Source organism: Sphaerodactylus townsendi, linkage group LG14 (assembly GCF_021028975.2).
Source record: "Sphaerodactylus townsendi isolate TG3544 linkage group LG14, MPM_Stown_v2.3, whole genome shotgun sequence".
Taxonomy (NCBI): Eukaryota; Metazoa; Chordata; class Lepidosauria; order Squamata; family Sphaerodactylidae; genus Sphaerodactylus; species Sphaerodactylus townsendi.
The window spans coordinates 14,585,700-14,728,939 of record NC_059438.1 but is presented as its reverse complement, the minus strand read 5'-3'; the positions used below and the strand labels follow the sequence as shown (position 1 = coordinate 14,728,939).

The window sequence follows — 143,240 nt, the reverse complement described above, 5'->3', positions numbered from 1 at the left end:
CGCAGTGGCATAGTGGTTAAGAGCAGGTACATTCTAATCTGGAGGAACCGGGTTTGATTCCCTGCTCTGCCGCTTGAGCTGTGGAGGATTATCTGGGGAATTCAGATTAGCCTGTGCACTCCCACACACACCAGCTGGGTGACCTTAGGCTAGTCACAGCTTCTCGGAGCTCTCTCAGCCCCACCCACCTCACAGGGTGTTTGTTGTGAGGGGGGAAGGGCAAGGAGATTGTAAGCCCCTTTGAGTCTCCTACAGGAGAGAAAGGGGGGATATAAATCCAAACTCCTCCTCCTCCTCCAATCCCCCTTTCCCAGGGCTGGTACATTGCTTCCCCCAATTGCATCATGGAAATTTAAACTTGAACTTCTGGGTGAGAAAATATCAATGGATGTGAAGGGTGAAAGATCTCTTCACCCATTACTTTTCTATCGCAGTGAACCATACTGCAAAAGCTGGCTCTCAAAGGCTTCTGGATGTGGGTGCAAACCCAACTCTTGCACCCTGGTGCACAGTCTTCAGGGGAGCGCAACCCCGTCATCAAATCCTGTGCTCTAGCTAGGATCATGAGCGCTGCCTGCACAGTATCCCCCTCTGGCCAAAATTCTTCTGCCTCGCACGCTTTCGGTTTAATGGAATTGATTATTTTACTTTTAGATCTAGCAGCTGGTTGGTATTTTATTTTGTGAGAGCTTAGGAGATGCTCATTGATTTCCACCAGAGCTGTTTGCTGTTTTCTTCAGTCAATATTGTCACATAATGAAAAACTTGACTTAGCTGGTCAGATTCAGGAATACACTTGATACAGAGCTCTGCCGTCGCTGTGTTTTTAACCAAACGTGCCACTTCCTTGCTGTGTGTGTGTCAAAATTGACCTGCAGGAACCGTTCTTGACTCTGCCAGAGCAGCGTTTCCCAAATGGTGTGTCATGACCCGTTGATGGCAAAATGCTGGGTCACCTAATGTCCGGGGCTGGGGCTGACCACCCCACCCCCGTCCATGCTTGGAGGGCACCACCCACCTGGAACCAGACAAGCCAGGACGATATAGCAGCTTTAGGGCTCCTCATGGACCAGCCGACCACACAGAAAGGCCCCAGGGATGGAGCCTCAGCTTGTGACAGATGCTGGAGCCGTGAGGGGGGGGGCGGAAGCGGGACCCCGGGGAGCCTCCCTGACGATGCAGCATCCTAGAGTGACACTATGTGGAGGCCATATTTTTCTCCCACTCCTCAATTCCTTAGGGGTGGGTAATTTCCTGTCTGGGGCAGGTAAATGAAAGACCTGGGTACTGGGAATCCTTGCAAATACTGGGGTTGCCTATCCCTCCTTCATCTTGGGCAAACTGTAACATGGAGTTAAACTCTATGGCCATTTCCCCACTCACCTTTTGTTGTGCGCTACTAGCTCCAAGTAACGCGGGTTCCAGAGGCACTCCCCACTAGTGGAGCGGCGACAATGCAGCCGCCCCGATTCTGCCACCCTCACGACCTCTCAGCTCGCGTCATTTCTGTTCCTGTTCGGAACGGCGCCTTTTGGGAAACCCCACGCGACTACCTGCAGTGGGGAGTGTGACTGCGCGCTCAAAAACACCTGAAGCTTACAAAACCGTTTTGCCTCTGCTTTTTTTTTTTAAGTGAGGAAATGGCCTATGATAACTCCGCTGGACAGCATTTTGCTGAGGGTCCCCAACACCTGGAATTAGGATAGCTCTGAGTTGGAAATTTCTAGAGAGTTGGGGATGGGGGTTGGAGTGGGTGCGGGTTTGAGGAGGTATCATGCCCTGGACCCCACCCTCCAAAATGGCCATCTTTTCCAAGGGAACTGATCTCTGTCAGCTGAAGATCAGTTGTAATTCCAGGCCACACCTGGAGGTGGCAGCCATACCTGGAATCAGCCAGGTCCCTGTGTCTCACCTGGCAGGTGGAGGTCAGTAAAGGGCCCCTATTTGTTGAGCGGCATTTCTAAATTCCCTTGGGTCAGCTTTCAGGAGGTCTGTCAACACAGGTTGGAAGCAGTTGCTCTGTGCAGTTGATCATACTACTAGCAACCATGCCTGTAGCCGGTTGCAGAGTATGGTTTGGTCATTTACCAGTATTTATAGCCTGAGAGATGTTTCATGGCACTAAAATATCCAGTTCCATTTGGTTTGCACCGGTGAGAATTTTTTAAAACTAATAATTATGTTTCCCTGTGTACCAGTTTGGAATGGCAAGGACTTGGTTTCTCTCTGTCCATCGACGTAAGAGATAAAGGCTTTCCCAAATTAATGCTTATCAAATAATTTCACAGTACATTATCCTCAATGAAACTCAAACGAGTATGCCTCTCTGCAGCCTTCGCAAAGCTGTAAAAATGCATTTCTCCAAATCAAAACTAACTGGTATTATATAATCATAACCTCTTCCTTGAAGATATTGGCTTCTGAAAGGCCGTAAAACATACATAATTATAGGCTGAAGTACACTAAAAATATCTCCCGAACCACACATAACTGTTTGGCTGCATCATAAGCCATGTGTATATTTCCCAGCTCTTGACAACACCAATTTGAGAAGAAGCCAGCGTGAAAAAGAACTGAAGAAAGTAGATCCATGTGATTCCAGACCATTCGAAATTGGGATCTTACCGAATTTTCGAAATTCGGGATCCAAATGAATTTTCAAAGCTTGCTGGTTCGACTCATGAATATAATCATTTCCATTTTGTTTCACCCTCGGGGAGAAAAGAGCCTGCATTTATTTTGGCCTGGGTTTCTGGGTTGCTCGTGCCAAGTTTTCGCCAGAAAAATATACTCATTTCCCCCACCCCCCTCAGTGCTGTTTCTATGCCCATTGCGCAAGAATGGCATGAAACAAAAGAAGAGTTCACCAGCACCAAAATTGTGGTAGACCACAATTGGCAGGGATGCAAAACTGGTCATAGCAGCAAATCCTTTTTGTAAAAGAAACATTAAATGAAAGCTTGCGATAATTTCTTTTCCTTTTCAGTCGCCAGTGTCACACCGTGGCGAAATCACGGAGTCTGGCCCCTCTCTCACTTTGGTCATAAAATCAGTAAGCAACCCTTGGCAAATACATCTTTCACACCATCTTCGAAGTCCACACAGTTCAACACTGGGGCCAGCCAGGGAGTGGGGAGAGGTTTTCTTTTTTTTTTTTCAAAAAAAGGCGGTGGATTAAACAGGCGTGAAAAATGCCACCAAATTTGACTTTCTTTGGGGGATCCCTTTTTCAGCTCCCTTTTATTGCCACTTTTTTTTTTTGCAGGATGGGGGGGGGAGGGGAAAAACCCTCTAAAAATACCAGCAAAGTATTGGGGTTTTTCCCTGTTTGACTTTAGCCGATTGCCCACCCCTATTTCTCAACCCAACAACCCTCATGGGGGTGCTGTGAGGACAACATGATGGAGGGGAGCCCCACTTTTTCCTCCATGGTAGGACAAAATAATGATGTAAAATTTATTGGCATCCATTAAAAGTTCACACACACAAATACCCCATGGAGCCCACTTCACAGGACTGTTGTGAGAATGAAACGCAGGAGGGAAGAACGGCAAAGGCAGAAAAATTGCAAGTTAATATCCACACTTGAGTTTTTATTTGGCTGAGGAGCAAAAGGGGAAGCCAAACCACAATATCACAGCACGGAAAGATCTCCCTAGTGGCAAATATGATCTCTGGAGCTCTTACCCGCAATTCAACTTTCACTGATTCATGACAGGAAGCCTTCTCTCTCTCTCTCTCTCTCTCTCTTTCTCCCATCAGCTGGTTTGAAAACCAGGCCTTATTTATGAAAGCTACTGAAGGTTTGCCTATCAGATAAGAGCATGACTCAGCTGGCAGACTGGGTGCCAGAACACACTTCCACTCATTTTTGCACCCTTGTGCCAATAACTCTCTCACACTTTGCTAAGAAAACATACTTTTAACCATTCCTATCTGTTTGCACTCTCCAGAGAGCTCTCTGGCTTCTGCTTGCTGGCTGCCTGCATGTGGAATGAAGTTCACCCGTACAGCCGGGTTGCCAGTGAGCCCTGGATAAACTGACATCGGTGTGAACGTGTAATTATATCCTCGGCAAAGCGCTTTAAGATGTCCGATGACAAGGAAAAGACAGCAAAAAAGACACGGGAGCAACCTCTGTTTGCAAATGTTTCAAACCTTGCTGCCAAGCCTCTAAACTATGAACTGACAGACGCCTGTCAAAAATATTTTCCAAGCCCTCAAAGAATGATGGTCGTTTGTTGGTTTGGGGCAGTGAAATAGAGAAAATCCCTGCATATCTTGCAGGCATCAAGAGAAAACTCAAGACATCCTTCCGTACCGTTTTGAGCTGCCGTCGGCCCGCTGCATTTTCGTTAAAAGCTTCCCTTCTCCCCTGCTAGGGATTCCCACTTAAGACATGCTATTGATCTTGGGAATGCTATTTCTCCAGCAGTGGAGGCGGCTCAAGAGCCATTGCCCATTTTCATGCCACTGCGGACGCATGACCCAAAACATCCATGCAAACAATACAGATTTGGCAGGGTTCTGAACGATGTTTGACAAGGACTTCTTTTGTAGCCAGCTGTCTGTAGGGTTCTCAAAAACCAGCAGCCTCAGCAAAGAGGATAGAGGCGGTGGGATGTTGTGGTTAAGAGTGGTGGACTCTAATCTGGAGAATTGGGTTTAATTTCCTGCTCCTCCACATGTGTAGAGGACTCTAATCTGGAGAAGCAGGTTCAATTCCCTGCAGCTCCTCATGAAGTCTACTGGGTGACCTTGGGCCAATCATAGTTTTCTCAAAGCTATCTCAGCCCCACCTACTTCATAAAATGCCTCTTGTGGGGAGGGGAAGAGAAGGAGTTGAGACTCCTTAAAGGTAGAGAAAAGCAGGGTATGAAGACCACCTCTTGACATCTTCTACATCTCTTTCTACATGGTCTTTGTAAGTGGAGATGCCGGGGATTGAACCTAGGACATTCAGCTTGCAAAGCAGAGACTTTTCCACTGAGCCACAGCCCAAACACATTGCAGGTACAACATAGGAACCCTGATGAGTAGGAAAGGAGCCATGTGGTGGGGGAGAGATAAGGAACAGCGATTGCCAGGTCTCCCACTATAGCAGAAGACCTGCCGGTAACCCATTTTTGTTGTCCGTGGATGCCTGGAGGAAATCAAGGGTTAATAGTCCCTACTCCTAAACTCTTCTGGGGGCTGCTGGCTGACAACCTTGCTAAAGGTAGACGCATCTGGTTAAGCTGTTTCTCACCTGCCAGTTCTTTGCTGCTGACTGACTCTCCTGATGAGGCTTCCATCAAAAAATCGGCTGATAAGATTAAGTGGTAGCTAAAAACCCAAAGACATGTTGGGCAAGGTGATTTGTGGTGGGTGGGCAGATATGTTGAAGCCAGTGGCTCGCATTCATGCAGGTGTGTTGCAAGATTCAAGCTAATCAAAGCTTTGATTATGTGTCCCTGCATTGCAGGGGGTTGGACTTGATAGCCCTTGCGGTCTCTTCCAACTCTATGATTCTAGGATTCTAAATCCCGCGTCACGAGTGGAGTCTGTGAGACTCCTTTCTAAGAGCCTCGGGCATAGGAGGAGAGAGAATGGAGACCCTGGGTTCTTTCCTGCTGGTCTCGTTTTCTCTGTACCCCATGCATTCTTCACCGTAGACACCAGTGGTTTGGGAAAGAATGGGCGTAGGTGAGTTGTGTCCCAAAGATTTCATTCCAGTAGTGGATAAGCTTCTTCTACCAGAGGGAAGTGTCTCCATTAGGGGAAAGTATCTATTTTGTGGTTAAGAGTGAATACCTACCTGAGTTACTGCACCTGTGGGTCCCAAAAGGTAAAGCAAAGTTAGCAAGGAGGTCCCAGTTCTGTAAACGTGCAAGCCATTTGCTTAGCCCTTCCCTTCTCCTTTTCATCTTCACTTTTCTTGCTCCCCATCGATCACTTTCCTTACCTGGATCCTGGATCTGTCTTTGTAATAGAAATGCAGGTTTCGAGACCCGGGCCCCTTCTGCACATGCAGAATAACACACTTTCAATCCACTTTCAATGCACTTTGCAGCTGGATTTTACTGTGCAGAAGAGCAAAATCCACATTGAAACAATTGAGAAAATGGATTGAAAATGCATTATTCTGCATAAGTGGAAGGGGCAGTGGTGAAGCTGCACCGGGACAGGAGGGCGCCGCACCCCAGGTGCACGCCATTGGTGTCATGTGGGGGCGGAAAATCATCCCCAGATCCCCCTCCCCAGGGGCAGGGGCAAATTGGGGTGGGAGGTGGGCGGGTGGGCAGTTCGTGCCCTGAGTGCAGTTTCCTCTCCCTCTATCCCTGGGAAGGGACCTTGCTAACAAACAGTACCTGAGGTAGGAGACTGCTTGGTTCAGAACCTGCTATCCCCATCTTCCGGGTTCTCCACAGCCTCTAGAGCAATTTATAGATCTCCTCAGCCTAACTGGTTCTTGACTAGCAGACAGTCACCATTTTGAGTTTTCTTTTCAGAGCACCTCAGACATATGAATACCTAAATGGCACCATTCAGGAATCATTTGTGGTCTTCTCAGGACACAGCAAAAAATCACGCAGGGGCATTTTGGGCAACCCTTCTGTCAGGGAACCCATTTTTGCCAGCATAATGCTATTCAGAATTCTTGTTTTGCTTGTTTGACCTCTGTTAAGTTCACGGTTGTTAAAGGCAGTAAAGCAGAGGGAGCAAGATAGAGAGGCCTTATTTCCATTCTAGGTACAAAAGAGCGATTTTGCTTTTAAAATAAATGATGAATGTATATGAATCTATGCTGCCGGTTATAGATCAACAACGTTGCGGATGGTTGTGGAGGAACAAAAGGAGCTTGGTGTGTGTTTCGTTCAATAAAGGCAGCAAATAAGACTGTCATTACTTAATCTTTGTGTGTGTGTGTATGTGTGTGTGTGTGTGTGTGTCTGTATGTGTGTTAGTGAGAAACAATGAGGCTAACCTCTTTGTGTTTTTCAGTGTGACCAAAGTCTCAGAAATTAGTGCATAGTTTCTAAGAGGCAAAGGGGCATCGAGGGAAATCACCTCCTTATTCATAATTGTTTTATGAAGCATGAACTCCAATTTTTAGAGGCGGAGATCTGAGTGAAACCTTTCAGCCCCAAACCTAAATCCCTAAACTGTTTTGCTTTTCCTTGCCCACATATATATAGGATAACATTAGAATTGCTCTCCAATTCATGCAATTACTCCAAAAATAACACCCTTATATAGATGAACCAAAGGGTTGGGAAAATATTATCATAAGGGCGTAATGTCTTCCAGAGGATTTATACAAGTGACAATGGAAGGCATTTAGGGGTTTTTGTAACACTGACATGCCACGATATATGGCTTTGCATTTGATTTTATACTTCCTACCCATTCATGAAGACACAGCTTTATTGCCGTTTTGTCTTGGACAAACTGTACACTCATTCAGAAAGTCAGAAATGGTGATGTTTATTAACATTCCATAGCTTTTTTTTTAAGTTACCAGAATCTAAGGGTATATTTCTGGGGGTTGTGCAGGCTCATAGCTGCTGAGAAGGAGACTAGGAAGGCAAAATTCTGAGAATTTCCCTGTTCCTACAGGATTACGGAGCTTATATGGTTTGTTTTATTTGGATTAGGACTGAGTGGTATGAAGGAGTCCCAGAAGGAATCTTTCTGAGGGCTTTTGGCAGCTCTGTGTAAACTGTAGTATTCTCTCTCCAATAGGAGACTCAAAGGGGCTTACAAACTCCTTACCCTTCCCCCCTCACACCCTGTGAGGTAGGTGGAGCTGAGAGAGCTCAGAATAACTGTGACTAGCCCAAGGTCACCCAGCTGGCGTGTGTGGGAGTGCACAGGCTAATCTGAGTTCCCCAGATAAGCCTCCACAGCTCAGGTGGCAGAGCGGGGAATCAAACCCGGTTCCTCCAGATCAGAGTACACCTGCTCTTAACCACTACACCGACTGCTGCTCTAAGAAGACATATGCATAGCTTTAAAATGTATAATTCATAGCGAATAATTATAGTGTTGCATTTATTGGGTATGTATTGTGATGGAAACTGCCCCAAGCCACAGAGAGGAGGTATAGAAATGTAATTAAATTAAAATAAAATAAATAATGCTTTTTGAGGAAGGGGTCACCAGATGGTACTGAGATCATAGTAGCAGAGGTGTCATATATGCAGTTGAAGAAGAGGAGGAGTTTGGATCTATACCCTGCCTTTCTCTCCTGTAAGAGGGCTCAAGGTGGCTTACAAGCGCCTTTCCCTTCCTCTCCTTTCCCTTCCTCTGCTTTGAGACTCCTTGTGGTTGAAAAAAGTGGAATATAAATCTAAACTCTTCTGTTCTAATCAAAAGAATTAAAAAAGAGGCAAATCTCTCTCCCATATGGCACTCTAGACCCATGGTGGTGAACCTATGGCACTCCAGATGTTCATGGACTACAATTCCCATCAGCCCCTGCCAGCATGGCCAATTGGCCATGCTGGCAGGGGCTGATGGGAATTGTAGTTCATGAACATCTGGAGTGCCATAGGTTCGCCACCACTGCTCTAGACCCTTCATTGTTGTCAGAAATTCTCTAATTCCGTTTCAAGTGTTAAACAAAGAATCTCTCAAAATACTCTGGTAACTCTGCCTGAGAATATTCATTTTAAGGCAAAGGGATAGAAGACATTTTCTTTCTAGGCAATTGGACAGCGGCAGAGTTGTCAACTAATTTTTTTCCCCTTTCAGTGGGTGGTCATAAGGGGGATCGTACAGAAATCAGATAGCATTTTTCAAATACTTCAAAACCTGTTGCAGGAAAAGTGAGAAGCGTTCTTTACCAGTAGCATCAAACTGGTTGATCCAGTTGTATCGAAGCAGACCTTCTCTGGCTCAGTTTTCAAGGCGAGTAGGCACAGAGACACATGCACGCTAAATGTCCGTACCCTCGGCTATTAGACATTATGATGAAATGAAATGTCAATGAAACGTCAATTCTACGGCTACCAATCTTGATCTATGGCTACCAATCTTGATCCTCCTTGATCTGAGATTGCAAATGCGTTAGCAGACCAGGTGCTTGGGAGCAGCAGCAGCAGCAGCAGCAGCAGCAGCAAGCCATTGCTTTCACATCCTGCATGTGAGCTCCCAAAGGCATCTGGTGGGCCACTGCGAGTAGCAGAGTCAGTGCTGGACTAGAAGGACTCTGGTCTAATCCAGCAGGCTCTTTCTTATGTTCTTAAGGCCATTGCTTTCACATCCTGCATGTGAGCTCCCAAAGGCATCTGGTGGGCCACTGTGAGTAGCAGAGTCAGTACTGGACTAGAAGGACGCTGGTCTGATCCAGCAGGCTTTCTTATGTTCAATGTTCAGAGGCAGTGTACTGTTAAATGCCAGTTGCAGGGGAATAACAACAAATAGGATGCTGGACTACATGAACAATTGGTTTAATCCAGCAGAGTTCTTGTGATGTCTTTTTTTGCAGCCCTCCCTGTGAGATAGGCTTTCCAGTAAGCCTTAGGGTTGAGCAAGGAATTGAGCTCAGCTTTCCCCCATGGTTCATGCAGAGATGCAACAGGTAATCTCCTCCACGGATTGATGTATTGTATCAGAGGAACTTCTAATAGTTTTAATTACTACTCTGAGGATGAAATCACATGGCAATTGTAAAGCATGAGATGCCATTGTAAATCAGTCATTCTATAAGATCAATTTACAATCCATATACAACTTGTTCTTCACAGGTGCACACAAACAGCGGAAGCAAAGCTAAAATTCGCTGGAAGTGGCATGTGTGAAACCAGCCTGAGCTTCTTTCAAGCTTGTTTACTGTAGAGTTTATCTGCAGAGAAACAAAAAGGAATCTCGGAGGATGAAGAGCAGCAGTGGCATAGGAGGTTAAGAGCTCGTGTATCTAATCTGAAGGAACCGGGTTTGATTCCCAGCTCTGCTGCCTGAGCTGTGGAGGCTTATCTGGGGAATTCAGATTAGCCTGTACACTCCCACTCACGCCAGCTGGGTGACCTTGGGCTAGTCACAGCTTCTCGGAGCTCTCTCAGCCCCACCTACCTCACAGGGTGTTTGTTGTGAGGGGGGAAGGGCAAGGAGATTGTAAGCCCCTTTGAGTCTCCTGCAGGAGAGAAAGGAGGGATATAAATCCAAACTCTTCTTCTTCTTCTTATAACTGCAGGGAAAAGAAAATAAATCCCCAACCCTAAACCCCATTTGGAGAGATTCACATTTGATTTTTGTGCATCAATAATTCACACTTCACTTCCTGGAGCAAACTAAAATTAAATTAAGTGTCGGCGTGTGAAAAAGTTACTCTTAAATTAACAACTCACACATACTTCAGTTGTGGTTTTCACGTGTGACATTTGCTTAATTTACTTGGAAATATTTTGTTCTGATTCATAGCACAATTTTGTTTGGTACAAAACATATTCATAGCATGCACACCTGAGGAACAGAATAAATCCTTCTGCTCTAATCTTAACTGGCATTCTAAGATCTGGCTGCGTGAGAACGGCATCACCCTAGAAAACTACTCTTGCAGCAATCAAGGTTTTACAATCAATGTCCTTTTGCGACATAAACCTCCCTTGTCAATTAATGAAAGACAAGTTGTATGAAAATATTGGGTTGAATCCAGTGGTGGGATCCAAAAATTTTAGTAACAGGTTCCCATGGTGGTGGGATTCAAACTATGGCGTATGGCTGGGCGGGGGCATGGCCGGGCATTCCGGGTGCAGGGCATTCCTGGGCAGGCCTGTGACAAGGACGCAGCCGCTGCACCGGTCCTTGGGCGGGAAACGAATGCGCAGGCTGCCACGCACTCTGGTGCACCTCCTGATAGACTGCTTCAAGTTCTGCGCACTACTGCTGAGAGGAGGGGCGTAACTAAGGCAAAAATCACGTGGCAAAATCACCAATTAGTAACCCCCTCTCGGCACACACAAATAATTAGGAACCTACTCTCGGGAACCTGTGAGAACCTGCTGGATCCCACCTCTGGTTGAATCCAAACCATGAGAAATATGAGGGGGTTCTTTCACCTGTGGAATGAACCCTGTACCTGGCAAGAGGAGTCTTCCATTCTCCAAAGAACCCTAACTCTATATAGTTTAGATCCAACCTGTTGTAAGTAAATAAATAGGAGCATTATCAAAACCTTTCAACAGGAAGTTAAGATTGATCGTGTTTGCTTCATTGGCCAAGGTTCAAATGGTATCTTCTTGATTTTAAGGGAACTGAATAAGAATTCAGGATATAGGGTTGGGTCCTGTCAATTTTTCCATTGGTGAACAAGGGAGACCTCATGCTAAATTCCAAAGGAACTATGCTGGGGAATATGGAATGCACGAAAGGGCCTGTAATGAGGAGTGGAATTAGCTGAGAAGAAATGAAAAAAACTGGCAGGATCCAACCCATATAACATATTGCCAAATCAAGACAATGTAGAATGAGAGCCAGTGTGGTGTAGTGGTTAAGAGCAGGTGCATTCTAATCTGGAGAACCGGGTTTGATTCCCTGCTCTGCCACTTGAGTTGTGGAGGCTTATCTGGTAAACTAGATTAGCTTGTGCACTGCAACACATGCCAGCTGGGTGACCTTGGACTAGTCACAGTTCTTCAGAGTTCTCTCAGCCTCACCTACCTCACAGGGTGTTTGCTGTGAGGGGGGAAGGGAAAGGTGTTTGTAAGCCCCTTCGAGTCTCCTTACAGGAGAGAAAGGGGGGATATAAATCCAAACTCCTCTCTTCTTCTTCATATGTAAGTTGCAGTTGAAGTTAAATCTACCTATTCAATTGAACAAAGGCATCTGGTAAAGTCCTTCCAGAGAAACATGCCACAAAGCTATTTAGATGTTTAATGAAGGAGTAATTGATTGAATAGCTGGCTGGCAAATGCTTTGAATCTGAGTACTGTAGTAGAAAAGGAATCCCCCCCCCCCCAAAAAAAATGGAATAGGTAAGAGGGGTGTAGGAGAAGAAAGAACTAAAGGGGTGTAAAAAACTCCATGTTACCAAAAGCAGCTAGAGAAAGCTGTTACCGTTACCTACACAATCTCTTCGTGCAGAGATTGTTGCCCAATATAATTTACCAAATTTCAGCTGGAAATGCATTAGTGGAGCAGCTACGGAAGGGGAACAAAAGAGGAAGAAAACAAATAAATTAAGAACCCAGCTTCTGGGCTTCGAATCTAATTAAGCGCCTGCATCCGTCCCGGCAGTTGGCAGTCTATAACCTTTTAAAGTCAAAAGAGCACTTTTTGTGTGTGTGTGTGTGTGTGTGTTTAAAAATCTTACCCCAAATCATAGCCTGCTTTTAATTTTGCTTTAAAAACAAAAGAAAAAAAACAGTCACTTGGTCTCCAATAAATACAGTGGCGGTCAGGGCTTTTCTAAGCTCTGGCTCTTGAATGCCAGTTGTTCAGGTCGTATTGTGTTATGCAAAACCCCATCATTTTTCATTAAGGAAATGTTTCTGGTGCAGGGAAATGGAATTCTGTCAGCGCACTAACATGTAACTGAAAAAATGAATGCTCTAGTGCCGTGGTGGCGAACCTTTGGCACTTCAGATGTTATGGACTACAATTCCCATTAGCCCCTGCCAGCATGGCCAATTGGCAGGGGCTGATGGGAATTGGCAGGGGCTGATGGGAATTGGCAGGGGCTGATGGGAATTGTAGTCCATAACATCTGGAGTGCCAAAGGTCCGCCACCACTGTTCTAGTGGATATGGGTTTGCCAACCTCCATCTTGGACCTGGAGATCTTCCAGAATTAAAACCAGGTTTGATTCCCTGCTGCTGGACATGAAGCCTGCTGGGTGATCTCAGCCCTTTCACAGTTCTCTCAGAACTCTCTCTGCCTCGCCTACCTCACAAGGTGCCTGTTGTGGGGAGAGGAGGGGAAGATGTTTGTAAGCTGCTTACTGGAGAGAAAGATGTGGGATAAATCTTCTTCGTCTCCTTCTTTTAGCCTCACCACAGGTTGCAGATGGCTGCTTCGGTGCTATTTTATTGTAATTTATTTTTTTAAAATACTGCTCGCTCTTGCTAACTACTAGGTCCAGCCAATGAGGGATCATGTAGTTGACACAGAGGCTCCATGCAGGCAATCACATTTGGCTTTCCAAAAACACCACAAAGGTTCAACAGAGCATGAGCATTCGGTCTTTCTGAATGTATAATGTTCTCCGCCTCCTCATTTCACAGGTTCTGAGTAGTAGCCAAAATGCAAAACTCTCCTGCGCTGACTCTGTATAGAAGCAACCTACCCACACAAAACAAGTAGACTGGTTAATGACTTAGCAGAAACTAATAGATCTCTAGGTGTACACAAACACAGACACACACAAATAAAATAGAAAGTGCAATTTCCAGGCAGCCTTCTATGTGGCAATGAAACAGATTCCCTGCTAGTTGCACACTACTCTCGAGTGCTTACTTAAATGTTTTTTTTGGGGGGGGGGGCATTGTTTCAGAACGTTTAATAGCCATATAAAATTATTCAGCCAATTTCCGCCTGACTGCACTTGTATTCTTTACATTTTTAAATAATCGAAAGGATAGAATGCTTTCCCTGCCTCCTAATAAACACAATGCTCTCTCTCTCTCCCCATTCATTGTAAAGGGATCTCATTTCCCCTCCTGCTTTTCTTTCAGTTTTTCCATGTTTGTTGCAAGTTCCTTTCCTGAGACAAAAGAGTCAGACCATGAGAAAAATAGAGGCTACCTCTCAAAAATACCTGCACCAAGTGTGGAAGGAGGAAGAAATTCCTCAGTATGTAAGGGTGGTCTTTTGAGAAATCCCACACTAGGCCCACGGTGGCCAACTTTTTTGAGCCCGCAGGGACCTTTAAAATTCTTACGCAAGATAGTGAATACAACAACAAAATGGCTGGCACAGAAAGTACAGCCAATGCAAAATGACTGCCAAAGGAGGCGGGGCCAATGCAAAATGGTTGTTTCAGGAGGAGGAGCCAATCAAATAGTCTCAAGGAATGAGGTTACGCACAAATCTATACCAAATCTGGAATACTTCAAGCAGAAACTTAACAGGATGCTTTCTAAAATGAACCTATTATTGAAGAGTATTTTCTTGCTTATGGATACTTATCTTCAGTCATGCAGTGAAGAGCTTTGGGCTGTGGTTGAAGCAATTTTCTTTGAACCTGCACAGTTATTTGGATCTCCAGGAAAAAGGTCAGTGTGCCAGAGGACCCATGGTGCTCAGAGGACCCAATTTCAGAACCCTGAGATGGGATTGGTTCGTTGTTGTGGTGCTATCAATCTTATTTGCTGAGGGCCAACATACCTGTGGTTTACAGATCAACTAAACCAAACTATGTTACCCATGTTTCTGGTATACATGCCCTTCTTTTTCCCTATACAGTGAACAGTGAAGTTCATTTGAACATACAAAACGGCATGCTGATTTGAACCTTTCCTCAATTTCTATCCCAGAGATGAGATTCATCAACCAAAGTGTGATCTTCCTCCACTGTTTGTGCTGGGTTGAGGTGAAAATGTGACACACTGCAGGGAGCTACGCCGGAGCCGGTGTGGTGTCGTGGTACCGCGAGAGCCCAGAATTGGAGAGACTTATGGTTGACAAAGTTCAGCTCAGATTTAATTATGGCTATCCATACAAACTCTAAGATACATGGTATTTAATTAGGTTGTTTGGAGTCTCCGTTGTAGGAGAGATGAAGACATTTGGCTTTGAGAAAATGTAATTATTTCATTCTTAGCTGTCATCCACACAGTGGGTAAAAGACATGGGGAAAGGAGGGAGTTTATTATGTTCCAGCCATTATCTGGTTTTTCATTGTATATTAGATGTAATTTTTTTTTGTGGGGGGGGGGGGGGGTGGGGGGGGGGGGGGGTGGGGGGGGGGGGGGGTGGGGGGGGGGGGGGGTGGGGGGGGGGGGGGGTGGGGGGGGGGGGGGGTGGGGGGGGGGGGGGGTGGGGGGGGGGGGGGGTGGGGGGGGGGGGGGGTGGGGGGGGGGGGGGGTGGGGGGGGGGGGGGGTGGGGGGGGGGGGGGGTGGGGGGGGGGGGGGGTGGGGGGGGGGGGGGGTGGGGGGGGGGGGGGGTGGGGGGGGGGGGGGGTGGGGGGGGGGGGGGGTGGGGGGGGGGGGGGGTGGGGGGGGGGGGGGGTGGGGGGGGGGGGGGGTGGGGGGGGGGGGGGGTGGGGGGGGGGGGGGGTGGGGGGGGGGGGGGGTGGGGGGGGGGGGGGGTGGGGGGGGGGGGGGGTGGGGGGGGGGGGGGGTGGGGGGGGGGGGGGGTGGGGGGGGGGGGGGGTGGGGGGGGGGGGGGGTGGGGGGGGGGGGGGGTGGGGGGGGGGGGGGGTGGGGGGGGGGGGGGGTGGGGGGGGGGGGGGGTGGGGGGGGGGGGGGGTGGGGGGGGGGGGGGGTGGGGGGGGGGGGGGGTGGGGGGGGGGGGGGGTGGGGGGGGGGGGGGGTGGGGGGGGGGGGGGGTGGGGGGGGGGGGGGGTGGGGGGGGGGGGGGGTGGGGGGGGGGGGGGGTGGGGGGGGGGGGGGGTGGGGGGGGGGGGGGGTGGGGGGGGGGGGGGGTGGGGGGGGGGGGGGGTGGGGGGGGGGGGGGGTGGGGGGGGGGGGGGGTGGGGGGGGGGGGGGGTGGGGGGGGGGGGGGGTGGGGGGGGGGGGGGGTGGGGGGGGGGGGGGGTGGGGGGGGGGGGGGGTGGGGGGGGGGGGGGGTGGGGGGGGGGGGGGGTGGGGGGGGGGGGGGGTGGGGGGGGGGGGGGGTGGGGGGGGGGGGGGGTGGGGGGGGGGGGGGGTGGGGGGGGGGGGGGGTGGGGGGGGGGGGGGGTGGGGGGGGGGGGGGGTGGGGGGGGGGGGGGGTGGGGGGGGGGGGGGGTGGGGGGGGGGGGGGGTGGGGGGGGGGGGGGGTGGGGGGGGGGGGGGGTGGGGGGGGGGGGGGGTGGGGGGGGGGGGGGGTGGGGGGGGGGGGGGGTGGGGGGGGGGGGGGGTGGGGGGGGGGGGGGGTGGGGGGGGGGGGGGGTGGGGGGGGGGGGGGGTGGGGGGGGGGGGGGGTGGGGGGGGGGGGGGGTGGGGGGGGGGGGGGGTGGGGGGGGGGGGGGGTGGGGGGGGGGGGGGGTGGGGGGGGGGGGGGGTGGGGGGGGGGGGGGGTGGGGGGGGGGGGGGGTGGGGGGGGGGGGGGGTGGGGGGGGGGGGGGGTGGGGGGGGGGGGGGGTGGGGGGGGGGGGGGGTGGGGGGGGGGGGGGGTGGGGGGGGGGGGGGGTGGGGGGGGGGGGGGGTGGGGGGGGGGGGGGGTGGGGGGGGGGGGGGGTGGGGGGGGGGGGGGGTGGGGGGGGGGGGGGGTGGGGGGGGGGGGGGGTGGGGGGGGGGGGGGGTGGGGGGGGGGGGGGGTGGGGGGGGGGGGGGGTGGGGGGGGGGGGGGGTGGGGGGGGGGGGGGGTGGGGGGGGGGGGGGGTGGGGGGGGGGGGGGGTGGGGGGGGGGGGGGGTGGGGGGGGGGGGGGGTGGGGGGGGGGGGGGGTGGGGGGGGGGGGGGGTGGGGGGGGGGGGGGGTGGGGGGGGGGGGGGGTGGGGGGGGGGGGGGGTGGGGGGGGGGGGGGGTGGGGGGGGGGGGGGGTGGGGGGGGGGGGGGGTGGGGGGGGGGGGGGGTGGGGGGGGGGGGGGGTGGGGGGGGGGGGGGGTGGGGGGGGGGGGGGGTGGGGGGGGGGGGGGGTGGGGGGGGGGGGGGGTGGGGGGGGGGGGGGGTGGGGGGGGGGGGGGGTGGGGGGGGGGGGGGGTGGGGGGGGGGGGGGGTGGGGGGGGGGGGGGGTGGGGGGGGGGGGGGGTGGGGGGGGGGGGGGGTGGGGGGGGGGGGGGGTGGGGGGGGGGGGGGGTGGGGGGGGGGGGGGGTGGGGGGGGGGGGGGGTGGGGGGGGGGGGGGGTGGGGGGGGGGGGGGGTGGGGGGGGGGGGGGGTGGGGGGGGGGGGGGGTGGGGGGGGGGGGGGGTGGGGGGGGGGGGGGGTGGGGGGGGGGGGGGGTGGGGGGGGGGGGGGGTGGGGGGGGGGGGGGGTGGGGGGGGGGGGGGGTGGGGGGGGGGGGGGGTGGGGGGGGGGGGGGGTGGGGGGGGGGGGGGGTGGGGGGGGGGGGGGGTGGGGGGGGGGGGGGGTGGGGGGGGGGGGGGGTGGGGGGGGGGGGGGGTGGGGGGGGGGGGGGGTGGGGGGGGGGGGGGGTGGGGGGGGGGGGGGGTGGGGGGGGGGGGGGGTGGGGGGGGGGGGGGGTGGGGGGGGGGGGGGGTGGGGGGGGGGGGGGGTGGGGGGGGGGGGGGGTGGGGGGGGGGGGGGGTGGGGGGGGGGGGGGGTGGGGGGGGGGGGGGGTGGGGGGGGGGGGGGGTGGGGGGGGGGGGGGGTGGGGGGGGGGGGGGGTGGGGGGGGGGGGGGGTGGGGGGGGGGGGGGGTGGGGGGGGGGGGGGGTGGGGGGGGGGGGGGGTGGGGGGGGGGGGGGGTGGGGGGGGGGGGGGGTGGGGGGGGGGGGGGGTGGGGGGGGGGGGGGGTGGGGGGGGGGGGGGGTGGGGGGGGGGGGGGGTGGGGGGGGGGGGGGGTGGGGGGGGGGGGGGGTGGGGGGGGGGGGGGGTGGGGGGGGGGGGGGGTGGGGGGGGGGGGGGGTGGGGGGGGGGGGGGGTGGGGGGGGGGGGGGGTGGGGGGGGGGGGGGGTGGGGGGGGGGGGGGGTGGGGGGGGGGGGGGGTGGGGGGGGGGGGGGGTGGGGGGGGGGGGGGGTGGGGGGGGGGGGGGGTGGGGGGGGGGGGGGGTGGGGGGGGGGGGGGGTGGGGGGGGGGGGGGGTGGGGGGGGGGGGGGGTGGGGGGGGGGGGGGGTGGGGGGGGGGGGGGGTGGGGGGGGGGGGGGGTGGGGGGGGGGGGGGGTGGGGGGGGGGGGGGGTGGGGGGGGGGGGGGGTGGGGGGGGGGGGGGGTGGGGGGGGGGGGGGGTGGGGGGGGGGGGGGGTGGGGGGGGGGGGGGGTGGGGGGGGGGGGGGGTGGGGGGGGGGGGGGGTGGGGGGGGGGGGGGGTGGGGGGGGGGGGGGGTGGGGGGGGGGGGGGGTGGGGGGGGGGGGGGGTGGGGGGGGGGGGGGGTGGGGGGGGGGGGGGGTGGGGGGGGGGGGGGGTGGGGGGGGGGGGGGGTGGGGGGGGGGGGGGGTGGGGGGGGGGGGGGGTGGGGGGGGGGGGGGGTGGGGGGGGGGGGGGGTGGGGGGGGGGGGGGGTGGGGGGGGGGGGGGGTGGGGGGGGGGGGGGGTGGGGGGGGGGGGGGGTGGGGGGGGGGGGGGGTGGGGGGGGGGGGGGGTGGGGGGGGGGGGGGGTGGGGGGGGGGGGGGGTGGGGGGGGGGGGGGGTGGGGGGGGGGGGGGGTGGGGGGGGGGGGGGGTGGGGGGGGGGGGGGGTGGGGGGGGGGGGGGGTGGGGGGGGGGGGGGGTGGGGGGGGGGGGGGGTGGGGGGGGGGGGGGGTGGGGGGGGGGGGGGGTGGGGGGGGGGGGGGGTGGGGGGGGGGGGGGGTGGGGGGGGGGGGGGGTGGGGGGGGGGGGGGGTGGGGGGGGGGGGGGGTGGGGGGGGGGGGGGGTGGGGGGGGGGGGGGGTGGGGGGGGGGGGGGGTGGGGGGGGGGGGGGGTGGGGGGGGGGGGGGGTGGGGGGGGGGGGGGGTGGGGGGGGGGGGGGGTGGGGGGGGGGGGGGGTGGGGGGGGGGGGGGGTGGGGGGGGGGGGGGGTGGGGGGGGGGGGGGGTGGGGGGGGGGGGGGGTGGGGGGGGGGGGGGGTGGGGGGGGGGGGGGGTGGGGGGGGGGGGGGGTGGGGGGGGGGGGGGGTGGGGGGGGGGGGGGGTGGGGGGGGGGGGGGGTGGGGGGGGGGGGGGGTGGGGGGGGGGGGGGGTGGGGGGGGGGGGGGGTGGGGGGGGGGGGGGGTGGGGGGGGGGGGGGGTGGGGGGGGGGGGGGGTGGGGGGGGGGGGGGGTGGGGGGGGGGGGGGGTGGGGGGGGGGGGGGGTGGGGGGGGGGGGGGGTGGGGGGGGGGGGGGGTGGGGGGGGGGGGGGGTGGGGGGGGGGGGGGGTGGGGGGGGGGGGGGGTGGGGGGGGGGGGGGGTGGGGGGGGGGGGGGGTGGGGGGGGGGGGGGGTGGGGGGGGGGGGGGGTGGGGGGGGGGGGGGGTGGGGGGGGGGGGGGGTGGGGGGGGGGGGGGGTGGGGGGGGGGGGGGGTGGGGGGGGGGGGGGGTGGGGGGGGGGGGGGGTGGGGGGGGGGGGGGGTGGGGGGGGGGGGGGGTGGGGGGGGGGGGGGGTGGGGGGGGGGGGGGGTGGGGGGGGGGGGGGGTGGGGGGGGGGGGGGGTGGGGGGGGGGGGGGGTGGGGGGGGGGGGGGGTGGGGGGGGGGGGGGGTGGGGGGGGGGGGGGGTGGGGGGGGGGGGGGGTGGGGGGGGGGGGGGGTGGGGGGGGGGGGGGGTGGGGGGGGGGGGGGGTGGGGGGGGGGGGGGGTGGGGGGGGGGGGGGGTGGGGGGGGGGGGGGGTGGGGGGGGGGGGGGGTGGGGGGGGGGGGGGGTGGGGGGGGGGGGGGGTGGGGGGGGGGGGGGGTGGGGGGGGGGGGGGGTGGGGGGGGGGGGGGGTGGGGGGGGGGGGGGGTGGGGGGGGGGGGGGGTGGGGGGGGGGGGGGGTGGGGGGGGGGGGGGGTGGGGGGGGGGGGGGGTGGGGGGGGGGGGGGGTGGGGGGGGGGGGGGGTGGGGGGGGGGGGGGGTGGGGGGGGGGGGGGGTGGGGGGGGGGGGGGGTGGGGGGGGGGGGGGGTGGGGGGGGGGGGGGGTGGGGGGGGGGGGGGGTGGGGGGGGGGGGGGGTGGGGGGGGGGGGGGGTGGGGGGGGGGGGGGGTGGGGGGGGGGGGGGGTGGGGGGGGGGGGGGGTGGGGGGGGGGGGGGGTGGGGGGGGGGGGGGGTGGGGGGGGGGGGGGGTGGGGGGGGGGGGGGGTGGGGGGGGGGGGGGGTGGGGGGGGGGGGGGGTGGGGGGGGGGGGGGGTGGGGGGGGGGGGGGGTGGGGGGGGGGGGGGGTGGGGGGGGGGGGGGGTGGGGGGGGGGGGGGGTGGGGGGGGGGGGGGGTGGGGGGGGGGGGGGGTGGGGGGGGGGGGGGGTGGGGGGGGGGGGGGGTGGGGGGGGGGGGGGGTGGGGGGGGGGGGGGGTGGGGGGGGGGGGGGGTGGGGGGGGGGGGGGGTGGGGGGGGGGGGGGGTGGGGGGGGGGGGGGGTGGGGGGGGGGGGGGGTGGGGGGGGGGGGGGGTGGGGGGGGGGGGGGGTGGGGGGGGGGGGGGGTGGGGGGGGGGGGGGGTGGGGGGGGGGGGGGGTGGGGGGGGGGGGGGGTGGGGGGGGGGGGGGGTGGGGGGGGGGGGGGGTGGGGGGGGGGGGGGGTGGGGGGGGGGGGGGGTGGGGGGGGGGGGGGGTGGGGGGGGGGGGGGGTGGGGGGGGGGGGGGGTGGGGGGGGGGGGGGGTGGGGGGGGGGGGGGGTGGGGGGGGGGGGGGGTGGGGGGGGGGGGGGGTGGGGGGGGGGGGGGGTGGGGGGGGGGGGGGGTGGGGGGGGGGGGGGGTGGGGGGGGGGGGGGGTGGGGGGGGGGGGGGGTGGGGGGGGGGGGGGGTGGGGGGGGGGGGGGGTGGGGGGGGGGGGGGGTGGGGGGGGGGGGGGGTGGGGGGGGGGGGGGGTGGGGGGGGGGGGGGGTGGGGGGGGGGGGGGGTGGGGGGGGGGGGGGGTGGGGGGGGGGGGGGGTGGGGGGGGGGGGGGGTGGGGGGGGGGGGGGGTGGGGGGGGGGGGGGGTGGGGGGGGGGGGGGGTGGGGGGGGGGGGGGGTGGGGGGGGGGGGGGGTGGGGGGGGGGGGGGGTGGGGGGGGGGGGGGGTGGGGGGGGGGGGGGGTGGGGGGGGGGGGGGGTGGGGGGGGGGGGGGGTGGGGGGGGGGGGGGGTGGGGGGGGGGGGGGGTGGGGGGGGGGGGGGGTGGGGGGGGGGGGGGGTGGGGGGGGGGGGGGGTGGGGGGGGGGGGGGGTGGGGGGGGGGGGGGGTGGGGGGGGGGGGGGGTGGGGGGGGGGGGGGGTGGGGGGGGGGGGGGGTGGGGGGGGGGGGGGGTGGGGGGGGGGGGGGGTGGGGGGGGGGGGGGGTGGGGGGGGGGGGGGGTGGGGGGGGGGGGGGGTGGGGGGGGGGGGGGGTGGGGGGGGGGGGGGGTGGGGGGGGGGGGGGGTGGGGGGGGGGGGGGGTGGGGGGGGGGGGGGGTGGGGGGGGGGGGGGGTGGGGGGGGGGGGGGGTGGGGGGGGGGGGGGGTGGGGGGGGGGGGGGGTGGGGGGGGGGGGGGGTGGGGGGGGGGGGGGGTGGGGGGGGGGGGGGGTGGGGGGGGGGGGGGGTGGGGGGGGGGGGGGGTGGGGGGGGGGGGGGGTGGGGGGGGGGGGGGGTGGGGGGGGGGGGGGGTGGGGGGGGGGGGGGGTGGGGGGGGGGGGGGGTGGGGGGGGGGGGGGGTGGGGGGGGGGGGGGGTGGGGGGGGGGGGGGGTGGGGGGGGGGGGGGGTGGGGGGGGGGGGGGGTGGGGGGGGGGGGGGGTGGGGGGGGGGGGGGGTGGGGGGGGGGGGGGGTGGGGGGGGGGGGGGGTGGGGGGGGGGGGGGGTGGGGGGGGGGGGGGGTGGGGGGGGGGGGGGGTGGGGGGGGGGGGGGGTGGGGGGGGGGGGGGGTGGGGGGGGGGGGGGGTGGGGGGGGGGGGGGGTGGGGGGGGGGGGGGGTGGGGGGGGGGGGGGGTGGGGGGGGGGGGGGGTGGGGGGGGGGGGGGGTGGGGGGGGGGGGGGGTGGGGGGGGGGGGGGGTGGGGGGGGGGGGGGGTGGGGGGGGGGGGGGGTGGGGGGGGGGGGGGGTGGGGGGGGGGGGGGGTGGGGGGGGGGGGGGGTGGGGGGGGGGGGGGGTGGGGGGGGGGGGGGGTGGGGGGGGGGGGGGGTGGGGGGGGGGGGGGGTGGGGGGGGGGGGGGGTGGGGGGGGGGGGGGGTGGGGGGGGGGGGGGGTGGGGGGGGGGGGGGGTGGGGGGGGGGGGGGGTGGGGGGGGGGGGGGGTGGGGGGGGGGGGGGGTGGGGGGGGGGGGGGGTGGGGGGGGGGGGGGGTGGGGGGGGGGGGGGGTGGGGGGGGGGGGGGGTGGGGGGGGGGGGGGGTGGGGGGGGGGGGGGGTGGGGGGGGGGGGGGGTGGGGGGGGGGGGGGGTGGGGGGGGGGGGGGGTGGGGGGGGGGGGGGGTGGGGGGGGGGGGGGGTGGGGGGGGGGGGGGGTGGGGGGGGGGGGGGGTGGGGGGGGGGGGGGGTGGGGGGGGGGGGGGGTGGGGGGGGGGGGGGGTGGGGGGGGGGGGGGGTGGGGGGGGGGGGGGGTGGGGGGGGGGGGGGGTGGGGGGGGGGGGGGGTGGGGGGGGGGGGGGGTGGGGGGGGGGGGGGGTGGGGGGGGGGGGGGGTGGGGGGGGGGGGGGGTGGGGGGGGGGGGGGGTGGGGGGGGGGGGGGGTGGGGGGGGGGGGGGGTGGGGGGGGGGGGGGGTGGGGGGGGGGGGGGGTGGGGGGGGGGGGGGGTGGGGGGGGGGGGGGGTGGGGGGGGGGGGGGGTGGGGGGGGGGGGGGGTGGGGGGGGGGGGGGGTGGGGGGGGGGGGGGGTGGGGGGGGGGGGGGGTGGGGGGGGGGGGGGGTGGGGGGGGGGGGGGGTGGGGGGGGGGGGGGGTGGGGGGGGGGGGGGGTGGGGGGGGGGGGGGGTGGGGGGGGGGGGGGGTGGGGGGGGGGGGGGGTGGGGGGGGGGGGGGGTGGGGGGGGGGGGGGGTGGGGGGGGGGGGGGGTGGGGGGGGGGGGGGGTGGGGGGGGGGGGGGGTGGGGGGGGGGGGGGGTGGGGGGGGGGGGGGGTGGGGGGGGGGGGGGGTGGGGGGGGGGGGGGGTGGGGGGGGGGGGGGGTGGGGGGGGGGGGGGGTGGGGGGGGGGGGGGGTGGGGGGGGGGGGGGGTGGGGGGGGGGGGGGGTGGGGGGGGGGGGGGGTGGGGGGGGGGGGGGGTGGGGGGGGGGGGGGGTGGGGGGGGGGGGGGGTGGGGGGGGGGGGGGGTGGGGGGGGGGGGGGGTGGGGGGGGGGGGGGGTGGGGGGGGGGGGGGGTGGGGGGGGGGGGGGGTGGGGGGGGGGGGGGGTGGGGGGGGGGGGGGGTGGGGGGGGGGGGGGGTGGGGGGGGGGGGGGGTGGGGGGGGGGGGGGGTGGGGGGGGGGGGGGGTGGGGGGGGGGGGGGGTGGGGGGGGGGGGGGGTGGGGGGGGGGGGGGGTGGGGGGGGGGGGGGGTGGGGGGGGGGGGGGGTGGGGGGGGGGGGGGGTGGGGGGGGGGGGGGGTGGGGGGGGGGGGGGGTGGGGGGGGGGGGGGGTGGGGGGGGGGGGGGGTGGGGGGGGGGGGGGGTGGGGGGGGGGGGGGGTGGGGGGGGGGGGGGGTGGGGGGGGGGGGGGGTGGGGGGGGGGGGGGGTGGGGGGGGGGGGGGGTGGGGGGGGGGGGGGGTGGGGGGGGGGGGGGGTGGGGGGGGGGGGGGGTGGGGGGGGGGGGGGGTGGGGGGGGGGGGGGGTGGGGGGGGGGGGGGGTGGGGGGGGGGGGGGGTGGGGGGGGGGGGGGGTGGGGGGGGGGGGGGGTGGGGGGGGGGGGGGGTGGGGGGGGGGGGGGGTGGGGGGGGGGGGGGGTGGGGGGGGGGGGGGGTGGGGGGGGGGGGGGGTGGGGGGGGGGGGGGGTGGGGGGGGGGGGGGGTGGGGGGGGGGGGGGGTGGGGGGGGGGGGGGGTGGGGGGGGGGGGGGGTGGGGGGGGGGGGGGGTGGGGGGGGGGGGGGGTGGGGGGGGGGGGGGGTGGGGGGGGGGGGGGGTGGGGGGGGGGGGGGGTGGGGGGGGGGGGGGGTGGGGGGGGGGGGGGGTGGGGGGGGGGGGGGGTGGGGGGGGGGGGGGGTGGGGGGGGGGGGGGGTGGGGGGGGGGGGGGGTGGGGGGGGGGGGGGGTGGGGGGGGGGGGGGGTGGGGGGGGGGGGGGGTGGGGGGGGGGGGGGGTGGGGGGGGGGGGGGGTGGGGGGGGGGGGGGGTGGGGGGGGGGGGGGGTGGGGGGGGGGGGGGGTGGGGGGGGGGGGGGGTGGGGGGGGGGGGGGGTGGGGGGGGGGGGGGGTGGGGGGGGGGGGGGGTGGGGGGGGGGGGGGGTGGGGGGGGGGGGGGGTGGGGGGGGGGGGGGGTGGGGGGGGGGGGGGGTGGGGGGGGGGGGGGGTGGGGGGGGGGGGGGGTGGGGGGGGGGGGGGGTGGGGGGGGGGGGGGGTGGGGGGGGGGGGGGGTGGGGGGGGGGGGGGGTGGGGGGGGGGGGGGGTGGGGGGGGGGGGGGGTGGGGGGGGGGGGGGGTGGGGGGGGGGGGGGGTGGGGGGGGGGGGGGGTGGGGGGGGGGGGGGGTGGGGGGGGGGGGGGGTGGGGGGGGGGGGGGGTGGGGGGGGGGGGGGGTGGGGGGGGGGGGGGGTGGGGGGGGGGGGGGGTGGGGGGGGGGGGGGGTGGGGGGGGGGGGGGGTGGGGGGGGGGGGGGGTGGGGGGGGGGGGGGGTGGGGGGGGGGGGGGGTGGGGGGGGGGGGGGGTGGGGGGGGGGGGGGGTGGGGGGGGGGGGGGGTGGGGGGGGGGGGGGGTGGGGGGGGGGGGGGGTGGGGGGGGGGGGGGGTGGGGGGGGGGGGGGGTGGGGGGGGGGGGGGGTGGGGGGGGGGGGGGGTGGGGGGGGGGGGGGGTGGGGGGGGGGGGGGGTGGGGGGGGGGGGGGGTGGGGGGGGGGGGGGGTGGGGGGGGGGGGGGGTGGGGGGGGGGGGGGATGGGGGGGGTGGCCGGGGGGGGGGGGCTGCGGGGTGGGGGGTGGGGGGGGGGGGGAATCAGCCCCTGCCAGCATAGCCAATTGGCCATGGTGGCAGGGGCTGATGGGAATTGTAGTCCATAACATCTGGAGTGCCAAAGGTTTGCCACCACGGCTCTAGGACCATGGTTGCGAACCTATGGCACTCCAGATGTTCATGGACTAGAACTAGAACCAGATGTTCATGGACTAGTTCGCCACCACTGCTCTAGGAAGTTCCAAAACATCAAATTTCGGAGGCTTCCAGAGTGCCAGAGTTTCAACTCTAGGTAAAACCCAGAAGCAGAGGTGTATCTAGGGAAAATGTAGCCCAGTGCAAAATCTGAGTTTCCGCCCCACCCACCCCATATGGGCGGCCACCCTCCCCCACCATGACCAAACAACTTCTTTTGCACCAGGTCTTGAAATCAGTGTATGGACCCAAGGGGGGGAGGAGGGGTGTGGGCTATGATTTTCTGCCCCTCGTGACTAAATGGCGGCAGCCCGGGGACATTTTGACCCCTTATGTCCCCCTGGGTGGTACTCCCTTGCCCAGAAGTGATGTCATGACACTGATCCCCATCACTTCCCACTCCCCCGTTGCTCCCTTGAGCAAGCTGTCATGGGTCTTCCTGCCAATGCCTCCTCAGATGAAGAAGAGACAGAGGAAGCTGGCCCTAGCTCAGTGATGGCGAACCTTTTTGAGACTGAGTGCCCAAATTGCAATCCAAAACCCACTTATTTATTGCAAAGTGCCAACACGGCAATTTAACCTGAATACTGAGGTTTTAGTTTAGAAAAAACGGTTAGCTCCGAGGTGTCCGTTACTTGGGAGTAAGCTTGGTGGTAGTCAGTGGCTTTGCTTTGAAGCAACCATGCAACTCTTCCGACGGGTGAATCATGACCCTAGGAGGGTTTACTCAGAAGCAAGCCCCATTGCCAGCAAACAAGCTTACTCCCAGATAAAGAATCGTGCTTTAGTACTTCGCATGAAAATCAGTGGGGTTTAACAGCACTTAACAAGGTTACCTACACTGCTTCCCCAAAACTAGGTCTTAGGTTTAATGCTAATAACCGAGCCCAGCGGCCGAGGCTAGCCTAGATGTGTGTGTGGGGGGTGGGGGGGACTCTGTTTTTGCGTGCCCACCGAGAGGGCTCTGAGTGCCACCTCTGACACCTGTGCCATAGGTTCGCCACCACTGCCCTAGCTCTTGGATCGAGGGTTTTTTTGACCTTTAATACTTATACACAAGCTTCTTTAGATTGTGGTCTCAGTAGAGTCTTTTGGACAAGCAAATTCAGATCCAGGGCAATAGCATAAGAGAGTATCTGCTTCATGATAGGAAAGCTCAGTCCAAGCTATTCCCCCTCCACCGCTTTAGTAAATTTGGCATCTCTCTATATCTCCTGTTGAAGAAAACATCTAGCTGTCATAACGAGAATGCTCTTGAGGACAAGACAGAAATGATACATGGTATGCCGGAGACGCATGAACCATGAAATAATAAATGCTTAAATGGGTTTTTACCTTCTTTGGCTCCCCCATCAACCTTATATTTTAAACAAATGAACGTCTGTTCGAACTAAAAATATGACTTGGTGCTGCCAAAGTAAAGCCAAAGAGTTCCCGAACAAAATTAGCTTAGAAATTGTTAAAAGCTTACTTCCACACTTCAAAAATGCGGCTTACGTTATTTTCAAAGTTTCTGCCCTTTGAAGGACCTCGGTGGTTTCATTTGACGTCGCCAGTCTTTCTTTCTTCAGGCCAAACTTGGGAAATTCAGCTTGGGACATTCGTGGAGACTGGGAAGCTCAGAGATTGAAGAAGGGAGGGATCACAACAGGATGTGATGTCATGGAGTCCATGCCCTGAAGATGCCATTTTCTCCAGGGGAACTAGTGTCTGAAGTCTGAGATCTCTTGTAATTCTTGGAGAACTCCAGGCCCTACCTGGAGGTTGGCAACATAGGTGCAGCTTGGTTGTTCTTTTTTACATGATAACTGTCATTCAAATGAATTCAGTAACATTATTTAATAATTTAGGCTCAGCTGTGATAAAGAAAGATAGGAGGAAAGCTGCATCGTGTGTGCTTAAATAAAAATATAGCCATTTCCCATTATCTAGAGACCCAGAACAAGGGGACAGAAACTATAGTTTAGAAATCTCTAACCTTTTGGAGCTTGTGAGCACATCTGAAATTTTGAAATGACATAGTGGGCACAGCAGCAAAATGGCAGCTACAGGAGGCGGAGCCAACCACAAAACGATTGCCACAGCTTATCTTCCATCACACACAGCGCATTATTGCGCTGTAGCGGTAGCAACATTTTTTTTTAAAATCAGCACAGCCAATCAAACCTCCAGTAGCCAATCATTAGCCTTCCTGGCAAAAAGCTTTCCTTGGACCCACCCACTTTCTAAAAACACTTTGTGGGTGCCAGAAAATGTGTTGACAGGTTATGTGGTACCGATGGGCACCCTGTTGGGGGCCCCTGCTCTATTGTGTATGTAGTTTCAGAAGGTAGTCATGTTGGTCTTCAGTAGAACAACTAGATTATAGTCCAGTAGCCCCTTCGAGAACAAGATTTTGAGGGGGTAGGGTATAAGCTTTCATAGAGCTTTGACCCTTGAAAGTTTATACCCTGAAAATCTTACTGGTCACTAAGATGCTACTGGCCTCAGATCTAGTTGTTCTAGTGCAGTGGTGGCGAACCTATGGCATGAGTGCCAGAGGTGGCACTCAGAGCCCTCTCTGTGGGCACGCGGAAACAGAGTCCCCCTCCCCAACATATTGGCTGGTCTGGGCTGCTGGGCTCGATTATTAGCATTAAACCTAAGACCTAATTTTGGGGAGACACTGTAGGTAACCCTGTTAAGTGATGTTAAACCCCACTGATTTTCATGCAAAGAACTAAAGCATGATTCTTTACCTGGGAGTAAGCTCGGTTGCTGGCAATGGGGCTTGCTTCTGAGTAAACCCTCCTAAGGTTGTGATTCACCCATTGGAAGAGATGCATGGTTGCTTCAAAGCAAAGCCACTGAATACCACCAAGCTTACGCCCAAGTAACGCATGCCTCTGAGCCAACCGTTTTTCCTAAACTAAAACCTCAGTATTCAGGTTAAATTGCCGTGTTGGCACTTTGCGATAAATAAGTGGGTTTTGGGTTGCAGTTTGGGCACTCGGTCTTCAAAAGGTTCGCCATCACTGTTCTAGTGTGCAGGTGTGATACATTTCAAAAAAGGATGCTACACTCCTTAAAGTGCACAACAGAGACAATTTTATATTGGGGCCAATACTCAAAAATAGGGATCGTTCTGCATACGAGTCGGGTGCCCAATTAAATGGGGAAATCTCGTGTTCGTGTGCAAGCGTTGGGCTGTGGGCATGAGGAAAAAAGGGGAAAAAAAGATTTTGAAAAGCTGCTTCAAAAACAATGACGTTACCTAGCCCCTGTGGCAGGGAAGGCCGTTTGAAAGGGTGACAAAAACGAGGGAAGAAAAGAGAGCCTCAGCAAGCTGGGAAATCTATAGGACAGGAATTAAATGCTATAATCAGATTGTTTGTGTAGTCATTTACCATCTCATTTTCCTGCTGCGCCAGCAGTGGGACCGTTCGAGACAGGCCATCTTGGAGAGTAACAAAGGGCGCCAATAACAAACACGGGATTAAAGGAATATTGATAGTCTGTGACAAGCGGCTTCCTGAGAAATGTTGCTCGGTCAAATAGCAGCAATCATTAAATATATGAGGGTCAGTCAATTTAATCTGCTCTTTTTATATGGATTGATTAGTTTAGCACCACAAAAAAAAAAAAACCACACACACACCAGAGCTGGGAGACAATTAATGGTTCATCTCCTGCAGCTTTCCGTGCTAGGAAGTTTTAATTTTTTTTTAATTTTTAAATTCGAAGGCTTTACGTTGGGGGACTTTCTACCTCACGGCTACCAGATTAATTCGTGGGTCCAGAAATCCACCGGCTGGGCAATGTGTGCACAACATCAACATTTGGGGGGCAAATTCAGTGGTAGGATTCAAATAATTTAACAACCGGTTCCGAAAGGACTCAGTGGTGGGATTACAACCAGTTCTCTGAACTAGACAAAAAATTAGCTACCGGTTCTACTGAATAGGTGCGAATGGGCTGAATCCCACCACTGGGCATCTTCTGTGGTTTACAGAGAGAAACAGCCAGGCCTGAACGTCTCACAATTGCTCTGTTTGAACTAGAAATGCATAAAACTCAAGCCCCAGTGTTTCCTCGAAAGTATAAATGGCAGAGGCGCTTAGCGGTGGCAGACATAAGCCTTTTCCACACAAACCTTTTAAAATGTTTTGAGGCAGGACATTTCTTCCATGGAGGTCTGCATGGGTTTTGCCCCAAAACGTTCTATTTCCAGCCTCAAAACGTTTTAAATGAATCCCATTTTAACACGATTCTCCGGCCTGGACATTTCGAAAATGTCTGCAGTTGCTGTGCGATCTACTGTTCCTCACACTTCTCTGCTTCCCTGAACTTTCTCCTTGGTGCCATTTTCTGAGCTCACTCCATTTCCCCTCACCTGTTTATTTGTACCCATTTCTCCATTTGTTCTTTTATTTTGGGGGGACCAATCTTTGAAACACTGAGGACAGGAGGAGTACAGAATGCGGCACGAGGCTGTGAAGCATTGAAACATCGATTCAATGCAGAAGTCAAAAGGGGAGAAAAAGGAAAATCTCATAACAGCGGTCAGGAATCATTTCAAGGGGCTGAATGTGAACAAAAGAGGGGAACTGAAAATGTTTTAGAGGATTTGTGTGGAAAGGGCCAAAGTATCTTTTAGCGATACTGTAGCAAGGGTCTTTCAAGGCAAGCAAGATGCTGAGGCTGTTTTCAATTGGCTTCTTCTGTAAGTCCTCCTTGGTGGTCTTTCTTCCAAGCACCCTGCTTAGCTTCTGAGATCTGATGAGCTCAATCTATGTCACGTTGCCTCCCCTCCTTTTGGGACATTGTACTGTTGCTTTAATTCACGTTGTTACCCACCTTAGGTCCCATTTTGGTGTGGAAGGAAAGCAGGCTGTAAATAAATACGACCAGAAATGAATAACATCAGGTGCAGGCTGAAAGACTGAATCGATGGAGGTAGAAGCTTCCTTCGGCTCGAGGTTAGACTTTTGCAAGCCCTCTACCCCACCATGCAAAAAATGTCTGCAAAATTTGCTTGCTGTCTTTTACAGCATGCCCAAGCGAGGGATCTGAAAGGACTTCCCATTTCCAAGGAAAGAGGAGACCGATTTCTTCACAGCTTCTCTGCTCCTTTTTGGGCGCGTCTTCTCTTGTTCCTGCCTGACGGCTGTTTGACAGATGAGCCGAACCACCAGCAAGTGTCTTAAAAGCTGAACATTTTAAGGAGAACAAATTAGGACCGAACATTTTTGCCATAGTGCCTCTTGATACCAACAGTTAAAAAGAGCTGAGGTGGAGAGGGAGCAGGAGGGGGAAAATAATTTAGACTGAAAGCCTTTAGGGAAACTCACCTCTGAAGGTGACTTTGCAGGGTTCGTCAGCTACATTTATAACGGCACCTGATTCGGGTCTGTTTCAAAGGGCAAAAATGGTTGCCATCCTCCAGATGAGGCCTGGAGAACTCTGGGAATTATGACCGAATCAGTCCCTTGGATGAAATGACTTCTGTGGAGGTGGATTCTAAGGTATTATATCCTGGAAGTCCCACCACCCTTATACTCTGTTCCACATAAAGATGATATATAGATTGTATATTCCTCCCCACAAAACAAAGCACGCAGGACATTCTTAGTTGTAGAATGTGCCTGGGTCCTAGCGCCTACCTAGCCCTGCTCCTCCGCCCCAATCTATTTGAAAGTAAAAAATACATTATGGCATAAATGCTCTTGTATCGAACTACCATCTCTAGACATAATGGACTAAGCCGAGCTGAGTGGCAACGACGCAGTCCCAGCCAATCACAATGCAGAGAAGGCCCCCTCCTCCTCCCGACACCGCTGCCAGGAGCTGGAAGAATCGCTGTGGCAGCCAGCGCCCCCAAACCCCAGCTGGGAGATCTCCACCCCCACATTGGCAACCCTTATTTATTTGTTTGTTTTTTGCATTACTACCCCACCAATCTCCCAAGGAACCCCAGGTGGCTCACATATAGAAACATAATAAAAACGCAATGGTATAACAACAATACAAAAGTATAAACATTTTGATGTGCCCAGCAGAAACATGTCTGAGCCAGGGTTTTGACTACGGTGTTTTAAAAATCTTTTTAGGCTGGTTTATGTCCGCCTGCTTCTGGTCTGATTTATGGATCCGTTGAGGTGCTCACTGGTTGCTCCGGCTTGTTTTATTTATATATTGAGAATTTATGGTGTTTTTATGATTTTATGGTATTATTTTTCCTTGTAAGCTGCTGCAAGCAGACTTGGGAGAGGCGGCGTTTCTTAAAGAAACAAAGCTGCTTTTAAATCAGTCCTTAGTCTGTGGATTCAGAAACATTCCACTTGAGGAAAGGATTTTGCCTACTGTTTTCCTTAATTGCTTTAATATGAGATGCAAGTGCCACACTATGGAACTCTATTTTTCTGAGATGAAGATTATATCCCCACCCCCCGTTCTCTCCTGTAAGGAGACTCAAAGGGGCTTACAATCTCCTTTCCCTTCCTACCCACAACAAACACCCTGTGAGGTGGGTGGGGCTGAGAGAGCTCTGAAGAACTGTGACTAGCCCAAGGTCACCCAGCTGGCATGTGTGGGAGTGCACAGGCTAATCTGGTTCCCCAGATAAACCTCCACAGCTCAAGTGGCAGAGCAGGGAATCAAACCCGGTTCCTCCAGATTAGAATGCACCTGCTCTTAACCATTACATCATGCTGGCTCCCTTGTTTAGAATGCTCCCATCTTCTGGGGCAGAAGGGACAGTCATATTCAGTTAAGAAAAGTAATCTAGTGCTTAACCTGCCAAGTTTCTGATACTGGATACTGTGTTTCCCCAAAAATAAGACAGTGTCTTATATTAATTTTTGCTCCCAAAGATGCGCTATGTATTATTTTCAGGGGATGTCTTATTTTTCTGTGTTCTGTTCGTCGGGCATGCTTCCAAACAAAAACTTTGCTATGTCTTACTTTCGGGGAATGCCTTATATTTCGCACTTCAGCAAAACCTCTACTATGTCTTATTTTCAGGGGATGTCTTATATTCGGGGAAACAGGGTAATATTATCTTTTCACAGATGCCCCCTTTCCACGTTTTTAACTTTGTGTTCGTTATTGCCCTTTGGTATCGATTTTTATCAACCCTTCTTTTTATCGATATTGCTGATTTCTGCCCCTTCTCCTATTTTAATATCTATGATGCTTTTTGTTGTACTTTAACGATAAAACCAGGCAAATAAAAATAATCAAAACACACTCAGAACTTGTGTTTCTGCTTGATGCCTGAAGGCAGCCCAGGTTTCCATAGGGGAGGGGAAATAAGTTTTTGTAAAAGAGTTGGACCGGGAAGGGTGACATCACACAGGTGTCAGGGCCGGCAGAGCTCCAGACAAAAAACAAAGATAAAGCGTGCCAGCAGAAGGAAATCCAAAGGCGTACACTGTTGGCATGCATCTGTGGTATACCAGCCCCTTTCATTGTTTGCAACAATACACACTTAGTGTAAAGAATTTGCAAGCTGGCTAAGGGACATCTGAAGAGCAACCACCTGTCGCCAGGCACACAGGTGTGCCATTGCCCTAACAGTTGCCCCTATGCAAAAGGCACTTTTGGGAACATTGCAGCCATGGTGCCAGACGCAGCAACCTCTGCCTTGAGTCAGATCTGTGGGAAGTTAGAGCAGTCCTGTTTATGGAACTCTCAACTGTCTGGGAATCTGCCCCGATCAACCCCCCCCCCCCCCAATGATCTACCCTTCCTTTTTTTATGTATCCAAGCAATACCGAGTGATGGAAACAGGAAGCCAGATCTATTAATTTTCACCCAGCGAGCGGCTGTCAACGCAAACCGAGCGTGAATTAATAAGCTGTGATTCTTGTGCCGGCAAGAGCGTTTCCTTGAGATTATCACAGTTAATTATGAAATATTATTCTTTGGAAAATATTTACCCACATTAACAGGGAGCTGATTTTCATAAATTGAAGTATGTGCTGAATGTTCCACAGATTTCTTTTGCATGCTTTCCTCCCATGGTAGTCACTGAAACTTGGGCCCGTCAATATTTCTCCTGTTTCCCCACTTGCCTATGCTGAGGAATTCCAGATTCCACATCAATGAAAAGCCCCCCCCCCCCCCCGGTATTTTTTGAAACCAATAAAATGTATTTATATTATGCCCCCCTGCCCTCAATATGTCATCTGTACTGCTGGTTATAGGAAGCTTACAGCCTCATTACAGGCGCTCCAAGAGACCAAATTAGAAGATCTCCCAGAGTTAGAACTGATCTCCAAACTACAGAGATCAATTCCCCTGGAGCAAATGGCTTCTTTGGAGGGTGGAGTGGGGGAGATAGGGTTGCCAAACTCCAGGTCTCAGCTGAAGATCTCCTGGGTTGCAACTGATCTGCAGGCAATGAAGATCAGTTCTCCAGGAGGAATTAGGGAAGAAGCTTGTAAGCCACTTTTAGACTCCTTACAGCTGAGAAAAGTGTCATCTCAGAAAGTGACCGTTGTGGAGAGAGGAAGGGAAAGCGTTTATAAGCCGCTTTGAGACTCTGTAAAGGTACTAGAGAAAAGCAGAGCGTTAATCCAAACTGGTCTTCTTCGAAGAGTAAATTTTATGGCATTATACCTTGCTGAGATCCCTCCTGAGTCCCCTCCCCAAACTGTACCCCCAAAATCTCCAGGCAGGATTCTCTGCTGACTCCCAGCAGCTGAATGAAGATTAATACTTTTTTAAAAAAAATGGCTACAGAAGAAAAGCTGCATTCAGGCAACCTAAAGTCAATCTGTGCCAGTGAGCAACTGACCAGAAAGAAGGTCCAGGAAAAAAGCAGAATTATTTTGATAGTGGCTCTCCACTCCAGCTCCGCTCCACCCAACCTGTCCAAGTGCAGAGAGATACAATTCTGGCCATACTTTAAATCCACAAAAGCAGTTTCCTTCCCTCAACACCAACTTGCGCAACCCCCCCCCCCCCCCCAAAGTCAGAAAAAGAATATCAAAGAGCACCAAAGCAAGGTGGGAACACGAGAGAGGCCGCAAAGGAAACACAAATACTTAACCTCTCTCTTTTGGCTTCCTGCTAGCTTAGCCTCCAAATCAAAAACAAATCTCCAATGCTGAAAAGCTCTTCCTTAAGCTAATAAAATCTGTCAGCTCCCATAACGGTTGACGTGACGGGCGTCCACAGGTGTACCCTTCTGGTCATCGCAGCTTGGGAAGCCCAGACTTGTAATAAAAAGCCCTCCGCCATTCTGGCCCCTTTCCCCCATCAATTCACATCAAGCATTATTGGACTCATCTGCCACCTCCCCGGCGGTGCGGACTGTGCTTAAAATGCGGAAGCGACAGTGACATTTTTAGTGCTCCGCAGGTGCTGCTGTGTGTGGTCAGGAGGCCACAGAAGCGTGGCCCTCTTTTGTTCTCCCCCCCCAAAAAAACCTTTGATCTGGTTCACACACACAAAAAAAGCCACCTAGCTGGATACCCCATTCCTTTTCCGCGGGTGTAAGATACAAGATAAGATAATAAGAGAAAGATATAAGAGAAAGATATAAGATATAAGAGAAAGATACAGAGAGAGGAACATGAGAGCTGCCAGATATATGCACGCGTGTGCGCAAGGGGCGATCCATAATATTTATTTCAACGACTGCCTCAAATCTCTTTAAACATCATACGAACACGGCTCATTAAACCACAACAGCCCCGAAATTGTGTTATAAAACTGCAAAACAAAAAATCAATACATCTGCTGGGAAGGGCGGTAATGAAATCTATCGGACGGCCAGAAAGTGGTTTCTATGAATCATAATAATATTATGGGTACAAACACATCTCTTTCCAATACTTAAAAGCTAACCAGTTCGAGGCAGGGCTGGGTACTTAAACAGGTGCTAAGAGGGAGGTGAAGGCAAAGATCTTTTTCCTCCTCCAGCCTTTCTTCTGTAAATAACCTCCAGGAGACGGGAGGTTGGGGAGGGAAGGAGGCCCTGTTTAAAGGAGATCAATTCGACACATATTTGCTATCTGCGATTCGGCTTGTATTACTTCAAAGTTTAATCAATACCCCAGTCCATAAGAGGACTGCGCGGCAACATCACAGTGACGGCTCACAGTGGGTTTATTAGTGGGCTAAAAGCATGTAACCAGTTCTATTTTGAAATAAAGATTAATACCAGCCGCTCACGAGTCTTGTCAGGAGTCAGGTGATTTTCCTTTTACCATTGGTATTTTTAAAAATAATCACAGGCCAAACACTCAATTATTTCCTACAGGGTCCGCCGGTCTTGGTCATACTGGAAAACGGACTCCAAAGTGTGTGTGTGTGTGTGTGTGTGTGTATGAGACAAGGTACAATATATATAACTCACCTCAAGTAACTGACAAGTACCTTGATATAGTACAGTGGTGGCGAACTAATTGGCCATGCTGGCAGGGGCTGATGGGAATTGTAGTCCATGACATCTGGAGTGCCAAAGGTTTGCCACCACGGATATAGTACCTTGTCAGTTACTTGAGGTGGGTTATGTATATTGTACCTTGTCAGTTACTTGAGGTAGGGTTATCCTGCCGAATTGACTGTATGAAAAGCTGTCAAATCATGGCTGACTTAATGGTGACCCCCACATGGTTTTCAAGGTGAGAGACTTCAGCGATGGTTTGCCATTGCCTGCCTCAGTGTGGGCTGAGAGAGTTCTGAGAGAACTATGCCTGACCCCAGGTCCCCTAGCAAGCTTCATGCGGAGGAGTGGGGAATCAAACCCCGTTCTCCAGATTAGAGACCACCGTTCTTAGCCACTGCATAATGCTGGCTCTCTTAAATCGACTGAGGGAAAGGCTAGGGTAGCCCAGCCTCCAGTTGATGCCTTAAGATCTCTTGGAAGTTCAATTGATCTGCAGGCAATGGAGATTAGCTCACCTAAATAAAATTACTCCTTTCAAGGGTGGACTTTATGGCATTATACCCTGCTAAAATCCTTCCTTCCCTGCGTTCTGCCCTCAAATCTCCCGGAATTTTCTAACCCAAGCTGGCAACCCTAGAGAAGCCCTCTTAGGCTGTGAGATTTTCATATACGGGTACTCAAAAATTCTCACCCCCCTCCCCTTTTTTGTTTTACACACCTGTGTGAACTTATACAAATTACAGAGGCAATTTTTTTTAGGATGTCGAGTAATTTGGCTCTTTGAATAGGCAACAAACAGGAGCTGGGAGAATGGTCAGAAAAACTGATTCGAATTCCTACTATCATGAAACTTTGGCTCATTCCGCACATGCAGAATAATGCACTTTCAAACTGCTTTCAGTGCTCTTTGAAGCTGTGCGGAATAGCAAAATCCACTTGCAAACAGTTGTGAAAGTGGTTTCAAAATGCATTATTTTGCGTGTGCGGAAGGGGCCTTTGTGACAAGGGGGGATCCATACAAGCAATTCATTTGCACACTCCGACAATAAGGAAGAAAGGCCTAGTTCTCACAAACTGAAGATGCCCCAGAACAGCCAACTTCAGTGTGAAGCCATGAAAAACAGTGGCCTACGCATACTTCAATAAACAACCCAACACACACACAACCAAGAACATCCCTGCAGGAGCTCACATCAAGAGTTTCAAACTTGAAAACTTTTTTTAAAAAAACACACACACAACTGTGTTACCTTTCAGTCTAAATGCTTTTAAAACCTCCACGTAACACAGAGCCCCCTGCCCCCAAAAAACCTTTATGCCTTTATTTCATCCATTTGACAAATGTTGATTGATTTCCCCCTCTGCTTAAATGTCTGTGAAGTCTCCCCTGCCACCGTGTTCGCTTTTTTTTTGTTTTTTTGCTCGGGTTTTTATTGACGAGGCCGCCACGCATATGCACAGCTCCGGGGAGGAGGAAAAAAACTTGGTTAATTACGGCTTTGACAAAGCCAACAGCCGGAGCACGGCCCATTGTTGTGCATAGGTCATCCAGGAATAGAGCTCTTCGGCTCTGTGGGTGAAAGTCTGGCACCGGGCTCTCAAAGGGCAAGGCTGGCTTTTAGAGAAAGAGAGTTTCAGCCTTAAATAAAGATGCTTAAAAAAAAACCTTCCGATGCAGACAAGGCCTTTTCCACACGTGTCACTTGCAGCGTTTCCAGGATGATAACGAAACATTTCCTTCAAGTTCTGCACCCGTTTTCCCCCCCGTTTGGTCCCAGAAACGGTTCCAAGCACTTTTTTCTCCGTCGTGGCTGAAAATACTTTTACCACGTCGTCTTTTTTTCTGAAATGTTTCCAAGCTGGTTTCCCTCACAGTGCAAACAAAATGTTCTTCGTATTGTGGAAATGTTTTCACTGCCAGAATCACTGGAGTGTCGTGGGGTTTCCGGGCTGTATGGCCGTGTTCCAGTAGCATTTTCTCCCGACGTTTTGCCTGCATCTGCGGCTGGCATCTTTAGAGGATCTACTCTGAAGATGCCAGCCACAGATGCAGGTGAAGGGAAGATTTAAGAATATGGAACGTTCTAAAAGAGTTTGTTCATGTGATAGGACTACGGTTGAAACACTTGACCATTCTCTGTTTCTATGCCCTAAATACAATAAGATACGCACGAAATACACCAATTCCATTTTCTTGCACTGTTCTCAGTGGCATGAGTGTTATAAGATACCCAATCTCCTGAACAGCTCTGATGTGCTCTTTTGTGAAACTGTTGCAAATTTTATACTGGAAATTAGTAATTTTAGCAATTTTAACTGTATTTCTTAACCTTGTTTTGTTTTGAAATTTTGTCCTGTTTTATATGCCAATAAAGGCTTGTGTTGTTGTTGTGTGAGGTGAAAATGCAACTGGAACATGGGCATACAGCTCAGAAACCCCACAAACCCCCAATAATCTACCCCTCGGCTGCTGTGGTGATGCTATCGAACCAGGTGTTCGCAGGCCACCCACCCGGGCGACAATTATTTACAAGAACCTAATCGGACCTGCACTGGTACCCATTGATCCATGCCGGTATAAAAAGCACGAGCGGATTCACAACTGAGCCGCACATTATCTCCTGACCCTCCATTTGCTTATTTTTGACTGCCTTCCAGCCTTTGACAGCTTTTCCAACACACAGCACCTGATCTCAGACTTTACAGGTAGCTGCAGGGTCAGTCACAGCTGGTTTCTTCGGTTTGCACTTCAGAGAAGTCTAATGCTGCAAAATAAAAGTTCAAGCAGCATTCTCTTCGTGCATCAGTTGCATGCACACAACCAGATATGGGGTGGTGACGAATTTCGTTACCTGATTGTGGTAACACGTTGTTCCTACATTCTGCCTGTTTCTTTGAGGTGGGGCAGAGGTGGGATCTAGCAGGTTCTCACAGGTTCCCGAGAGTAGGTTACTAATTATTTGTGTGTGCCGAGAGGGGGTTACTAATTGGTGATTTTGCCACGTGATTTTTGCCTTAGTTACACCCCTCCTCTCAGCAGTAGCGCGCAGAACTTGAAGCAGTCTAGCAGGAGGTGCACCGGCATGTGTGGCAGCCTGCGCGTGCGTACATTCATTTCCTGCCCAAGGACCGGCGCAGTGGCTGCATCCTTGCCACAGCCCCGCCCAGGAATGCCCCGCTCCCGGAATGCCCGGCCACGTCCCCGTCGTGCCCCGCCCAGCCCCATTGGCGCTACACCACAGTTTGAATCCCACCATTGCTGTTAGTGGAGTTGCCAGCATTGTCATGCTTGTGTTCCCATTCCTCTGCCTCAAGTCCATGCAGATTAAATATCTGAATCAGTGGCAGGGTTGCCAAATCTGGATTGGGAAATTCATGGAGATTTGGGGAGGGTGAAGACTGAGTAGAGTGGATTTTGGGGAGAAGAGGGACCTCAGAAGAGGAGGAGGTTTGGATTTATATGCCTTTTCTCTACCTTTAAGGAGTCTATTGCTATTTTTTCCCCAGGTTGGACTGTCTGTATTGCTGAAGAGGAGGTGGATTTATACCCCGCTTTCCTCTACAACAAGGAGTTTCAAAGCGGCTTACAAACCCGGTATGGGCGGCCACCCTCCCCAACCACGATCAAACAATGATTTTTTACACCAGCTCACAAAACACCTCCCCCACACAGCAAAACATACATGGCTCTCTCCCTACCAACTCTCTTTCCTAATTTTGCCCTCACACCAACCCTATGAGGTAGGTTGTTAGCCTGAGAAACAGCTCCAAGCCAATACAAGTGGGTATCCCCCCAGCAAAACATTTACCAAACAAACGTCAGCATTATCTCTTACAAAACACCTCCAGTGGAATCCACCCCCAAACAGCATCACTTTCAATGTTTAAACTGGGGACCTCACATTCTCCTTTTCTTTTAAGTCCATGCCTCTGGGGAAATTTGGAGGGTGCCTGCTGTCAGGGGTACAATTGTTAAGCTAGCAGCACCAAACTTTCAGGGTATCTTTAGGAGACTCTCCTGATGATACCACCCAGGATTGGTGAAGTTTCGTTCAGGGGGTCCAAAGTTATGGACCCTCAAAGGTGTAGCCCCATCTCCTATTAGCTCCCATTGGAAACAATGGGGGATTGGGGAACCCTTTTGGGAGTCCATAACTCTGGGACCCCCCTTTTTAACCAAAACCTCACTCTAATCTTGGTGAGAAGTATCGCTGCATCAGTGGGAGGAGGATCTCCCCTGAAAAAAATCCCCTGAAATTTTGAGATGCAAAAGCTGCTAGCCTAAACTTACTGTCAAAAGCCTCCTACACTGGGGCCAAAAGAAACTGAAAAAAAACACACTAAAAAATAAGCAAAATTTCCCAGAGCCTGGGCACCTTTTTCATTACCATTACAAAGGTGTGTTTTAAAAGTTAAGCATATACAGTGGTGGGATCCAAAAACTTTAGTAACAGGTTCCCATGGTGGTGGGATTCAAACTTTGGCGTATTGCCAATGGGGCTGGGCAGGGCACCACGGGGGTGTGGCCGGGCATTCCAGGGGCGGGGCATTCCTGGGCAGGCCTGTGGTAAGGACGCAGCCGCTGCACCGGTCCTTGGGCGGGAAACAAATGCACGCAGGCGCAGGCTGCCACGCACTCCGGTGCACCTCCTGCTAGACTGCTTCAAGTTCTGAACGCTACTGCTGAGAGGAGGGGCGTAACAAGGGCAAAAATCACGTGGCAAAATCACCAATTAGTAACCCCCTCTCGGCACACACAAATAATTAGTAACCTACTCTCGGGAACCTGTGAGAACCTGCTGGATCCCACCTCTGAGCATATACATTTGGAAAGTGATACATTGGATAACTTTCTGTCCACCAGGAGGCTTTTAAAGACGTAGGAGCCACCAGGGGCGGAACGAAGGGAAACTGTGCCCAGGGCACACGTGTGCCCTACACCCCTGCTGCGGCGGAGCCCACCCCTGCCCTGCCCCTGGAACACACCCTACACCCCTGCTGTGGTGGAGCCCACCCCTGCCCTGCCCCTGGAACACCCCCACCATGCCACTGCCACTGCTCCACCCAGGGCATTATCTAGGACACATGCAGCGGGGAGAACACTTTCCCAGTGTTCTTGGATAATCTACACCCACATACCCCTTTACACACACACACAGAGAGAGGGGAGCATTGAATCAGGTCCACTGAGAAGATCAAGGTTTAGGCTCACCAAGGCTTCCACTCACCCTAGCCACCTGGGCAGGGCTTGAAAAAAAATCAGTTCAAAAATGGAGGCAGGGTAAAATCCAGGGATCCTTTCTCCAGCACAGCTACAAAGACCCCTATGCACAATGCGTCCAAAATGCACATTTTTGAGAAAGAGATCTACATGACAGGGCTGGTGAAAGGGTGAGTGGGAACAGATGTGCAGTATTTTAGACCCTTGAAGGATGCTATATAAAATGAGTTATTAACTCTCGCTCAACACAAGTAGTGCCCTGACCTGGATGCCCCAGGCTAGCCCCATGTCATCAGAGCTTGGAAGCTAAGTAGGGTCAGCCCTGGCAAGTATTTGGATGGGAGACCACCAGGCAAGAGCAGGGTCACTATGCAGAAGAAGGCAATAATAAACCATATTTGTTCCTCGAAACCAGTATATTGTGACTTGATAGCATTTTAGAAGAAGAAGAAGAGGAGGAGGAGTTTGGATTTATACCCCACCTTTCTCTCCTGCAAGGAGACTCAAGGTGGCTTACAAGCTCCTTTCCTTTCCTCTCCCCACAACAGACATTTTGTGAGGTAGGTGGGGCTGAGAGAGGTCAGAGAGAACTGTGACTACCCCCAAGGTCACCCAGAAGGAATGCAGAGTGCAGAAACACATCTGGTTCACCAGATAAGCCTCTGCCACTCAGGTGGAGGAGTGGGGAATCAAACCCAGTATCCCGATTAGAATTCACTTGCTCCTAATCACTACACCATGCTGGCTCACATGAGAGCCACCCATCAACAAGATACTGTGGCAAACAAATTGACTCATAGATAGGACTGTCCCCTATTAACAATCCCCCCTGCAACATGTAGTTATAAGATAGTGTCGAGTGGTTCTAGAGAACTTAAATATCACACAAGGCTATAGGGAGATGAGGAACAGTAGGCTGTGCCTGGAGTAGCTCCTGAAAGGTGAAACATGGCAGATATTCAAGTTATTGTAGGTCATGAGAGAGTCTCATGAAACTGCCTTCTACCAAATCAAACAATCAGGACAATAAAAATTGTCCACTTGGACTCTCCCAGAATCTCAAGCAGAGGTCTTTCTCATCACCTAAGACCTGATCTTTAACAGGAGATGTCAGAATTTGATCCTAGTACCTTCTGCATGCCAAAAAGGATGCTCTACCACAGAAGGAGGAGTTGGGATTTATATCCAGCCTTTCTCTCCTTTTCCTTCCTCTCCCCACAACAGACCCTTTGAGATATAGGTGGGACTGAGAGAGTTCTGAAGAACAGGGACTATCTCAAGGTCACTGAGCAGGCATCGTGTGGAGGAGTTGGGAACAAATTCACTTCGCCCTCAACTCATATGGAGGAGTGGAGCATCAAACCCAGTTCACCAGATAAGAGTCCACCGCTCAGGTGGAGGAGAGGGGAATCAAACCCCGTTCTCCAGATAAGAGTCCACCACTCAGGTGGAGGAGAGGGGAATCAAACCCAGTTCACCAGTTAAGAGTCCACCGCTCAGGTGGAGGAGAGGGGAATCAAACCCAGTTCTCCAGATAAGAGTCCACCATTCTTAAACACTACACCACACTGGTTCTCCCAGAGCAGTGGCCCCTCAGGGAATGTTTTCCATCAGCTGATGGGAATCCCTGAATGTTCAAACCTAAAAACTAGAATCCGAGGGTGATTTGATTGGAACTGAAAAGATAGATTCACAGGTATTTCTCGACTCGGACCTGGCAACCCTATATGTCAGCTATGTGGTCACATTGCAGAAAGACACTCCCAGAGCTTCTTTAGAGATAATGACCAGAATCCAAACAGGCTCAGAGAAAATAAGTGGCACGGGGTGTGTTAAAAACACTTGGGCACAAAAATCCTTTGGATCCTGACCTACATTAGCAAGTTAAAGCTAATATGGGAGAGGACCCCCTCGAAAAAAAATCCACTTAGCACCATTTGGGAAAGCAGCCTCTCCCAATCCGTTTTAAGAACATAAGAAGAAGCCAGCTGGATCAGACCAGAGTCCATCTACTCCAGCTCTCTGCTACTCGCAGTGGCCCACCAGGTGCCTTTGGGAGCTCACATGCAGAATGTGAAAGCAATGGCCTTCTGCGGCTGTTGCTCCCAAACACTTGGTCTGCTAAGGCATTTGCAATCTCAAATCAAAGCGGATCAAGATTGGTAGCCATAAATCGACTTCTCCTCCATAAATCTGTCCAAGCCCTTTTTAAAGCTATCCAGGTTAGTGGCCATCACCACCTCCTGTGGCAGCATATTCCAAATACCAATCACACGTTGCGTGAAGAAGTGTTTCCTTTTATTAATCCTAATTCTTCCCCCCCAGCATTTTCAATTAATGCCCCTTGGTTCTAGTATTGTGAGAAAGAGAGAAAAATTTCTCTCTGTCAACATTTTCTACCCCAAGCATAATTTTATAGACTTCAATCATATCCCCCCTCAGCCGTCTCCTCTCCAAACTAAAGAGTCCCAAACGCTAAAGCCTCTCCTCATAGGGAAGGTGCTCCAGTCCCTCAATCATCCTTGTTGCCCTTCTCTGCACTTTTTCTATCTCCTCAATATCCTTTTTGAGACGCGGCGACCAGAACTGGACACAGTACTCCAATTTTAATTTATTAATCAATTTCGCAAAGGGTCGACAGTCCACTCATGGCCAAACGCTTAAAAAAATGGAGCAAGTTTTCAGCCACTGGGTTTACAGCCACATTGCAACTCAGAAAGGCGTATATTCAGGATCAAAATATAATTTTTAAAAAACAAAATCAGCTGGTGGTAATTATGGAATAGAGAAATCAATCCAGGCTCACACAGGAAAAGAAATTCATTTTCGTAACCGTCCCCCTCAACATTTGGTAATTGTTTCCATACCAGAGGCTTTAAAAACTAAACACACACACCGTAGCGCTGAAGACAATCCCCATCGCTCACATCGGTGCCAAGTCCTGATAAAAAGCTGGAGGTTTACCACAACATTTCATCACATCGGTGACAAGTGTTGCGTTGACTTGGCTTGTCCTGATTCCTTTGACAGCCAGCTTTCCAACCAGGAAGCCAAAACCTCTTTAGCACCGTTAACATGAGAAACGAAGAGGAACCTTGTCAAATCCCCATGCCTGACCTGCGTAAATGTGGAACTGCTAACCTTTATCAATGCGTGGATCCTATCTCCTGTGCATTTAAAACAAAAGTACATTCACACGCAGAAAACTATGAGTATTTTGAGTCATATCAATAAGGTAAGTATACAATTTCTCTCTTTATCCAGGATGGAACAATGTATTACAATATACAGCTCATGCAAATACCTCGTTTTGTCTTTCCTCTCTGCAATGAACCGTAATCCCTGCCCCAGAATTATGACCTCTAGATAATAAGGCAATTTGGTCAGCCACCATAAAGGCACACCTAGACTAAGGAAATAAATAAATCATAAAACCTAGACTAAGGAAATAAATGATAACTGTCGCATATCCCATAGCTTGGCAGGAGGAACGACAGCTTAGGGCCGTGGTGGCAAACCTTTGGCACTCCAGATGTTATGGACTACAATTCCCATCAGCCCCTGCCAGCATGGCCAAAGGTTCGCCACCACTGGCTTAGGGGAACAGCACTTGATCTGTGTGCAGAGTATCCTAGCTTCAACCCCAGGCACCTTCAGTAAGAGATTTGCAGTTAACAAATGTTCAGGAAAGATCCTTCCCTGCCTATGAAATTTTGGAGGTTAATACAGTCAATCATTCTAATGATTTTAAAGAATTATATACAAATGACTCCTGAGGCTTATCTGTTGGGCTTATGGATAGATTTCTGCCAAGAAAGCACGAAACTTTGTTTTTCTATATAACAGCAGCTGTATGTGCAGAAATGGAAAACTCCATCTATACCTACAATTGAAGAATGGTTGGTGAAGATATTACAGATGGCAGAGATGGCCAAACTTAAAGAAAATAATTTAGTTAAATTCTACAATTTAGTTAAATTCTACCTACAATTGAAGAATGGTTGGTGAAGATATTACAGATGGCAGAGATGGCCAAACTTAAAGAAAATAATTTAGTTAAATTCTTGGACAATTGGAAACTCTTGATAGATTATTTGGACACAACAGAAAATAATAAGTTGATGATTAGTGGTTTTGAAGGCCAGGAGATTGTTAAGATAAGGTCTAATAGTGCAGAGTGTGATAATTATCAGTAACAGCTTTAAAGATCCTATTTTACTTGTTAAAAGCAAGTGGTAATTTTTTAGTGCTAATAGTGCAGACAAAATTGGGAGTCCTTATGGAAGAGGTACACTTTTTTGTGATTTTACTTTGTCTCTTTTGAGTCATAAAATTGTTTAAGTACTAATGAAACTTATCTCGCCCCACCTACAAAGAAAATAACTTTCTCTGCTTGAGCCATGGGCCCTTCCCTCGGCTCTGCATTCAAAAGGATGCTCCAGCCCTTGAAATGTCCAGTTTAATAAAGCACCATGGTTGATAGGAGAACCTGATAACTCGAACAGGAACTACCATTAAGACAGGAACTACCATTAATAGAGTGGTACATTGACCAAATCATAAATTCAAAATCTGGAAGGTCTACTTTTCATCCCTGGATCTCAAATTTTGCAAGTTTCAGCCTGAAGAACAGTTTTGTGAGGCTGGAACCTTGCACAATGTTTTGGGATAATTTGGTCAGTGCTAATAAAAAGTATTCAATGGATTTTGTTCTTGTTTTGTATGGACCAATATGGTGACTCATAGCATTCTTCTACAATGACCAAATGAGATATCTATCTATCTATCTATCTATCTATCTATCTATCTATCTATCTATCTATCTATCTATCTATCTATCTATCTATCTATCTATCTATCTATCTATCTATCTATCTATCTATCTATCTATCTATCTATCTATCTATCTATCTATCTATCTATCTATCTATCTATCTATCTATCTATCTATCTATCTATCTATCTATCTATCTATCTATATCTATATCAACAAGGTCTTCTGTTGGAATACTCTCAGTGCATATATATATATATTCCTGCAAAGTAAACTTCTTCTACAAGACATTTTTGTCCCAGAGTTTATAATATATTTATATTTGTATATACAAATATATTAATATATTTGTAGAAGAAGTTTATTTTGCAGGAATAGATGATAGTTGTATATGGATCAAATATCAGACTGAGCCTGCAGTCCCCAAGAGACCTTTTTGCTTACTATGCTAACTTTAACTAGCTTGCTGTACAGTTTTGATGAGTTCTGAGATCTCCTACATACATGGCTATGATACGTTCATTTTAGTGGAGAGCACATCTGGATCAGATCTCTCACTGCAACAAATGGGAAAGCCCATTCAGTCAGGTCAATTACACAAGCACTTCTGCTCTTAGGAACCAATTTCTGGATCAACAAGGTCTTCTGTTGGAATACTCTCAGCGCATATCTCAGCATAGTGGAAGCAGGCAGGTAAAGTCAACACAAGAACATACTCTTCAGTACAAATTGTAAAAGAGGGTCATTTTGTACATGCACAACGGACAGTTGGACAATTGCAGCATCAAGTGATAAGAACATAAGAACAAGCCAGCTGGACCAGACCAGAGTCCATCTAGTCCAGCTCTCTGCTACTCGCAGTGGCCCAGCAAGTGCCATTGGGAGATCACCTGCAGGATGTGAAAGCAATGGCCTTCTGCGGCTGTTGCTCCCGAGCACCTGGACTGTTAAGGCATTTGCAATCTCAGATCAAAGAGGATCAAGATTGGTAGCCATAAATCGACTTCTCCTCCATGATAGCTGTTATACGTGAATGGACCATTATGAGACGCGACAAGCCACCTCTTAACAGCGTCAGTGCATACATTTAGTCACTGCTGATCAAGGGTCATATAAAAAAAACAATGAAAACACATGTCTAACTGGCTTACGATCAATGTAAACCAAGCTTCCCTTCAAACATTCAGCTTAAGGAAAGCCCTAAATAAGAACATCACCGCTAGCATTTCTGAGTGAGTGAGTCAAAACCATTTGACCATGAAGTATCAGAGACATGAACCTCAAGGAAAACTAAAGCACAAGTCCTACTAACCGCTTTGAGGCCATTAGATAGTGGTCTCCAAACTGTGCCCCTCCAGATGTTCATGAGCTACGATTCCCACCTGCCTCTGCCAGTATGGCCAATCGGCAGAGCTGATGGGAACTGTACTCCATGAACATCTGGAGGACCATCGTTTGGAGACCTCTGAACTACAACTGAACTTCTTTGCCAAAATCGCCTATGCTACCAATATTGTACGTTGACCAAATTCTAACACTTCTCTGGTTATTTAAAAAAACAGGCCTACAGAATCTACCACCACCTTATGAACACATGAAGCTTCCTTTTACCGAGTCAGATGGTGAGCCAACTAAGGTCAGCCTGGCCTCCTACTGTCCAGTCAGAAAGGCAGCAGCTCTCCGAAATCTCAAGCTGAGCTCTTTCTTAACACCAGCTACCTGGTCTTTTTAACTGGAGATGCCAGGGAACCGGCGACCTTGTACATGCCAGGCAGATGCTCTACTATTGAGCCACATCTCCCTCCCTCAGAAGCTTCAACACAACACAACTAATTTCAACCACTTGAAGGGCAAATGGACAATATTAGCAATTTTAAAAAAGAAATAGCATATAATGAACAGATGTTAGGAGGAGAGAATTGCTTTCAATAGCAGACCAGCAGATCCTGATGAGGAAATGCCTCCTTGCCCCAATTCAGATTGACTAAACATTGCAAGGCAATAGTTGCTGTAAAAAAATATTGGGAGTTTATGCCATCTGTAGAACCCACTACAAATAGCAAGTGCACTTTAAAAGGCTCATAGTATTGTGGTACAATTTACGGAGGAGATCCAGCTCCATTCTGATCCACAGGGGATTTGCAAATAAATTATCTAACACAACTATTATATATAACAGGCAACCTTCCTGCTTACATGAACCACAGCAACTTTGTGAGTTGGCAGTCTAGAAAAAAAAATCTTCTAAAGTTTTTCTGCCTCCCAAGCAATCTTTACCACCATAACCAGAACTGGGCGAGTAACTATTTACAAATGTGTCTCCATGCTTCAAATTAAACAACAAATAGTGGTTTATTAACAGGATTACCAGGGTGGGAAGATTACGATTTTCATGCTCATAGATTCCCTCATCTCTCCTCTCACCTTCTCCCTGATAATTAATACACTTATTGCAAACTATCTTTTGCCATGATATCTGATCCCTGATGGGATGGCGGAAGGGTCTCTTCCTTACAAATCAGAATTCCAAACTGGGGTTTAATCTCGATTTGAAATCCTGATCTGTGGGGGAAGCTGCCAACTAGAGTTTGCAGTGTGGACATGTCAACGAACTATAGCTTCACGAACTCACTTGGCGCAAGGACAGACGGAAATGATGGGAACCCGAGAATCCCCAAGACTTGTCTCTGAAATGACAAATTACAGTTTATTGCCAGGTGCAAACCGTACCTATATGTTCTCTTATAAACTATCCCCGTTTTGTTAACCCAGGCATCAAAAGAGCTCAAGGATGGTCCAGAATGACTCTGCTTAAAACACACACAAATCCAGCTTTATCTGTTGAAAAAAATGTATTTGATTACTCGCGTAAAATTACAGTATCTCTGCTGTTAGTAAGTATTAAATGTTAAAAGAAACTGGACTTATTTTCCTTTCAACTTTCCAAGAAAGTGCATATAACAGTCCAAAGGATTCTTTACCCATACCTAATACAAAATAAACAAACACTATACTTGTTCTCTTGAGCAAGAACTAGGGTTTGAGCTCATGTTGGGGTAGGGGGAACATATGTACATTTCAACAAACTCGGGATATGTACAAGAGCATCTAAATGTGTCCATGGAAGGTTGTTCAAGATGCAATTCATAGCAGCATTGTCAAAGTCCAGCACTTTTCTATAGTGAATATACCTACAAGGCAAAAGGTTTCAACTACCAAAAAAAAAAACAACACTTTCGGATCTCCTCTAATCATCTGCGTGCTTATTTACTGTACAGAAACTTATCAACATCTAAGACAACTCCAGTAAAAAGCACAATACAAAGAACAATTCCCAAAGGGGAAAAAAGGAAAAAAGGAAACCCAGAAAAAAAAGTTAAATCTACAAAAAAATTAAAGCCGCTTTAATTTTAGAATTCAAAAAAAGAAAGAAAGAAAAGAAACAACCGAGCCTGTTTGTGAAGTATGCACACAGTTCGATTTTATAATGGTCCATTTGGAATCCTGTCAATCTGTTGGGAGAATTAAGCACTGCATTTGTTCATAAAAATTTCCATTGGGATCTAAGTATACACATATACAGACTTCCTTGATGGGGTGTGTGTGTGAATGTATCGCAGAGGCATCTTGCCACCCCAGAGTTCTTGTTAAATGGGATATAGAAAATAAGTTAAATGTCAGAATGAGACCACCTAGCCATACAGACTTGTGTTGCCATAAGATATTACAGCAAGTTTACAGGACTCCTAAGTCAATTAGCATTTAGTTCAAAATACAGAAGACCAAAGTTATCGCTTGCAGGTGTTTGCAAAGTAAAAAGGGTTATACCACTAATAAATAAGCTTGTTTTAGAACTCTAGAAGTCAAACAGGTACAAAAGGACGTCCATTTTAACGTGGTTGTTTTGTCGATTTGCTAAAATAAAAAAAGAGGGGGGGGGAAACACAACCTCAGGTTGCAATATCTGCAGGATCGTTCATAACACGTGTCCCTAATTCGTTACAATCTCTTTGCTGTCTTCTACAAAACGTGTGAAACGGAAGTGAGTCCCGTTCTCGCTGCTTGCCATTTTCTCCAGACCAGCTAGAGGTGCGTTAGGTTCAGAATTCTGGAGCTTCTCCAAGCTTCCTGTCAAGCCGCTAATAGGAGAGCTGCTGCCATTTCCCATGCTTCCAGGAATTGGAGGAATGCCACCATTTTGAATAACCGAAATCTCGTTCGTCTTCATTGCCAAACCGTTGGAGAGAGCGACTGCATATTGATTCCAGAAGCTAGAAGGGTCTCCGTTTCCTGACCTGGCGGCCAGATCTTTTTGAAACATGTCTGGAAATTTGACCGGATTGCTTCCGAGAAAAGTCATGGGACCATCCACAGATAGCCGTCTCCCTCGCCTGGCGGGTGTGCTGTTCCACATATGGGTGCCCATGTGAACCTGCAAGAGACACTGGTTAGCAGCAGCAGTGGTTATTTTACGCCGGTCAAGAGAGCAGCAAACAAAAACAGCAGCTCCGTTGGTCAGGTTTTCATTATCTAGAAAATGAATGGCCTACAGTCTCTCTTGCCCGACCCAGTGGCATTTTGGCTCGTCCCTGGGAGGTCTACAAAATGTAAGTCAAGCTAGGTTGAAAATGATATGCTGCTAATCATCATGTGTTTAGACTGGAAGAAGGAACAGCCATCTACTGCTATGTGGCTCTGTTCCACATTATGCTCCATGCCACAAATATGTGGGGTGTGTAAAAGTGCATGTTTCCTTACGCAGGACATACACTGTGTGACTGGGTCTAGGTTGAACCTACTTTACTACATATATGGACACTCTTGATCTACTTAATATACTCCCAGACCCAGTTCCAAATTTTCCTTTGGAGGGGCAGCATGCCACTGGTCCCCCACAACCAAAGTGGGCTGACCCTCTTCTGAAAAGCTGTGCTGTAAAAGGATTAGACTATCCACTTCAATGTGATGAGAATCAATAACCCTATTCAACCATTTCACAGCAATGATCGACTTCTCCAGTCTTCCCAAATGCCCACATTTTCCCCAAATTCTCCAGTCTCTCCAAATGCTCCCCAAGGAGCATTACGGTCTGCAAATAACAACTTACCGGCAATCCCAACCCTGAAAAGTGACCAGAGACAGAGGCTCCTTCCGCACATGCAGAAAAATGTACTTTCAATCCTGTGTGGAATAGCAGCTGTGTGGAATTTGCAGCTGTGTGGAATAGCAAAATCCACTTGCAAACAGTTGTGAAAGTGGATTGAAAGTGCAATATTCTGCATGTGTGGAAGGGGCCGCAGCCTTTTCAGCTGTGATACTGGCCTGGTCTGCAACCCGCGGTTCTTTCAGCCTTATACTGCGGCTCTGCATGGCCTGGAGGTCGGAGGGTAGCATGGGTGTGTCCCTCCAGCCCTCCAGAGCAGCGCTGGAAGGAAAGGTGAGTGGAGGGCCGAACCGGAGGCGGCTCCGTGTGTGAGGGCATCGCTTTTCACGTCCCCTCCACTCACCTCTCCTTCCAGCGCTGCTCTGGAGGGCTGGAGGAACACACCCATGCTGCCCTCCAACCCCTGGAGGTTGGATGGTAGGATGGGTGTGTCCCTCTAAAGCAGCCGCCATCCCCCCTCTGCCATCCCCGCAGCTGCTATCCCCCCTCTGCTCCACAGAGCAGCTGCCTGCTCCATCAGGCAGAGGGGATTTCCCTGCCTGGCGCCACTGCCTCCCGCAGTGCAAGAGGCAGCAACACCGGGCAGGCCGCAGCTGCCATCCCTCCTCTGCCCCACGGAGCAGGCGGCTGCCTGCTCCATCAGGGTTTCCCTGCCTGGTGCCTCCTCCTCCCAGCACTGGAAGAAAAGGTGAGTGGGGCGACCGAACCTCTGGCTCTGTAGATCTTCAGGGCCATGGAAACGGGTCCAAATGGCTCTTTGGGTGGTAAAGGTTGCCGACCCCTGATCTAGCAAGACCAGGACACTGTTGGACTTCCTTCTGTTCCGCAGGGCCTGTAAGATGGAACTGTTCTGCCAGGCCTATAATTGAGGGCAGCCATCTTGGTCGGCCTTCCCCTCCTTCCCTTCCCTGCCCATTTCAATGCTATTGGTTACTATTTAATATGGGTACAGGGGAGATACCATCATTCTAATTGTTCCTCCTTCATGGAATGCTGTTTATTTCAAGGCACCAAGTTTTGTTGTGATATCAATTTTATTGTCATTGACCATGTTGATGTTAGCCACTCTGAGCCCGCTGTAGCAGGGGAGAATGAGTTAGACGTCAAAGAAATAAGTAAATAAATACATTCTGCAATCGCTACTTCTTTTTAACATTTAACTGTTTTTTTAAATATTTAATATTTAACTGTTTACTGTACAATGGCAAAATCGCAGGACCAAAAATGGTATTTCAGAGCTGGTATTGCAGAGGTTGGTTAAGGGAATAAGCACTAACCTAGAAAGGCACTAAGTTCAAGATTCACCTCTGTCCCAAGCTCACTCGGTGGTGATAGGAAAGCAGTGGCATAACTACCACTGGGCAGGGTGGGGACCGGTGCCCTGGGCAGACGCCACTGGGGGTCACGTGGGGCGGAAAATTGCCCCCACACCCCTCCTTCTTCCCCCTCACTCCGCCCTGCCAGGCCCAACAGAGGCTGCTACTGGGCACTCCTGCCATGTCCCGCTGCAGGCTAAGATAAGTGGGGTGCAGGGAGGCATGGGGGCCCATTGGGGGGGGGGAGAGAAAACTCTGAGTCTGCCCCGGGCTGCATTTTCCCTAGGCACGCCCTGTGGGAAAGACCATGCTTTTGCAACTCATTAACTACAGTTTGGGATTGATACTAGCCTACCTTACAGGACAGTTGTAAGGAGCACAATGAGATAGCATTCAATGAACACCAAAACCACAATCTAAGCTGTGTCACTGCTTATTGGAGGGCTTCACTCATGAAAACAGAACTCTTGAAAATAGCAGTTCAGCTTCCATCACATTTGCACACACCCTCAGCCCACAGACCACAGCGCATTAGGAAAGTATCCCACAAAATGGAAGGCCATTTCCTTGCTCAACACACCCCAATAAGAAATGTTAGCTAAATGAGCTATTAAAGCAATGAGCGCCAGCTCAAGAAATCCGCTCACAGCTAGCTTTTCCGCTACAGATGTGAAAAGTCACTAATAGGAGGAGGAGGAGGATCCAGAAGGATCCAGGCATCGACACATCACGACTGCCTTTAAATCTGTGAAGTTTCGTATTCACACAGAAGCCAAAGTGGGAAAACATACTGGCACAAGTGACACCCTTGCTGCATTTCCCCCCCAGAACTAGCTAAATGCGTTGGCATGCACAGGTGAAGGTAAGCAGGTGACAAGCAGCGTAAAGTATCGGAAGCAGACAGCATGTCGAAAATAAAGGGTAACAAGAGACGTTTGGAGAAAGTATATCAGCCAAATGAAGAAATCCATTTCTTCTTGCAGCTAGCTGGCTGAGACAATGGTTGACTCTCCATCGGATGTTGCAACGCAGATGCCAAAACAGATTTTAAAACGTCCCCCGCATATCCTTGTGTGCTGCAGAAAGCAGGGATCCCCCTCAATTGCCCCCACCCCCTCTTCTTCCAAAGAAGAAAGTGGAAAGTTCCCAGAAGAGCAACGCAATCTCGCCTGGGACAGTTGCACGGTGCAATTTACAGCAGGATCACAAACCCGCCTAGGCCCAATAGTTTTGCTTTTGAATTGTCAACAAACACACGCAGAACACGATGCTACTTGACTCGGGGATACTTAGCCATGTGATCGCGCATCAGCAGAGCAAAGACAGTGCCACACTTTAGTGCCGTCTCATGCTACTGCATCAAAAAAATTCCAAAAACATAACCCATTTACAAACACCCAATTGGAAATCTGGGTAAGGAAACCAGCCTTTGGGATATCCAGTGGAATGACATTTCAATCTGGTGGTGTCTCAGAGTGTTCCCAGACTACACGTTGCTGATAGGGGCTACTTTGTTGTCTCCAGAGGAAAATTAGCTCTTGACTCCCCAGATATGGAGGATTCTGAATCTGACTGATGGGCTGGAAGGGTCTGGATTTCAGACCCGCTGATTCTGGGGAAAAAATCCAGAAATCAGCAGTGCAAGCCAGCTGTGGAGCTCTTGGAAACAGTTTTCTCCTTTTGTTTTTATACCCCTTCCTTTGTTTTTCCTCCTTGTTAGGCCCCTTCCGCACATGCAGAATAATGCACATTCAATCCACTTTCACAACTGTTTGCAAGTGGATTTTGCTATTCTGCACATTAAAATCCAGCCTCAAAGTGGATTGAAAGTGCACTATTCTGCGTGTGCGGAAGGGGCCTAATTCCTTCCTTCCTTTTTTCTTTCAAACATTTTTTAATACGAGGAAGCCAGCCTTCTAGCCCTATTCTCTCAACACCCAGCATTCCCTAGTGCAGCAGCAAATTGGGAGGAAGTGTCATAAATGTTGCATATCCGGAAGTGATGTCATGTGTTGCCAGGACACTCTAGCAATTCCCCACAGAGATTCAGGAGATTATGGAAACACTGTGAGGTCACTTCCAGTTACATAACTGGCAATGACATCACAAAGTGACATCATTTAACCTAAGGTGACCAGATGGTCACCTTTGTGAACCGGGATGGTTTCCCGCCCTGTCACAGGGCGGGAAACGGCAAGCCCCAGAAGGCCTTGCACAGTGCGGCAGCCTCCCGCGCGCGCAGCCACAGGAGCGTACTGCCTTCTGGGGTGCTGCCGTTTCCCTGTGACAGGGCAGGAAACAGCATGCCCCGGAAGGCCGTGCTCCTGCAGCCGCACATGGGGGAGGCTGCCGCACTGCCTTGCACCCCAGAAGGCAGTGCGGCAGCCTCCCAAAAATCGGGACAAATTGTTTGAAGGCGGGACTGTCCCGCCAAAAGCGGGACATCTGGTCAGCCTGATTTAACCCCCCTCCCCGGAAAAGCCTCCTGGGCTACCCTAATCCTAGGCCCAATCCACCTTAAAGACAAGAGTGGCCATCCACACTGTGTGCCTTATCTGAGCTGTATGCACAACAATTGGCTATGTAAAGTAGGGGTCTTCTCTGATCCTGTAGCAAATGTCAATGTGGGGTTAGATGTAGCTAGCTTTTCTGCAGGCGAAAAAAAGCTACCAAAAGCATCTAAAATGGAGAGGGGTCGTGGGCTTTGCACTTACAAAACAGATGGAATAGACGCTGTAATAAGAAGGGAAATTAGCTGAGACTGAGCAGAAAAGCTGGCCAAATCCAACCTGGGATGCTAAAAACAACAGGAAAGGCTGCCCAAGTCAATTATTGTTCACTTACTGTGACACAGCATGAAGCACAAACAGAGCATGTGAGCAATGAAAAGAGACCAAAGAAGTACCTTCAGGTTGCCTTTTGTCGTGAAAGCTCTTCCACATATGGTGCAGGCAAAAGGCTTTTCTCCCGTGTGGGTCCTTTCATGAATCTGCAACGCACTGGAGGACGAAAAGGTCTTCCCACACGTGTGGCAATAGTGCTGCTTCGGTGTTCGTCTGGGCAGTGCGGGAAGCAAAACGGGTGATGATGCTGAAGATGGTAAAGGCCCCGGAGCAATGAGGCCAGGTAGGGTCTCTCTACTGTCCTGAGGAGAGCCGTGCCCGAAACCGTTGACCTCCGTCTTGATCAGCGACGCGAGAGCGCTAGTTGGGACCGTCGACGAGTTCTGATTGGGGCCCAGGTTTGCGTTGGGTTCAAAGAGCTGTGATGGTAGGTCTCGCATTTGATGTGTCAACATATGCTGCTTCAAATTACCCTTTGTGGAAAAGCCACGATTGCAGACTGTGCAAATAAACGGTCTCTCTTTGGTATGACTTCTGTAATGAATGTCCAAGGCACTCTGACAAGCAAACGTTTTGCCACAAATGTCGCACGCCGTGTTTCTAAGTTTGCCTCTGTCTCGGAAAGGGAACAGCATAGTCAAGGACTCTTCCTTAATCATCAGCTTCTCTGGGTTGCCCGATGTCAAGTCCAAAGCGCCACCATTTGCAAGGGTCAGGGGCCAACCATTGGCACAATCACTAAATAACGTTCTTGGTGGTTTCTCTTCAACGCTCGGTGACTTGTGGTAATCAGTCGTACTGTTGGATGGAGACAAGGCCTGCATGGAAGAGGTAGACTCTGAGATAGCAGGACTTCCAGCGCTTTGGCTTTCCATATCTCCACCGACTGATGACGAATCATTTGTCATGACGTCCCCTTCCACTGACCCATTCTCCACAGACTTCAAGCTGGCTTGGAGTTGTTCCGCAAGCCCTGCATTGATCATCTTCATCTGGTTTTCTAAAGCAGCAATACTTGACATTTCTGGTGGCAATGGGGAAGAAGATAAGCTATCTTGAGATGCGTCGACCGATTTAGGTGTATCTGGCACGCTACTGTCAGGACAGTCTTCCATGTTCTCGTCGGAGAAGTTGTCCAGGTCGTCAAAGTTCTTCTCATCAAATGACCCCGTGTCTGACTCCATCGACTCGGAGTAGTGCTCCGTCACAGGCGTGTTGGGTATCTGTCCACCCATATGCATTCGGATGTGCTGCTGTAGCACAACAGCGTTGGTAAACTTCTTCTGGCAGATCGGGCAGGAATGTTGCACTCTCAGAGGGGGCATGGCACGGTGGACGCTATAGTGGGTCTTTAAGTTGCCCTTCGTCGTGAAGGCACGGCCACAGATTTTGCACTTGAAGGGCCTTTCGCCCGTATGTGTGCGGTAGTGCATCTTCAAAGCACTCTGGCAACTGAGAATTCTGTGGCAAATGACACACTCGTTTGGATCAGTTGCCTTTTTGTCAATGTTCTCCACCAGTTGTTGCAGCTTGGATGTTTCGGAGGCCGGGACTCCATCCAACAGGCCCCCAAATGGAAACTTGGCCTTAAACTGTTCGGACATGAGAGGCATGAGAGGGTTGGTAAAAGCGACCACGCCGTGGGAACCTGAATCTGTGGGCGGAGAGGTTACAGAATGGTTAAGACTCGTGGCAGTGCTCGATGACTGAGTGTTCTCTTCTGGCTTGCCGTCGGACAACAGCAAAGCACCTACCTCCCCTTCAGCTACATGCCCATTTGAGTTTTTCCCAGCAGGATCACCCGAGCCAGAGTCACTTTTGATGGAACACGGGGGACTGGAAGAAGGATAAGTGATGGGAATGGGCTGAGGTTCCTCTGTTTTGATGAAGGGGGTCAAGCTGGGAATCGTGGGGGGCAGTGGCAAGCCGACGGATGTCGTCAGTGTTGACAAGACTGGCTTGCTGTCCAGCCAGCTAGTTACGGGTTTCTCCGGTGGTATCGACATTCCGTACGGAATTCCCGTACTGGTGGGAATGTTGTCCAGATGCTCGGGCACGGGGTAGGGGTTCATCTGAATGTGCGGGTATTTCTCTTTATGACGCTGAAAATGGACTTTTAAGTTCCCCTTGGTGGAAAACCGGTTTCCACAGATGTTGCATTTGAATGGCCTCTCCCCAGTGTGAGAACGCAAATGGATCTGCAAGGCACTGTCGCTCCCAAACACTTTAGCGCAGAACCTGCATTTATGCTTAAAGAATGCTTCGTCGGAAGGACCTTTCGTTTCAAAGGCGGTGATGTTGGGCGGCTTACTTTTCCTCTGCTGGGCCAGAACAGCCAAGGAGTTCAAGTCCTCTGCGGGCGTCCCGAGATTCGACAAAGGATTGGGGAACACGGAGTTGCTAGGGGTGGGCTGAGGTAGAAGAGGGTTCGAGACAGGGCTTAACAAGCTGCTTATTGCAAAAGCCGGTGAAGATGACACGGGCGCTGGTGGATTGCCGAGCTGAGGGCCGCCAGCATTTGTAGCCACTTTCTCAGAGGACGGTGTCACCATGGCTACTGTTGAGACGGTGATATTTGGAGATGAGCCGCTACTGGATGGAATCATAGCGTTGCCAGGGTTGTTCTGAGGTAGCTGTAGAGGAGGCAGTTGCTTCACGCCGCCGATGCTGGCGGACTGGCTCGCCAAGCTTTGCGCCAATCCGGCCGCCGCAGCCAGCTGCTGGGACAAGTGAGAACTTAATGTGGACAACGGGTGGGCGGACGTCCGTAACGGGCTCGGCGACGGGTTCAACGATGACGGCAGGTCCGTGCTCTGGGAAGCCAGCAGTAATATTTGGTGGCGGATCTGTTCGATCAGTTGCAGTTGGTGGATCTGCTGCTGCTGCAACGCCAGCAGCTGCTCCATGAGGGCCGGGATGGCCAACTTGCTGCTTGAGGCACCGTTGCACCGGGCCTCCTGCGAGAACTGCGCCACCGCCACTTTCGTGCTCTGCAGGTTCTCGATGATGACGTTGCTGTTGATCACTGAGAAGTTGCCTAGTGTCGTCAGGTCCCCCGTTTGAGGTAGAGAGGTTGCTGTAGCTGAGGTACCCATTGTGGAGTCGTTACTGCTCGCAATACTATCGTTGACATTCTGGGAACTACCGCCGGCGCTCTTGTCCACGCAGGATGCTTCGGTGTCCATAGATTCTTCCTGGTCAAGTGTGCTAGGCTCGGAAACGTCTACTTGATCCACGCTCTTAGCTGCGTCATTCCTCGGTTTGTCGGGATTCTCAGAAGGGGGGCAAGGAGGGAAGGCTTCAGGAGGAGGAACGGGGGTTTCATTCACAATTAAAACCAATTGTTTTTTCGTACAGTTCTTCTTATGTTGCAGGAGATCTGATAGTTCAAAAAATTCGGCACAGCATCTGCCACAGACGTGGGCATCCTTCGTTTTGGTGGTTCGTTTTGGTGGAACCTTGTGTGTGTCTCCTAAGACATCAAGGCAAAGAGGGGGAAAAAAAGAAAGATTAAAAACTGAACAGGAATACAGCACCATCTCAGCCCGAAGCAGGATTACTAAGCATCCGTGCTTGGAAACACCCCCTCCCCCCCATCTTCCCAACATGGACACCCACATTAGTTGGTTTTTTATTACCTATTTATAAAATTTATAGCCTGACTTTCTGCCCTCACAAGGACCACTAAGGTAGCCAACCATTTAAACATACGGATACGACCATGTTTTAACACCGTTAAAATCTACCCCCACACACACACCATTTGAACAGATTTAAAACAGAATTAAAATATCTACAACACATAAAAAAAGCAATTACAACATTTGCCAGGAAGGAGGGATCCCTGTGGGAATGACAAACCAAACGAAAAGTCTTCACCTGTTGGCAGAAGGTGACGACAGGAGGCAATAGGGAAAAGTTACAGAACTTTGGTGCTGTGACCAAGAAGGCCCTCTCTCAGGTGACCACCCACCTAAACTCAGAGGGCCGGGTGCCCAAAGCAGTGCCTCCAGAGATGACTGTAATAGTTGGCCAAGTTCATATAGGAGTAGACAGTCCTTCAGGTCTGCTGGTCCCAAATCACATCAGGCTTTGAAGATCAAGACCAGCACCTTGAATTGTACCTGGAAACAAACTGGGAGCCATAGTGGGCCAAGCATGGAAAGATGGCATCTACAACCCACTCCAATCAAATTCCTGGTATTCTATATCAACTAAAGTTTCCAAAAACCTATCAAGGACAAGGTACTCCCAAATTGCTGGTATTGGTTCCAAATATACAAGTCCCTTATTTTTCTAAAGATTTCATGTTTAGATATTTGAAGGGATGTCATGTTGGTGAGGGAGCAAGTTTGTTTTCTGCTGCTCCAGAGACTAGGACCAGGAGTCATGGGTTCAAGGTGAAGGAAAAGAGACTCCACCTAAACATCCGGAAAAACTTCCTGATAGGGTTGTTGGATAGTGAAATGCACTACTTTGGAGTGTGGTGGAGTCTCCTTCTTTGGATGTTTTTAAAGAGAGGCTGGATGGCCATCTGTCAGGAGTGTTTTCATTATGTGTTCCTGCATTGCAGGGGGTTGGACTTGATGGCCCTTGGGGTCTCTTCCAGCTTTATGGTTCTATGAAAGTTAGTGCACGCTTCTTTGGGAGTATACCTTTATACAGTCTTAAAGCCTTTGATTTTCCAGCTCTTTCCCTCAGGATGTCTGTAAATCTAACATATGAATGGGGTAAGTGGGAAAGGGATAGCACTGCAGTCAATTCGTGATTCCATTGTACATGTATGTGCATGAACACTGAATTCTCCACATAGTGTACAACCTTGCTGTTTCCCCTGGAGAAGTTAGCAAGGGTTGCTATGAACCAATCAGCATAACAACATATATTCTAATACAATTTGTCCTTGCTACTACCCTGTTTCCCCGAAAATAAGACATCCCCTGAAAATAAGACGTAGTAGAGGTTTTGCTGAAGTGCTAAATATAAAGCTTCCCCCGAAAGTAAGATGTAGCAAAGTTTTTGTTTGGAAGCATGCCTGTCGAACAGAACACCAGAGCATACAGCTGTGGAGCGGAAAAATAAGACATCCCCTGAAAACAAGACATAGCGCATCTTGGGGAGCAAAAATTAATATAAGACACTGTCTTATTTTCGGGGAAACACAGTAAACCTTTAAGCAGAAAGGGAGAGGAAGGGAAAGGAGCTTGTATGCCACCTTGAGTCTCCTTACAGGAGAGAAAGGTAGGACATAAATCCAAAATCTTCATCTCCAGAAGAACAAAGTGACCTCTTCCCTTTAAACCAGGTCATGACAAGCATGTATGAGTCTACAACAAGTGGACCAGCATCTTCAACAGCACATGTGGACAGAGGGAGTAGGGTTAGGCCAGCCATTCTCAACCAGGGTTCCGTGGTACCCTGGGGTGCCATGAGCATGCCCCAGGGGTACCACAGCAACACTACTGCCCCCCCCCCCATTTTTGTGGTGTCTCCCACTGGTGCCAGCAAGGACATGGAACTGGCCCATGGGGCAGGGCCTGCCACAAGGTCAGCAGTCACCACCACCCCCCAGTGCTACCCTTCACCCTGGGAGGGGAAGGAGGGGTGTGTGGCAAGCAGGGGCAATGGGAGGGGAAGGTGGAGGTTGGCAGCAGGGATACCGTGAGATATGAAGAGTGAGGTCAAGGGTACCCTGACCCCGAAAAGGTTGGGAAACACTGGGTTAGGCAGTGAGTATAGGTATTACATGCACGTATCAGCATCTACATTTCTATCTCTGAAATACTGGTGGGTGGGATCGCCTCCTGCTCCCTGGGTACACCCAACCTGTTAGATTGTAAGCTTGCCTTGACTTCTGCAAGGAAAGTGCCTAATAAATATTTTAAATACATTTTAAAAAAATAAATAGATGAGTTTCCACCAAACAGTTGTGCAGGGCTTTTTTATGGCATAGGATATTTGTAGGTATTTTTCTATATTTTTATCCTGCTCTTCTTCCAAGAGCCCCGTGGTGCAGGGTGGTAAACTAAGGAACTGCAGTCAAAACTCTGCTCACAACCCGAGTTCAATCCCGACAGAAGTCAGTTTTAGATAGCCGGCTCAAGGTTGACTCCAAGGTTGGTAAAATGAGTACCCAGCTGGAGTAGACAGCTGGGGAAGGCACCTTATTAACATAGTCATGATGTGACAATGTTTGATCCAATGTTTGCACATGTTTGCCTTCATCCTGCTTCCAAGATCAAGGAATGTAATTGTACCTCTCTATTCTGCATTGGTTATACCTCATCTGGAATATTGTGTACAGTTCTGGGAACCGCAATTCAAGAAGGATATTGACAAGCTGGAACGGGTCCAGAGGAGGGCAACCAAAATGGTAAATCTGGAATCCATGATCTATGAGGAGAGACTTAGGGAGCTGGGTATGTTTAGTTTAGCGAGGAGAAGGTTAAGAGGTTACATGATAGTCACGTTTAGAGATTTGAAGGGATGTCATGTTGGTGAGGGAGCAAGCTTGTTTTCTGCGGCTCCAGAGACTAGGACCAAGAGTAATGGGTTCAAGGTGAAGGAAAAGATATTCCACCTAAACATCAGAAAAAACTTCCTGATAGTAAGGGCTATTTGATAGTGGAATTCGCTACCTCGGAGTGTGGTGGAGTCTCCTTCTTTGGAGGTTTTTAAGAGAGGCTGGATGGCCATCTGCCAGGAGTGCTTTGATTATGTGTGCCTGCATTGTAGGGGGTTGGACTTGATGGCCTTTGAGGTCTCTTCCAACTCTATGATTCTATGATTCTAAGAGATTCAGGGTAACATATATGGTTTTCTCCTCCTTTGAACACCTAATTGTACATTTTCAAGTCATGTTGACTGCCAGCTCCCACTTTCTTTTCTTCACATTTACTGCTTTTAAAAAAGACCAAAATTGAACCGAGAAACAACTAAGATCAATACAACAACTTCACAAAGGTTGCCCATGACTGATTTTAAAGACTGTTCAAGAAGTTTTTTTATGAATACCCATATCTTAGAAGAGAATTTCCTTCAGATAATCCATCAAAATATCACATAGTATGAACCAAAGACATTGGGGGCATAGTGAAATTCCATAGCAAGATATTGATTTCCAATATTTCATACTTGTTTATTGTCTAGGTGTCCGCCGAGTGGCAAATCAACCATTTGAAGGACTCATTAGACCCTCAAATTTCCCCATCAACCTCGTTCATCTTCAACTGGTTCAAAGGTATCAGTGTCAGTCACCTCGTCACTAAACTAATTTGTAGTCATTCAAGGTCCCAATCAGTTGCTGACAAGAATTATGGGGCGGGGTGGGAGTGAGAGGGGACATTTTAAAAAAAAGAATGGGCCACCCCAGTCACAGGTAGACGGAAACAATCTAACAAGCTCTCAAGCTCTAGCATAAGATCTGTGCTAACTCTGACCCTTCAACTGAGATTGGTTTTCACTCCAAAAGTTCATTCCACTGCAACTCGGGGCTTTGTTGAATACCAACTCAGAAAGAGAGAGAAATCCCTTGTCAAAGAATAATATTCATATTTCCACAATAAAGCATTTGTTGTCTAATCCTTCCCGCAATGCTTAGCTGAAGCCTGTAAGGTTGCTTGAACTCTGCTGTTGCTCAAAAACTGCTAAATCGCTCTCGATGCATTATGAATTTGTGCTGCTGAAAACATCTCATCCAAGACCTGCTGATCCTAAGCACGTTTTTCAACTTCACCCTAACCTTGCTTACTCATAAGCAAGTCCTACTGAATTCCACTTAATGCCCACCAGAGTTCAGATTTGCCCCTATGGTGAGTGGCCTTAAGTCTCATTGATCAGAGAACTAGCTTCCCACTTAGTTCTGTTTAGGATCTGGGTGTTAAGTTCTGTCTCTGTCTCTCTCTTTTAATAATGTCAATTCTACTTCAAGTCTTAGCAGTGTAAATCTGTGGGTAGCTTCCATTATGAACACACAAGATCTCCCAACCCCGTGGAGTCATTGTAAGTTTTACGACCACGGAGATTAGATCAGAGTATGACCTCATATCTATAAAAGCAGCATTTAAAAAAAACTTCTTACATTTCTGGGAAAGATAAAACCCATCAAAAGAAAGGAGAAAAAAGATGAGCCATTAAGAGAGAAACAGAGAGAAATGCTCCTATATAATAAGGAATCAATGTGGGTTGTTAAGGTGGATAACCCTACCCAATCTTCCTTGTCTGAATACATATCAAAACTATTTGCTTTCAACTGTTGTCAATTGTTTAACAGATAGCTCTGGACCTTTCATTGGGGGGAAAGAAAGAAAAACCCTTTCATTTCTTGTTTGTTATCATTGGCTGCTCCCTTTTCTTATCGCCAAGATCCATTTGTAAATTAAATGTTACCAAAAAGGAGAAGAAACCTCCCTTGACTTCAAACTAGCTGATCTTATTCAAAGGAAAGGATGGCTCCCTATCGTTCTCCCAGCGGGACGACACAGAATTCTGTTGTACAAATGGTGTGTGGTCAGCTTGGAAAGCCACGGAAGGGGGGGGGGGAGAAGAAAGAAAGCCCGTTTAATTCAAGGATTACCTCCCTGTCTGTTCCTCTGCAAACTAAAATCAGATAATAGGTAGTTTCCATGACTTCCAGATTAAATTTCTGAAGCGAACATTAAAAAGTTCCTGCGTAACACTGACACAAACACACATGCACAGGAGAAGGATTTTGTGTGGCTTTGACAAATTAAAGCAGAGCCAAGTTTTCCAACCTGGTGGATTTCACTACCATTTCCTTGCCAATAAGTCCTTCTTAGAGTTCTTCTTCCAAATGTACACAGAACAGGGAGATGAGGGTCTATTGCCCAACGGTGCCCAACATATAGCATACATTTAAGAAAGAGAGAAAGAAATATGTCCGTTTTTAAAGTTTTGACCGGAAGAGGAAAATGTTTCAATATCACATGCTGTGTTGTAGAAACAAGATCCCATTTATTTATTTCAAAGTATCACTCAACTTCCCATCAAATCCTAGCAGATAAATCTGCAATTGTTGTACTTTGCCTCATAGATTAAAAGGTAGGGCAAAAATATTAAATACAACCCATTTGCATTATGCCGCTGCAGCTATTTCATTGTTTAACTTAGGAGACAGGGAAAAAATACATATAATATGACAAACATTCCATTTGGACCATTGTTATTTTGACAACCCGTTTCAAAGGACGCATTTATTTTAGATGCTCTTTTTTTAAAAAAAATGCCGGAGAATCCAATTCTCAATATAGCCAAGAGAGGGGGGGGGGAAAAACACGTTATTCCTTTTTTCCCCCTCTTCGCATTTCCATATGTAATGGTTATGTCTCCATCTACTTTTACAGCCAATTATGAAGGAACAAAAGCTATTCTGTTTGCTCACACATTTTCAACAAAATGCATTAAAACTATTATGTCAGCATGTTCTATTAAGCTCTGCATTCAGTCGAAAATACTTTTTTCAACCAGATCACATTTATCAAAACATAAAGCCTACTCTAAAACACCGTTCTGCTGGGTCAGCTGCACTTAGATAAATAATGACAGATTCAAAACTAAATAACTAGCAAAGGAAATCAAGGGGGAAAAAACAACCCCACGGATGAATTGTACACATCACAATGGGTATACTTCAAATATTTAGCACGCCTGGATCCCAAATTAAAACTTGATCTAATTCTCTCTTTCTCCCTCCCCCCCCCCCCCCCCCCAGCCTTACAACAGAACCTCATAATCCTGGGTTTGGAAACGGCCTACCTACAGCTCTTCTATACTGCAAGGTTGGTCGGGAAACACCGCATGCTATGTAATGTCGCAGTAGCCAACATGAAATTTTATATAAATGTATGCACCCAGGTTTCATGAAGGGCCAAAGGAAAAGAACACACAAAGACAAGATATTGTTGCAAGATTTTTTTTTCCAGCAGACACACAAAAATGGGGATTACTTTTCCTGACCAAGTGTGGTACCCTAAAATACAATCTAAAATCTGCTAGAGTTACATATGTCTAAACTCTGATTAGATTGAACTAGAAATATATCCCATTTGCTTTAAGTATTACCTGTTTTCCTTGTTTGGAGAGACCGGGAAGCCAAAACAGACTATTGAGGAATGACTCTAAAATTATGAATACTTTCAAGGTTTTTTTTTATTGGCGGGGAAGGGGGGGAATACAGCAGAAAGATACTACTGTGTAATCCAAAAGAAGACCCTATTAGGTTCCAGTGAGATTCAGTTCAGATGCTGTGTCCTTAACAGTCTTTTAACAAGAGTAATTGGCAATATAATTAACCAAGGCCTTATCTACCACACAGTGGCAAGGTTTCATCCTTCATGCATCTCGCAAGAAAAACGAACACCCTAACCTAAATCCATGTTCAACCTGAACTTTTAAGATTAAAAAGAGTTGTATTTATAATAAAACAATCTAGAAGGGAAGAAGTGGTTGTAAACTCCACCCAAGAAGCTGTGCCAGGCCAACCACGGCCAATCAGCTGACGGTTTCTCAAAATACTAGTCCTTTAATGTCGGTGACTATTCCGATGCTGCGAAGTTATTTTTGCCCACTGTAGTTCTCTTTCCAGACTTAGAATTTTTGATCCAGATGCTCCCGACCCACACAGGGATATTTACGAATCCGCCACAATCTTGCCTGAAGAGGTAACGCTTGCCCTGACGACTCTTGTAAATGAGCCAAGCTTTCTCTCTTAAAACTATTGGATGAATATATTTTGAAATTCATTTCTTGCCAGTCTCACAAGACTTTTGGGGGGTTTTTTTGCTGTTGATACCTTAACAAGGATGGTGTTACAGACGCAAATTTATGGCAAGATACATTTTCTCACAAACACGCAAACCTACACTTTTAGAGTTCCTAACTGCAATTTTAGAATAATCTGCCTCAATTCCAAAGATGCTTCTCTTTCCCACTTGGAAATAACTTTTTTTTGGGGGGGGGGGTGGAATCAAATAAATGCTCCAACCCAGTTTTGTATCATTCTCCAAAGAATTGTTCTGCCAGAGATCCTGTCCATTAACCTATTCTGTTCACAAAATGCAAACAAAGACCTGATGGCAAACAAGGAGCCAAGCTAGCAAACAGTGACTTCCAAACTCTGCTTTTATTTTTTGGCCTCCTCATGAATCAAAAAACGAACACTAGGTGGGGTGCCAGCCATAACCTCTCCGAAAAAATTGAGTGCCGTTTCACTGCTGGAGTGTCAAACCAGAGGACAGAGGCAGGGGGGAGAAAAATCTAAACTTTGGCTACATAAATATTGGCAATGGAACAAGAAACCAAATCCCTGTTGTTTGGAGGGGAGGGCAGGCTCTGTGGCAACGGGCTGTCAGTCACCTCTTTGGGGGTCTGGCATCCAAGGGGTGACAGGGGAATACGGGTTAGCAAAAGAAGCAAATCTGATAAGGGGAAGCTAAAATAAACTACCAGTTTCCTGCTAAGCGACTGGTAAGACTCTATTTGGGGGTCACCGGCATGATACCGAAAAGGCAAATTGGGATCTGAACTCCGTCACCTTTGGCTGGGAGGAGGCAAGCAAAGGTTAAAACATCGGAACACTTCAGCTTTGCAGAACACCAATCAGCCAAAATTGACGGGGTGGTAAGGCCCTCCCCCCAAAAAAGTCCACTTGCGGGAGTTCAACTCCCCCTCCCGCCCTCCCCAAAAAAAGGGAAAGAAAGAGAGGTATTACCATGCACTTTAAAACCCCCCGCAAAGGGCAATTGAACAAGGGCCCTCATTGGAAATTGCTTTAACCACTAGCAATTCTTTGGGGCTTCTTCCCACCTCGTCCCCTCCTGCTTTGTTTCAGCTTCTTGCATTTCTTCCCACCCCCATTCCAGCTGATAGAATTTGCCACAGAGATAAACTGATTTTTTTCCCCACACACAACAGAGTCCACTCTTCTTTAAAGAATCTTATCAGCAAAACAAACCAGGAGGGTAAACAGAAAAATCTGTTCGCATATCTCATTGGAGAGGACTGCACACATTTGAATTGGGGCTGGCCAGAGAATGAAGCTGGCGGAAAGGTACATACTTCAAGAACGTAAACCCGGTTCTGCACATCAAGCACAGAGCTGCAACCTTAAATATGTTTAGGTGTAAGCAGATCCCATTTGTTTCAAAGAGATTTATTTACTTCCAAGTAGAACTGCTTGGGGCTGGGGCATGCATAGAATTCCCCCCCCCCCAACCCACATCACATCAGCATAAAACAAATTAACAGAGAAGGCAAAACATATGTATTTTTTTAAAAAAAGAGAGAAAATACCTACATATTCTTCTTTTGAAGAAAATATTTGATTATGTGCTAAGCTAAAAATGGCCTAGTTAAACAAGCTTGAATCGGAGGTGTTAATTGAAAATGTTATTATGCGGACAATGCATGTCAACAGTCTGGATAATTAACATGGGCAAATATTTCAGAATGAATCGCTATTGAGTTTGATCTTACTTCTACCAAGGATCAATTCTGTGTTCTTAATTCTCTCCGAATTTCTCTTTTGCTAGAACCCCCGCAACTGAACCAAACACCTCCAACTGTAGAAAGGTAGGAAAATTAGGCCGTTTAACCTGACTATGCAGCAAAGGAAGGTCACAATCAACAAAAACTAGAAAATAAAGTTGCAAAAATCAGCGAATCTTAGATGTAAATTACTAATGGCAGCTCTTGTGTCTGCTGTATCTCCCCCGCCCCCCTAGAAATAAGTAACTTGTTGAATAGACTTGGTGACTGAAAGTATCCTGCATTTTCAATCCATCTGAAATTTCCAGTGGCACCATTTTTTTTCCACAAGAAGGATAAACCCAAAGCTTCCTTCAAACATCAAAGGGGACAGGACCCCAAGGACAAAAGCCCCCATCAATCCTGCAAAAAATTATGCTTACAAAAATTCACTGCATGATTTACCCAAGACTAAACTTGCAGATATATCAGGAACCCAAGACTTTCTTTAGAGATCGCATACCCAAGAAGTTCGGCTGAACAGAACTCTAAAAAGATATTGAACAGCAATGCACTAACCAAGAAATCTGATAATTTTAAAATCCCTATGAAATACAGTTTCTTTGGCGGTGATGGTTCTGCCAGGCTAACAAGAAAAGGAAACATCTTGGATCCTGGAGTTTTTAATGGCTCCACATAATCTCAGTTTAATGTTTATTGTATAAACAGTAGTGTTTAGGTACTGTACACAATTTTTTGGGGGTGGGGGCAGATAGATGTAGCCGAAAATGTAGATCAAACAGGTAACTGTCTTCTCGCTGAAAACTTTATAAGAGTTGCTGTGTGCCCATATTATTACGACACACTCGATCCTGTAAACACTATTACAAAATATAGCCCCTGGGCAGTTCTAGTCAAACTTATTGTCCAAGCATGTAAAAGGAGTCATAACAGAAAACCATTACTGGGGAAGAAACAGAAGGGGAAGGAAGAGGAAAAGTTGGGGCATTATGTCGCAGGGTGGCTGACTGCTTTCCCTAGTAGAATGAAACATCCTTCAAACACAGGCACCAACTGGTTGGAATTGTTTTGTTAATCCAGGGAAGCTCTCAGCCAAACTGAAAACTGACTTTGTGACTTTAAGTTCGGCAAATATCTGGTCATTCGAGACAGCAACAGGCGTGAAGATGCTTTGCTGCTGTCCCTGCAGTGGCTGGCTTTGTGAGGAGAGCGAAAACAGGTTCAACATTTAAAATATATGCCTGAGTCTCGTGTGAAGAACCTGAAGGTTTTTGGGCAGTGGGGGAGAGAAATTCCAACTTGAAAATTTAGAGAAAAATCAGGACCTTGAAGACAAAATTACTCAATTCCTCTAACAGAGTAAGGAACAGGGAAGTGCATGGATTTCCTCTTCCATAATTTCTTTTTGAAAACCAGAGATCTCCCAGGGAGAAAGAAAAAGGCAAAACAAAAGAGAAGAGAAACTATTTCAGGCGTCCTACCAAGATTTGGGTACACAACCAGAGGCGGGACAAGATATCCTACATGCATATTATCCCTTTCCTTTTTAGCAGCATTTAAAAAATGGTTAAAACATTTCAGACAACAACCCTAATATTTGTCAAGTTCCCCCTCCCAAAAAAATACAGAAAACAGCAGCTATGCAAATCATTTCCTATCTTTCTTTTTTAAAAGGCTACTTCTGACAAAACCACCCAGAGTTATATTTTTTAAAATCAAGGGAACAGTTTCTTTGGGTGGCTCAATTTGTTCCTAAACTTTTCTAAGGTGCCTCTTGGCCGGGGGTGGGGGGGTGGAAGGGGAGGGAGAGAGAGAGGAAGCAAAGCAAAGCACGGCAGGAGATGTAGAAACTGATGAAAAGCGAAAAAAAAACACCTATGGCGAGGTGGCATGAAAAGGACAGATCAAAGCACAGCCCTGGCTCCCAAATCTGGCTACTCTGATTTGCCTGATGCTTAAAAAGTTTGGGGGCTGCGTGGGGGGGGGGATAATTTCTTGGCTGCCACTTTAATGACTAAACTGGAGGGGGGGTGTAAAACGGGGCTGCGAGAGTGGCAGGGATTCTCGTGGTGACTCACAGCAAAGAGGCTGGGTGGCTGGGCCAAGTGACCCCAAGTGTGTCCCTTTAGGGAACCTTTGCCCGGAGTTTGTGGGGCCTCCCCAGAGGGGGTGGGAAGGGCTACTGAGAGAGACAATTGGGCTCTTTCCCTGCAGGGCCTGTCGGGGCAGATCCTGGCTTCTATGCAGACCCACAACCGGGGAAAGGGAGAAGAGGACCCAGCCAGAACCGACTTGGGAGTTATTTCAGACCCAATTCTCCGCCTGTTGCCACTCGGTACAACTAAGCAGTTCGCACGCCGCGATCCGGACCGTCTCCAAAATCAGCCGGAGCGGACGTTTGTTTTTCTTTCAAAAGCAAAGTTTCTCCCTCCGGGTGACCTCGCCTCGAATCGTACATGATCGCCCACGCAGAGACTCTCTGGCCGGACCATAGAGACCGAAAGCGACCCACAGAAGAGCTGGGGGATAAGCAACTCGGAGATCTGCCTCTTTCCAGAAGGGCAGGCTCCCTGCCGGAGCCGATTTACTCGGGAGGTAAACAAGTTGAAGCCCCCACTGTCCATCTCAACTTTCGATCGCCGGTTCGGTTCCTGGGTCCCCAGGGCCGATTGTGGGGGCCCATCGCCTCGCTCCCTTTTTCTTCTCCTCTGGCCCCCTCGCTCCTCTCCCTACGTCTCTCCCCCAAGGCATAAAGTCTCAACCTTTTGCCCGGGATCCTCGCACTCCCCCAAAACTTCGGCCGCGCCGGGCCCGGCCGGCTGGGCGCCTTTTGCGAAACTGACGCTGGTCCATTTCCTCCGGTGAAACTGACACGAGGCGCCGGCCGCCCGGTTTCCAGCGTCCTTCTTGCCAGTCCGCGGCCCCCCCACCCCCCAGTCATCATTTGTAAAACTTGTCAAACTTCCCCCCCCCCCCCCCCCACCGCAAAAAATCCCCGTCTCCAAATTTTAACCCACTGGGCCTCCGACTTTAACAGGCGCAGGGACCCCTGCCACCCCTCCCGTTATTAAAACTCCCCCCAATAAGGCAGGCCGCCTCCCACCGCCCCCCCCCCCCCGCAAAGCTGGCAATTCCTACGAGAGCCAAAGACCCCGCAGCGCTCGCAGAGCCTCGCTCAGCCGAAGTCGAGGTCTCTCCCGGGCTGGCAGCGGCTGGCAAAGGACCCCAAAAGGGAGGGGGCAAGGCCGCCCGAAGGACCCCCCCCCCCCACGATCGGCAGATGCCCAGCGAAAAAAGGTAGCGCGGAGGGAACCCAACTCACCCATCACGGCAGCCGGGCAGCCCTGCTTGGATTCCCGCCCCCTCTCTTTAAATGGGGGGGGGGGCTCCTTGGCTTAACTCCAACGCAGCTCTTAAGAAAGTCCCCCCCCCCAAGCCGGGCAGTTGGGCTCTTTCCCCCCGGGGGGGGGGGGAAAGCAATAAAAGCCAATCGAGGAGACTCCCGAAGTGACCGGCGCTGCAAGAGGGAGGCCCGGCCCGGCCCCAGCCAGCCGCGACCCGGATCTCCGCCCGGGAGAAGGGAACCCACCGCTGGCGAGGACGTGCGAGCGGCTGGCGCGCGTGTTCCCAGGAGGAGGAAGAGGAGGCGGAGGAGGAGGAGGCGGGAGGGTTAACAGCGAGAGATCCGGTCCCAACTCGCCGGATCGAAAGAGATCCAGCGCCGGGGAGATCCGCGGAGGGGGCGAGGCGGGGACTCGAACCCGCCGCCCCGAAAGTGCAACGGAGCAACTTGGAAAGGAGCGGAAGGAAAAACAACAACAACAAAAAAACCCATCCGGAGTTTTCTTTGCGTCGCCCGGGAGGTAAGTTTGCAACGTTTCGTGTGTGCCCCGTGCAATGGTCTCCTGGCTCGGCTTCGCGCCCCCCCCCCCCCGGCTCCAAAACGTGTCGGAAGTGACCCCCCGTCCCCCAACCGGGCGCCCCCCTCCCTCCGTCCCGCGACCCGGCGCCCCAAACTCACCATTGCGCTGGGCTTTCGAGGCCAGCTCGGGCTCGGATTGGAAGTGCTGCGGCTTCGCCTGCTTCCTTCGCGACATGCTGGCTCCCGCGTCAGCTGGGGCAGAATAAAAAATTGCGAAAAAAAAAGCGGCTCAAAATGACGGCACAGCGAGCCCCGGCTCTCCCCCCCCCCGGCACCCCTCCCGCGCTCTCCCCTCCCTCCCCCCCCAGCTTCCCCTCCTCCGCCCCCTCCGCGCCTGAGCCTCCGCGCACCGCGCATGTGTCTGCCTCTAATTGCGATGATCAATAATGCATTGCGATTAATCATCCGGGAGGGGGGGGGGCCCTCGGAGAGGCGATTGGCAGCCGGCCAGCTCTATGTAAAACAGCTCGCCTTAATCAATTAGCTGCCCATTGGCCGGACGCCCCTGTCTCTCCGGCGACGGCGCCCAATCGGCCGGCCCGCTTTGTGGGAGAAGGGGTGGGAGGTCCGCCCCCCGCCCCGCCTCTCGCGCGCCCCTTTGCCCGGCCGAGCTGTTCGGGGGGGGGGGGCGGGTTTGGCTCTTTTCTTCCTCCTTTTTTTTTCTCACCCTCGTAGCAACCAGCTGGGACTCCGGCACGCCAGGCCCGGGGACTGCAGGAATGCTCCGGAGGAACTTTCCCGGAGTTGCTTTCTGCCCGGGCCTCTGAGCCTTCGCTCCCCCGCCCCCCTCCCCGCCCCGGGGCTCCCCCCCTTTTGCTTTTGGAATTCGGTTTTTTTTTGGGGGGGGGCTGCATTTGTGACTCTGTTTCGAGTTGTTATTTTTTTTGGCGTTTTTGCATTTGTGACTTGGGTTTTTTTTTTGTATTTGAGACTTTCTGTCCTTTTGCCTTTGCGATTCTCTCGTTTTGTATGAGCGATTCTCTGATTTTATATTAGCGATTCTCTGATTTTGTATTAGCGATTCTCTCGGTTTGCGTCTGCGATTCTCTCTTCCTTCCTTCGCGATTCTTTCTGCGTCCGCGATTCTCTCTTCTTTCCCTTCATTTGTTTGTTTCCTTTTCCCTTCACAGCTGCTCCTTCTTTGAAAAAACCCTGGGTTTTGTTTTTGGGAACCGGGCGGGGTGGGGGAGCTCTCTCGCTTCGCCTTACAACTAAAACCTTGTCTGTTTGTTTTACAATGAAGGAAGAGTAAACTGCCAACTTTTTCCTTGCGCTGCAAACTCCCTTCCAGCACCACCGTCCAGCGCACAGAGTAGCGGGTGGGGGATGGGAGGGAGTCCTTAGGTCGAATCTTTCAACGTAAGCCTGTCCCGTAGCCCTTACTCCTGAGTAAATTGGCCGCCAGGTTTTACCGGAATGAGGGGAGGGGGAATTTAGAATATATGCGTGCTAGACATAGAACTCTTATCTACCTAAACAAATGTCACAGTTAATGAAATGCGAGTTGAGGTTTCCCAGAGAGGTTCCTTCGAAGGCTCGGTCTTGCTTTCGACTCCAGAAATTTAGGTTCGCACACAAGAGATGCTGTGAAGGTTCGGCAGTGGTGTAGCAGAAAGCATCTTCGTCCCCCATCATCCCAAATCGGGTTTTTTAAGGGTTTATTTTCCAAGTTCTAATTAAAAAAAAGGATCGGAGAGCTTAATGTCATTTTTTTAAAAACCCAACAAACTCATGCGTCAAGCCACCTTTGGGTGCCTTCCTGCCAGGCGGCAAGGAAGGCTAACTTTCTCGAGGTGCCACCTCTCCAGATCTTCCTGCTTGCGCGATTCCCCTCCCCAACCTTCCGGCCCCTCCCCCTCCCCATCTTCTCCCCTTTCCCCCCATCGATCACCCATCGTCCCGCAGGGTGCTGAAAAGAGGCCCCCGGCCTCACGCGCTCCCCAGACAGCACCCCCGCGAACTTTCTCGCCCCTGGTCGGCCCAGGCAAGGGGCGGGCCGCGGCGGCACCCGGTTGGCCGAGGGCACCGTCAATCGGCGTGCCCGCCAGCGCTCGGAGAAGGTGGGTGGCGGAAACCGGCGAGCGCCTCTCCCGGGACGGATCCAGGGGACCGGCCGGGGGGAGGAGCGACGGGAGGGGGCGGGGTCTGGCCTGGGGAAGGCCCCGCCCCCTCCAGTCCGGAGGGTTGTAGGACTTGGCTTCCCCCCCTTTCGCTCACTTCCCCCCCTTCCCCAACATATTCTTTACTGCCCTCTTCTTAATTTTCTTTCTCTCTTCTTCTTCAACTTTTTTCCTTCTGTCTTTCCCTTTTCTCTGTTTTCAGGATCGAGGTTTCGTTCACCCCCCTCCCCACACACCGCCCCCCCGGGATTATTTTTATGCCCTAAATAAACAAATAAGTGCGTGCGCCTTTGCATTATACAGCGCGCTGGCACCATTTGGGGAGGGGTAGGCGGAGTGGGAGGGAAGAGCCAACGCCCGGGGGAGGGGTGGCCCCCGTTTCCTCCTCCCCTCTCCCAACTTGGCGACAGTCTCGTCTCCCTCCCCCCCCCAAAAAAACCCCCCAGCTGAGATTGACTCCGACGTGTGTTTCAGGGCGAATCCGAAGTCCGTCCGAGACCACAGACGTGCGCGACGCTGCCGTCCGCAAAACCGGTTTCGCCCGAAACCGTTTGGAACGAATTGACTCCGGAGTGAGCGGGTTGGGCGTTCAGGTAAATAGAGGGGGGGTGCGTTGAGGAGGGCAACAAGAGAATCCGCCGAGGCGTTTGAGAGATCCGCTTTGAGGACTTCCCGCTCCGGAGCTATCCGTTCCTAGAAGCTGCGGGCAAGAGGCGCGTCTGGATGGAGCCGGGGATCCGTTCCTGATTGCGGGCAAAAACGGATCCTCTTCCGCAGGGGATCCCACCTTTCTCGGGGGGCGGCCGGCAGCGGAATTCCTAACCTTACGCTTCTGCTTTTGGCCTATGCAAACCATACAGGATCCCAGTGGGCCAGGCGCATCTATCTGTGCGTGCGCGGGCTATTGATCGCCCCCATCGCTGTGGGCCGTGATTTCTCATGACCGAACCTTGATCCCTGGGCGATCCCAGGATTCCACCCAAGCTGGATCCGGCCAGAAACACCCACCCATCCGGCAAGACAGCAGCGACACATTTTGCCAACCCGTTGAAAGCGCGCAAAGTTAACTCTCCAAACTGGCAGCCGGGTTCGGTGTCTTTAGCAGGAGGAAGGAGACACAGCGAGAGAGACCAACAGATCTCGGGCCCTTCCACACGTGCAGAAGAATGCACTTTCAGTCCACTTTCACAATTGTTTGCAAGCGGATTTTGCTATTCCGCACAGTAAAATCCAGCTGCAAAGTGCTTCGGAAAGTGGATAGAAACTTGAAAGTGTATTATTGTGCATAATAATACAGAAGGGGCCTCTCGCTTTCTGCCTCTGTCGCTCTTTTACGCCCAACCGGATTCTCTTTTATTAGTGAATTTAAAAGGATTCGACTCGATTCCGTCCAAGCTGGCCTTCCAGCGGCAAGGAGGCTGGCCTCGGGGCCTGAAAGAGTCCCGGTTCGCCTCTCTGCTTCCTCTCCGGTCCCCCGCCAACACAAGACCCGCACAAACACACGCGCAGACACCCCCTCCTTCTCCTTCCCACCTGGTTTATTTACTCCGGGATTGAAACGGCTCCCCGGTGGTATCAATTGGAAGCCACTCTCGGGGAAGAAGAGAGGGCCGATCAGATAGCGCTCATTTCCATTTCAAATGAGCCGGTTTGAGAGAGAGAGAGAGAGAGAGAGAGAGAGAGAGATTGTGCTACTCAATTGTGAAACCTCCCCGCCGGGCCCGCCTCCCTCCACCTCTCCGGGCCCGTTGCCTTTGATGATGAAGAGCTGACGTGGACCCTGCTTACCAAAGTGGGTGGGAGCCAAACGTGCATCGGGATCCCTCGAGGCTCCCCCCCCCCATACAAACAACCCTGGTCCTGATGGACAATAACACTGTGGGTTACACACACACGCACGCGTGTCCTGCTTCTCGGGGGTCCCCCCTCCCCGCAAGAATCGGTACAGTCAAGGCTTCTGATCAGAAGACGAAGGAAGCCGTCGCGGTTGGGACAAGGTTGAAAAATGAAGCTAATAACCTCGCTTCGGATGTCATTATTTGCGCGCTGAATATTTAAAGACGTCCTTGGGCGGAGACGGAATCGCCCCCCCCCCCCCGCTTTTCCTCGGCCGGGAGCGAGAGAAAGAGAAATGGACCAGCGCTTGTCAATTTCAACCTGCCGAGAAATTGACACGCTCGGCCTTCGCCCGCGAGTCAATCTGACCACCGTGACAAAAATCAAACCCCGGTGGAAGCCAGACGGGCCGCAGCCGGTCTTCTGTCTGCTGCTCACTTTCTCAATTCGGACTCGTCTCGCACCCAATCCTCAGCTCCTTTTCAATCTCCTGTAATCGAGTTACGCGCGGGAAATTAATTCGCATTTACATACTCATTAGAAGGGTCGGCGGGGGAAGCGCTCCGCCACCCTTTGGGGTGGCTGCTAATTGGCTGTCTCTCCTCTTCTTATTCCCCCCTCCTTCCAGGGTTGCCTTTTTTTAAAAAGCCCCTTTCCCGTGTGATTCAAAGTTCGAGATTGCCTTCAAAATCTTTTAGCAATAAGGCCCTGATTTCAAATAAGGGGGGGGGGGAGAGGAGAATTAAAACGTGTAGGTTTGTGTGCTTGGCAACATTGGCAGAAAGTTGAAAATGTGAACAAAAAAGTGAATGAAAGTTGGGGAAAGAAAGAAGGGGAGTTGTGGGAAAGTTAAGCAGATTGGAGTGGGGAGGGGGCGGGATAAAAATGTGATAAAGATAAAAATAAATAAATAAATAAATAAATAAATGTGGAGTAAGTTGAAAAACTTCAGCCGCGTTTCTCAGAAAGCAAGATTGGGCTGACGGGGGTCGGCAGAGTCCCATTGAACGCCGGCCGCTTTACTCCTGGGTAAACACGGCCCGGATGCGGCGACGAAAGTCTTGGGTGGCTTATTTATTGCCTGTTTTCTTACCCCTTTGCTGGGGTCGAGTCAGAGGTCGGGACCGAAGGGCAGCGGGTGCGCTTTAAGGGGCGGGGGGGGGGGCAGGTCGTAGTTTTCGGGGGCGAAAAGTGCGTAGAGACGTTGCTTCCTCGACCCCTTGCGGAAGCGAAGTTGGAAGCGTTTGCAACGCGGGGAAGCCGCGATCTGCCTCCTCCAACTCCACACCCCCAGCCAGAAAGCACGCGCGGCTACAGCCTACTATAGCTCCCCTCTCCCCCCCCCCCCAGCAGATTCCTTCCTCTTCTGAGCAAGGATAATTCTCTCTCTTTTTTCCCCCTCCGAAAGTGTGCGAGGGACGGGGTGGGGGGGGGAAGAGAATTTCCATTCTGGTCTCTCATGCAAATCAGTCCTCGATTGGGAGACAGTCTGCAAGCTCGCAGGAAGCATTGGAAGGAGGGTATAACAGTCTAGATTGGAGAGGGGGGGGGGTTGGGGGTGGGGTGGGGAAGATAAATGGTCGTTCATTTGGCCCACAGAGAGCACGGGAGGCCGTTGCGCCCAGGAGGCTGGCTGTTCAAGTTGGGGATGAGACGTGGCCACTCAAGGGTTAAAAGCCACACGCTGCCAATTGCAGGGAGAAGCCTCTCTGCGCACCCAGAGAATCGCCAATAGACCCCCCGTCCCTCCCCAGGAGAATTGCAAATCTCCTCTTCCACTTGCAGGGGCTCCAAAACCCACCCTGAGACTCCACCGACCCTCTTTCCCCGCCCCACACCGGCTGTCCAAAGTGAAATGAAAAAAAAAGAAAGAAATTAAAACCAAAGTCTTTTTTTAAAAAAAAAACGTTTCCATGAAGCAAAACGGTTTTTTTCCCCCTCCCATCTACAGTCGCCAAAAAAAAGCAGCCAGCCCGAATCCCGTCAAATGATCTCCGGGCCCGCTGAATCCGGAGGAGAATCGAACTTTCCAGGCGCCGATCAAACGCTTTTGCAGCGTGCGGAAAAGGAGGGGGGAAAAAAATGCGCATGCTGGTTAGAAAGTGGCGCGTTGCCGCGTGGGAAACAAATAATGTCAAATAAAAGAGTCGCCTGTCGTGAAATCGACGCTGCGCGTTCATTTGCTCGGCTATATTGCCGAGAGAGGCGAGCTTTTTGCAAACTGCCTCTAAGATACCCTCAAACTTTCCCCATCGCAGTATTCGAGCTTTTGGAACATTTTCAAGTTTCAATAACCGTTATATTAATTTGCTCTTCTCATGTGCTAAACTGTAACTTCTTTTTTTTTAAAAAAACAAAACAACAACCACAACCACAACCTTGGGAATAATTTTTCTATCTCGGATTAATTCGAGATTTCCAGGACAAGTTTTACTATATATATATATTTTTAAACAACATCTCAGCTTCGCTTCTTTCCTAAAATACGGTTTTCCAAACTTCTCAGGCAGACTAGATCAGCAAGGAAAAGGTTCCGTGGGATTCTCTTTCCCTATCAATAACCTGGGATCGAGCGATTCAGTCCCCCCCACCCCCCATCCGCTGAAGGAGGAGGGGGTGAGAAAGGGGAGAGGAAATTGCGCCGCCCGCATCTCTGTTGTCAACCCCCCCACCGCGTTTTTGATTTATTTTCTAATGATCATTCTGCGGAACACGGAGGCTAAAATCGAATGCTTGGCCATTATTACTGACAACTAATAATTGATCACTGTGCTGCCAACTCAGCTATAATTGAATCATAAGCAATGCCAGTTGATAAGGGGGGGGCGCATCTAAGTGATGGGGGGCGGGGAGGAAAAGCTGTCCTCCCCCTCTTCATCCGAGAGGTGAAATTGACCAATGTCATAAGTAGTGAGAAGGGGGAATTATTTCATGCGATCGCCTCTATCCCCTTTTCTGGACGGCTCTCGACCTCAGCCCAATAGCCAGTGGGGAGAATTTATACATATATATAAATACACACACACACACACATATACACACACACATATATACATGCATGCATGCATACATATATTTACACACATGTATACACGCAAAAATATACACATATGCACACACATTATATACACAGGCACATATACAAAGATATATATACACACCCACCCACCCATCCACCCACACAGAGACAGATACATATACGTGTGTGTGTGTGTGTTTATATGGATCAGGAACCCAGAAATCACTTTACCTAGAGTGGACCCAGCGATCCTTTTTTGTTTTTAAAGGAGTGCAAAACTGTCTACACACCTCCAAGGAAATGCTGGCATAAGGGTTACAGTTCTACCGGAGATCTATATCTATAGTTACACACCTTGGCTTGGCCATCCAGGCAGTTTATAGATGATCTTGCTTAGAAACCGATCACGGGCAGATTTACACTCTCCCTCCCCCCTCCCCCTCCCCCTGCAGGGAAAGCAATCGAATCCCACCGGCACAGCCTGATCAATCAGACTCCCTTCCCCCCAGACACAGATCCTTCTTAATGTGCTCGTTTTATGAGAGCTCTGGCATTAAATATGTTTGTTTCAGACGGGACACAAATACGACTGAAGGACCCCCGTCAATTCTGAACAGAGACTGGGCAAACTGGCAGGAGGTTCCCAGGGGAGTTCCCAGGGGAGATATTGCAATCCCAAATCAAATGAGGTTGGAGTATCCTATTGGGGGGCGCTCGGTGAAGTGGGGGGTCACCCAGGAAAGCGAACCAAACTCCCACGGACTGGATTAGGTGAAACCCACCAGAGTGTCCACAGAACAGAGACTCCTTTGAGTGATGATGAACAGAATGGCCCATAGTCAAAGGAAGGGTAGTCACGTGGCCTGTGGACAAGATAGGGAAATTCACTTGTGTGTAAGCCTACAGCCCTGTGCATTTACTTGTGAGCAAGCCTAGGTGTACAGATGAAGCAACATCTGCCAAATTTGCACTGTACATCTCCATCCATTGCTCTCTATGGGATTTAGCCCTGGTGGTCTTTACAGAATTGTGCCCCTTAACTGAAGCTGCAACCTTGGATTAGGAATAACAAACCACTTCACATAGAGTGGATCCAGCAATACTTTTTTTTTTAAAAAAAATCAGTAATTTCAAAACGTTGGTATAAGGGGTCCAGTTCTTCAAGAGATCTACAGTACTATACAAGAGTCAGTATAGTGGCTGGAAAGATTGGCTGGGATCTGCAAGCCCCAAGTTCAACTGCCTTCTGCCATGGAAGCTCTCCAGGTGGCCTTGGGCCAGCCATGTTCTTTCAGCCTAGCCTACCTCGCAGGGTTACAGTGGGGGGGAATTTGCAGGAGAGGAGAGTGCTGAGTCTCAATTGGGGAGAAAGGTGGAGTAGACATGAAGTGAAGTGAATTAAAAAATGAGTAAAATATGAGATCTGACATTTGCTGGCACAAGAATGTTGCAGAAGATTACAGATGCTATGAATGTAAGGAGTGAAATTTGAGTCAAATACAAGCAGGAAAACCCCCCAGCAGTGTATATTTGTAAAGGTGTTGTGGGTTTTCCGGTTTGTATGGCCGTGTTCCAGTAGCATTTTCTCCTGACGTTTCGCCTGCATGTGGGCTGGCATCTTCAGAGGATCTTCACTGGAACGCAGCCATACAACCTGGAAAACCCACAACACCCTAGTGATTCCAGCCATGAAAGCCTTCGACAGTTTGTATCTGTATTTACACATCTGCATTGCAAAGGAGTCTGGTTTAGTTGCTAGAAAGAAGCCTTAAGGCAGGACGGTCACTTTCTTGAAGGTGCCTTTGGCAAGCAAATTCACATACAAACTCAATCCCCTAAAACTTCTTCACATGCCTCAGTGTGTGTGTGTGTGTGTGTGTGTGTGTGTGTGTAATTATTTACTTTGATACTGTGATCAGCTAAGCCCCCCAAACCAGACCACAAACCATTTTAAAGCCCTTTTTTCCATTTGAAAAACAACAAGCTATTTATTTCATAAGAATTTTATCATACTCTTTCTGCAAGCCAACTGGCCTTATGCAGTCCTCCCGTTTGGCCTTCACAACAACCTTGTGAAGTAGGTCAGACCAAGCAAAAGCAACACCCACTCTCCCCCCTGCTAGTGAGCATTACAGCAGCAGGGGAATTTGAACTCAACCGCCTTTCTTCTAGCTAGGTTCTCTAACCCCATAGTCCTTGTGAGCTTCTTGAAGGAATGTGATGGGTCACTGTTGGAAACAAGATACTGGACTTTGGGACAGCGTGATGTAGTGGTTAACAGCTGGTATACTCTAATCTGGAGAACCGGGTTTGATTCCCCACTTTGCCACTTGAGCTGTGGAAGTTTACAGGTGAACTAGATTAGCTTGTGCACTCTCACACATGCCAGCTGGGTGACCTTGGGCTAGTCATAGTTCTTTGGAGCTCTCTCAGCCCCACCCACCTCACAGGGTGTTTGTTGTGAGGGGGGGGGAAAGGAAAGGAGATTGTAAGCCACCTTGAGTCTCCTTACAGGAGAGAAAGGTGGGATATAAATCCAACTCCTCCTCCTCTTCCTCCTCCTCCTCCTCCTCCTCCTCCTCCTTCTCCTCCTCCTCCTCCTCCTCCTCCTTCTCCTCCTCCTCCTCCTTCTTCTCCTTCTCCTCCTCCTTCTTCTCCTCCTCCTCCTTCTCCTCCTCCTCCTCCTCCTTCTCCTCTTTCTCCTCCTTCTCCTCCTCCTCCTTCTCCTCCTCCTTCTTCTTCTCCTCCTTCTCCTCCTTCTTCTCCTCCTCCTCCTCCTCCTCCTCCTCCTCCTCCTCCTCCTTCTTCTCCTTCTCCTCCTCCTCCTCCTCCTCCAGGTCCACTCTGAAGGCATCACTGTGGTACATGCGCTTATTTAAATTTGATCATGAGATTTCCCAGACTGCAGTGCAGAGTGCTCCTCCCAGGTATTCAAACAAAGTTTGCAATAAACACCCCCCCAAACCATTCCATCCCCCACTTCAATTCATTAATTTGGGCAGTGTTATTATTACTTTGAAGTATTGATCCTGGGAAAGTTGTGATTTTTCCCCATAGACAGAACCATCCACTGATTAAGAAGCTTTACCACCCCCCCCCCCGATTGATTGTCATGCTTTCCAGCCAATTGATCAATTCATCCATCTATTAAATCAATCTGAAGGTCCACAAGAGGGTTGAGGGAGGATATTTAACTGAGATGAGTTGTATTGGCATTTGTGGACAGTTTTTTTGGGGGGGAAAGAAGGTATTAAATGCATTGCCCAAACCAAGAGCAGCACTGGAGAACGTGGTCCAGCAGGAGTGCATTTGGTTTGAATGCAGAAAGTCCTTTCAATCTCTAGCAAATCCAATTGAAAGATCTCAGGTAGCTTCAGTTACGAAAGATCTTCTTTTACTGGAGACCGAGTTTGGTGGACTAGACATTTCTGAGGCTCATGGACCATTATTTTGACTCAATATGAGCAGCTTCATATGTTCATTCTTACTGGGTCATTAACACTGAAATCCTGTTTTTTTAAATGGTTATTATCTGTCTTTCAGATATTTCCAAGCTTGCTCAGAATATACAAGATTAAACTTAGTTTTGGTTGATTGTGGTGGGTTTTCTGGGCTGTGTGGCCGTGGTCTGGTGGATTTTGTTCCTAACGTTTTGCCTGCATCTGCATCTATGGCTGGCATCTTCAGAGGTGTATCACAGAGGGAAGTCTGTTATATTTTCTACCAGACCACGGCCACACAGCCTGGAAAACCCACCACAACCAGTTGAATCTAGCCGTGAAAGCCTTCGACAAAACTTAATTTTGTTTCAAAAAACCCATCTATTGCAATATGATGTAAACAATCACCTTTTAATGGTTGATTCAGGAATGAATGAGGTGTACCATTGAAAGAGCACTTTCAATGTTCAGAGCCCTTTGTTGTGTCATTCTCACAACAGCCTTGTAGGGTGGTCCAGTGCAATTATCTCCAACTTGTACATGGAAATGGGGCTGAGGAAAGTCAGACTCAGATCCCCAAGGGAATTTGTGGCAGAGGCAAGGTTTGAAACAGGGGCTCTAACATTTGTGGGCCCAGTAATAGAGTCTGTATTATTTTTATATATTTATTTGCATTTATTCCCCGCCCTTTGTCATGGTCTTGTGGTACGATACACTGTTTTCAGTACGTTCGGAAGTATTTCTCAGCTTTCTCAAAGGACTTTCTAGAGAGGGAATTCAAATCCATTTGCCTTTATTTATTCATTCATTCATGTTTATATAAACGTTTACATGTTCCCTTTCTACTTACATAGAGTCCCCAAGGCAGAAAATGACAGCATTCAAATATTTAAAACATTGCAAGCTTGTAAGCCACCTTGAGTCTTCTTACAGGAGAGAAAGGTGGGACATAAATTTAAACTCTTCTTCTTTAAGATGTTACAACGCTTTTTCTTGTTGCAGTATGTTAACATGGGTATCTGGCCCCTTCCGCACACGCAAAATAATGCGTTTTCAAACCACTTTCACAACTGTTTGCAAGTGGATTTTGCCATTCCGCACAGCTTCAAAGAGCATTGAAAGCAGTTTGAAAGTGCATTATTCTGCATGTGCGGATTGAGCCTCTGTTCTGCAACTGGAATCAAGAGGGACTGGCAGACAGAGTACAGATCTGGAGGCCTCACTTCAAGAAGGAAGTGGACAGAGTGGAGCAGGCGCAGAGGAGAACGACAAGGATGATCGGGGCCTGGAGACCAAGTCCTATGAGAAAAGGCTGAAGGAAAAATTGGAAAAATTCAGTCTAGGGAAGAGGAGCTTAAGGGGGGACACGCTTGCTCTCTAAACATTTAAAAAAGTGTTACTTAGTGGAGGAAAGAGAGCTGTTCCTCTTGGCAGCTGAGGAGAGGACTCACAATAATGGGTTTAAATTATGGGCAGAAAGGTTCTGACTGGATTTTAAGGGAGAAAGAAGAAGAAGAGGAGGAGTTTGGATTTATATCCCCCCTTTCTCTCCTGCAGGAGACTCAAAGGGGCTTACAATCTCCTTGCCCTTCCCCCCTCACAACAAACACCCTGTGAGGTAGGTGGGGCTGAGAATGCTCCGAGAAGCTGTGACTAGCCCAAGGTCACCCAGCTGGTGTGTGTGGGAGTGTACAAGCTAATCTGAATCCCCCAGATAAGCCTCCACAGCTCAGGTGGCAGAGCGGGGAATCAAACCCGGTTCCTCCAGATTAGATACACGAGCTCTTAACCTCTTATGCCACTGCTGCTCCTTTTTTTTTTTTTTTTACAAAAATGTCCTAGGGTGTGTGTTTTAGTCCATTATCAATTACACAATGTTTACATACAAGATGATTCTTAAAAAACTGTTCAAAACAGAACAAAAAAAGTGTGTGAAACAAACACGTGGCAAACACCAAACTTAACCGATTCCCTTTTGTTTGAGACAAAGACTTACAGTAAGGTCCCTTCCGCACATGCAGAATAACGCACTTTCAACCCGCTTTCACAATTGTTTGCAAGTGGATTTTGCTATTCCGCACAGTATAATCCAGCTTCAAAGTGGAGTGAAAGTGCATTATTCTGCATGTGCGGAAGGGGCCCAATAGTGACAGCATAATAGGTTCAGTTTCTTTCTACTTTTAAAATGTTAATTTCCAGTGAGGGTGAATATAAAGCTCTCTGTCAGTCTTGTCTCACGGAAGAGAAAAAAAGCCATCTCTTGATTTAAACCCCCCTCACATTTGCAACTTGTAAAAGGATTCTGACAACCTGACTAATTTCTGTAACACACACACACACACATATGCAGACATATAAGTTGCACTTAACATAGTGTAAATTCACTGTGAATGCCTACACTTTATTTGCATAACTTGAAAGGTGACTGGCGTTTGCAATGTGACACAGTTTTGTGCCGTTCCTGTCAAAACAGGAGCCTCTTTTAACTGTGTCGAATTGCAGGAAGACACAGCGGGTGCGAGATATCCATTGAGCCAAACTTCTGCACTAGTAGAGCCAAGTTAACCGGCTCTACTTAAAAAAAAATAAGCCTGATATTTGGGTGCTGTGTGGTTTCCGGGCTGTATGGCCGTGTTCTAGCAGCATTCTCTCCTGACGTTTCGCCTGCATCTGTGGCTGGCATCTTCAGAGGATCTGATGTTGGGAAAGCAAGTGGAGTAACAATTTCTCCCCGTAGAGATGTTCAATGTATTGTCGAAGGCTTTCACGGCCGGAATCACTTTCACGGCCAGAATCACTTGATATTATTCATTGAGGTTTATTCCCAGGAAAGTGTTTTTAGGATTGCAGCCTTTGGACTATTCTTGTGCTTTTCACTCCCTCGTTGTCAGTAACTGGGTGCAAGTTGAGCAGAGGCGTATCTAGGGTGGCGTAAGCAGGAAACATTGGATACTCACCGTGAAGGGGTCTTCTCCTGGGTGGTTGTAGGCCATCTTGGCCCTCCCTGTTCTCGTTCTTCTCCGGTAATGTGTTTCATACATAAAATTGCAAGGTTAACATTCCAAGCTAGAGTTTCAGAGCCTGTGAGAATTCCTTTGAGCTTTGGTCCCTTCCAGAGTTGTTAGGTTAGGTTTGTTTGTTTTTTTCAGCATGTTATTGTGTGTTTGGTTGTGGTTCCATTGTTCTTGTCTCATTGTGGTGAGTCTGATCCTTGGCTAGTCAGATACTGGGGCAAGACGGCTACGACCCGCCTACAGGAAGTGACCAAAGTATATTTCCTGCCTCCTTGATTGACGGTAGAGAACAACCTTAAAGGGGGCACTGCTCTGTACCCCAAAGCCTCTGGAGATGAGAGACAAGTTCAGGTGGCAGTCTGGGGCCCTTTCCACATGGGCTAATAAACCTGGGATAACACAGGAAAACCCCCATGTTGGGTGGGAACTTCACATGGTTCCTGCCACTGACATGAGTCTAACTGCAGGGCTGGGTTAAACGAGAACAACCGCAGCTGTGAACCGTGTTAAAACATGAGAATCGCACATAACACAATTCTCAAAAAAACCTTTTCTGGCTCCGTGGGGGAAACGGGCCATATCATGGCCCAGGGGGTTGCCTGCACAGCACAGACAAGGAAAAGACAACAACAACAACAAAAAACTGTGCCTCCATGCGAAGGTGCATGCCCCAGCCAATGTGCCGGCTGTCCATGGAGAAAATGCAACTAGAACACGGTCATACAGCCCGGAAACCACACAACACTCCAGTTTCATGTTTGATTCTGTCCTTGTCCACAAGCTGTTGTGTTTAAAGCCACGGCTGGTTTGGATCAATCAACTTCAGTTGTCAACGAAACCAACATTTAGATTTTCAGACTGAAGCATGTCAGTTTTCTTCTTCTTCTTTTTTTTTTGAGAAAAATGTTACCCATTTACCAAGTGGAGATTAAAAGAAAATCTTGACACTTTATTTAAAAAAACAACAACTTTCCTACTTCTGAAGAAAAACGGGGCACTTTTCTTTTAGAACCCTGCCAGACACACCACTTTTCTGAAGAGCTGTCAGATTTAACGGCCCGGAATATTTTTTTACCAGCCAATTGATCGATGAACCAATAAATGGTTAAACATCTAATTCGCTCAAAGTAATCGTCTCTGGGTCTACAAATCTGCTTGTTCCACATATGAATTTTCCCCGTGCTTTCTCTGTCGCTGGCAACATATAAATCATTTTGCATTAACACAATTGTAAATGTTGCCTGAATCATTTGTTAGGGGCTTAGCTTATTTAAACATTTCAAATAATTGCACAATTTGTATCTGGAAAGAATTAGGCTTCTGGAAAGACTTATTAACAGCGCTGGAGGTCTTTTACATACTTTAGGGTCGCCTTTTAATTCTTCCATCTCAGGAGTGGGGGAAGGAACGTCAACATTTTAATAGTAATTCAGCTACTTTTTTTAAAAAAAAATAGCGTGCCATTGACTGAAAGTTTATGACATCTTTCCGAACATTAAAAAAACAAACACGCACATATTTTAAACTTACAAAACCACTGCTTTTAACATTGGTTTTTACAGAGCATAAGCCCACTTCCTGAGCTCCAACTTTTTCTGTGGCGTTGTGACTTTATCCTGTGCCAGTGGCGACTACGCATCAGCACATTTTATAACGTTGTGCCAGGGTGCCACCAGTTAGAATCTGAATGTCTAGCCTTAGCAAGTGGAGAAAATACTCGCTCAGATTTTTTAGGCTGAAGAAGCGATGAGTGGGACCTCACTGTATCTGCTATTTGAAGGTGCAAATGCAGAGAGATCTAGTCCCAGAATTCCTGGCATTACATCCGGTTTGGCCTTGCCCCCAAAGAGAGGGGGGTTTCTTACCCCCCCCTCTCTACTCACAAAGAAAGTGAAGCCACAAATCCTCTCTACTTATAAAACAACCCATGGGAGGTGTAGCTCTCAAGGTGGCCTGCAGATTTCAAGATTTTTCAAAAATGTACACATCAGATTTTCTTGTTGCTTTTTGGAGGCATCTGCTGAGATTGGAGTTTTCTGGGGGATACAGGATTTTAAGCAGTGGTGGGATCCAAAAATTTTAGTAACAGGTTCCCGTGGTGGGATTCAAACAGTGGCGTAGCACCAATGGGGCTGGGCGGGGCACAACAGGGGTGTGGCTGGGCATTCCGGGGGTGGGGCATTCCTGGGCGGGGCTGTGGCAAGGACGCAGCCGCTGTGCCAGTCCTGGGGCAGGAAACGAATGCACGCAGGCACAGGCTGCCACGCACGCCGGTGCACCTCCTGCTAGACTGCTTCAAGTTATGCGCACTGCTGCTGAGAGGAGGGGCGTAACTAAGGCAAAAATCACGTGGCAAAATCACCAATTAGTAACCCCCTCTGGGCACGCACAAATAATTAGTAACCTACTCTCGGGAACCTGTGAGAATCTGCTGGATCCCACCTCTGATTTTAAGCCTGTGCCCCTGGCCCTGTTTCTCCGTAGACATTTGTTTCTGTCATCATTCTTTTACCCTCCAGGGGATATTTTTCTTTGGGGGTGGCAGTGATGTTCAGCAGAAAATGGGGGAGGGGGGACCCTTCCATCACACACTAGCTAACCCATTTAAATTACAACTCCCACAGTTGTATTCTGTCCAAAACAAAAATGTGAAGTTAAAAGGATCTTGGAACTACTGACAATTTTCAGTCCAAACCTCCATCTCAATGAAAGCAAAATTAGATTGCCAGCTAGTTTTGTAGCTCCCTGCAGGAGTGTAACGCCCAGAGGGACATATGGGCTCAAATGTCCCTGGGGCTGCGGCCATTTAGTCACATGGGGGGCACAGAAAATAGACCCCCACGTCCCTCCTCCTTCCCCTTGGGTCCATACACTGACTTCAAGACCTGGTGCCCAAAAAAAAGTTGTTTGGTTGTGGTGGGGGCGGAGCAAAAATTCAGATTTTGCACCAGGCTACATTTTTCCTAGATACGCCTCTGGCTCCGTGTACCCAAAGTCTGCATTGGGGCGGGGGGGGGGGTCCTTCTCTATTTGCCCCTCCCATTCAAGAAAGGCAGAAGGGCCTTTCTCTGCAGCAGGGACACAAGATAAATCAGGCCTTGAGAAACTTTTTGGGTCTGATGAAGATCCTATTGGTTTTCTTGCGGCTGCTCTTAATCCAACTTTTCCCCTTATGGTTGCTACTTTTACATTTCTGCCAATTAGGCTAAGGAGGAAATGTATTTGTGCTAACCAAGAGGGAACGGTAAATTAATAATATATGTTTATCCTTTTATTGGCCCCTGTTAAGATCCCTTTGCTTTTATATTATGGTTTTTCCTTTTCGGCAGAGTGTGGCTGTGAAGGTGTGATTTTGTATTGTGATTTTGAAGTTTTTTTTCCCCCTTGTATTGTTTTGCTTTAATCATGTGTACATGAGTGTCATGCCACCTATGGCTTCCACATAATAAATCTACCGTACTATATTGTAGCAGGAAATCTGCCTGGCTCCATCTAAATTAGCAATCTGCTGTATGTTTTTATTCAGAAGGCTTTTGGATGAGTTTCCAACTAGGAACATGCAGTAAAAACAACCTGATTGCTGCATAGGAGGCCGGCTTCCATAACAGCATTTCTGGTCCTATTCCTGAGGGTTTTGATGCCTTGTTAAAGGTTTTCACATCCGGAATCACTGAAGAAGAAGAAGAAGAAGAAGAAGAAGAAGGAGGAGGAGGAGGAGGAGGAGGAGGAGGAGGAGGAGGAGGAGTTTGGATTTATATCCCCCCCTTTCTCTCCTGTAGGAGACTCAAAGGGGCTTACAATCTCCTTGCCCTTCCCCCTTCACAACAAACACCCTGTGAGGTGGGTGGGGCTGAGAGAGCTCCGAGAAGCTGTGACTAGCCCAAGGTCACCCAGCTGGCGTGTGTGGGAATGTACAGGCTAGTCTGAATTCCCCAGATAAGCCTCCACAGCTCAGGCAGCAGAGCTTGGAATCAAACCCGGTTCCTCCAGATTAGATACACGAGCTCTTAACCTCCTACGCCACTGCTGCTCACTGGGGTGTTGTGAGTTTTCCAGGCTGCATGTCTGTGTTCCAGTAGCATTTTTTCATGACAGTTTGCCTGCACCTGTGGCTGGCATCTTCAGAGGATCCTCAGAAGAAGAGGAGGAGGAGGAGGAGAAGGAGGAGAGGAAGAGGAAGAGGAGGAGTTTGGATTTATATCCCCCTGTCTCTACTGTAAGGAGACTCAAAGGGGCTTACATCTCCTTTTCCTTCCCCCCCCCCCACAAAAAACACCCTGTGAGATGGGTGGAGCTCCGAAGAACTGTGACTAGTCCAAGGTCACCCAGCTGGCATGTGTTGGAGTGCACAACCTAATCTGGTTCACCAGAGGAGCCTCCACAGCTCAAGGGGCAGAGCAGGGAATCAAACCCGGTTCTCCAGATGAGAGTGCACCTGCTCTCAACCACTACACTACGCTGGCTCTACACCTTCCTTTTGGAAGGTGGACTCTGTGGCATTATACCACCTGAAGTTCTTCTCCTCCATAAACCCCGCCCTCTCCCAGCTCCAACCCCAAAATCTCCAGGTGGAGCCGGCATCCCTAGCTGAGCGGAAGTGATTGGCCCAAGGTCTCCCAGTGAGCTTTTATGGTGGAGCTGGGATTCAACCCAGGCCTTTCCTGATCATAGTTAAATGCTAGCCACACTAGGGCTGATTCCGCATGGGCCAAAAACAGCAGTGTGAAAACGGTGTGAAAATGGGGTAAAAGGGTTTAAAACGGTGTAAAAGGGTTTATACTGTTTTCACACCGTTTTCACACCACTGTTTTTGGCCAATGCGGAATCAGCCTAGCTCAATTTCCGCACCAGTTCAACCTCCTCCTGAAATCTGCATTTGCTTTGGTGCTGCATGCCTGAGATGTTCCCGTTGTAAGATTCTGGCTCATTGCCTGGCATGAAGTCCCTTTCCATGGGTTGCTCTTTGCAAACTTCCCAATGCAATCTTCTTCACTGTTGACAGACACTTCTTTTGCGTCTGTCTGTCACTTTGATTTAATATGCATTTTCAAGGAAGAGGACAGGGAGGGATGCTTTAAGGTGGCAATTTAGCAGTAAGACATGCTGTGAATTTCAGATATCAGAAAATATTCAGTTTCTACTCCTGGGATTTAGAAATAAACCAGGAGAGGAAAAGTTGAGTTGTTTTAAAAAAATGATTGATCACTGAAAGTCAGATGTAGGTTTGGAGGGGGGGGGCGTTGGTTGGATGCTGAGCAGGGTTCGGCCCAATGGACACAGATGCTTTTTAATCACAATTTCTCCTACTACCCTCATGAGAGTCAACATTTGTTTCTTGCTCATCTGACTTTTTCCTCTGGGTAAGCAGCCATCGAAGCTGTCTTGGGCAAGTGAGTAGCCAAGTGAGTCACTGGCCTAAATGTGGCCAGGAGAACTCCCAGAATTATAACTGATCTCCAAATGATAGTGATCTATTCTTCTACTGAAAAAGACTGTTTGACTTTGCACTACACCAACGTGGTGTAATGTTTAAGACCAGCGGACTCTAATCTGCAAAACAGGGTTTAATTCTTTACTCTTCCGCATGAGCAGTGGAGCCTAATTTGGTGAACCAGTTTTCCCCACTCCTCCACATGAAGCCTGCTGGGTGACCTTGGGCTAGTCACAGTTTGTTCAGAATTCTCTCAGCTCCACCTGCTTCACAAGGTGTCTGTTGTGGGGAGAGAAAGGGAAGGAGTTTGTAAGCCACTTTAAGTCTCCTTACAGTTGAAAGAAGCAGGGTATAAATCCTCCTCCTCCTCCTCCTCCTCCTCCTCCTCCTTTCCTCCTCTTCCTCCTTCTTCCTCCTCCTCCTCCTCCTTCTTCTTCCTCCTCCTCCTCCTCCTCCTCCTTCATCATGGTCTCCGGGTTGGTTACAATACATTGCTTCTGAAGTATTTCTCAGATTTCTTAAAGGACTTTCTAGAGAGGGAATTCAAATCCATTTGCCTTTGGCAAGCATTTCCCTTCTTCCTCCTCCTCCTCCTCCTCCTCCTCTTCCTCTTCCTCTTCCTCCTCCTCCTCCTCCTCCTCCTCCTCCTCCTCCATCATGGTCTCCGGGTGGGTTACAATACATTGCTTGCAGTACGTTCTGAAGTATTTCTCAGCTTTCTTAAAGGACTTTCTAGAGAGGGAATTCAAATCCATTTGCCTTTGGCAAGCATAGATGTGGGTAAAATGCTAGGAGAAAGAACTATCAGACAGTAATCAAATAGTTCCTTCAGAAACTATCAGACCATGGCCACATAGCCCAGAAAACCCACAATAGTCATACAAAGATGTAACAGTCATCTTCCAAAGATGGCAACTATAGTGGTGGGTGAAACACTAGGAGCAAAAACTACCAGACCATGGCCGCACAGCCTGGAAATCTCAAAACAGTCAGTCAAATCTGGCTGTGAAAGCCTTCAACAGTACATCAAAGTTTGACTCTCCTCAATGTCACTATGATTTTTTTTAGGGGTGGTGGTGGTGTTGAGTTCTAGAAAGTTTGAAAAATGGCAAAACACACCTTGTACAAGGTCTAGTTAACAATTTGATTTTCTTTACCTGGATTTTTTTCCCGATAACCCCGTTCAAAATTGGCCCTGTAAAATTTGGGGGGAATATCTACCACCAGTTTCCTTTGGAAGTTTTGAATTCTCTTGTGGCTTGCGGCTATTAACATAAAACAAGCATGCAATTGCATGCTTAGAATTGCAACTTTTCCTTCCAAAGGCCTGCATTTTCTCACTGTGTCGTTAGTTTTATAAATCGTTGGGGTCCTTATTGCTCAGAGGGTCCCCAAACTTAGGTGCCTAAAACCTCTGCTTTCAGGAATGTCTAAACACTTATTAAACTTCAAAGGTTGCAGAAAGCTCCACTTATTTTGATTTAGGGAAATCATTTAAATTAATAGCTAGCGCTTGCGTCGAAAATATGTAATCTAATACATTTCTTTGTCTCCAGCTCTGAGTCACTTACAAGCTCGTAAACTACTTTGCTAATGTTTCCTCTTCTGGAGAAATGAAATGCAACATATATTTGAAAAGAACTGGGGAAATTAACGGAGAAGACGATATTACTTATGTTTTTCTGCTTATGATCTGGCACCACAGTTATTAGGTATCTATAAATATGGAACTGTCAGATGCCTCTTATTTTCAGATGCTTTTATGATCGCCAGAAGTTTTTTTAACCCAATCAGAAGTTTGTTTCTTTTCCTTCAGGAATATCCACATCCCTTCGGAAACAGACCAGAAGAGACATTTTGATTGACCAAAACTGCAGCGTTCATTCACAAAGTTAACATCGAACTGTGTTAGCGAGCAAATGCTCCACTTCAAAACATGGAAATGGTATTTAATGTGCATGCACTAAGATCAATTATTATTTATTGAGTCCTCCCTTTAAGGAGCTTACAATGATGTGGGGTAGAAGAATCCTGTGGGGTAGAAGAGAAGAGGAAGACTACGGATTTTTCTTTACCTTTAAGTAGTCTCAAAGCAGCTTACAAACTCCTTTTCCTTTCCTCTCCCCACAACAGACACCTTGCGAGGTAGGTGGAGCTGAGAGAGTTCTGAGAGAACTGTGACTAGCCCAAAGCCATCCAGCAGGAATGTAGGAGTGGGGAAACAAATCCAGTTCATCTGATAAGAGCCTGCTGCTCATGTGGAGAGAGAAACCATACCCAGTTCTCCAGGTTAGAGTCCACTGCTCATGTGGAGGACAGGGGAATCAAATCCGGTACTCCAGGTTACAGTCTGATGCTCCTAACCATTACACTACATTGAAGAGAAGAAGAAGAAAAGTTTGGATTTATATCCCCCCTTTCTCTCCTGCAGGAGACTCAAAGGGGCTTACAATCTCCTTGCCCTTCCCCCCTCACAACAAACACCCTGTGAGGTGGGTGGGGCTGAGAGAGCTCAGAAGAGCTGTGACTAGCCCAAGGTCACCCAGCTGGTGTGTGTGGGAGTGTACAGGCTAATCTGAATTCCCCAGATAAGCCTCCACAGCTCAGGCGGCAGAGCGGGGAATCAAACCCGGTTCCTCCAGATTAGATACATGAGCTCTTAACCTCCCATGCCATTGGCTCAACTGGCACTACACATGCTACCCTACTGAAGTCCTCCCCATTGCAAACCGCACGCTTCTAAGGATGCACCCCAAATCTCCAGGAACCTCCTAACCCAGAGTTGGCAAGACTAGCCGAAATATGAACAATAGTGAAATAGCCAGGCACCTCTGGCTCTAGCCTGGGTAGCTAGAGCACTCAAAGCTTCCCAATGAACAAATGAATAAATAGGAAGGAGAGCCAACAGAAAGAACAGGGTTGGGGGGAGAGACTCTCTCCTGGCCTGGTTTATTTGCCACCATCTGATGTAGAAACGGGGAGATGTTTATCAGCCTCCACCAGACAGCGGTGCAGAAGGAAGAGTCTTAATTTCTGTTGGAGCCAGCCTCTTGCCGCTATTGATGGCTTGCGCCAGTGTCCATTCTGAGAAATGGAACGGCTGCAGGCAACTTCACTCAAGACACCCTATTGATCGACTGCTTCCTCGGCCTCCCCCGAGCGAGAGGCAGAAAGCTAAAAAAGAATCAGGGTGAGAAAGAAGGAAAAGGAAAGGATGGGAGAAGCGTCTTGTCACAGGAGACACGCAGCAGACCGAGAGTTGCCATCATTCAAAAGGGGTGTGTTTGCGCATGGAGATTTCTGATATTCAGCACCACAGATAGCTGTAAATCAGGATTATTGTTGTGATCAAGATATATTTCGAGGTGCCGGCAATATTCTTCCTATAAAAGGTGTCTTTTGAATTCCATTCCATTTGCCCTGCAGGAAACTTTTTTTATTTTTATTTTTTCATTTTGATGCTCTTTTTTTATTTTTCATTGACTTCTTGCTCCTTGCCGATCGCTTCCCTGACACAATCAATCCGAGCCGTAATAAGAAAGCATCTCTGTTCATAAATAATACATTTTTGGGGTCACTCTCATTTGCATCCTACAATGAAGATTTAGTAGGCAGAAGAGAAACACACATGCACAGATCCTCCGATACCAGGGGGGGAAAAATCATAGAAATGGAAGGGAAGGAAATAGCGGAATGCTCTTATGAGAATATATAGCGACAATCAATTAATCCGGCTTTGTTCCTTGCAATAGACGGGCATGTTTATGGGACCTACATAACAGTTTACAACCAAAGGGAAGAAACGGGAGAAGACGGCTTCAGCATAAAACACCCATCTTTCAAAATGCAACAAAAAGTTTTCTTCATAAAAGTTTTCTTTTTAGAAAGACAGTATGGAAACAACTGGAAACAGGGAACAAACAAAGCCCTCTTCACAAAGTGAAAGCACGCACAATTTGAATATATCAAAGGTAATCCAATGTAGTGTCTGGGGGCATCATGGTCCGACTGATACCTTTTCTGATGCCCACCCAGTGTTTTTAGAAAGTGGGTGTGGCCAGGTGGGCCTTTTGCCCAGCAGAGGAGGAGGAGAAGAAGGAGAAGAAGAAGGAGAAGAATAATAATTTGGATTTATACCCACCTTTCTATCCTGTAAGGAGACTCAAGGTGGCTTACAAGCTCCTTTCCCTTCCTCTCCCCACAACAGACACCTTGTGAGGTAGATGGGGCTGAGAGAGTTCTGAATGAACTCTGACTAGCCCAGGGGTAGGGAACCTTTAACACTCAAAGAGCCATTTGGACCCATTTTCCACGGGAAAAGAAAACACTTGGAGCCGCAAATTTTTGACATTTAAAATAAAGATAACACCATATATATAGGGGTTTTTTACCTTTTACTCCGCTCATTCTGAGAAGCGCATGGATGCGCCCACCCTGCTGCCTGCAGGGCGGGCAAGGATGAAGCTGGTGGCTCGGCCTCACTGGCCACTGGGAAAGCGCCCGCCCTGCTCCAACGGGGCGGGCGAGAGGGGAAGCCCGCAGTGCGGCCCAGCCAACTGTGGGCAGTTGGTGTGCCCGCCCTGCTGCCTGCAGGGCGGGCAAGGATGGGGCAGGCGGCTCGGCTCGTGGAGCCACAGTGCAAGGGCAGAAGAGCTGCATGCGGCTCTCGAGCCGCAGGTTCCCTACCCCTGGACTAGCCCAAGGTCACTCAGCAGGAATGTAGGAGTGTGGAAACACATCACCAGATAAGCCTCTGCCACTCAGGTGGAGAAGTGTGGAATCAAAACTGGTTCTCCAGATCAGAATCCACCTGCTCTTAACCACTACACCACTCTGGCACTCAATAAGGTTTCTGATTGGCTGGGCATATTTTTTTAAATTTGCCCATTGTGTGCTTGAGGGTCAGTTGCAGCAGCCTTTTTATGGCAAGCTCTGCTTTCTGTGGCTGCCATTTGTGGAGCCATTTTGTGACTCCACCCACCATACTGTGTCAGTCTTCCAAAGGGGCCTATGGGGTGACAAAAGGTGGGGACCCATGGTGTACAGTGTATGACTGATTTTTAAAAATTATACATGCATCGATTAGTTCTACACACTGCATGTGTAACCCCCGTGCTCAGAATGGGTTGACCCAGTAAGGGGTGGAGACTCAAAGCAGCAAGAGGCTGCAGCAGACCTCATGTAGTTGGAGGAGACAAGGCTACCACACTCGGACCTTGGTTTGTATAAGCCCTTAACACCTTGTTAAGGTAACTGTAATATTGTTGGGAACTACTGGGAAGGTAGTTGTTTGTTTTTGCTATGTTGTAAATGTTGGAGTTTATTGTTTCAGGGTTTCTTTTTGTGGTTGTAATGGGTGAGAGTTCTCCTGGAAACCTTCACCATGTTGAATCCTGTTCATCAAGCCCTTGGAGTCTTCAGGAGCCAACCCACTTGCAAGAAGAAATGGACTTGGCATTTCAAGACTGTAAATATGAGGACTTGAAAATGCAACCTGAACAGGACCTTGAAGTGTGATGTTATATGTTAAGAAAGTAAACCATTTTGTTTTTGAAATTTGTTGCTGCAAACTCATTCCAGGTTCTGCCCCACAGAACCCACAGTTAGAGGTTACACATGTACAGTTGAACATATGATACAAATGCCACACGTATCCTAGTCGTGGTCCCTGAATTTAATTGCAAAATGAATGCAAGGTGGCTCTTTCTTACGAGGAGATGTATGCATGTACATGGAGGATGTACATTGGTTCACTGTAATATATGAATAGGATTCTCAGGTATCAGCAGAATTTTATATGGGCTTCATTACTTATTTTCAGCCGCTGCCTTCTTTGTCTATTTACGGTTTCCTTTTGGTCTCAGTTTACTGTTTTAAAAAATATTTTATGTAATTGTTTTTTATATTTGTGCATAAGCTGCTCCAAAGGTCACTCGGTGGGGTTTAAATATTTTAAATACATCTCTTCTTACTAGTATTCAGTGGGGTTTCTTTCCTAAATAACTTTAATGAAACGGCAGTGTCTGTTTGCTTTCCAGTCTTTCTATATTCTAGTGCAACTTTTTTGCCTTTTTGGACTTCACACGCACGTCTGTGTCTAAAAACTGTAGCCTGCTGTTCAGACCAGCCTTAATTCATGAAAATTAGTATCGATTATGCCTGTGCATCAACTGTAAAAATAGTTTGGAAAAGCTCTTAAAGTGGAAACAGATCTGCAGAAGTCTGTCGAGGAAGCATAGCTCGATTTTGTGATGGGGAGCTTAGGCCCCTTCCGCACATGCAGAATAATGCACTTTCAATCCACTTTCAATGCACTTTGCAGCTGGATTTTACTGTGCGGAATAGCAAAACCCACTTGCTAATGATTGTGAAAGTGGATTGGAAGTGCATTATACTGCATGTGCGGAAGGGGCCTTATTAGTGCTTCTTAGGTGAGGCACTAACTAGTATGCAACAAACCCCAGAAATGTATGCCTAAATAGAATGTGAAAATTTGGGGGGTGGGGGCTGTGAAGCCAAGAACTAAGGATTCATTCATGCACAAAACGTTCGTCATTCATTGCCTTTAAGATCGAGAGATGATTTGTAGGCAGGAATGAGCCATTAAAAAAGAAGGAGAAGAAGAAGAAGAAGAAGAAGAGTTGTTTCGATTTATATCCCCCTTTCTCTCCTGTAGGAGACTCAAAGGGGCTTACAATCTCCTTCCCCTTCCCCCCTCACAACAAACACCCTGTGAGGTAGGTGGGGCTGAGAGAGCTCAGAGAAGCTGTGACTAGCCCAAGGTCACCCAACTGGCATTTGTGGGAGTGTACAGGCTAATCTGAATTCCCCAGATAAGCCTCCACAGCTCAGGCAGCAGAGCTGGGAATCAAACCCGGTTCCTCCAGATTAGATACACGAGCTCTTCACCTCCTACGCCACTGCTGCTCCTCAAAGAGTCATCCTCATTTCCAAAGGCAAGTCCAACATAACATTTTGCCCGATGAATCGTATATAAATGCACCACAATATCATCAGTGTTATCTGCCACATGCAAAACCCAGTGTGTGGCTGGGCCACTGAATTACCGCGCATTGAAACATGCATCATTCACATTCTCTACATTAAGCGCAGTGTACGGTGAAACCTGGCCAGTTCATTGAAAGCATCATACTCAAAGGACCCACTGAATTACTAGACCATTTTGAACTCCAAAGAGGCTCCCCTGGAGAGAAGCTGACACCGTGTCTTCAAGTGTCAGACCAAGGCAGAAAGAAACACTCCAGGTGATCGATCATATTCAGAAAAAAAAAATTATACATTCTCAGGTTTGCCAAGAGAGCTTGGGGGAAGAAATGAAATCTGTGTGTCAGGAAGACTGAGAACCCATGGAAAAGTTCTTTAGGATGTGCACTTTAACCACATAAGTGCCCTAGGTTTTAGGGAGGTTTTTCTCCAGTCAGTATGGCGTAATGATTTACATAAATAGAATTGCTGTGAATATTTTTGACTCAAATCCCCAGACAGCCATGAAACTCATGAGGCGACCGCAGTTTATGAACTCTCCGTCTCTCAGCTATGGATGGCAGCCTTGAGGTGTGGACTGGATATTTCTTGGGATTACGTCTTATCTCCAGATGACAAAAATCAGTTCCCCTAGAGAAAATGGCTGCTTTGAAAGGTGGATTTTATGGCATTATACACTTCAAAGTCCATTGAAGTTAAGCCACTCAGAAAAGTGTAAGTCTGCATAGGACTGCACTGTTAGTGGTGTGTGTGTGTGTGTGTGTGTGTTGGGGTGGGGTGGGGCAGGGGCGCCCAGAGCAGATGTCGTCCCCGGGCACCATTCCCATCCCCCACGCCTCTGTCTCCATGCGACAGAGATCAGTTCACCTTGAGAAAATGGCTGCTTTGGAGGGTGGACTCAGAGGTGGGATCCAGCAGGTTCTCACCAGTTCCCGAGAGTGGGTTACTAATTATTTGTGTGTGCCGAGAGGGGGTTACTAATTGGGTCTGCTTTTCCGTTAGAAATTCCACTAGGTCCAAAAATCATAAAGTCCTGTTGTTTCCCATGTGGCTGGCTAGCGAAGGTAGAAAACGGGATAATTCTCCCTGTTGGGCTGTTTTAAAAACATGCTTTAGAAATATGGTAAAGTTCCTTGTTTAAGGAAAGTCTCCTTCTTTTGATTTCTAGAAACAAAATTAAGTATTTGAAAGTATTAAGTATTTGACAGGCAGCCAATTAGAGGAGAAGTAGTTGTTTCTGTTGACAGTAGACGATAGGACTTGCTATAATGAGTTTAAATTATGGACAGAAAGATGCCAGCTGGAAATTAGGAACTTTTTTTTTTACAGTAAAAGTTTTTTTACAGTAACAGAGAAATTATTAATGCCCCGCCCCTGGAATGCCCGGTTACGCCCCCGGCGTGCCCCGCCCAGCCCCATCGGCGCTACGCTACTGTTTGAATCCCACCACCATGGGAACCTGTTACTAAAATGTTTGGATCCCACCACTGGGTGGACTCCATGATATTATACCCCACTGAACTCCCCCTTCTCTCCTCAAACCCCGCCCCCTCAAGCTCCACCTACAAATCTACAAGTATTTCCTAAACTGGACCTGGTGACCCTCGATTTCAGTGCATTGGCTGCAACTTGTGGGGTGGGGAGGTAAAGGAAAGAATGTTTTCCCCCCTGTAGGTCAGTTGACATCCCTTCATGCTACAAACCTTTTGTTTTCCTTCTGTTTTCATTATTCACTTCTCGGAACAGGTTCAGATTTGCATTGACAGTGCGGAAAATAAAATCTCCTTACCCCATTGAGAAGGCCCTTAAAATCCCAGTGAATCCAGAATAATTGCCCACGTTGGCTTTAAGTCAGAATGAAACTCAAGTGCTTGAGCTGAAATCAGGAAACAGAGTAGAACTTTCTTTTAACAGCTTCTTTCATGTAATCAGAAAGATTACAGGGAATTGGAGAAAGAGCTGGAGAAGGAAGGGAAAGAAAGCAGGGCGGAGGGAGTGGGAGAATAGATGGAAGTCCCTCGGGGCGATATGCGATCAGATGCTTAGCTGGTCTTAGGGCAAAAGGTTAAGTGAAAATGTGACGAAGGAGCGATCAGCAAAGCGGTGGTCGGCTCAGCCATAGTTAAATAAAATAAATACACGGAGGGCTGACTGATGCCCGGAGAAGTGCTTGTTTTACAGAATTGGTGTCTTCATCGGGATTCTGGACGTTAGCAAATCTACAAATCTGTTTCCTTCTGCAGAGCTGCCCGAAGAGAAGAAACCCAGCCAAATAGGTAGGGGCCAGGAAGACAAGATGAGAACCGATTAACTTTCCTGGCCATCTTTGCTCTGCGCTGCCCGGGAAAATCAGATATTGAAGAAGATGTCAAAGGAGACTGAGGATGCTGATTCGGTGGGGGTGGGGGGGAATCCAGAGAGTGCTAAGCAAAAAGATAGCACGGCATTTAGGGAGAAGAAGAAGAAGAAGAAGAAGAAGAAGAAGAAGAAGAAGAAGAAGAAGAAGAATTTGGATTTATATCCCCCCTTTCTCTCCTGCAGGAGACTCAAAGGGGCTTACAATCTCCTTGCCCTTCCCCCCTCACAACAAACACCCTGTGAGGTGGGTGGGGCTGAGAGAGCTCAGAAGAGCTGTGACTAGCCCAAGGTCACCCAGCTGGCATGTGTGGGAGTGCACAGGCTAATCTGAATTCCCCAGATAAGCCTCCACAGCTCAGGCGGCAGAGCGGGGAATCAAACCCGGTTCCTCCAGATTGGATACATGAGCTCTTAACCTCCTACGCCACTGGTGCTCCTGGATTTACCTATATAGGACTGGAAGCAGTCCTGGATTTACCTATATAGGCTTGGCAGGGCCTCAAAATCTAGGGAAAGCCAGCCACAGATACAAGAAATGGGGATTGTGAAGTCAATGATTGCGGCTTCTAGGTTTGCAAGTTGGGAAATGCACAAAAGATCTGGGCAAACCCCAGCGGAGAGGCACAAAATGCAACCGAATGTGCACCTTGGCAGCGATGCTTTTCCATCCTAATTCTTTGTGGTACTTGCTCTCATTCCTTCCTAGCTGGAAGCCGTGATTTTCGCTCGCAAGACGCTGGGCTTGTCTTGTCTTCCCCGGCAAGGTGATTTTAGTCCTCGGGTGCCAAGAAGCCTTTCCTACCGATCAAAACACAGCTGCACTGGCTCGCCTGATCGGTTAATGGATGCCAGGGCTCAGGGGTACGCCTGCCTATCCCTGTGAAAATAGATATAATTAGCAGAACAGATATCATACAGCTATGCAAATCCCGGCAGGTAAAAATGACTCACGAGGAGACAAGGTTTTCATTTGCCAAACACCCACTGAAGCATAAGCAAAATAAAATAAAATCCCTGATTTACCATCTGAAATATTTTTTACTGTATTATGCTGAGGATTCTTCTTCATATTTCATAGCTGCAAAAACTGGTGGAAGCTGCCATTAAGTCACAGAAGACTCACAGTGTATGGATTGCAAAGCAAGGGGCAAACAAAGGGTGTTTAGCAAGCATTTACCTCTGCGTAGAGACCCTGGATTTCTTTGGTGGCCTCCCCTCCCCTCTCCTAACAATGGCTGGTGCTGCTCTAATCTGGTGAACTGGGTTTGTTCCCCCAGTCCTCCACACGAAGCCTGCTGGGTGACCTTGGGCTAGTCACAGTTCTCTCAGAACTCTCTAAGCTCCACCTACCTCACAAGGTGTCTGTTGTGAGGAGAGGAAGGGAAGGCATCTCCACTGAATCTTCATAACAACGGTCTGATGACAGTGACGGCGAACCTTTTCGAGACCGAGTGCCCAATTTGCAACCCGAAACCCACTTATTTATCGCAAAGTGCCAACACGGCAATTTAACCCGAATACTGAGGTTTTAGTTTAGAAAAAAACAGTTGGCTCCAAGGCGTGCGTTACTCTGGAGTAAACTTGGTGGTAGTCGGTGGCTTTGCTTTGAAGCAACTGTGCAACTCTTCCAACGGGTGAATCATGACTCAGAAGTAAGCCCCATTGCCAGCAACCAAGCTTACTCTTAGATAAAGGACTGCACTTTAGTTCTTCGCATGAAAATCAGTGGGGTTTAACAGTGCTTAACAGCGCTTAACAGGGTTACCTACACTGCTTCCCCAAAACTAGGGCTCATTCCGCGCATGCAGAATAATGCACTTTCAAACTGCTTTCAGTTCTCTTTGAAGCTGTGCGGAATAGCAAAATCCACTTGCAAACAGTTGCGAAAGTGGTTTGAAAACACATTATTTTGCATGTGCGGAAGGGGCCTTAGTCTTAGGTTTAATGTTGATAATCGAGCCCAGCGGCCCAGGCCAGCCTAGATGGGGGGGGGGGCTCTGTTTGCGCGTGCCCACAGAGAGGGCTCTGAGTGCCACCTCTGGCACCCATGCCATAGGTTCGCCACTACTGTCTTATGAGGTTTTTGACCACTAGACCGCACTCTCCCTCCATGTTACGCTTTCCCAGTCTCCAGGTCCGGTTTTCATGCATTTCTGCACATGCAGTCAGTTTACACAACTAACAGGGACCCCTTCCAATGGAAGAAGTTTCCTTTCTTCGCAAGCACGGCTTCAGAATATCTGACAATTCTTTGACCCTTCTCGTAAAAAAGTCTGAAGTCAAAAACTCTTGGGATAAAAACCCTTTTCATGGTAAACAAATAATGAAATAAAAGTTAGTCGAGAAGTTTGCAGCGCTATTAAAACATTTATCTGTAGCCTGGAGGTACAGTCGATGCTATATCTAAAGTACTGTTTATTACCATCTGTGGGGGGTGGGGGGGAACCCAGCCTGTCCAAAAGTGGGAACAGGAGCTTTTAAAGTCTCTCTGATTTTTCTTTTGAAGGAGAGAGACACCGGACAATTAAAACAAAAAAGTCAATTTCTGGGAAATGTGGAAACTGTTTTGTGACTGCATTGCAGGGGCGGGGGTGGGGGGGGGGAGATAGAAATGCTGAGAAATGAAACATTATTCCGAGTGCGGAGATTCAAAGACTGATGAATGCGGGGAGCTGAGAAGTTTGGGAAATAGAAAAGTAAACTGCCCTTATCTGTGCTTCATTTCTAAATGGAAAGGACTGTTTATTTGTAAAATGTTTACATTGACTTACCATTTTTTTTTAAAAACCCAAATGCACAACCCAAATCCAACGAGGGGGAAATGTGATCACAAACAAGCGTGGCATGTCTGTTTCCCTGGACTGAATTGCTTGATCTGAGACCTTTCACAAACAATAGAAAGGTCAGGGATAAATTTCCCAAATCAAAAGGAGGCCTTTCTTTCGAGAGGCAGTGTTGTGTAGTGGTTATAATATTGCCCTGGAGAGATTGGTGCTCAAATCCCAAGTTAACTATGTGGCTGTATGGATGCTAGCTGTTCCTTATGAGGTGGTTGCAAGGATAAAATGGAAAACTCATAACTGCTCCCCTGAGCTTCTTACAGCACCCATTCAGTTGTGTGGTACTCCAGAGTCCCTGGGTGATAAAGAGGAGGGTGGATGGCCATCTGACAGGAGTGCTTTGGTTGTGTGTTCCTGCATGGCAGGGGGTTGGACTTGATGATCTTTGGGGTCTCTTCCAACTTTATGATTCCATGATTCAAACACACAGAGCAAAGATATGGTAGGTTTCTAGGACTCCTTCTTTCCGAGGAAACTGAGTGTGAAAACTTGACCTTCTGGGATGTCCTACCACAAAGGGAAGTGAGAAACACCAAACCAAACAGTGACCAGAAAACAAAACCAGAAACGGATGCTGACCCTGTGCTTCCTGCCCATGCCCCGCATGGATGTCGAAAAGCCTTTCTTCTGCTTTCAACCCCTTCCAGACACTCCACCCAGACGGCCTGCTGGTTCCAGGAGACCAAAAATAACCTCTACTCATGGCATGGGTGAAAGTCTCTGGAGACAACCAGTATGCCCTTTAGTGTCTCAGACTGGATAAAGATGCCACGTGCTTTGCCAACTTAGGCCTTGCTAATTCATATGAAACAGTTAGGGAAAGAGTTATTGATGAGCAACTGCTGCAGGACAGGTGAGAAGGGAAATACTTCATTCAAAGATTAATCAATCTGTGGAATTCCCTGCCAAGAAATTGGATCACTAGTGTGTTGGTGGAAAGTGCCTTGGGTCTCAATGAGGAAGGTGGGTTTGAATGAAGCAAATGAGTAAATGAATGAATACAGCCCCACCTACCTCACAAGGTGTTTGTGAAGTGCTTTTTTTGCTCATTGGTGAAAACATACAGGACACACGAGACATGCTGTTCGTTTCCTCTGGAAAGACCATTCGCAGAAGGTGTTGTGGCTCAGTGGTAAAGTATCTGCTTGGCATGCAGAAGGTCACAGGTTCAATACCAGCATCTCCAGCGAAAGGTACCAGGAAGTCAAAGATATGAAAGATTCCAACCTGAAACCCTGTGGCTGTCAGTCTGAGTAGACAGCACTGACTTTGATAGGCCAATTGTCTGACTCAGTAGAAGCAGCTTCTTGTGTTCAATAGCTGCTGCAGAGAGCTATTCAAAAAGAAGGAGGGGGAGGAACAGAAGAAGAAGGAGGAGGAGGAGGAGAGCAGCAGCAGCAGCAGTAGTAATAGTAATAGTAATAGTAATAGTAGTAGTAGTAGTAGTAGTAGTAGTAGTAGTAGTAGTAGTAGTAGTTTGGATTTATATCCCATCTTTCTCTCTTGTAAGGAGACTCAAGGTGGCTTACAAACAGTGGTGGGATCCAAAAATTTTAGTAACAGGTTCCCATGGTGGTGGGATTCAAACTGTGGCATAGCGCCAATGTGGCTGGGCGGGGCACGATGGGGATGTGGCCGGGCATTCCGGGGGTGGGGCATTCCTGGGCGGGGCTGTGGCAAGGATGTAGCCGCTGCGCCAGTCCTGGGGCGGGAAATGAATGCACGCAGGCGCAGGCTGCCACGCACGCCGGTGCACCTCCTGCTAGACTGCTTCAAGTTCTGCGCGCTACTGCTGAGAGGAGGGGCGTAACTAAGGCAAAAATCACATGGCAAAATCACCAATTGGTAACCCCCTCTCGACACACACAAATAATTAGTAACCTACTCTCGGGAACCTGTGAGAACCTGCTGGATCCCATCTCTGCTTACAAACTCCTTTCCCTTCCTCTCCCCACAATACACACCTTGTGAGGTAGGTGGGGCTGAGAGAGTTCAGAGAGAACTGTGACTAGCCCAAGGTCACCCAGCAGGAATGTAGGAGTGGGGAATGAACCTGGTTCACCAGATAAACCTCTGCCACTCATGTGGAGGAGTAGGGAATCAAACCCAGTTCTCCAGATTAGAATCCACCTCTACACCACGCTGGCTCTCAAGCCAGGAACATGGTGTGGGAGAAAGGTTGAACACTCCTCTTTCAACTTCATGACCCAGATCTGAATCCAGAAACTTCCCAGGTGCTATTTTAGGAATTAAAACAATACTTTTGATCTATGGAATCCCATTCTGTAACTTGCGCTGCGGTGCTGGACTTAGAAGGGGGATAATCGATTCTGGCAGATTATTCGCTTTCTCAAGAACATTTGCTCTCTTTTTTCCCTCTCTGTCTCAGTAATTTCCATCTGTGGATCTATCTATGAGAGAAAAATTATGGCCATGTATCATACTGTCTAAGACAATGAACGACGCCTCTGTATACATTGCATAAAGCAGGGTTCCGTGATTCATTAAATCTAATTTATTGCATGTGTAATTAGGCACCTTTTAGTTGAACCCAGGTTTCCAGAGATAATACTTGGAACTTATACGTGTGCCTTTCATCTTCAAAGTGCTTTACAAACATTAGCTAATTAACAACATAATAAGACATGAAAGGCCAGAGTACTTATCCGCCAGGCTCTCTAACCTCTGCATAATTCAGATTTTGATGTTTGGGAAATGTAGTAAGAATGTCTTTCCCATTGGAAAACTAAATGCTTGGGTAAGTTCTAATAATTCAAAAGAGGGAACGGAAACACAGTAAAGTCCTCTCTTGCTCTGTCCTGATGGATGTAAAGGTAGGGTTGTTGTTGTTGTTTTCCAGTGCAATCTAGGTAAGTTTGCAGCCCACAATTCAGACTTAGTTGGAGAGATGGTGGACTTGGCTTGGTAAGACTTAAGTGCAGAGGTGGGATCCAGCAGGTTCTCACAGGTTCCCGAGAGTAGGTTACTAATTATTTGTGTGTGCCGAGAGGGGGTTACTAATTGGTGATTTTGCCACGTGATTTTTGCCTTAGTTACGCCCCTCCTCTCAGCAGTAGCACGCAGAACTTGAAGCAGTCTAGCAGGAGGTGCACCGGCGTGCGTGGCAGCCTGCGCCTGCGTGCATTTGTTTCCTGCCCAAGGACCGGTGCAGTGGCTGCGCCCTTGCCACAGCCCCGCCCAGGAATGCCCCGCCCCCGGAATGCCCAGCCACGCCCCGTCTTGCCCTGCCCAGCCCCATTGGCGCTACGCCACAGTTTGAATCCCACTACCATGGGAGCCTGTTACTAAAATTTTTGGATCCCACCACTACTTAAGTGGCTCTCACATTTTGAATGATATGTTTGTGCTGGTAATTGAAACAGATAAGATAACAGCCCCTTTCTAGGCCAAAGGATCATCCAGCCCAGCTTTCAATATTCGCAAGTGACCGGTCTACAGGAAGAAGAAGAAGAAGAAGAAGAAGAAGAAGAAGAAGAAGAAGAAGAAGGAGGAGGAGGAGGAGGAGGAGGAGGAGGAGTTTGGATTTATATCCCCCTTTTCTCTCTTGCAAGGAGACTCAAAGGGGCTTACAATCTCCTTGCCCTTCCCCCCTCATAACAAACACCCTGTGAGGTGGGTGGGGCTGAGAGAGCTCTGAAAAGCTGTGACTAGCCCAAGGTCACCCAGCTGGCGTGTGTGGGAGTGTACAGGCTAATCTGAATTCCCCAGATAAGCCTCCACAGCTCAGGCAGCAGAGCAGGGAATCAAACCCGGTTCCTCCAGATTAGTTACACGAGCTCTTAAACTCCTACGCCACTGCTGCTCCAGAAGAAGAAGAAGAAGAAGAAGAAGAAGAAGAAGAAGAAGAAGAAGAAGAAGAAGAAGAAGAAGAAGAAGAAGAAGAAGAAGAAGTAGTAGTAGTAGTAGTAGTAGTAGTAGTAGTAGTTTGGATTTATATTTCAATTCTGGTTGCTCCCTCTCTGTGTTCATTGATCTTGCATTAACAGTGTCAAATCAGGTACTTATGTCAACCAGTAATTTCTTTCTTTTCCTTTGATGGGAACAACATCCCTGTCTGGAGCAGCTTAGCAAGCAAGACACAGAGACAGGTAGAGTTGCCAACCTCCAGGTGCGGCCTAGAGATCTTCCACATTTACCACTGATCTCCATATCACCAAGATCCATTCCCCTAGAGCAGGGGTCCCCAAACTACGGCCCGGGGGCCAAATGTGGCCCCCTGAAGGCATTTATCCGGCCCGCCAGGCATGGTGGTGATGGCTCCATTCATGTGCAGTGTGGCTCAAGGGAGAGGAGGAACTGGCCCCAATGGCTGTTGATTGCAGTTACATGATGGCACCCCCAAATCTCCATGAATTTTCTGATCCAGAGTTGGAAACTTTACATGTGGCAATGCCTGCTCCGCCCTTCCCTCTCAGCTACTCCATGTGTTGCTCTCAGGCTTTCTGTTCCGCCTCACTCCCATTGGCATCAGCCAGGCTGGCGAACCACTCTCTGGCTGCTAGGGAGGAAAGAACCCAGGAAGATACCTGATCCTGGGTTAGATGGAATGTTTCATTGGGAAAGTTCTGCTTTTTTTTTTTACAGGGGAAGGTATTCCACAGCCTCTCCAACAATATTTGGAGCCCACCCTGTACTTGACATACTTTGGTCACTGTTCTAAAAATAGACCATGACAGAAAGGCTGAAAGGTGAAATCAAACATTTTACAATCATTTGTGCATAGGAATTTGTTCATAGTTTTTTTTAGTCCGGCCCTCCAACAGTCTGAGGGACAGTGAACTGGCCCCCTGTTTAAAAAGTTTGGGGACCCCTGCCCTAGAGAGAAAAGCTGTTTTGGTGGGTGGACTCTATGGCATTATACCCTGCTGAGGTCCTTCCCCTCCCCAAACGCTCCTGTCCCTAGGCTCCACCCCCAAATCTCCAGAATTTTCCCTTCCTGGAGATGGCAACCCCAGGGTCAGATCCTGGCCCAATTTGTTGCTTTAGCAGAAAGAGCCCAGAAAGAGCCCAGTTTTAGTGTAAGCACAGAAATCAGTGGGACTTCCAAAATGCGTAACTTGGATCATCCTCTGCATTGCATGATTAGAAATAATATCTGCCAGTTCTAAGAGCTCGCCTGTGTCCAGACAAGCTGCATCGTGCATGTGTTCTGTACACAAGACGTCCAGAAATAGCAATAACATCCTACAAGACATGTAAATAGGATTATGCGGAGGATTTCAACGTCTCTTATGCCAATTTCACAACCCTTCTTGCGCCTTTCCTGAGCTCATTTCCCTTTTATGAAAACTAAAAGTAGTCTCGGATTTATAGTTTTTTGGGGGTAAAATGTCATTATTATTCATACACAGCCTATGCAGTTCTCCTAAGCTATAAACAGGAAAGCAGTATTTCTGTAAAAGTTGCTTTTGTAAATATTTCAGGAAATGCTGCCAAATGGTGGAGGTTTTCAGTGTCTTCTAGATCTCAAACTGTAATGCTACATATACTTTTTTTGGTGAGTTTAAGTTCCACACTGGGGCTGATTTAGCCAGGAAACACACACTGGGTCAAATTTTAAGATATGTAGCTTTCAGAATAGGTTTCCAAAGGGGATTTATTCAAAGCGATTTCTTTTGGCATTGCTGACGATTGGACTTGGTCCAAAACAAGACATTGAAACGGACTCTCCTTTCGATATAATGAATGTGGGCTTGCTTACCCAGTCTGGCTTCTGAGTATCAAAAGAGGTCCTTAACAGACCAGGTGATCGGGAGCAACAGCCGCAGAAGGCCATTGCGTTCACATCCTACCTGTGAGCTCCCAAAGGCACCTGGTGGGCCACTGCGAGTAGCAGAGAGCTGGACTAGATGGACTTTGGTCTGATCCAGCTGGCTTGTTCTTATGTTCTTATGTCCTTTTCCTCCCTAGTTTGTGTTCTGCTGTTCCAATATTGCTAAGCAGATCTGTATTTTCCAGTAAGTGCTGAGCAAAATAGAGAGTTCTGAATTTTGTTATTCATACGTGAAGCTCAAGTGGCATTTCGATAGTGAAACCCCCCTGCTGTTTTCTCCTGGGAATCCAAGCAAATTCTCCTCTTTCGGTACCTATTCTTTGCTCACTGATCTCCTAGTTTGAAAAGTGAATAGTATTTCGGTTGTTTTTCTTTTCAGTGTCACTTGAGATAAGGAAAACTGACAACTCGTCAAATAGGGCTGAATTGTAACAAAAAAAATAAATGAAATAAAAATAATATGTTAGGGTTAGGGTTAAGGCAAGGGTAGGGGCTCAGGCTTGCCTTAGTGTTATGTTGAGTTCTAGGGCGCAGTCTAAGGTTCATTCCGCACATGCAGAATAATGCACTTTCAAACTGCTTTCAGTGCTCTTTGAAGCTGTGCGGAATGGCAAAATCCACTTGCAAACAGTTGTGAAAGTGGTTTGAAAACGCATTGTTTTGCGTGTGCGGAAGTGGCCTGAAAATAGGGCTATGGTCAGTTTCAGGTTTCGGGGTTATCTTACAATTTTGGGAACAATTTATGACTGAATAAATAAAACAAAAATAATAGGTTAGGGTTAAGGCAAGGGTAGGGTAGGGTAGGGTAGGGTAGGGTAGGGTAGGGGCTCAGGCTTGCCTTGGTGTTACGTTGAGTTCTAGGGCACAGTCCGATAATGGGGCTATGGTCAGTTTCAGGTTTCGGGTTTTTGTTTCAATTTTGGGAACAATTTATGACTGAATAAATAAATAAAAATAATAAGTTAGGGTTAGGGTTAAGGCAAGGGTAGGGTAAGGGCTCAGGCTTGCCTTAGTGTTACATTGAGTACTAGGGAGCAGTCTGAGAATAGGGCTATGGTCTGTTTCAGGTTTCTGTTTTTGTTACAATTTTTTGGACAATTTGTCACTGAATAAATTAAATAAAAATAACAAGTTAGGGTTAGCGTTCAGGCAAGGGCTAGTGTTAATGCAAAACGCTGAAACCCGAAACTAACCATACCCGATTCTTGGACTGCGCCCTAGATCACAATGTAACACTACGACAAGGCCGAGCCCATGCCCTTGCCCTAACTCTAACTCTAACTTATTATTTTTAGTAAATTTATTCTGTTGTAAATTGTTCCCAAATTATAAGAAAAACCTGAAACTGTTCATAGACCTTTTCTCGGACTGCGCCCTGGAACTCAACATCACACAGAGGCAAGCATCAGCTGCTGTTATTGCCTTAAACCTAACCCTACCTTTTATTTTTATTAAATTTATTCAGACATAAATTGTTCCCAAATTGTAACAAAAAATTAAATTAAATTAAAATAATATGTTAGGGGCACAAGCTTGCCTTAGTGTTACGTTGAGTTCTAGGGCATAATCCGAGAATGGAGCTATGGTCAGTTTCAAGTTTCAGGTTTTGTTTCAATTTTGGGAACAATTTATGACTGAATAAATTAAATAAAAATAAAAAAGTTAGGGTTATGGCAAGGGCAAGGGTTAAGGCAAAACCCCAAACCTGAAACTGACCTTAGCCCTATTCTTGGACTGCGCCCTAGATCTCAATGAAACACTAAGACAATCCTGAACCGCTGCCCTTGCCTTAATCCAAACCCTAACTGATTTTTATTAAAATTTATTCAGTCATAAATTGTTCCCAAAATTTTAACAAAAACCCGAAACCTCAAACTGACCATAGACATATTCTCGGACTGCGCCGTAGTATTTGCACTGCGCCCTAGCAACAGATGGCAACTCAGAGAAAGGCCTCCTACACTCCTGGAAGGGGGCTAAGTACACAGTAAAAACAACCGAGTATGGTGTTATACAGGGATTGGGGGGGGGATGGCTAATCAGCTGGCCACCTCCCCAAAAGCCCGGTGGAACGACTCCATTTTACAGGCCCTGTGGAACTGTCCTAGGTCCTGCAAGGCCCTGATGGTTGGAGGAAGAGTGTTCCACCAGGCGGGGGCCAAGGCAGTAAAAGCCCTGACCCGAGTGGAGGCTAGCCACAACCTAGAGGGACTGGGGACCACCAGTAAATTTGCCTCCGCCGAATGCAGGGTTTGAGTGGGGACTTTCACATCCTGCATGTGAGCTCCCAAAGGCACCTGGTGGGCCACTGCAAGTAGCAGAGTGCTGGACTAGATGAACTCTGGTCTGATCCAGCAGGCTAGTTCTTATGTTCTTATGACATAGAGGGAAAGACGGTTCCTAAGATGTGAGGGCCCCAGGCTGCGAATTGGGAAATACCTGAAAAATTATTGGGTGGAGCCTGGGGAAGGCATGGTCTGGGGATGGAAGGGACCACAGCAGGCCATAGAGTCACCCTCCAGAGCCGCCATTTTCTCCGAAGAACTGCTCTTGGTCATCTGGAGACCAATTGTAATAATGGAAGATCTGCAGACCTTCAGTTTTCAGCCCTATTTACGCCTGGGAGCCAACCCATGATCTAAATTGTGTTACTTGGAAAGACCCCCCCCCCCCCATATTCCGAATCGACTTCTTTGGGATGACGTTAGCAGCCAGGCCTCACGACTGAAACGGTGCAGATTTGATGTTTCCTCAAGCCCGATCTTTTTTTGTACATTAAAAAAAACCAAACCCTGAGAGCTGTTTTAATTTACTGAAAGCCAAGATATGAGCAGAGACCCTTTTGTGGTCATTGTAGATATATTGGGGGTGAATAATGAAAATCACGGTGAGAAGCAGCCCCCTGCGGAGGAGAAACTCAGTTCTGCCGTCCGCAGAGGAAATGTTTTATGTGTGAGTAATAATGCGGTTTATGGTTTTCTTGTAATGCATTGTCCAAACTTTAATCTCGAACCATTTGTCAAAGTTCTCTATTGTGCTGTACTAATGGATCTCTTTAGCAAAGAAGTTAAAAAAAAATATTCTACACCTCGAGCAAGAAGAGGCAAAGGGCCATTTGTCTTTTCTCTGGCCCTCTGGCAGGGGGATAAGAAAAGTAACTTACTAGGAACAGTGACCCTGGAAAGCTGCAAAGAGTTGGAGAGACATGAAGTTTAGTAAGAGATATTGGGAACCGGTCCAGAGAATTTGAGCTAGTCTTAGCGAAAGCTTTTTTTTTTTTTTTTGCGACCCTTGAAATAGATTATAATTGAATATTATAATATTCATGGTGCAATTCGCCACCAAAAAATGTTAGGGCTCTGCAGGATAACAAGCAGTTCGTAAAGCCTGTAAAACTGTGTTGTTGTTTTTTTGCAGAGCATACAACTGAAACCGTTATGATTTGTACTGTGTATGCTGGCTCCCAAGATTATATTCCCCTCCGCTCCGGCCCATACAGATTGTTAACAACGGGGGCGAGGGTGGGGTTTTGATATGGGCAACATGTGAAATTTAATTCGCCATCTAGAACACCATTCATGTTAGAATATTTTAACTGTTAAATTAATGATGATTTTTTTAATGACTGTGATTGAAATTAGTTGTGTAAGCCACCCTGGGCCCGGCATTGGTCAGGGAGGGTGGGGTATAAAATAAAATAAAATAAAATAAAATAAAATAAAATATAAATAAAATAAACGAATGAATGAATGAATGGATGGATGGATGGATGGATGGATGGATGGATGGATGGATGGATGGATGGATGGATGGATGGATGGATGGATGGATGGATGGATGGATGGATGACATTATTGTAAACCGCCCTCAACCACGAGGAAAGACAGGATATAATTTTTAAAAAATAAATGCATCCTCCAAAGCACAGGTATCAAACTCGCGGGCCTCCAGATGTTATGGACTACAGTTCACATCATGATGGGAACTGTAGTCCATAACGTTCGGAGGTCCGCGAGTTTGACACCTATGCTCCAAAGAAACCATTTTTGGCCCTCTGGACAGCAACTGTGATCCTGTGATCTCCACTCCACTCACCCCCCTGAAGTTGGCAGCCCTACCATGTGGAGGGGAGGGGTGGGGGGTGCTTTTAATGACTTTAATAATGTGATTTTATTATGCATGTTTTAATTTGTTAGCTGCCTTGGTGGCAGAAAGGCTTAACAGTATTAAATCTGTATGCTTAACTCTTTTGGGGTGGTTCACAACTTCCATAAAACGTCCATATAAAACAATATGATACAGAGTTAAACATACAGTTTTTTACACTATTAAGCCACAGTACCGTTTACACTTTTCTTAATTAGTGCTTTTCTGCACCCCCGCCACCTTTGGGCGTGAATGTAAGTTTTATTATATGGGCAATGTACTTTGATTCAAACCGCCATCTGGGGAAATGTTTATATGTTCGTATGTTTTAAACTGTTAATTATGCAATTTATTGGTTTTATGATGTAGCTATCATTATGTATGTTAGCCTGCCTGAGCCCGGCTTAGGCCACAGAGGGCAGGGTATTAAATCAGTAATAATAATAATGACGACGACGACGACGACGATGATGACACTAGGGCAGCACTCCCAAAAACACTAGGGCAGCACTTAAAACATCTTCGAATTGACAAAATTAACATCTGTCAAATTCAGAAGGCAGCCCTGCTGGGATCCGCACGAATACTACACCAATACATTACAACTTCCTAGGCTTCTGGGTGAGGCTCGAATTGTAATGAAGGCCAACAACCAGCTTAAGATCTGGCAGCTGTGAAACCTACAATAATAACAACAACAACAACAACAACAACAACAACAACAACAACAACAACAACAACAACAACAACAACAACAATAATAATAATAATAATAATAATAATAATAATAATAATAATAATAATAATAATAATCTGTGATAACTGGTGGCAACAAGGTAAAATTGGTGGCAACAAGGTAAAATAAAATAATAAATAATCCTGAAAGCACAAAACATTTATGTATCATGAGGTATTGCTTATTTTATTTATTAAATGTAATATGGCACCCGTCCTCTTTCAGGCCTTCTGGGTTACTCACAATACCCCTAAAGCATACATATAAAATGATATGATACAGAGTTAAATGTACAGTTTTTAGACTGTTAAAACTGTGGTGCCATTTATACTTTTTAAATTAGCGCTTTTCGGGCCTTCCCCACCTTATCTGTGATCGGTGCTTGGTGGCAGAAAGAACAGAAAGGCTCTGAGGAAAACATAAATGCTCTGAGGAAAAATAAAATAATAAATAATCCTAGAAGCGCAAAAAATTGATGAAGGGAAGAGAAAGCACACTGCTGTCTCCACCTTATGGGAGATACCCATAGTCTGGCTTTCCACGCAGAGGAGAAATGGAAGAGAACCTTCATCTTATTTATTATTATGCATTTTATTTTTTAGTTACATTTCTATATTGCTCCTCCCCTTTTGGACTTGAGGTGATTTCCAGCAAAACATATACCTAAGATGCATCCAATAATAAATGTAGTAAAATCTGTAAATTTAAACTCTATCTAATTTCTACAAATTCCATGATGGTGATAAAACTTCTTAGTTCCACCTGAACTCGGTGAAAAATCACAAGAGAAGGGGGGAAGGCAGGGGAGTCTAGATGGTAACACTTTGGTTTTCGAGAAAATGTAGAAAACACTTCCCTCTTTCCTCTGATTTAATATTGTAGTAGGCAAAACTAACGCACAGGGTATAAAATACTGCAGATTGCTGCTCTCCGCCTGATCTAGCAGGTGATCAGGGGTTGTGAGTACATTGTATAACCCTTGCTGTCAAACTGGGGAGGGGAGAAGGCCAGGCATCAATCTCTCGGATAAAAATTAGTCCACTTTCCACCACAGTTTGACCTTAGCGATGCCTTTGGATAGTCTTACGTGTCTCACAGCAATTACCAGGGGACAGTTTGGAAACGGAGCTGTAATGGTGAAGTCTGGGATTACCAGCGTGAAGCAACAGCGACACACACACAAACACACACACGGAATATTTGACAGGACTCTGCTACTGCTTGGAGGAAATTAAAGCAATGTGGCTGCTCCAATTAGCCATTTTTTGTTTGCATCCTTGGTGGGGGAAGAAGCAAAACTATGGCCCCTTCCGCACATGCAGAATAATACACTTTCAATCCACTTTCATAATTGTTTACAAACGGATTTTGCTATTCCGCACAGTAAAATCCAGCTGCAAAAGTGCATTGAAAGTGAATTGAAAGTGCATCATTCTGCATGTGCGGAAGGGGCCTATGTAAACTTGAATTTAGGTATCGGTGGGATGAGCTACAGATGTGGAAGGCAAGGTGTACAAGACACTGGTGTTGTTTCGGAAGTAAGATTCTCTTAGAGGAATGTATATCTTAGGCATCAGGGGAGGCAGTGTTGTTAATGGCGAGGGCAGAAAAAGTGTGCCACACTACAGAGTCAAGTCAAAACAGATGTAACTCCGGTGGGAGGGCCCAGATGTTAGCCAACTCCAGATTGGGAAATTATCAGAGGTTTGGGGGTGAATAACAAAATCCACTTGCAAACAATTGTGAAAGTGGACTGAATGTGCATTATTTTGCATGTGCGGAAGGGGCCTTAGGCTCCTTCTGCACATGCAGAACTATGCACTACCAATCCACTTTCAATGCACTTTGCAGCTGTGTGGAATAGCAGAATCCACTTGCAAACTGTTGTGAAAGTGGATTGGAAGTGCATGTGCGGAAGGGGTCTTAGTTTTTCTCACTGCAAAGTGAGTTACAGAAAAAAACACCCGGCTGTTTGTATTCAAACTTACCAGTAGAACATGAATGAAAAATATAAATGAGGATAAGAAAGTCAGGAAACCACAATAAATGTAGGGAAGTTCAAATTATTTCATTTCTTTACCCATGTGCTATGCTGTCACTTCTCCCTGTTTGCTTCACATCTTGTAATTTAAGCATTTCATTCATATTTTTGTAACATTTGAAAAATTCTATAATCAATTGGTAAATGTATGGTATGTGGATGTATCGCAAATAGTCAACCATGCTCATAGCAAACTTCAAAATCCATTGGTAGAGAAATATTTGAAACAAGTGATACAGAAAGAAAAAGAGGTATTCAGTCTCTATCCATGACCAAGAACAAATGGGAAAGAATCTAAAAGAAGTTATTTGAGAATCAATTCGGTCAGTGACTTGACAAATTAACTTTGCAGTTATTCCAGTCAAAGCTTGCTGATATCCAAAAGGAATCTGACTCCTGTTTCCTTTGTTAAAAATCCTCGTCTTCAAAAAAAGTCTCATTTTAATGCTTCAGCCAATGCACTGGATAAAAATTAAAAATAATAGAAGAGGGACATATAATGATGGCTAGAGAAAAAAAAACAAAAGAAACAACTAAGTTTAGGTTCCTTTTTCCTTACAGGGGATGATTATTAAGATAAATACTATGCTAAAGAATCTGGAGTTAATTATATTCCATATAATCAGACATTGGTTGACTTGTAATTTATTGCCCCCTAATTTGCATTTATTATCAAAGATATTCCATTTTCAGGAAGTGCAAAATAACATGATGTAAGTAGTGATCAAGTTGGCATGCTTTTAGCTAACTTCAAAACTATGCTCCAGTCTTTTCAAAACCAATTACATACAATTTCAGGAAATAACACACCAAAGACGCACAGGCAGCTTGTAATTGTCAGCGTAAAAAAAACAAAACAAAAAGAGGGCAAAAAATAAGTCATTTTAGGAAAGGAAATAATCACGACGCTCGACTGAAGGTATTCATTCATGGAGAGGCATAAAAATACTCAGATGCAGGTGGAATTGGCAGTGCCATTGGAAAGACAGAGTTTAGACATAAGTTTAGACTTAAGATATAAGCTCAGGCCCATGTTGGGATCCAGCTGAGGAGCAAAAAAAAATCATTAAAAAATGAGTACACTATAAGTTCCCACTAATGAAAAAAAATTGGCAGCCGGCTCTGCTTTGAATTAAGATCTGACTGCTATTGAAGACCAACTAATTAATCTCTGCAAAATGCAAAGGAGTGCAGTCTTCATTCGAGCGTGTGAGCTTCACCGTTCACAGTGTTATTGCTTTCCTTCTGGAGAATCAAGATAAGGAAAGGGGAAAAAAAACTTAGGACTTGATCCCCCCTTGTCCTGTTTCCTTCCTTTCCATGCTTGGGATTACCCCACTGTTCCCGGACCTCTCCATGAAGAGAGATGTGTTTTTAGAAAGGTTGCCTTCTTGTATCTCAGCTTTCTTTGCACAGATGGAATTGTTCCCTTTGTTAATACTGTTTACAGTAGCTTTTTTTAATATCAAATCACAGCTGACTCATAGCAACCCCCCAGAGTTTTCTAGGCAAGAGATGTTTGGAGATGGTTTTTCATTGCCTGACTTCATGTCATGACCCTGGTATTCCTTGGAGGTCTCCATCCAAATACAAATCAGGGTCAGGTCTGAGAGTGTGTGAAGGGCCCAAGGTCATCCAACAAGCTTTCATAGTGCAAGTGGGGATTTGAACCTGGATTTCCCAGGTCCTAGTTCCAGATTCAGATCTGGGAGGGTTGACAGGTGGTGGACAGAGAGGCGGTAGTGGTAGGAGGTGGGGGAGGCTGAATTGCCCACTGTCTTCCTAGAGCAGCTCTTTTTCTTGTGCAGGAACTCAGAGGTGGGATCCTAAGAGGTGGGAGATAAGAAAAAGTTATCTCCCCACCCACTGTCAAAGCTAGGGTTACCAGCTTCCAGGAGAGGCATGGATACCTCCTGAGTTGAAGAACCAACTGTCAAGAACAAAGTCCATGCTGTCTTCTGGCTCCATGGGAGATTAAAGTGCTACAGAAGTGCAAGACTCATTGGCATGCCTCTATCTCACCTAGGACTGCCAATTTCCAGGTGGGACCAGAAGATCTTCTGGTATTGCAACTGATCTCCAGACTACAAAGATCAGTTCTTCAAGAGAAAAGGACTGCTTTGCAGGGTGGGCTCTATGGTATTGGACTTTGTTGAGGTCCCTCCCCTCCACAAAGGCTCCACCCCCAAAACCTAGGCTCCATCCCCAAAATTTCCAGGTATTTCCCAAACCCAGAGTTGGCAGGCCTACTCACTGTAGGGTCAAGGCTGAAAAATGAACCCAACTGGCTATTTGGGAATAATTGCATATCCCGGGAGCTTGAGAACTGTAGCCAAAAAAAGTCTAAAAATATCTGCTTCCTACCATCAAGGATATATTTTTACATGTATCACTCGGTGATAATGCAGATTGGGTTTTCAAGAGCCAAGAACGAAGCCCTGAAAGAACATCTTCCAAAGATCTAGGATTAAGGAGACAATGTAAAATCTTCTTTGTTTGTAGAAGGAAAATTTACAACCTAATAAATAAAATCCATCTCATTAAAGAAAAACCTTCAGAGTTTCCATGACTTCAGCCTTCCAGTCCTTCTACCTATTTTATTTTCCACAGTTTTGAACTCGCCTGAGTGAAGTAAATGAAATTGACAAATAGGATTATTCCACAGGACCTGCCCTGGCTAGCCTGATCTGGTCAGATCTCAGAAGCTCAGCAAGGCCAGCCATGGTTAGTACTTGAATGGGAGACCACCAAGGAAGTCCAGGACGGCTGCGTAGAGGCAGGCAATGGGAGACCCCCTCTGTACATCTCTTGCCTTGAAAACCCTACAAAGTCACCATAGGTGGATTACTACTTGATGACACTTGACACATGAACATTCTTCCATTCAAGTTATAAATTATTACATGAGGTTTCTCCATGGGCCAATCCCATGGTCTTCATCCACAGATTTTATGTCTGAGCAGGACAATGGCCATAAACTGAAAGGAACTGGTGTTTCAGCTTTGTTTCCGTACTCAAATCACAGGAAAGGAAAACCCTCATCATCTGCACATTTCATGGCTGCACTATGGTGTTTAGGCAGAGGTGTATCTAGGGAAAATGTAGCCTGGTGCAAAATCTGAGCTTTCCGGCACTCCCCCACCATGACCAAACAACATTTTTTGAAGTCAGTGTATGGACCTGGGGGGAAGGAGAAGGGCTGGGAGTGGGGTGATTTTCTGCCCCCCACGTGACTAAATGGCCACAGCCCAGGGACAGTTGACCCTATATGTCCCCCTGGGTGATACGCCCCTGTGTTTAGAAGGATATATGGGGGCATAAGATGTTCCCCAGTCTTTTAGTCAAGTCAAGTATTTAACTTCCATGTGGTTCTCTCCAATTCCACCACAGTGAACATGTGTCTGCTTAAATCAAGAGCATTGCCTCCTCTTCTAGAAATAAATGGAAATTATTTTTCATGAGACCCCTCCCAATGAAAGTGAATGCATTCTGTATGTTGACTACTACATGTTCTACTGGCTAGAATGTCCATGGTTTCATTGGGTGCCTCCTCAAGCGATTTCGGGAGAGCAGCCTACACATTTTTTTCAAAAGGTAAATTTTGGGTTGAGGTTTTTAAAACCCCAGAATTTTTTTGGCTTTATCGGTTTTATTTGGTTTACCAAATAAAGTTGGGGTTTCAAAACCCAAGGTCGAAATTTACCCATACAAAATTTGTGCTCATCCCTATCAGTGTGGTGTGGTGGTTAAGAGGAGGTGGATTCTAATCTGGAGAACCGGGTTTGATTCCCCACTTCTCCACTTGAGTGGCAGAGGCTTATCTGGTGAACCAGATGTGTTTCCACACTCCTACATTCCTGTTGGGTGACTTTGGGCTAGTCACAGTTCTCTCAGAACTCTCTCAGTCCCACCTACCTCACAAGGTGTCTGTTGTGGGGAAAGGAAAAGAAAGGAGCTTGTAAGCCACCTTGAGTCTCCTTAAAGGAGAGAAAGGTGGGATATAAATCCAAACTCCTCCTCCTCCTCCTCTTCCTGATCAGTCATCGGCTGGGACACCTCCAAGGCAGTCCAGGGTTGCTATGCTGAGGCATATCATGGCCAACCATCTCTGTTAGTCAGAAGAAGAAGAAGAAGAAGAAGAAGAAGAAGAAGAAGAAGAAGAAGAAGAAGAAGAAGAAGAAGAAGAAGAAGAAGAAGAAGAAGAGGAGGAGGAGTTTGGATTTATATCCCCCTTTCTGTCCTGCAGGAGACTCAAAGGGACTTACAATCTCCTTGCCCTTGCCCCCTCACAACAAACAACCTGTGAGGTAGGTGAGGCTGAGAGAGCTCCGAGAAGCTGTGACTAGCCCAAGGTCACCCAGCTGGCGTGTGTGGGAGTGCCCAGGCTAATCTGAATTCCCCAGATAAGCCTCCACAGCTCAGGCGGCAGAGCTGGGAATCAAACCCGGTTCCTCCAGATTAGATACATGAGCTCTTAACCTCCTACGCCACTGCTGCTTACTTGAAAACCTTACTGGGCTGACATGTCAGCTGTGACTTGACAGCACTTCACACACACACTTTTTGCTTTGTTTGTACATTAAAAACAACAACAACAACACATTGGACTTTTGATGACTGATTTCTTAACCTGTTCATCTGAACCTTTACAAGGCATCGTTTCAAGAGACGGCGTTTCACGGAAATCCAGCCCTTCCTACTCTTAGAAATCTCACTTAGTGCAGCTCTGGGAAGCCTTCCACCCAAATTCCCATCTGGCATCGAAGAGGAATGACCTGCTGCTGAATTCCCTCCCAGTTTGTTGTTCCGCTGCTGCTGGGTTGGTGTAAGGTTAATGTTTTACTGCTTAGCCGAAGCCAGACCAGTTTCTCATTACAGCCTCTTTCCACTTCCCCCCCTCTTCTGCCACCGTTATATGATTGATTCCAGTGGGTTTTGACTAGCATTCGTTCTCCCAATGCTAAATTGTGGCAAGAGCTGGGGGAAACCCCAGCAACATGCATGTAAGACTGCCGGAGTTTCGTTAATGTGTAACAAAGCAATTTCATGAATAAATTTCTTTTGTCATCGGCAGGGTCACTGAGCTTTCGTTCAGGCAAACCGTGGACTGGTTGGCTGTAAGCTTCTCCCTTGGAGAGAACCCAGGGACGTGCGAATCAAGCCCTTTGGGATGAGTCTGGGATTCAAGGATTGCACCTCTCTTGGAGTGGGGATGCTGTTTGGAGCACGGTTTAGGCGGCCCAAAGCAGCAGGTTTTGCAAGCCTCAAGCACCACGAGATCCCCCTTTCCTCTTTTCTCCACACCACCCATGTGCTGGGAAGCAATGTTTGTGCCAGTTATGTTTTCACAGCTGAAAACTCTACCCGCTCTCCCACCACTATGCCTTTGGGGTTTTTTTTCGATGAAAGTTAGTCTTTTAGGAAACAAATGCTTGTGAGGACCAAAGGCTATTGAGTGTGCCCCTCTGCATTTTTCCATTTTAGAAAATGTTATGCAATGCCATCCATCCTGGCTGTTTCTTCTTTAGCATCATAGGCTTTTTTTAACCCTTCAAATACATTGTACAGATGCCGTGGTGTAGCAACCACCAATTCATTATCAATGGGGTGCTGTCTGGTTTCTGGACTTCTTTGTGATTCACGTGCCAGGCTACTCTATTCAGATGGCCTCACCTTTTGACTTCACAATATATATACTCCACTTGCTTTCCATTCCTACTATCAGATCCTCTGAAGATGCCAGCCACAGATGCAGGCAAAACGTCAGGAGAGAATGGTGCTAGAACACGGCCATACAGCCCGGAAACCAGACAGCACCCCAGTGATTCCAGCCGTGAAAGCCTTCGACAATTCATTATCAGCTTTCTCCAATAGACACCTTCCTTCCTTCCTTCCTTCCTTCCTTCCTTCCTTCCTTCCTTCCTTCCTTCCTTCCTTCCTTCCTTCCTTCCTTCCTTCCTTCCTTCCTTCCTTCCTTCCTTCCTTCCTTCCTTCCTTGACATTGCAATCTTTCTTAACTAAAAGCAAATAACCAATCATAATACTGATGGCAGAATTGTAAAACTGGAAATTTGGTCCATTTTCATTTTTCCTTTGAAGCAGGCTCTGGAGACAAGCACAGAATCCCGCTTCTTCCATAATCTAAACAACCTCTCTCTCTCTCTCTCTCTCTCTCTCTCTCTCTCTCTGTAGTAGAACTACAACATTTTTGTTAGACTACACAGCTGGCTTAATGGGGGGATCACAGCCTAAATGAAATCAAGATTCCTTGGCTACAGACAGGTAGCGTTTCATAGCTTACTGATGTAAAATCCTTCTGGTTACCATTTTTGTTTTTGTTTTGGCCATATGTAGCGAATTTACTTCTATGGCACAACATTTAAGCACGCTGTCCGGTCTGCATGGCGCTACTTGGGAAGAAAATGTACCATGAGATTTTGTGGAATACGCAGTTGGACTATCTACAATGATCCGGATGAGACTAAATGTCCCCCTCCCCCCACTTGCTGGAAGCTGCATTTATATTTCTTGTGGTTTCTGAGTCATTAATTTACAGGGACAAGGTATTATCAAACATTCAGCCATAATCTCATGTACCATAAATATTTATTTTGGATGGTTTTCATTTTAAATCGAAGCCGAGATTGTCTTTGAGTTAAAATTTTTTTGAAAGCTCTAACCCAATTTGAGCAAAAGAATAACATTCATTACGTTTTTTGGGGGGTGGGTGGGTGGGATTCAGACCCAGGAGTTACACCTCAGCCTGCTAATTTGTTCCTTCCGATGTTCAGCTGAGCAAGACGGCGGCGCTCAAAGCTGTCTCCCTTCCTCGATAGAGACGTTTTCATTTTTCAGAGCCCAAAGGGTAAAAGGCAGTGAAAGAAAGCGGCCGAGGTGCCCGCCTAATTCGCTTTGTTATCAAGTGAAATGACTCCACAAATATGACAATAAATCACTCCAGAAATCAATCCGAGTGGAGGCAACTGCTCCATGCTGATAATGCATCAATCAATATTTAATGTTTACACTTTAATTAATCCACACGCAGGAAGCATTCTTTCAGTGACAAAAAAAAGAGATGAGAAATAAAACATCTTTGATATCAAACAGGGGACAAGAGTCTGCCTATCTGTTCGGCTTTGATTGGGTCCTCAATTGATCATCGTTGGCCCTCCCTCCCACCTTTCCCCTTCCAAATGCAACCGCATTCAGTGTCGCATTGGGAAATAAAATCAACACACTGTCTTTGGGGGAGAACACAAGGAGACAGCAAGGAAAGAAAGCTTCAGGTATGAGATTCCAGGTGGGGTCAACCTCGGGGGCGCCAAAGGGAGAAGATTGTTTTTTAAAAGTCACATTTGTGGCACAATCTCCTTCAGTGACTGCTGATACAGCGGGGAAAGATTTCAAGAGGGCATAAATTGGTCCAAGAATGCCTTATCCAGAGATGGGATTCTAAGTCAAGAAGGACGTAGATACCCCCAGATGATAGGAGGCCCCCAACATAGCTAGTGTTGCTGATCTCCAGGTGGGATCTGGAAAATTGGGGGGAATTACAAGTGATCTCTAAACTGCAGAGATCAGTTCCCCTGCAGGATATAGCTGTTTTGGAATGTGGGCTTTATGCCATTGGACCTTGGTGAGCTCCCCCAAACCCTGCCCGCCCAACCCACTCCTCCAAATCCCCATGAGTCAACTTTCAGGACTCAAAACTATTATTGGCTGTCTTGGGAGAAAGTTAACCATGGTGAAATACTACTGAGTTCAATTTGTTGAATTTGGGTTATCACGCCTGGGACAAACTCCAACCAGAAGACCTTCCAAGCTAGCGTCTGCTACCATAACACTAGAAGCAGAGGAGACAGAAGCCATCCATCCGTTGAGCTTGGACTCAGAGCTCACAATAATCACACCAATTGATCTTTGTAATAGTTTGTAACTGTTGTAACCTGCTTTTGGAGCCAACATTGATTTTACTTGCTGGGTTTGGGGCAGTTTGGAAAGCTGAGCAAAAATACAATTGCTAAACAAACAGGTTGTTCGCAAGTGACTTAAATTCCCATTCCTTTTCATAGGATTTAAAGTGTAACTAACTTTGCCTGGTTGAAAACCCATGGCAAATCCTGGGTGAATTAAGCAGTTTCTGCCCCACTTAGTAGTAGAAGGTGCCAGGAAGGAGCCAGTATTTTGGCATTTGTGACAGTAATATTTATTAGGCAATTTAACTCCGGCGAGTTGTGTTTTTAGTTATATTTGGTCTGGTGCCCGGAGGTTTAATTTATAATAATAAAATATTTCCAAAATAGCAGCCAAACTCAAGCTGGTTCAACTTCTGCTTCCTACGGAGAAAACACTCTGTCACGTTGGCAGAAATCTTCCAGCCTTCAATGGGCTTCATGTCATTCAGGCAGAAATTGAGCCCTTTGTCTGGGTTTGGATAATACAGGTCCCTCCACACAGGGGAGAAGAGACGGGCGTAAAGTGTAGATGACTGGGGAGGCAAGAGCAAACCATAAACAAACTGCCAAGTAAACGTTGTGATGTCACATGACCTCACGGGTCAGTAATGACCTTGTGCTTGCACAGGGGACAACCTTTATCTTTTATACCTCTGCATTGTCCCTAAATTAATCACTGTAATTAATCTCATTTGGAAAAAAAAACTTTCATATCTACTAAGATTACGACTAGCCATTGGCTGCTGTGTTTGAGTCGAGCCTCATCTGAATAGAAACATTTGTTTATTTAATCTCATGGTTGTAAGGGAACACTACTCCAACCTCCTGCCAATGCAGGCACTGCAAGTATAATATCCTTGACAAAAAATACATAACTGATACTTAGAAACCCTCCAATGATGCAGAATCTTCCAACTCATGAGGGTGTCTGTTCCAATGTTGAACATGTTCCACCATCTGGACGTTCTTCCTCAAATTAGGCAAAAACCCTTGTTGGTGTAGTTTATATGAATTAGTCCAAGTCCTTTCATCCAACATGAGCAAAAATACATATGCCCCATCCTGTGCAAGCCATCTCTTTAAGTATCGGAATATTGTTCATCTATGAAATTAATACTAGGATGCCAGCAATTTAATCTTCAATCACTGTACTGGAATAGAAACTGGTGCTAGAGGAGATAACTGTTTCAGCTTTCTGCTGCACTGCAGTGCCGCCACCACCACAGATAATCAGACTTGGTACTGCAGCTGCCAATTCAGAAGGGATCAGGTGACCTCAGAGGCCAATCAAGCGTCACCCTGTCTTACAGAGTGGCTGCATCTGGGTTTGTTCTTCAGCCTAAGCAACTTTACCCTCAGGCACAGAATTAGCTGTTTTTGAACCCTGTCTGCCAGCCTCTCTAGCCATGCTTCAAGTCTCCATAAAATGATATAGAAATAGTCTCTGCAAATGTTTTAAACTCCAGTTTCCAGAATATTTTAACTCCCTCATCTTTGCGTACTATTCCTCTCTGCTTATCAAGTCCAGTGTTCTATGAATACTTCTAAATAATCACACCATATTTTTTTTGGGTTGAAGAAAAGGGAAATCATTTTGTTATTAATTAAGCACTTTTTACACACATTCCCAAGGAATCAACACACACACTTCTGGAAATGAAATAAAGTTTCTATTTTTCTTTTTACTGTGTTGTTCAAGGATTTCTGTTTGTCAGTAACAAATAGAAAGCACTTACCGTAATTATTGTAGCACCTCACTAAAACTCAGATGCTGGCCGTAGGTGATTGGAGCTATAAAATTTCCAGAATAGAAACAATGAGCCCTGTGAAACTAGTGAAAACAATGGCCGACTTCCTTGCTCGAAAATCTGATTTTTTAAAACCAGGATTTCATTTCTTTGGGGTTGCCAAAAACAAACAGTTTATTGGAATCTAAATCAGGTCAGGAAAACATTATTTTTTAAAAACAGAAAATGTAAAAAAAATCAAGCTTCATGACACAAATGATGGTATCATTAAACAGTTTCAAGCTGCCTTTTACAATGGTACAGCTCAGTGGTTTGCAGAGAGAGATGATAAAACTCAAGGACCCAGTTGTACCTTTGGCTGGATCACTGCCGGGTAATCCAAGTGAACACTCGACATGGAATAGCCACTGTAATCTGAAGGAACCCTTTATTTATCTATTCAAAAAGGCTCCTTACATTCAACACTTTACATAGGCCGTTTCTGCACGAATGCGGAAGCGGCCGGGTCGGCGTTTCCGACGCCGACCTGACGATGCTGGGACCGTCCGCACGGACAGTCCTGGAAAGAGCCGGGCAGGCGGCGGCGCGGAGCGCCGGCGCCCGGCCGACCCGGCATATCCCCGGGCCTCCGGCACGTCGAAGCCGCTGCTGTTCGCTCGGCAGCAGCTTTGAGGCGGCGTTTCCCCAACAAGAGCGCTTCCGAGCGCTCTGGGGAAACGCCGGCTTCGCGGCGGTCGGGCGGCGGTCGGGCAGCGTGGCTGCGATGCAGCTGCGCCCCCTGTGTGAATGGCGGCCTGGAGATGGCGTTTTTGCTGTCTCCAGGCCGCCATTAAATGCCCGTGCGGAAACGGCCATAGCTAAATACCAATGAACCTTTTCCAGAGCATGGTTTGATGCATTTCCATCATCCATGCTTATGGGGAGATTTAGGAAAACTCCATGGCATTTTACGAAACGTATATGTAATTCTGGGGACATGGATTCTGCATAAGGCAGAAAGAGAGCTTTTCATTTTACCTCTGCTTGTTCAGCACAGCTTGAGAATTGCAAAGGATCCTGACCAAGAGATTAGGAAAAATTTTGTTAGAAGACAAAGATGTAACCGTCTCTCAGCAGGTAGCAAAGTTTTGTGCATCAGCTTATAATAAACGCAAGGTCCTACCTAGCCAGGCAACGAGCTGAAAATCAAATATTTATTCAACTAGTTAATTATCTAATAATTGTTATGCTCTTCTGTTATGGATGTGCGTGGGTTTCCTTGTTTTCTTCTTTTACTGGCCTTTGGCCGTATTAAACTATTAATTAACTATTCAAAAAGGTATTGCACCCTGACTGCTCCAGCCGTCTCAATGCAATCATGCCTGTTTACATTAGGAGGAGCATTTGTGGTCTTAACACCAGGTCTTCATTCCAAGGAACAATTCTTTGTTATTTATTCCAGAAACACTCATGGAAAGGAACCACGAGGGTGAGGTCCACAGCCCAGTGGGTGTGAAAGCAGTGGTGGGATCCAAAAATTTTAGTAACAGGTTCCCATGGTGGTAGGATTCAAACTGTGGCGTAGCGCCAATGGGGCAGGGAGGGGCACAACGGGGGCGTGGCCGGGCATTCCGGGGGCGGGCCATTCCTGGGTGGGGCTGTGGCAAGGATGCAGCCGCTGCGCCAGTCCTTGAGTGAGAAACAAATGCTTGCAGGCGCAGGCTGCCACGCACGCCGGTGCACCTCCTGCTAGACTGCTTCCAGTTCTGCGCGCTACTGCTGAGAGGAGGGGCGTAACTAAGGCAAAAATCACGTGGCAAAATCACCAATTAGTAACCCCCTCTCGGCACACACAAATAATTAGTAACCTACTCTCGGGAACCTGTGAGAACCTGCTGGATCCCACCTCTGTGTGAAAGGGCTTGAGGGACCAGCGTTGCCTTGCAGTGGCACATTTGCCCTATGCGGATGTCCGCGTGAAAGGGTTCTAGAGTCCAGATCTGCCTTTCTTAACCACAGACCACACAGCCTCATTTATTCATTTGTTATATTTTATAGGTTGCCCTTCTCCTTGCGAGCTCAGGGTGACTTCCAACAATATACAAATCCAGTATCAATATAAATACAATAACACAAAAATTAAAATAATATCATCATCTGTAAGTGAATTTTAAAACCTGGTGGCAACTAATACGCAACATTAAAATCCTGTTTTCAAGACTGCAAAGTAGGCAGGGAGGAGATAGAAAGAAGGAAGAGGAGGAAAAGAAATTTGGATGTATACCTCACCTTTCTCTCCTGTAAGGAGAGTCAAGGTGGCTTACAAGCTCCTTTTCTTTCCTCTCCACACAACAGACACCTTGTGAGGTAGGTGGGGCTGAGAGAGTTCCAAAGAACCGTGACTACTAGCCCAAGGTCACCCAACAGGAATGTAGGAGTGGGTAAACAAATCTAGTTCACTAGATAAGAATCTGCCACTCACGTGGAAGAGAGGGGACTCAAACCCAGTTCAACGGATTAGAGTCCACTGCTCTTATCCACTACACCAGGGGTCCCCAAACTTTTTAAACAGGGGGCCAGTTCACGCATGGCCAGAGCCCAGCCGGGGGCCGGACCAAGTGCCGCCCGTGGGGGGGGGCGCCATCCATCCGCCCTCGACCCACCCCTGGCCGAGCCCCCCACCCCCGCGGTCCCCTTCCAATCCGGCCCTGAAGCTCCGCCGCCTTTCTCTCTCCCCCCTTTGCCGCATTGGTACGGTCCCCTCCGGCCGCTTGGAATGAGCAGCGAGTCGCCCGCGCTTGAGGCTGTTTGTAAACCTGGGGGTTGGGGTGCCAAGCTCCAGGGGCCGCCTGGAGTTTGGCACCCCGACCCCCAGGTTTACAAACAGCCTCAGCAGGCCTCGCTGCTCATTCCAGCGGTTGGAACCATACCAATGCGGCAAGGGGGGAGGAGGAGAAAGGCAGCTCTGCCGCCTTTCTCTCTCCCCCCCTTGCTGCATTGGTACGGTCCCCTCCGGCCGCTTGGAATGAGCAGCGAGTCACCCGCGCTTAATGCTGTTTGTAAACCTGGGGAAAAGGAGATAGAGAAGGGGGAGATCCTCTTCTGCCCAGCGGGCCGGATAAATGTCTTCCGGGGGCCTGATTTGGCCCCCGGGCCGTAGTTTGGGGACCCCTGCACTACACCACACTGGTCTCAGCCATAAACCTGGTGGAAAGCGCCATCTTGCAGGCCCTGTGGGACTGTATCAGGTCCTACAGGGGCCGGTCTTGTCTGACAGAGCATTCCACCAGGATGGTTCCAGAGCCGAAAGTGCCCTGGCCCTGGTTGTGGCCAGCTAGATCTCTTTTGGGCCAGGGACTTGCTTATACACTACGCCCCGCTACCTTCTGATCCTTTCTTAATCACGGGCCCTATTAACTGATGTTGGGGGAGAAGAAGTAAATTGTTCCACCTGAGGTGTTTAAGACCATTTGGGATTACTCCTCGGGCGCAACAATATCTGTCCCAATGAAGCAACAAAATGTTCCCACTGCGTTTACACACTGAGGGTGGGAGGTTATAAACAATTAAAAGGGCCCAGGTCTGCACGCCACAGAAGCAAGTCCATTTGCATGCTGTTCAAAACTAAGGGGAAATTAGGTAACTGATCTCTCTCAGTAAAATTGCTTTAATTATAATGGTCTGTAAAAGGAAGATAAATGCTCTTAAAATACCAAAGAGTGGGGGGAAGTTGCCTTTTCTTCTTGAAGACATGGAAGTGTGCATCTTTCAACCTTGCTACGAATCTTAGCACCCTCTCCAAAATCTTTATCCTACCCTCCACTGGAAGACCCTTTGAAATTAAACTCCAGGCTGAAGCTGGTATTGAAACAGTTTTTTAACAGAATCCGTAACTCCGGGCAGTTAACGTTTTTATAAGGTTAAAGTTAAAAATAAAACCTTTTATTATTTTTTTTCTGGCGGAGAAGTTTTAAAAACAACCTGCGTCTTTGCCGGAAATCACCCGCACTGACAGTACCCTGTGGATTTAAGATGAAAGGAATGTTGAAGTCCGAGGGAAAGGTGAGATATGAAATATGAAGATAAATGGGTGGGATTATTTTATTTATTTATTTATTTATTTATTTACTTACTTACTTACTTACTTACTTACTTACTTACTTACTTACTTACTTAGGCTCATTCCGCACATGCAGAATAATGCACTTTCAAACTGCTTTCAATGCTCTTTGAAGCTGTGCGGAATGGCAAAATCCACTTGCAAACAGTTGTGAAAGTGGTTTGAAAATGCATTATTTTGCGTGTGCGGAAGTGGCCTTACTTACTTACTTACTTACTTACTTACTTACTTACTTACTTACTTACTTACTTACTTACTTACTTACTTACTTACTTACTTACTTACTGCCCTCCCCCCGGAGGGCTCAGGGCAGTGAACAACAAGCATAAATAGAGCACAATAAAATCAAGACTAAAATAAATTAAATATTAATTAATTTGGCTCTATATAAAATAACCCCCCCCCATTAAAACGCAGCACACTAAATCAGCATAACAGATGGCACCTACAATCAAATCTCCTAAAAAGAGAGTGGGGAGGGGGACGGCAGGATCCAATGATGTTATAAAAGGAGGTTTAATTCTGCGTAGCATGTTTTGATCGTTCAGTAGTTGCTGAGGAGAAGGAGATATATGGTGCCAATTGGACTGGCCAACTCTGCTCCCATGTAGAAATGTAACAAACGAAGCTGTTCCTGGCTTGAAGAGAATGCTTCTTAATTTCAGTGTATCATATTGCTATTAAAAGTACAGAGACAGGCAATAAAGGGAGATCTCTGGGAGATCAAAGAAACGGAAGGCTGGACGAGACGCTGGGTGTTCCCATATCTGTTAGCTTCCAAATATTTTTTGCTTAGCAAGCCTTGTGGGGGGCCCAATTGGGATCAGGGCTGTGATGGGGGAGGGGGATTTCTCCAGTGATCCAACTTGTGCCCTTCATTCACTAACTGCACTTGGGCTGAGGATGTTTGAATAATCCTTGCTCAAATTCTACTTCTATGAAACTCTTTAACTAAGGCCCCTTATGCATGCAGTGTTCATCCCGTGCATGTCAACTTCACAGTGGGGAGGGGTGTGGGGGCAATTCTCTGCCCCCCCCCACGTGACCCCACATGTCCCTGTGAGCACTTCGCCTCTGGGTTATAGGAATAGAGAGACCTCAGAAGGGTATAATGTCATAGAGTCCACCTTCCCGAGCAGCCACTGTCTTTAGAGAGAAGAAGAGAGTTTTGGATTTATAACCCCCCCTTCCTCTCCTGTAGGAGACTCAAAGGGGCTTACAATCTCCTTGCCCTTCCCCCCTCACAACAAACACCCTGTGAGGTGGGTGGGGCCAAGAGAGCTCCGAAGAACTGTGACTAGCCCAAGGTCACCCAGCTGGCATGTGTGGGAGTGAACAGGCTAATCTGAATTCCTCAGATAAGCCTCCACAACTCCAGCGGCAGAGCTGGGAATCAAACCCGGTTCCTCCAGATCAGAGTGCACCTGCTCTTAGCCACTGCTCTTAGCCACTACGCCGCTGCTGCTGATGTCAGTTCTAGAAGATCTCCAGATATCATCTGAAGGAGGGCGACACCTGATTGCCAAACTGCAGATCATTTTCACTGCCTACCTCCAAACAGAGTTTACTTAGAGGCAGGTAATGGCAAACCATCTCTGAACATCTCTTTGCTTCGAAAGGCCCACGGGGTCGCCGAAGGTCAGCTGTAACTTGCTGGAGGGAAAGTTCTACGCACCGTGATGGATTTGTAATCCAAACTGTAACATTTTAAGATCGTTGGGTAAGAAAGTTTAGCCTAAAAATGATCCCTCTAAAAATGATCCCAAAATATTATTTTTTTCCGGGAGGAACATATTCATGTGCCCTATTTCTTCCACATACAGAACAGCAGAAGGTTAATAACACTAGGGATCATTCCGCACATGCAGAATAATGCACTTTCAAACTGCTTTCAGTGCTCTTTGAAGCTGTGCGGAATGGCAAAATCCACTTGCAAACAGTTGTGAAAGTGGTTTGAAAATGCATTATTTTGCATGTGCGGAAGGGGCCTAGGGGTGTTTTGTTTCATTTTCATAAGTTGATGGCAGCCAGCATGGTAGTGGATAGGAACTTTGAGAGCCACCGTGCTATAGAGGTTAGGAGCAGGTAGACTCTGATCTGAGGAACTGGGTTTGATTCCCCACTCCTTCACATGAGCAGCAGACTCTTACCTGGTGGACTGGATTTACTTCCCCATTCTGATATTCCTGTTGGGTGACCTTGGGCTAGTCACAGTTCTTTTGGAAGTCTTTCAACTGCACCTACCTCACAAGGTGTCTGTTGTGGGGAGAAGAAAGGAAAGGAGTTTGTAAGGCCCTTTGAGTCTCCTGCAGGAGAGAAAGGGGGGCAGTGGCGTAGGAGGTTAAGAGCTCATGTATCTAATCTGGAGGAACCGGGTTTGATTCCCAGCTCTGCCACCTGAGCTGTGGAGGCTTATCTGGGGAATTCAGATTAGCCTGTGCACTCCCACACACGCCAGCTGGGTGACCTTGGGCTAGTCACAGCTTTTCGGAGGTCTCTCAGCCCCACCCACCTCACAGGGTGTTTGTTGTGAGGGGAGAAGGGCAAGGAGATTGTAAGCCCCTTTGAGTCTCCTGCAGGAGAGAAAGGGGGGATATAAATCCAAACTCTTCTTCTTCTTCTTACAGGAGAGAAATGTGGGGTATAAATCCAAACTCTTCTTCTTTTCACTTCATTCTGTTTTTTGCCTAGTGCTCTTTACCCATTTATTTCATTTTAATGCCCCCAAATATAACAATAAAAAGTGAAGAAGGTGGGTGTTGGATTTTTACCTTGCTCTTCTCTACTGTAAGGAGCCTCAAAGCAGCTTACGAAGCTCTTCCCTCACAACAGGCACCTTGGAGCGGAGAGAGTTCTGAGAGAACTGTGACTGGCCCAAGGTCACCCAGCAGGCTTCGTGTGTAGGAGTGGAGAAACAAACCTGGTTCACCAGATGAGAGTCCATCGTTTTTAACCACTACACCACACTGTCCCTCAAGCGCTTTCCAATTACCATGGGGTGGAAAAAATCATGCAAAGCAAACCGAAAACTGTGTGCACTAAAGACTCACAGGTTTGATTTGCACGAGGGAGAAAGCAAACAGAAGCAGAGATTTTTTGAATCAAATTGGCGTGACTGCCAAATTTTCTAATTTCCCACCCTGCAAACATCTGCCTGATCGAAAATGTTAATAGGTCCTCTTAGTCAAACCACTGTTTATTAATGCTGTTTACTGGCTATCTGGAGACACTTGGGGAAAAAAAAAACCTCAACAACTTCGGCTGTTTATTAACAAAGTACTATGGAACCTTAATCCCATAAAGATAATAAAGGGTTTTTATTTTGCTTTGCGTGAGCAACAAAGGGAAGGAATTCTCATTACTTATTAAGATGTGGTACATTCTTTGTATATTGAGTTTCTTTGCAGACTTTGAACTCTTATCCCTCGCCATTCTATTTCGGAGACGAACATCAAAGCCGCCCGGTCTTAACAGAGCGACTGATGAGTGCATGGCTTTCAGAGAATATTAATGCCCTCTTGAAGAGCAAAGCCGGGAAGGCGGTGTAATCCCCTAAAGAGCCAGTCTTGGGACTCTTGTAGTGCAGAAATACTGTAGCACATGCTTGATAGATCAGCTGTTTAAAAAGATGCCGCCCTTGCTCAGGTGAAAGGCTGGCACTGGAAAGCACTCTGCTGAAGTACTGATTTACAACTTGTACGTTTACATACTGGCCGTTTAGGTAGGGCTGCCGAGTCTAGGTCGGGAAATTCCTAGAGATTTGAGGGTAGTCTGGACAGGGAGTGACTTGGGGGAGGGCAGCAATCTCAGCAAGGTGTAATCCCCCGGAGTCTATCCTCTGAAGCAGCCATTTTCTCCAGAGGCAATGACCTCTGTATTCTGGGGATCAAATGCAATTCTAGACCCCACTGGAGGTTAGCAGACCTACCTGCAAGGGATACTGACTCACCCAGGTCCCTTCCACACATGCAGAATAGTGCACTTTCAATCCACTTTCAATGCCCTTTGCAGCTGGATTTTACTGTGCAGAATAGCAAAATCCACTTCCAAACAATTGTGAAAGTGGATTGAAAGTGCATTATTCTGCATGTGTGGAAGGGGCCCAGAGTAATTATAGAAAAGGAAGAGGAGGATTTTGGATTTATACCCTGACTTTCTCTCCTGTAAGGAGTCTCAGAGTGGCTTACAAACTCATTTCCTTCCTCTCTTCATAATGGACACCTTGTGAGGTAGAAGAAGGAGGAGGAGGAGGAGAGGAGGAAGAGGAGAAGGAATTTGGATTGCTACCACCCCTTCTCTCCTGTAAGGAGACTCAAGGCAGTTTACAAACTCCCTTCTCTTCCTCTCTCAACAGACACCTTGTGAGGTAGGAGGGGCTGAGAGAGTTCCAAGAGAACTGTGACTGGCCCAAGGGCACCCATCAGGAATGTAGGAGTGCGGAAAACAAACTCAGTTCACCAGATTAGAGCCTGCTGCTCATGTGAAGGAGTTGGGTTCTCCAGATTGGAGTCCACCTGCTCTTAACCACTACATCACACTGGCTCTCAAGAGTTATGGCTTGCATTCCATTTCCCATGAACTCTTGTTGGGATTTTTCAAGTGTCTGCCACAACTTAGTTAAATGGATTAACTATTTGTATGTAAACAAGTTGCCGAAGTCACTGTTTATGACCTGATCTATTGATTAGCTATTGGTCAGTCAGATAGCCATTGCTTATGTGTTACTAAGCTAAGGTGACCAGATGGCCACCTTTTGTAAACCGGGACGGGGGGGGGGGGTAGGCGGCTGCACGCAGGTGCGTGTGCGCGCAGCCGCAGGAGCGCACTGCCTTCTGGGGCGCTGCCGTTTCCCGCCCTGTCACAGGGCGGGAAACGGCAGTGCCCCAGAAGGCCGTGCTCCTGCAGCCATGCATGTGGGAGGCTGCCGCACTGCCTTGCGCCCCAGAAGGCAGCCTCCCAAAAATCGGGACAATTAAACTTACCCGCGGGACGCGGGACAAATTGCTTGAAGGCCGGACTGTCCCGCCAAAAGTGGGATGTCTGGTCAGCCTATACTAAGCACGTACATCTGAAGTTATAAAGTTAACTCTGTTTCTTTGTTTGAGCAGACACAACACCAGAGGTGTTAGTGAGAGTGGGAAAACCCCAATGTTTCTGTCTTGCTTTGAGGTTTCTGCTCCTTCTGGGTTGCTCCCCCATCAAAAGTCAAGATTGAAGTCTGCTTTTCTTTAATTAAAAAAAACACTTTAAACCCTTTATACGTGATAGCAATATTTCTTATATCGACACTGTGCAGGCAGCTTTCATTGCTTTTGTATTTTTAGGGATATGCCGCCCATCGACCCCCATGAAGAGTGGGGGGGGGAGTATCCTTCCACATTCCTTGCAGGGACTGACGGCTGGCATTTCCCTAAAAATACAAAAGCAAGGAAGCGGTCCACGCAATATTGATATAAGAAATATGGATATCATGTGAAAAGGACTTAACACCCCCCCCCCCAAAGGCAGCCTTTTCTCTTGGCTTTTGATGGGGGAACAACCCAGAAGTGGGGTGAACATGGAAGCTGCGTGGCAGGTAATGGGGCATCTCCTTGTGTTTGGAGTGTCGTGGGACGCGTGCCATGCTTAATGGGTCTAAGATTAGATCCCCTGGAGAAAGTGGTGGCTTTGGAGGGCTATGAAATTATACCCTACTGAAATCCTCCCCCAATCTAAACACTACCAAGTTGGCAGCCTAAGGCCAATTTTTATTAAGGCTCACTCCTAGGAAAACATTTTTAGGATTGCAGTTTCATTCCCTCCCCCCAGCGCAACCCATGGCAGTCCAGAGAGGCCCTGGCCCCAGGCATCCTCCCTCCCCTCCCTCTGCAGGTTTTACCGAACAAGTTATCTTGCTAAAAAAGGGAGAGAGAAAGAAAAGAAAATATCCAGCAAGGCAAACAGATCTACATTCTGCTGTCAGGTTTCCTTGTTTCCAAAGCTTTTTGAGTCAGTCAGAAAGACTGATGTGTCAGAAGGATATCAATCACATCCCCGTTTTGTTTTCTGCCGACTGAAACAAAGTGTGCCGTGGCCTTGAATAGAAATGCTCCCATCTCATTAATTTCCGACGTTTACTGCAAAGCTTCAGAAGGAGGAAAAGCCCTTTTAGGACTGCCATGGGCCAACTCAACAACATGGGAAGAAGAAGAAAAAGAAGAAGGAGGAGGAAGAGGAGGAGCAGAAGGTGAAGCAGAAGAAGGGGAAGAAGCAGAAGAAGCAAAAGAAAGAGAAGAAGAAGAAGGAGGAGGAGGAGGAGGAGGAGGAGGAGGAACAGAAGGTGAAGCAGAAGAAGCAGAAGATAGAGAAGAAGAAGAGGAAGAAGGAGAAGGAGCAGAAGGTGAAGCAGAAGAAGAGGAAGAAGCAGAAGAAGGAGAAAGAGCAGAAGGAGAAGCAGAAGAAAGAGAATAAGAAGAGGAAGAAGAAGGAGAAGGAGCAGAAGGTGAAGCAGAAGAAGAGGAAGAAGCAGAAGAAAGAGAAGAAAAAGAGGAAGAAGGAAAAGGAGAAGGAGAAGGAGCAGAAGGTGAAGCAGAAGAAGCAGAAGAGGAAGAAGAGGAAGAAGCAGAAGAAAGAGAAGAAGAAGAGGAAGGAGGAGAAGGGGAAGGGGAAGGGGAAGGAGGAGAAGAAAAAGAAGAAAGAGAAAGAGAAGGAGAAGAAGCAGAAGCAGGAGAAGGAGAAGGAGAAGGAGGAGAAAGAGAAGGAGAAGGAGAGGAAGAGGAAGAGAAAGAAAGAGAAGGGGAAAGAGCAGCAGCAGCAGCAGCAGCAGCAGCCGAAGAAGAAGAAGAAGAAGAAGAAGAAGAAGAAGAAGAAGAAGAAGAAGATTTTTATACCCCAGAGCCATCCTGGTGTAGTGGTTGACAGCAAGTGAATTCTAATCTGGGGAACCAGGTTTGATTCTCCTCTACATGAGTGGCAGACTCTTATTCAGTCATAAGATAGTGATCTCCTCCTCTGTGTTCTCTGCTGCTGGCTCTTACATCCCAAGCACCAGCATCAAAACGAAGAAACAAAACATCCTACACATTTGTGGGCGGAGGGGAGGGAAAAAAAACCTCCCCCTCTTCTCCACATCACAACTTCCAGGCCCACCTCTTTTGCGGCAGATGAAAATAGCTGGTGCATGTGGTTTATTCCAATAAACACATTTGGGGAGGGGCAGGAATGCATTCAGTGGCAGCCCGGGTCACAGGATGATTTACAAAGCTGTCATTGTCGTATGGTGTTAATTTGATAGCTCGTTTCAAGTGACATCTGCGAGAAACAGTTGGACATGCTTCGGCTTTTGCATTAATTAACTCAAGTTTCTAATTAATTATGCAACGCTGAAAACAAACAAATAAAAATAGAGCGAAAAATAATAGCCAAAAACCACCGATAAGGTGCTCTCCAACACCTTGGTTCAGTCACTGATACCCTTTAGTATGACTTTGGTTTCCACTGGCAGTGGATTCTTTTTTGTCCTGCCGTGATGCGCTTGGGGTATTTATTATGTTTATTTGTACGTAATTATGCCCCACCTTGTCCTAGCATCTCTAGGTGGCTTACATAAGTTAAAGACAGCAAAAAAAACACAATAAGAACACCTTCAATAAAATATAACAATTAAAACTACAATTAAAATAGCCTTCAAATAATTCAACTTTGTACATCAGTAAAAAACTTTGTGTATAATCTTTTTCTTTAGGATGGATCGTCTTGCATTAGCCAGCGATGTATAGTGGTTAAGAGCAGGTGCACTCTAATCTGGAGAACTGGGTTTGATTCCCCACTCTGCCACTTGAGCTGTGGAGGCTTATCTGGGTGACCTTGGGTTAGTCACAGTTCTTCGGAGCTCTCAGCCCCACCCACCTCACAGGGTGTTTGTTGGGGGGGAGGGGAAGGAGATTGTAAGCCCCTTTAAGTCTCCTTGCAAGAGAGAAAAGGGAGATATAAATCCAAACTCCTCCTCCTCCTCCTCCTCCTCCTCTTCTTCTTCTTCTTCTTCTTCTTCTTCTTCTTCTTCTTCTTCTTCTTCTTCTTCTTCTTCTTCTTCTTCTTCTTCTTCTTCTTCTTCTTCTTCTTCTTCTTCTTCTTCTTCCTCCATTATGGGTTGTCTTTTGGATAAACACTGTGTACCTCTAGCTGGATTGGGGCCAAAGGATCCTGTATACCATAGGTGTCAAGCTCGCCGCCCTCCATATTTCATGGACTGCAGTTCTCATCATGCCCTGCCAGCATAATGCTGGCAGGGGATGATGGGAACTGTAGTCCATAACATCTGGAGGGCTGCGAGTTTGACACCTGTGCATACTGTCACCTTCAAGCCCCTTGTTGCCAAGGGATTTTAAGCAGCCAAGTTGTGTGCGAGATTGCAGCTCCATCAGACTAGAAAGCATTTTGTAAACAGTCAAAATATATTACTGTCAATAATGGCAAAGTCGGGTGCCATGTCCAACTTTTTCTTCCTATGGCTCAAAGGCACAATGTGCATCAGCCAGGACTGTCACTTGGATCCAAATAATAAGCAGGTTGCATTGTCTGTTTGGCCAACAGGAAGTATCAGGCCAACTGTAACACCTTGTAATCTTTATAATCACGTCTGGACCCAGCAACTTGAGTAACCCTTTCTATACATAGAGCGTGCCTTGCCCTTTAATTTCATCTTGATTCTCTTTCACAAGAACCCTTTGTTTCAAGCGCAGCTCAAGAGAAACTGCTTGCCCCAAGAACTCTTTTTATCGTGTAAATTCTTTGCAGTGGGGATTTCAATAGCAAAGTGTTTGGCACAAGGGGAGGGGGGTGGGTTTCCATGCTTTCATTAAGCCATCCAGATGTTAATGCATAAAAATATACATATTGCATATTCATGGAAAGGTGCCATGTTATAGTTGGATCTCATCAACTCTTGGAAGCTAAGCAGGGTCGGTACTTGGATGGGAGAGCGGCAAGGAAAGCTCTGCGGAGAAGAAGAAGCAGAAGAGGAGGAGGAGTTTGGATGTATACACTAACTTTTCTCTCCTGTAAGGAGACTTAAGATGGCTTACAAGCTCCTTTCCCTTCCTCTTCCCTCAACAGACACCTTGTCAGGCAGGTGGGGCTGAGAGAGTCCAGAGAGAACTGTGACTAGCCCAAGATCACCCAGCAGGAACATAGGAGTGCGGAAGTGTAACCTCCATGCTCAGAATGGGTTGACCCAGAAAGGGGTGGAGACTCAGAGCAGCACAAGGCTACAGAGCTCTTTGGAGGAGACAAGGCTACCAGACTCGGACCTTGATTTCTATAAGCCCTTAACACCTTGTTAAGGTAACTGCAATGTTGTTGGGAACTACTGGGAAGGTAGTTGTTTGTTTTTGCTATGTTGTAAATGTTGGAGTTTATTGTTTCAGGGTTTCTTTTTGTGGTTGTAATGGGTGAGAGTTCTCCTGGAAACCTTCATCATATTGAATCCTGTTCATCAAGCCCTTGGAGTCTTCAGGAGCCAACCCACTTGCAAAGAAGAATTGGACTTGGCAATATCAGTAGACTGTAAATATAAGGACTTGAAAATGCAACCTGAACAGGACCTTGATGTGTGATGTTAAATGTTGATGTTTGATGTTATATGTTAAGAAAGTAAACCATTTTGTTTTTAAAAATTGTTGTTGCAAACTCATTCCAAGTTCTGCCCCACAGAACTCACAAGCTGAGGTTACAGAAGCACATCTGGTTCACCAATGACAAACCACCTCTGTTTCTCCCTTGCCTTGAAAGACCATTGCTGGGGTTGCCATAAGCCAGTTGTGACTTGATGGCACTTACACAGGGTTGCCAACTCCGGGGACGGAAATATCATGGAGCTTTGAGGGTGGAGCCCAGGAAGTGCAGAATTTGGAGAATAGAGGTACTGCAGTGGGATATAATGCAACCCTTCATGGCAGCCAACTTCTCCAGGGGAACTGATCGGCCATCCGGAGATAGTTTGCCTCTGCCGCATGGACTTTCAGCTTTCCATGCATACTTGGACTGTGCTCCTGGACCTCAATGAGTTCCCCTCACCTTGGCCTCATCTTGGCTGGGTGGACTAGGAGAGGGTTGACACTAAATAGGACCAACATGGGACAACTTCTGGCCAAAAAGAGGCATATGGCTGCTTTGTGCAAAAATGTATGCTCTACATTTGTGTGTGCAGTGGTGGTTTTCTCCTGAAACCAGGGCAATGGGTCCTTGAAGCTCATGGCATGGAGCTTCAGAACATCTTCTGGCAAACGAAATTTTTCTCTGGGCCAGCTGGCAATCGTATCTCCCACGGATGTCTTGGGGAAGCCTTCTGTCATTCGGGATAAATTTTGCATTTAAACAGACCTTTCATTTTTATTAGTTAAGTTAATGGGAAGAAAATATCCATGCAGAGCTATTTTTTTAAAAAAGAGAAGTCCACCAAGAGTGTGAAAGAAGACACCTGTTTTCTATTGGCTGACCTGCTGATTTTTCATTGCAGTTGTGAAGCTAGGAGGAAGGTGGGAATTCTACATGCTGGGAATTCTACATGCTGGGAATGTTGAGAACGAGGGTTGTAATGTTGAACCTGGCAACTGGCATGAAGATTTGGGATGTGGACATGGTGAGGGTGCTGTAGTGACCACGATGGCATCACTTATAGGGAAAAATGGGAAGTGATGACAGCAGCTCTAGGAATTGCCTGGAAACACTATGGTTTTACCATAGAGTTTCTGATGATTCCAAGAGCTACTGCTGTCACTTCCTGCTTTTCCCTGGAGTAGCTATTATCAAGCTTATGATGTTGGCAAGTTTGGAGCAGTGGGAAGGGAGATAGTCCCTGACCAGGGACTTGACTTTCCTCTTGAGAACTCTTTTGTCATATTCTGTGTTCACTCTTTGAAAGCCTTCACTGTTCCAAATGGAATGGATCCAACTTTCCCCTAAGTAGCTTCCCTCCAGCTTGTGGCCCTGTATCCAATGGAAGAGCTACAAGTTGGAGGAAGTCTTCTAAGACAGGAGGAAGTCTTCAAACTGGAGCCAAAGAGAAAAATGGGGTACAACTATTTTAATAAAGAATGGAATAAACCTTGCTCAGTGGAATGATGGAGTAGGGGCAGGATTAATCCCAATACCTGCACATCTGCCTGTTTGTTTTCTCCTGAACTGCTTGCATGCATGGTCAGGTGGGGAACCATTAGAAACCTGGCAGGGATTTTGCCATGGTCAGGTAACCTGTGACATTTTGCCAGGAAGAATGGACCCAAATTCCCTTTCCTTCTGAGAACTACAATAGGGGCTAGCAATGTTTTTCACTGCTTTAAGGAGGTTCAGTATTTAGTTTCCTGATTTGATTTATTATTTGATTTCTAGGCTATCCTTCCCCATCACAGCATCAGGGCGGTTGACGTCAGCAAGCGTTGCTCCAATCACAACCCTCCTCTCAGAACTATATGCATCCCTAATAACCAATAACCATCACACTAATGAAATGATCAAAGTCGGCTGTCACTAACGGCTTTGGAACGATTCCAGGGCAAATGCGGCATGCAGAGATGGGCGAGACCCAGCATAAACCCCTGCTTGATATTGACAAGCTGGAATGTGTCCAGAGGAGGGCAACCAAAATGGTAAAAGGTCTGGAATCCATGCCCTATGAGGAGAGACTTAGGGAGCTGGGTGTGTTTAGTTTGGTGACGAGAAGGTTAAGAGATGACATGATAGCTATGTTTAGATATTTGAAGGGATGTCAGATTGGGGAAAGAGCAAGCTTGTTTCCTGCTGCTCCAGAGACTAGGAACAGGAGTGATGGGTTCAAGGTCCCTGGCCCCTCAATGATGCGGCTGGCCTCCACGCGGGCCAGGACTTTTACAGCCCTGGCCCCTGCCTGGTGGAACACTCTTCCTCCAGCTGTCTGGGCCCTGCGGGATCTTGGTGAGTTCCGCAGGGCCTGCAAGACGGAGTTGTTCCACAGGGCCTTTGGAGTGTCCAGCCGCTGATATAAGTGCCCCCGCCTCCTCCTACATTTTGAGCCCATTACCATCTATGGGCCCACTCTTTTTCTCCCCTTCTGGGAGAGTTTAACAGGGATTGTTGCGGGCATTGCTGTTATTAGTCGTTCTTAATTGCTGCATTTTAACTTAACTTATTTACAGTCTATTATGTAACTGTTATTTTATGTTGTTCACCGCCCAGAGCCCTTCGGGGGTTGGGCGGTCTATAAGACTGAGAAATAAATAAATAAATAAATAAATAAATAAATAAATAAATAAATAAATAAATAAATAAATAAATAAATAAATAAAAGGTGCAGGAAAAGAGATTCCACTGAAACATCAAGAAAAACTTCCTGACAGCAAGGGCTGTTCGACAGTGGAATACACTACCTTGGAGTGTGGTGGAGTCTCCTTCCTTGGAGGTTTTTAAAGAGAGGCTGGATGGCCATCTGTCAGGAGTACTTTGATTATGGGTTCCTGCATCGCAGGGGCTTGGACTTGATGGCCCTTGGGGTCTCTTCCAACTCTACGATTCTATGATTCCAAAAACAAGGGGTTGCATTTTCATACTTGCTTACACATTTCAGCCATTTGCAGAGTATTTTTTACAGTGTTAATGCATCGCAGGGAGTGAGGTTACCTCCTGTCCCACTTTCTTGGTGGTTCATATCAGCAGCAATGGTGTAATATAATTCAGTGGGGTGGAACAGGATGAAAGTTTTTCAAAAGATTCATTTTCACAGTTACCAGCGGCCTGTGCTCAGATATCACCCCAGTCCTTGTGTTACCTACAAGGAAATCTAAGTCCGCGGGATTAATTTAGCGGACTCTGCATCCTCTTTCATCTGTCCAAGGATTTGCATATTCTTCCTGTGATTATCTGGTAATTAAACTAAGTAAGTACACATATACAGCAATTAACGTGTAACTTAGAGGACCATCTGGGCAGGAGGACCAACATTTCGTTCTTCGTTCTGCAGTGTAGCAGAACTAGCAGTCGTGGACATGGAACGAGATGTCTAAACTGGGACATTCGGTCAGTTGCTTCAGAGTCCCCCAAAAGTCTTCCTAGTGCAAACCTAAGCCCATTGTGGTGTAAGGATGGCAGACTCTCTTCTGGAGAACTGGGTTTGATTCCCCACTCCTCCACATCTATCTATCTATCTATCTATCTATCTATCTATCTATCTATCTATCTATCTATCTATCTATCTATCTATCTATCTATCTATCTATCTATCTATCTATCTATCTATCTATCTATCTATCTATCTATCTATCTATCTATCTATCTATCTATCTATCTATCTATCTATCTATCTATCTATCTATCTATCTATCTATCTATCTATCTATCTATCTATCTATCTATCTATCTATCTATCTATCTATCTATTTATTTACCACCTTCCCCCGAAGGGCTCAGGGCATTGAACATAAATATACAAATAGAGCACAAAATAAAATAAATAAATCTCAGATCATTAAATAAATCATAGTAAATGGCTCTATAGTCTTTGAATCATTAAAACCCCATTAAAAGCAGCGAATTAATATCAAATACAATAAATAATACAATAAGAGGCGACCTACTAACCAATCCCCTAAAAGAGGGGAGGGACGGCAGGATCCACAGATGTTAACGGGGGGGGGCATCAGCGGCCAGCCTCCCCGAAGGCCTGGCGGAACAGCCTCCCCAAAGGCCTGGCGGAACAGCTCAGTCTTGCAGGCGCTGCGGAACTCGTTGAGATCCCGCAGGGCCCGCACAGCTGGAGGGAGAGCGTTCTACCAGGCGGGGGCCAGAGCTGTAAAGGCTAGCTGCATCATGGAGGGGCCAGGGATCACCAGCAAATTGGCCTCTGCAGAGCCTTTATGGAATCTCCTTTATGGAATCTTTAGAGTGACTCAGATTTCTCTTGGAGGACACTTCTCTTTGTCAGAGGACCACATTCTACATTTTCAGGGCTTTGTTTTCTGTTAATTAGGATTAAATTAAGGAAATATATAGCATCTTCCTCCTTTCTTTTCTTCTTTTTTTTGTTTGTGTATCTTCCTCCTCCTGAGCAGTTCAAGCAGAAAACAACCCTATGAAGAATGTTGTCTGCTCGGCTTTGGCAGGCAGTACTTCATGCAAGTTTCATGACCGCATTTACTTTTAATTGATCCTGCAGCTATGCACCCCTTATGGAGTGTTTTAAATCAATGTCAGCCATAAAGTGGTACTAAATTGTACGACATCCTTCCAGCCCTCCCCTCGATGCAGTTAAAAATAACTTATTTATGAGGGCATGAAGAACACCAAGGGGGCATGAATGTAAATATGATTTTTTAAAAAGATATATTCCTGACATCTTCATTGGTTTGGTTCTATAGTGGTTACATCAAGCAGTATAAAGGTTGGGGCTCATTCTCTTGATGACTAAGTTGATAGCTCCCAGGTGAAGGGGGAGGAGGTAGAAAAAAGGAAGTCCTTCCTTACTCAAGGAGTAATTGAATTGTGGAATTCCTTGCCCATGGCAGTAGTTGGCAGTAGT

The 143,240-nt window shown here is 49.0% G+C and overlaps 1 protein-coding gene and 1 long non-coding RNA gene across 4 annotated transcripts; one reads left to right on the top strand and one right to left on the bottom strand.

Annotated features, from left to right (window-relative positions):
* Positions 1 to 48,215: 48,215 nt before the first annotated feature.
* On the bottom strand, positions 48,216 to 75,651 carry SALL1 (spalt like transcription factor 1). Of its 2 annotated transcripts, XM_048515917.1 has the most exons (4): positions 75,622 to 75,651; positions 71,231 to 71,323; positions 54,768 to 58,177; positions 48,216 to 49,814 (listed from the first exon to the last, which is right to left on the bottom strand). In XM_048515917.1, the coding sequence occupies exons 1-4, from the start codon at positions 75,623 to 75,625 to the stop codon at positions 49,374 to 49,376; spliced, it is 3,948 nt and encodes a 1,315-aa protein (XP_048371874.1). In that variant the 5' UTR covers positions 75,626 to 75,651; the 3' UTR covers positions 48,216 to 49,373. The 2 variants fall into 2 exon arrangements, with proteins under 2 accessions (XP_048371874.1, XP_048371875.1); XM_048515918.1 differs by lacking the exons at positions 71,231 to 71,323; positions 75,622 to 75,651 and adding an exon at positions 70,532 to 70,646.
* LOC125443661 lies at positions 69,387 to 92,103 on the top strand. 2 transcript variants are annotated; one of them, XR_007246158.1, is made up of 3 exons: positions 69,387 to 69,804; positions 91,548 to 91,703; positions 91,808 to 92,103. It is a non-coding gene; the product is annotated as an uncharacterized LOC125443661 (long non-coding RNA). The 2 variants fall into 2 exon arrangements; XR_007246157.1 differs by lacking the exon at positions 69,387 to 69,804 and adding an exon at positions 70,366 to 71,072.
* Positions 92,104 to 143,240: the final 51,137 nt, after the last annotated feature.

Excerpts from the sequence above, each read along its gene's own strand:
- SALL1 (XM_048515917.1), bottom strand. Across the intron at positions 58,178-71,230 it reads CTCGAAAGCCCAGCGCAATG|GAGACACACACAAGGTTCCA; the intron begins GTGAGTTTGGGG and ends TTGATGTCTTAG. Across the intron at positions 49,815-54,767 it reads CGACAAAAGGCAACCTGAAG|GTTCACATGGGCACCCATAT; the intron begins GTACTTCTTTGG and ends TGTCTCTTGCAG.